The 121,628-nt window shown below is 38.7% G+C and overlaps 1 protein-coding gene, 1 long non-coding RNA gene and 1 other non-coding gene across 5 annotated transcripts; 2 read left to right on the top strand and 1 right to left on the bottom strand.

The window, feature by feature from the left end:
• Positions 1 to 6,603: 6,603 nt before the first annotated feature.
• LOC141421153 (small nucleolar RNA SNORA51) lies at positions 6,604 to 6,730 on the top strand. The gene has a single exon (XR_012445824.1). It is a non-coding gene; the product is annotated as a small nucleolar RNA SNORA51 (small nucleolar RNA).
• Positions 6,731 to 13,147: 6,417 nt separating this feature from the next.
• On the bottom strand, positions 13,148 to 81,714 carry Zbtb44 (zinc finger and BTB domain containing 44). Of its 3 annotated transcripts, none has more exons than XM_020166977.2 (7): positions 81,579 to 81,714; positions 40,767 to 40,837; positions 38,778 to 39,848; positions 26,993 to 27,077; positions 24,393 to 24,556; positions 22,396 to 22,696; positions 13,148 to 20,448 (listed from the first exon to the last, which is right to left on the bottom strand). In XM_020166977.2, exons 3-7 carry the CDS (start codon positions 39,790 to 39,792, stop codon positions 20,178 to 20,180), a joined length of 1,836 nt encoding a protein of 611 aa, XP_020022566.1. In that variant the 5' UTR covers positions 39,793 to 39,848; positions 40,767 to 40,837; positions 81,579 to 81,714; the 3' UTR covers positions 13,148 to 20,177. The 3 variants fall into 3 exon arrangements, with proteins under 3 accessions (XP_020022566.1, XP_073922430.1, XP_020022569.1); XM_074066329.1 differs by having other exon boundaries at positions 24,393 to 24,502; XM_020166980.2 differs by having other exon boundaries at positions 20,305 to 20,448; positions 22,613 to 22,696.
• Positions 81,700 to 111,407, top strand: LOC141420863 (uncharacterized). Its single transcript, XR_012445539.1, has 3 exons — positions 81,700 to 81,833; positions 83,548 to 83,722; positions 110,956 to 111,407. It is a non-coding gene; the product is annotated as an uncharacterized lncRNA (long non-coding RNA).
• Positions 111,408 to 121,628: the final 10,221 nt, after the last annotated feature.

Genomic DNA, 121,628 nt, shown 5'->3' with positions numbered 1-121,628 from the left:
TAGAGGAGGTAAGCAGGGTCCCCAGTTCCCTGATCCATAGAACAGAAGGCACACAGCCCAAGGGGCTGAGAGGCTGTCATTCAGGCTTCTGGCCACATGGTGGCAATGTTGCGCGGTTACTGGGGAGCACAAGCTCACAGGGTAGGTTGGGTGGGTACTGGGCTTGCAAGGGTAGCTTCAGACACTTTCCGGTCACGCTCAATGCAGTACGACCAGTACCTGTCCCAGGGGGAGCATGAGAGGCCACCAGCAGGAAGCCTTCCTAGTCAGTCCTCCAGCCCCGTTAGTGCCCTACTCAACTCAGGTGGCAAACAGGACTTGCTGGCCCTCAGCAAGGGACCTGGTGGATGACCATTTCCAGGCAGGTTCAAAAGATGGTTCTTGGGGTTGAAGAGAGCAGAGAAGTGACATGTAGTCCAGGAATTTTTTTTTTTTTGAGACGGAGTCTTGCTATGTGTTCTAGACTGGCCTCCAGATCATGATCTTCCTGCCTCAACCTCCCAAGTGCTGGGTTTACAGGTGTCAGCCACCATGCCCGATTTTTTGTATGCTCCAGTACTCTATGTGTCTTAATTAAGCCTCACAAGAACCCTATGCTATTCCCATTTTACAAGTAGAAAATGAAGTCGCCAAGACTTTGAATGACCTGCACATCCTTAGGGAATATTGGATCTAAGTCTTGAGCTGGTGCTCCACTCCAGAGCCTGTACTGTGAGGCATGGTTCTGTCCATAGATGTCCCCCTCCCCATGTGCTACATATTACTCACGTACTATTACCAGTCCGTGGAGAAAGGAAACTAACGAGGAGACGGAAGGTGGGTCATAGTCTCAGTACAAAAGACAGTCTTTTAAATGCTTTGATTTGGAGCACGCCACATTTTCATTTGGTTTTTCTGCATACCAGAGATAACTGTCTCGGGGCATCAGATACATCTCGTGGACCAGCATTTGGGAACTGTTCTGTGAGAATCCTAACAAACCTCTCAGAGAGACTTCTGCCCCAACACCTTCCTGCCAGGAGGAAACCCCCATTTCCAGGCTGGGGGTTTTGCTCTGGGCTGCTTTGCATGGGCGGAAAAGCGTATCACTGCTTTTGGAGCCTCTGGGGCCCACCTAATGGGAGGAACAGTGATTGTCATTAGCCACGATATCCCTTGATCTGCTCAGTAAGGCTGGTGGGCTGGGGAGGAAGGGGAGAAGAGTGCAGGTTGGAAGGAGACAAGGACAACAGTGACCTCAGGCCAGGTGATCATGCTGAGGTTCCTCAGGGTGACAATCAGGAAGGAAGCTTGGGAAGCTACCGAATACACCATGGGAATAAGAGCACATCCTAAAGCAGGAATGCTGCTATTTCTCCCCTGGTTTAGATCTGGCGGTTGCCTAGGAGATGGTCTAACCTGCCTTCCATAGGATGTCAAACATGACATCATCGGCAGGTCTGAGGGTGGCACCATAGTCAATGGGGGCACTGGCCTGGCTCTACTCTGGGAGGACCCCTCTAAGCTCAGAGACAGAGGGGAGAGAGAGACATCAGGAACAGCTGCACCCCAGATGAGCTGTGTCTGGGTCACATGTCCCCCTACTGATGCACAATCACGTGTCACTAATAACTTTTGTGGTCTGATAGGCCTACAGCGAGCACTGTATTCTGATGAAGACATCCTAACTCAGGATTTCAAGGAGTCTGGTCATCGTTCTGAGTCCCCCTTCTCTCCTGAGTTCCATCCTCTCACACCTTTAAGGCTGTGCATTTATTCTACTTTTTCCACTCACCTCCCTCCATTTCCTAAAAAGCCAGCATTTCCAGGCGTAGGTGGAAGCAGCTCCATTGTGTGTTTGTTCCGTTGTCTCAGCATCTTCCAGCGGAGGGCTGTGTGTGTTTTCTTGGGCTGTGAAATTGACTTTCCCTTCCCCTTGGCTGCAGTGCTTTCCCCCTACACACTGCCTTCACCTCAAAGGTTATCACCGCTTCCCCTGCCCACACCCCTGTGATCAAGAATAGCCTGGTCTCCATGCCAGACCTCTGGAACTCCATATGGTCCTGTTTAACTCAACAGGGAAATTCTTCCATGCTCAGCCCAGAGCTTTTTCCAGAGCTGCAAGAACAGGGTGTGCAGGGGAGGGCGAGGGCACAGGTCCTCTAGGGGAGGGTGGAGGTCCCTCCACACAGAAGGGCATTCAGAGGACAGTTCCCAAGTACACAGGGCATCTGTCCCCTCTTCCAAGTTCACGGCCTAAGCACTGTCCAAACAGCTAAGGACGACACATAACACAGGAGAAATGCATAGCTTAGGAAAAAGGTGAAGATGATGTTTGAAGGGTGATAATTGCAAACAATAGGTAATGAATTAGTCATAAAAGCAGGGGGAAGAAGGAAGAAGCAATTCATTAGTTCACCCACCTGGTGCGATCTGTGATTGGGACAAAGGGCCCTCAACATAGGATGCCGGGCTGCACAGGGCTCAGCAGCACCCCAGATGGGCAGTGGGTGAGGAAGCAGAGTCTTAAGCACCTCAGAGTCAGGGAGAGAGGTCACAAGCCCTGGTGACCAGTCTGGGCTGCTCAGGGAGAGGTGCCCCTGCCTGGGACCTTTCCCTGCATGGACAAGGCTTTTTTCCACTACCGTTCAGCAGCTCGGTAGAAGGTGTTTCCTGGGATAGCAGTTGCCTGAGGGACATCCTTTTAGAAGTGGGAGAATCCTACTGTCCGCCTTAGAGTGAGAAAGAGCCTTACGTTCAAGGTCACCCAGACCAGCCTCCCTTGGGGACTTTGCATTCCTTCCATAACATCATGGTAACTAGGAACTTGCTGTGCTTTCACTCCATGTTTGTACCCCCACCCTTGCCAAATGGGGTTAGAAACTGTCCCTGTCTCCTCTGCTGGGTGTTGGATAGGATCTGGAGTTCGTCACTTACAGGGTATATGTGGTAGTAAGGACCAGCAGCATGTGCCAAGTGCTTTGTACGCATCCCTCTGCATCTTCATCGCCTCCATGACATGCATGGATGGACGGTTTCCATTCTCATGAGAGGAGATGCCCAGAGAGGGTCCTCTAAGAACCTTGCTCACAGTTCCCTAGGAAGGGAAGGGGAAGATGGGACCCCAGCTGCTACTGTGATGGAGATAGGCATCCCCCTGGAGTGGAGGCCTTCTTCCACCTGAAAATCGAAGAGGCTGGGTTCAGGACTCTCTTGCCAGGTAATAAATTCACTGGCTGAGGCACATGGAAAAGGCCAAAGGGAACTTTCACTAGCTGGGCTCTGAAAAGCCTCCTTCAGCATTTCCAAATCTTTCCTATTCCCATCTCCTTGGCTACCCCCAGGAGCCCCTGGGCATTTCCCTTTCTCAGGGGCCAAACCATCTGCTTTCTCTTACTCCTCTGCCTGGGGCAGTGTGGACTGGAGGGAGCAATGTTTCCTTGCAGAACACCGTGTTCCATCTTCTCATTCAGAAGCAGCAGCGCCTACCCCTCACCATCCTTCCGAGCCTTTCATTTCTGCTGAGTGTTGCTTGGCCCTGCGGGAAGCTTATGCAAAGGGAACAGAGGCCAGAAGTGATGGGGGTATCTCCTCCTGGAGCCAGTTGTGGAAAAGGATGGATAGTCATTCGGCTGGGTGTGGGTGTGGGGCGGGGTCCTACTGCATCCAGGGCAATCGCCTTAGCTCAGAGTTCCACTTCCCGAAGAAGACCCACAAGGCGAACCAGTGTTGGGGACAAATTCTTCTGGATCCCAGTGACAAGGACTTTCTTGGGGGGAGGGAGATTTTGAAAAGCTTCATTGGGTGCTTATGTTAAGCAAAAGCCTGTTGAATTAATTTTAACAATTTTATAATTTTGTATTAAAAGTAAATACAGAAAGATCATTTTGGCTTTGGCTTCTGCCCTGTAGGTCATTCCAGGTGGGAGCAGAAGGGGGCACCCACACACTACATATCAGCGTAGTGCATAGAGGCATGGTCCTGAAAGAAGCCTGGGGCAGCCCACCTCTGTCCATGAGCCCCTCCCATGCAATGTATGGTAGGTCTTGGTGAAGCCGATGTGGAGCACCTGTGCTCCATGAGGGGCAATGTCAGGTTTGCACACTACTGTGAAGACAACTTTCCTGCAGCTGGCATTCCTCAGCCCCCAGCCCTTACCCCAAGGTGTGAACACTCCAGCTGCCCTTGTTTTCTCACACATTGGGGGACCTGTGCTTTGGAGAGACTGGCAGACGCTTTTTAAGACCCACAAGTGCTTCTTGAGCTCATGAAGTAGATGGCCAACTCTGTCCATATGGAGTGACCTTGGACAGCACTAAGGGTTGGAGGACACAGGCTTCCTTGGCAGAGCCCTAGGCTGGAGCAGGTTTATGGGAGGCCAAGGGAAGCTGGACTCATGGTCACTGCTATGAGAAACTGCACTCCGTGTTCTCTCTTCTTAGAGGCATGAAGGACCTCAAGATACTCCCCGAGGCACCTGTGCTGGATCTTGGATTTCATCCCATTCGATGTATCTGGAAACCTTCCCATCTCTAAAGCATTTCTCATCCAAGGTTAAACAAGGTTAACTCTGTTAGGCCTTGTTTTCTAGTTTTTCGACAGGTACTTAAGGAAGCTGGATATGAAAATTTGTGGCCAGGTGTGGCTGGGGGGAGGTTGCTAAAGTCCTGCCAGATGCCTCTTGGCACAGCTCCTCTACTGGAGCTCCAAAAAGCACCCAAGAGCTGTGAACAGCTTGACTGCTTTGTGAACAGCCTGTAGTTGGGTGCTTCTTCCTTACTGAGGATGGAAATGACAGAAGGAGGTAGGAAGAATTCTGAGGGTCATTTGTGCTTGCTTTTTTGTTTGTTTTGGAGACAGGGGCTTATTGTTGTTGACCAGGCTGGCCTTGAACTCCTGGACTCACGTGATCCTCCTGCTTCAGCCTCCTGAGTAGCTGGATCTTCAGCTGGCTATATTTTGTTGTTGCTGTTTTTCAATGAACTGTAACCTGATTGCCAGTCTCCTGTGACTGAGGACCCATCTTTAGTAACTTTACATTCCCGTCTCTTCATTTAGTCATCTATAGGATACTTACTGACTCCTTACTAGACTAGGCTTTGTTCCAGGCACTGGGGTACAGCCATGATCCTCCAAAGAACTCCAGGAGGAAAGTGAGGCAGAGGCAGGTTAAATGACGCTCATGCAGGACCTCTCATCTCTGGACTGCAGTTTTGCCAGGTCTTCATCTGATGGGGTGTTAATATCCAGAGCACATACACAACTCAAAAAACATAATGATGAAAAATAATCCAATAAAAAAATGGGCAAATGAACTAAATAGACACTTCTCAAAAGAAAAAGTACAAATGGCCAATAAATATATTTAAAAATGCTCAGTCTCTTTAGCCACCAGGAAAATGTAGATCAAAACTGTGTTTTGAGAACTGGTGGCATGGCTCAAGTAGTAGTAGAGCACCTGCCTAGCAAGCGTGAGGGCCTGAGTTCAAACTCCAGTTCCACAAAACAAAGAAACAAACAAACCAAAAAATCCAAAAAGTACAATGAGATTTCATCTTGCCCCAGTTAGAATGGTTACTATAAAAAAAATAACAAATGCTGGAGAGGATGTGGAGAAAAAGAAGCAGTATAGACACTATGGAAATCAGAATGGAGATTCCTCAAAAAGCTAAAACTAGCCAGAAGCTGGTAGCTCACACTTATAATCCTCCGCAGAGATCAGGAGGATCGCAGTTAGAAGCCAGCCTGGACATATAGCTCACAAGACTCTATCTTGAAAATATCTAACACAATAAAGGGCTGGCATACTGGCTCAAGTGTAGCACGCTTGCCTAGCAAGCATGAGGCCCTGAGTTCAAACCTCAGTACCGTCAAAAACAAAAAGCTAAAAAGAGAAGTGCCATATTATCCAGCTTTATCACTCTTGGGCACATACCCAAAGGAATCAAGTCAGGGTACTACAGGACAGCTGCACGCCCATGTTTATTGCAGCACTATTCACAATAGCCAAGCTATGGAACAAGCCTAGGGGCCCTTCAACAGAAGAATGGATAAAGAAAGTGTGGTACATACATAGTGGAGTATTATATAGCTGTAAAGAATGAAATCCTGTCATTCGCAGGGAAATGGATGGAACTGATGGATATCACGTTAAGTGAAATAAGCCAGACTCAGAAAGACAAGTATTTCAGGCTGGGGAGAAGCTAAGCGGGAGCACTTGCCTAGCATGCTCGAGGTTCTATCCCCGCACCACAAAAAGTTAATAAATAAAAATAAATAAGAGCTGAAGCCAGGAGGATGTATGAAAAAAAAAAAAAGACAAGTATTGCATGCTTTTTTCATATTCAGAAACTGGAAAAAAAAAAGACACGAAAGTAGAAGAGAGACTATTAGGGACTGGGGGGAGGAGGAGGGGGTAGAGAAGGTGGACATGATCAAGGCATGATACATGTATGTATGGAAATGTCAGCAGTAAAACTCATTCATTTGTACAAATAACATGTATTAATAAAAAAACGAGAGTTTAGCAAGTGTTCTCTGCTCTGCGTGGCCTGCCACAGGCCTGCCACAGGAGAGAGCCTCCAAGAGGCAGGGTCCCCACTGAGTGACTCCTGACATCACTGAGACCTCTTGGTGCTGACCACAGGCTGTGTTCTTACACTCGCTGTACAGGAAAAGGAGGCAACATAAACCTACCCCAGATACACCTCAGCCCAGGCCCTGTGCCTCCATGGGGAGAGAGGAAAAAAACCAAACAAATGAACAAATTAAACCCTGTAACACCATCAGTGCCTAGCTGCGGAGAGATGTGCTTTTGGCCCTGGAAAGGTAAGCAAGTTTGGTGCCACATGTTCCTATCACTCTAGCTTCACATGACCTTAGATGGAGTCTCCTTGACCTTCCATTCTCCTTTAGGTTAGGGAACCTCTTCTATTTTGTACTCCAGCTATTCAGCACCACAGGTAACTCCTGGGAAGCCAGGCCCAAACCTTGGTGTCTGTGCTGAACACACATAGGTGACACGCCATCTTCTCTAACATGTTTGGAGGAGCCACCTGGGATGCCAGGTGGGAGGACCAGGGAGGCAGCAGATGGTCTCCACTGTACACTGGAGGTGGCTGGGCAGGAGGAACACTCACTGTTGGCTCTCTGCACCCCTGCATCCCACTGCCAGCTGACACTAGGTGGGAGAACTCACTGACACACAGAGGAGCTGAGACAAACCAAAGACAGGTGCAAGGGTCCAGATGGAGAGAGAAATCAGAAAATTGGGGGAACTTGTCCCAGCCCCTCCTGCCTATGATTAGAGGCACCTGAGGGGCTGGAATGTCTGGCTCTGGAACGGGGTGGGGAGACGATGACAGGAAGGAGGCAGTGGGAAGTGGAATGGTGGGTTCAATGGGGCACATTTCCTACTAGACTTGAAAGGGACTTTGGTCTCAGGGGGTTCAGGGCTGTATAGAGTTCCACCAGGGTCTGGCAGCAGTCCTGGGAGTGGGCAGTAGGATGGGTGTGACTGAGGGTTATGGCAGAGCTCCAAGGCCATGAGCAGGGGGGCACCTTCTTACTCAACTAGGGATGCCTCCCCTTCCCCAGCTCACCCTGGTCTCCATGGAGAGAAGTGTTACACAAACATGAGGGTATGCTGGGGTGCTTACAGTGTGCTAAGTTAGGACCAACTCCTAGAGCGAATCTCTCTTCAGACCACAGGGAAATCCCCATCCTTTCCAGTGTTCTGCACTCATGCAGTGGGTTGAAATTCTCACAGGTGCCCCACATATGCACGTAGGGTGCGGTGGACCCCCAGCTCTCGGAGAATCCACACACAAGTGGGGAAATTTATGCTTAGTTTTCCAACGCAGAAGCACTTTGTCTCCTGCTCACCCCTTCATAGGCCTTCTCCAGGGCACTTTATGTGCATTTTACCTGCTGGGTAATTCTTGGGATGGGAAGTAAGACAATTCTTGCTTACCAAAGAATTCAAAGTGCATGCCTGTGAGGTACAACTCTGTGTGTACTGAGCCAGCTGTCCTGGAGGAAAGGATGGTATCCAGTGCTGGGGAATGAACCCATTGTCTAGAGCATGCTAGGAAAATGCTCAAAACCTGAGCTACACCCCCAGCCTGCAGAGGTCTTTTAAATGGTATTTTAAAGTCTTAAGGCAGTAAAGCCTACAACTGCTGCATTTGGTGGTCACTCAGAGGAACCTGCTCAGAGGCTCATGTTGGGGAAATGGGCTTCCTCAGAGCTTATCCAGGAAGACACCTACTATGCCTGGAAACAAACTCCTTCACGGTCAGGGTCTCTGCCATGTCGTGGTTTAATCTCTGGCAGGGCCCTCCCTGGGGTGCGTGTGTGTGTGGGAGGGAGCACCCGCCATCCCCTCTGTCTGCAGCACTCTTGTTCTCATGTCCTACTTGGGTCGTTACTTAACTGTCACTTCTTCTTGGTCACCTAGCCTAACGGTGTTCACCTACTCACCAATGCAGCCTTTCCTCTCAGCACTTAGCCTAACAAACTGTATTTATTTTGTTTATTGCCCTGTGGTTCTGTTCTCAACGCTTGGGGCAGTGGTGCTCCATGGTTATGGAAGGAAAGGAACAGGGATGGCAAGCAGCAGAGATTGAGAACATGAGAGATATCTTTGGATCTTTCAGTCAATACCAGCAACCTGGTTTAGTGGAAGACAAATTCTGTTAGAAAGCTAGTAATAACTAAATGACCGGGTAAATAACTTAATTTGTACAACTAGTCCTGGGGGAAAATTCTCTCCTCAACCTAACTCTTTAGCTCAACACTAATTTTTTTTCCCTCTGTGGTGCTGGGAATCAAACCCAGGGCCTCACAGAAGCACACACTCTCCTTCTGAGCCACACCTCAGTGCTGCAGCTCAGCTCCAGAACTGGCTCAGAACCATACCTGGTGCTTACCTTGCTTTCTCTTGGACAGTGACCCTTCAAAAACAAATGGAGGCTGCCTGGGCATCTGAAGAGGTTACAAGTATGGCACAGGTGTATAGTTTAGGTATAGCAGGTATTCTCCGCTGTCCTCAGATGAGACCTGGACTTAAGCAGACAGGCCCCTCACCAAAAAGCCCTCCCTAACTTCTGCTCCTCATTGCAGCCCTGGTGTCACTGAGGATACATCCCCTCTCTCCAGCCCTACCTTTCTTAGCCTTCTTTTGGGGTCTTACCTGGAGTTCTGACATTACTCCTAAGTGAACTAACTTAAGTCTGTATGTATTCCTTTTAAGTTACTTGATACTTTTTTGGTGGGACTAGAGTTTGATCTCAGGCCTTCATGCTTGCAAAGCAGATGCTCTACCTGAGCTACACCTCCAGTCCATTTTCACTCTGGTTATTTTTGGAAATGGGGTATTGAGAACTATTTGCCTGGGCTGTCCTCAAATGGCAATCCTCTTGATTTCAGCCTCCCAAGAAGCTAAGATTACAGGCATGAGGCACTAGAGCACAGTGTGATCCTTAATCTTTCTAGAGAGCTCTGGTCGCCTTCATTCGCTCAGCAATGTGCACTAATTCAGGGCTTTTCTGACATGGTCCGTGTAGTTTATAACACCGCCTTTCACAATGCTCTGCTAACTAAACCACCTTCAGCAGTTTACACGGCATAAGGCTCCACTGTGCCATGTGCTAAGCTACTCTGAGTCCCTCACTCCTCAGGCTCAGTGTTCTTCCCTCTCCCTCATCTGTCTGTACAAATCCTTGTGTCAAGAAGATGCAGCCCAAGTGCTGGCTCCTGTGCTGTCTTCTCTTATCTGTAGCCAGGTCCTCCTCCTTTAATTTTCAAACTTTTGGATGTTTCTCTCAGGGTAATCAGTTGTTTTATTTCTATAATTCTTCTTTACCTCAGAAGCCACAAACTCTGTAAGGTCAGAGACTGCATTTACTCATTCAACCCCAGGCTTGGGACCTTTTGGTATGTACACCAGACAGCTATGGTCAATGCCCAGGTGATGAAACTGCAGGCTGTTAGGTAAATGTAGGAGGAAGTTCCAAGCTAGATGGAAGTTGTACTTGAGAAGTGAGACTTAAGTGTGTATTAGAAGGACAAGCAAACCAGGTGAGGGGAAAGGCCAGTGTTGTAGAGAACAGTTTGGGATACCTATGTCCAGGCTGATAACAGTTCTGAGAATCAAAGCTAGCATTTATTCACAATTTGTATGGTCTTGTATTTTAGACTATCTAAAAATTAGTAAGATTCTGCTATAGTTGATGAAGACAGAATTGAGGCTAATTATCAGGCAATAGGATGAAAATAATTCTGTGTCCATCCTGAAGTTGGCCAGTAAGTACCTCTAAGTTTCGTGGTAAATTAAATGTATGGACATTTCTTGGCGACATTCATTTATCCACTTGACAGTGCTTGGGTTCCACTCTGTGCCAGGTACCATAGGTATGCTTCATGGGGCTGGAGGAATGGCTCAAGCAGTAGAGTGCCTGCTTATCAAGTGTGAAGCCTTGAGTTCAAACTCCAGTACTGCCAAAAAACCCCAAAAAACAAAAATCTTTGGTACACAAAATCAAGGCATCTTGTGACTGCAGGAATTTAGTCAGGTGAGGGAAATATGCAAGTATGTGCAATGCCTGTGTCTTGTAGCAACAGACAAGACTTATACAGTCCTATGTACCAGACACTGTTGTAAGCCTTTTATATGTAACTCCTGTTTTTTCCGAGTAGTACTGGGGCCTGAACTCAGGGCTTCACACTTGCAAAGCAGGTGCTCCAACGCTTGAGCCACACCTGTAGTACGTGTAATTTGTAATTCTTTTAATTTTCACAACTACCCTAGCAGAGTTACAGGACATCATGACCAAGACGTGATTTGGGACAGCTACCAAATCCATGCTGTGGGAATGGACAGGAAGGACACTTCACCCAGACTGGAGAGGAAGGGAGGACTGAGGGGTGCGCATTCTGCACTGTGTTCTGCAGTGAAGCCCAAGCTCTCCCAAAAGCAGGCGGAGAAGGCCTGGGAGGGGTTCTGAGGGAGAGGGAGGTGGGAGATATGAAGTACAGCAACATTAAGAGAGGGACTACAGTGGAGGCTGATAGTGTTACTAGGCCAGAACCAACAAAATCTAGAACTAAGTTCAAAACAGTAGAGATTAAGAAAACAATGGACAATGTTATGAACATGGGTGAGAAAGCCCACCTAGTGAAAGTACTGACTAGGTAAAAAGCCAAGCAGTCCACATCTTATAAGGCCACGAGCAACTGCTTTCCTACTGTAAGAGAAAGCTGCTATTACTCTTAAGAGAACTAGATTCTGGCATAAGACACAGGGACACCCACCTGCATATTTCAATCCACATTTCCCTCCCTCTAGGGCTCCACAAAATGCCAGTACCCAAGAAAATTGTAATGCAGAACTGGCGGGGCAAAAGAGTTCCTGTCTTCTCTTCCAGTCACCGTGAGTGGGAGTGAGCAGAATCTATTTCAACATAAGATTCCAGCAACTCAATTCAATACTGCTGGGACAGCAGCCCAGTCAGCTTTGGATCTTTTCTCTCATAGTGGGCTGGAAGGGCACCACCTCTCTATGTGGATCATGCATTTGTTATTCTTTTTCCTGCTTACTCCTCGGGTTTCTGAAGACAAATTGCTAAAAGTGCTAACATTTTATAAACTTGAAACCTAACAATAGGATTTTTTTTCACTACTTTTGTGAGTGGGTTCATTTGCATTCAAGAAACAGTTCTGCTCCTGTTCAGAGCACAGGTCCTATGTGTATTAGTGTTTGGATTACTAAGGAGAGCATTTCTACCTCAACCCCTACTTTAAATTTTTGCTTGGTTGTGATCTTATGCTCTGCAGTAACTTCCAACATGGGTTCTCCATATGGCAAGCATCATCAAAGGCAATTCAAGGCTGGCCCTATACACAGTGTGTATGTGTGGGATTTTGGGCATAATTTTTCAGGTTCTCTGGTAAATGAACAACTTCTGGTCCAAAAAAAAAAGTTGGTGTACGAAAAATTTAAAAGGTGGCCAGGCATGGTAGAGCATGCCTATAAATGCAGCTACTTGGGAGGATCCTGAGGCTACACCTGGAAACGTTAATGCGGGAGCCTGTCTCAAAAACAAGCAAACAAACAAAAACCCCAAAGGGCTGGAGTTGTGGCTCAAGTGGCAGAGCACTTGCCTACCATACATGAGGTCCTGGGCTCAATCCCCAGGTATTGCAAAAAAAAAAAAAAAAAAAAAAAAAAAAAGTGAGGAATTCTGCAAAATAACTCCCATGTCAACTGTGTTCACAGCCTCTCTGTAGACTTGCTCCCCTGCATTCAAACGAATTAAGCTTAAGTATTTCACTCTTTTAGATAGGAAAGTTCAAGTAAGCCAATCAGAACTTAAGGGAACAGCAGCAGCAACCACAAACAGCTTTCCCTTTGCCCACAAGAGTGTTTAAATCCTGGCTACAGACTGCTGAGGAGGAGTTTTCTACATTGAATATGCCTTAGTTTTCCCATCTATATACTAGTTTACTCATATAAAAAAATAACACATTAAACTTTAGGATTTAGTGTTTATGCACAAATCTCCCCCCAGTAAACTTTGGTATGTTTATAGATTTAAAAGTTATCATCATTGTTGGCAGGACTGGGGTTTAGAGTCAGAGCCTCACATTTGCTAGACAAGCACTACGCCACTTGAGCCACACCTCCACTCCTAGAGTTATTTTTAATTCTACACTATCATCAGTAGCTGATGCTACTGAGGAACCTGTGAAAGCCCCATTCCCTATGTAGAGTTGCTTTCTCCTCTATGCACTTATTTTCACTTCTTGGTTGTAAGTCATCTCTAACAAGGCAATAATGTGCCTGTCTAGTCAGCAGTATTAAGTATGAAATGACTTCACAAAAGAATCAGAGCAACTTCTAAAAAGAGGCAACCCAGCGATTGCTAAGTAGCTTTGCAGGAGAACCTGGTTCTCTAGCTTTGGGGCTTCATGAGTTCCCCTCTGGCCTTCTTCTCACCTCCTTCCCCCTGCTCCGCAAAGCGTGGTGGAATCTATGTACTCAACTTTTCTCTTACTTGACCAGGACACTGACACGTGCTGTCTGTAATATTCTCTAGTCTGCATGAACTCAACGGCCAGCTCTACCAATTCTTCCTTCTAATCAACAATAAATAACAACAGCAGAAGCTTTATTTCATAAAGCATTAATAAGATATTTTAATGAGGAAAAAACGAAAAACAGAAACAAATCTTAGTCTTATGTTTCTATCCAAAGACACTCAAAACTAGTTTTTCCCTGTCCATCCCTCTAACTGCAACTTTGTGACCATGTAATAAAGGCCAATTTAAAGATTTTTTTTTTAAAAAAAGTTTAAACCTTTTTTAAAAAGATTAAACAATCAGGCTAGCAAAAAGGTACTCAATACATACTTTCCTTATATCAAACAAGCTAATATTTCAGTACAATGTAACTATACATAATATATACAATACACATATGTTCACAAAGCAAACACTATAGGCTCAGAACAGATTTGAAAAAACATGATATTCACATTGATTACAATAACTCTAAAAATGATTGTAACGTTGAAACGGCACTTAGTTTACAAAAAAGTCACAAAAATATATATATATATGTATATATGCAGTCACCAAGGACTATGGTTCCTGTAAAATACTAATAGTCAGATACTAGTATATAAAATGTTAAGTTCTGACATTGTATACATTTTTGAGAAATAAAACCAAAGAAAATCCAAGATCATTTTGTTATTGTCAAAAGTCAAACATGCCAAGTAACTTAGCTATGGCCACTGTCAACAAGTAAAGCCATACTTGACTGAGATGACGACTGGTACAAAGCTGGTGGATCGGGACTGGTACAGCTGAAGAGTTTTACTGGTTGTAGGAGAGGCATAGAGGACATAAAAACATCCAACTTTGTAATTTAATTCACATTTTCTCCCCAGCATTATCCTCATGAGGGTTTTACGAAATGCCAGTGCCCAAAAAGAATCATACTGTTACAGCTGGCAGGGTAAAAAACTTCCCCAGACTTCTTTGCTGCCGGACTATAGGCAAATATTAAAGCATGCATCAGCTACACAAAGCAATCAGTCACCATCTGGATGACCAGTGCACAGTCTCCTCCTAGGCTGCTTGCACTGGAAAGGACTCCATTTTTAAATGGAGCCAGATTTCTATGTTAGCCCTGTAAGATATTGAGCTCTATAGCAGCACATACGAAATTATAGAAACAAATAATTTTCTTTAAAAATTCATTTCTATTGCATCAAAGCATTTTTCCCCTTACAAATGTCTTCTACCACTGAATTCTCTGGTCTATTACATCAATCTGATTTTGCTGCTCTGGAAAAAGATACTTCCTAATCCTGAAAAAGCTTACTTTTTCAATTTTTTTTTTAATTTACTCTTAAAAAAAGTGGGATTACAGGAGTTTTAAAGTAAAAAAAAAAAAGTCTGTTCCTAAAGTATCTTTCACAAATATATATATTTAAATATTAAAATAGGCTACCTAGGATTTTTACAAAATGGCTTTTGAAAAGATAGCACAGGCACAAAGAAGCCACATACTATCCTCCAAGTCAAACATAAGGTGCCACAAGGGTGCCCTACAAAGAGGCAAGCAATTTCTATCTGGTGCAACAGGAGGCACCAGTAACAACAGAAAAATTAAATATATTATTGGGAACTTGTGTCAAAACCAAAATTTAATATATCAGGGATTTTTAAAAAACACCTTGAAATATAAGCATTAGAAGCCATCACACTTTGTACAAGTGAGATAATGAATAAAGTTTATGATCTCACTTCTTCCAAATACCTGATGTCATTCATTTCAGGGACCTGAAAGAAAAGCAGTGCAACTTTCAAAACTTTACTGGACTACTCTCAGTATGAGAGACTTTACACAGCATCTGTCAACTTGAAAATTAAATTGATACCTGAAATAAAAAGAAAACTCATCGAGAAAACATCATCATGTATCTTAGAAAAGGCTCTCGAAACAGATGTTTCTAAGAACTGCATGGAAAGCTTCCCATCTTGAAGTGAGCACAGCCTCCACTAACACTTCCACTCAGGAAAACACTGAGCTTGGAGGTGGTGATGGGCTTTTCATACAGCAGGAAGACCATCTTCTGCAGATGATGGACTTTGGTAACCTTAATATTCATTTACAGGATGATCTTTCAACCTGTTTAACTGAATACAATCTGGATGTACTTGGGCTGTCATTTGGGGAATAGGACAGTTTAATGAAAGTCATGACACTGTAGCTCCTCAAATTAATGATTAAACAATGATTTTTATTAATAAACCATCAAAACTGAGCCCAGAACTCTAGCCATGAGCAGAGAAACTAGTCAACTTAAAAGAGAAAGGGAATAGGAATCTGATTTTATAAATTAGGCACTTCAAACTAAAGTAAAAAATTTTTAGTTTTTTAAAAAAGTTTTTGTTTTCAATCTGTGGTCTGAACTCTTTAAGTTCTCTGTAAACTACTATGAACACAGGAACCTTGGTATTAGCTGGAACTGGACTGGGTCCTAGACAGAGCAAGCTTTATTTTTTTAGATACTACCAACTGAGATCCCAGTCTGAAATGTCTGCAGACTTCTTCAAAAACATGGAAAGATTTTTTTCTGTAATAAAAATATAATCATTGTGACTTAGTGGAAATATCTAACTGTATTAGTTTAGTATAAAGTAAAAAAAACCCAAAAAACAAAAAACAATTCCTCATAGTTACTGTATTTTCATCCCCTATCTGACATAGAGCTTAACTTCATAAAGATGATGATAAAGTCTCTACATTCTAAAGTGAAACAGTCAGAGTGTTCCTTAGCTAAATCTGAACTGGTTTAATTCCACTTCATTTTGAATTTGAACCATCAGTATTTTTGGCTAATTCGTCTTGCAGAGGACTTTTCAAACAAAAATACCCCATGTGACCACATTCTGTCAAGCGAAAATGACACTGCAAGATAAAAACAGGTATAAGCAAAGTAAGAATGACTTCAATTTTGATGAACTTGAAGACTGTGACAGTGTTTATCTATAAATATTCCTCATGGATTCATTTGTCACAATAGAACTTCCTCATTCCCAACTGTGTTCCAATGCTTCAGAAAAGAAAAATCTATATATTCTCCTCTTAATAACTTTCAAAATATAAATATAAAGCATTGTGTATTAATAATAACTTACAGTGAAAAACACCTTTTCTTTTAGCAACTTTAGGTTTGTTTCTTCCCAATATGAACTTTAGGTTTTTCCCCAGTTAATAACTAGAAAAGTATTTAGTCTCATTCACTTGGATGAACATTTATAGTTGTAACCACCTTTTTGCAGATTAAGTGAAATAGAATTAAGTGCCCCATGAAAGTTTCTGAATCTCTTGTTCATCCATTCCACAAGTACTAGTTTCCTTTCAGTTACAGTATTAAAATGATAGGACTGTTCACCAAGTACTAAGACTAGTTTTTTCTACAGGGTAGTCTAATACAGAGCTGCTATTAAATTATATTGTATTCTATAGGGATTACAATGCTGTGAGATTCTCAAAACATGATCTGAGAATCTCCTAAATAAAAAAAAAAAAACCCACTAAACTAGATAAACTGGTCCCTATTTAGATTAATGAAATAAGAAGGGATAAAAATAAGGGACTAAAAGATTTAATACAGTTTCCACAGGTTCCCAAGGAAGTACGTGAATATTGGGAGAGTCTGGCTCAGCAGTTGGAAGATAAACTGGTTTCCAAAGACTAAGCACATATATAAGATGCACTGACAAGCTCATTTCATCTTGTAAACTATTTTAATAAAATGGGTTTGTTTTTAATACCAAATGACATGTGTCATAACATGGAAACTAATCTCTCTAAGCCACAATGGTTGCTGAAATTTTAAAATACAAGACTGAATGATGCTACTTAATTTTAGTATATTTTGTCTCATTGAAATTATAAACTTAAAAAAACTGGCACATAACTAAAAGTATATAATTACTTGAAATAAAAAAAAAGATTACTTGAAATTCCAATTAAGAAAGATTTAAATATATTTGTAGATGACAAGGTCCATCTACACCCATTTACAGAAAATTTAAGATGTAAAAAATAACTATTGTCAATTCTTTATTTCTGAGTTAGCAGAGTAACTCACATGCAGATGCTCTCACTGTTAGAATTTATCCTTAGAAATGAGGAGGAACTGGAACATCCACCTAACGTTTACTTCTAAAGTGTTTCACACCTATTTGATAGTTAAAAAATTGAAAATAAAAGTTTTTCTTGTATAAAATGTTTGGTTTTAAAAAGGCAATTTATCCTGCATTCTAAAATTGAAGCCCTTTAAATATCACAGTTACCTCCTGGGCTACAATTGTCCTTAAATAGTCTAATCTGAAGTGTTCTTATGTTTAGTTATACTGGTAATTTCCATGGATGGGATAAGATAATATATCTGGCTTTTATCTCTTTGCAATATTTTCCATAAGTTCTGGTAAAAATTATACATTCAGGCATTCCTCTCTTAAGTGAATTTTAAATAAATCTAATATTACTATATATACATTTATCCCTTGCAGTTTTGTTTCTTAAAATAGATCCATGAGTGAAATACCCTTAAAAAAAATGTAGCGAAATAGAAAAAGGCATTTGTATCATTTAAACATTGGCCAGTTATCTGTATTAATAAGATTTGGGCACCAGACAACTAAGCAGGTATGTGTTTTCACAGTACCTTCAAATTTTTGATTAAAATTTAGAAATCTGTACAATTTGTAATTATCAATGAAAATCTAAAGTTTCTACCTGGGAAAGAATACCTAGCAAAAGCATCATTCATTATGAAAGAACACAGTCAGATGCACAGTGCTTTATCACTTGAGCTACTCCACCAGCCCCTGACTAGGGCTCTCTTAATGTAGAATTCTCAGGATGGGAGATATGCAGAAGCACTTTTTTACCAAGAAATCTGTAAATGACTCTTAATACAGCTCTTATTTCTTTCCTCCTTTTGTTTTTTGTTGCTCTTAAAACAAACTAACCAACAAACCAAAACTTGGAAGGACTATGGATTCCTGGTCACAATTTTACCAATTCTGTTCTTGCTAAATTAATAGGCATTACAGTTTTCGTTTTTTCAGCACTGGAGATAGACCTCAGGATCCCATACTTGCTAGGCAGCATAACAGTTTTCAAAGACTACCACAAAAATAAAAATTGCCAATCTGTTGCAGAAAGTAATTCAACCCCATCAGCAAGAAACACAAATGGTAGAAGTCCACTGGCATATGTATATGCTCATTTTCTTCAAAGTAATACATCCAGGTTTGGAATAAATGGGTAAAAAACCCAGAATCATGAGTGAGGTAAAGAATTGGAAATGAGGACTGGGGTGTAGCTCAGTGATACAGCATGTGTGTAGCAAGCACAGGTCCTGGGTTCAATCACTGGTGTCAAGAAGGAGGAGGAGAAAGAGGAGGAGGAGTTGGAAATAAGGACAGCAGAATACAGGAAGAGAAAGAAAAAAATCTTAATCTAAAAAAATTCTACTAAGCTTCCTTTCCTTTTCTTTTTATTTGCTCGTGTATGGGATAAATTGTAGAACTAGCTAATTTAAAAAGAAACAAATCATTATACTTTAAAAATATATTTAGTAAGGTCTAGCATCTGAATAAATTTCAGATCTTGTGTTTAACTAAAGAACTTTATTTTGAGCAGGGTGTGGTGACTCATGCCTGTAAATCCCAGCATTTGGGAGGCTGAGGCAGGAGGACTGCCAAGTTTGAGGCCAGCTTGGTCTACATAGTGAGACCCTGTCAAAAACAAAACAAAGAAACTACAGCTGTGTTTTTTCTAATCTAATCAGGTATTCTCATAATGTGAAACTTCTGAGTGTTTTATATGTAGAAAAGATATTCAAATGTTCATATTCATAGACTCACAAACATTTGTAGACTAAAAGTCAGAGATGCTTTAATGGCACCAGATGAAAAGTGTACCCCAGTGTAGGGTATCACATAAATTTCATCTTTTTAGCAGCAAAAAAAGTAATATTCATTAATTTAAGGTTTTTTGTATTTTGCTAGTGTTAATAATTTTCCCTCCCTTCCCTAGATTTATGGGTCACAGATGATGATTTATATATCTTTTCTCATCTTCTACATTATTGCTTACATTCTGTAAAAACTATAGTAACTGCTCTTACCGATCTTGGCAATGATTAATAATATTTTGGAACAAGGACAATGTATCACTGTCATATGGGATTTTGTAAACAATCTTACTTGGGTTAAGAATGTAGCCTCAACACAGAATTCTTTATTTTGTCCAAAACAGCACAACCAAAACACCCCCCCTCGCCAAACAATACATAAACCTATATATAAAATATAGAATATCTCCATTATTTTTCCTTTATATGGTAGCACAGCAGTATATTCAAGGGGAAACTAATGGGGTCATTAACATTCAAAGACCAGGTAAACATCAATTTAGTAAGAAAAGCAGTATTAAAAAGAGTTCCTATGAAGCTGGGATTTACATACTTCATTCTGCATTCCTGGTTATTTCATCCACAGCCTGACTCTTCAATCATGGTTCTTTGTCTCTGGAGTGGTTAAAAGGTATTGTCCAATACTAAACTTATGCCATGAAAAATCATAATAGAAATGACAAAGCTTAAAAAAAACTATGAAGCAGTTTCTGAAGTATTTACTTAATAATTTTTAAGAAAGTTTACCATAAATACTTCTAAAACACCAGGCTTTCCAATGTCCATACTGTATATAGGAGTTAACATCTACTCAGGTCGTTTGTCAAATTCTGTATAGTAATTTGTTTCCCATGTCCCTATTTCCGGAAGATCAATAACCACCTGATTTCTTCTTTACTCAATGTAAAGTAGTTAGCCTACTGTTAATAGTGGAAGGAAAAACTGGTATATGTTTTAAGTCGACTGGTTCTCTTAAGTCTCATAGTTTGTATTCTTTTTCAACATCATGTTGTTGTGTACTTACAGAAGCAACTCTCAATTATGAAAAATAAAACAGTCGTAGGGCTTACAAAGTGAAAAGGGAAATCCTTTTCCAAACCCTTTCTTGTTTAAAGAAATTAAATGTACAAGACTGACCACAGGCACTTTTGAAAAACTAAAAATGAAGCCAAATCACAAACTACTCAAGAGTTATGGACGAAAGCTCTGATTTTGGGGGTCATCCCTGGTAGCCTCAGCACAAGCACTGGTCTTTGGCTGCCCTGGCACTTCTTCCTCCTTTTCTGCAAGCCCACCAAGAGAACCTAAGGGGAAAGTACTTTCACAGTTCTGGGTTGAGGAGACCTGTGAAATTACAGGCATTTGAACAGAGGAGTTGCTGTCAAAACCGTGTTCTCCAAGATCATACTGAACAAGGGTCTCTTCTTGCTCTTGGTTTAAGTAGTCCGGTACTAGGAAATCACTAGATAAGAGGCAAAGGGTGAAACAGGGAGTTAATGTTCAAACCAGTAATAGATAAACTACAATAAAAAGATATAATCTGTAAAACAAGATTGGAACTTTTCATTCACTAATTCTTCAGTAAGGTTAAAACTCAGGAACTTTCAACTTATTAGTAAGCTTTCCTAACTATGAACCAAAGTAATCCATTGGAAACAAAGTACATCAACTCTCTGTACTAACAATAAATAAGATTAATGACCACTTTCAGTGAACCTTTGGATACTTCATGGCCTTTCTTGTTCTATGTAGCAGAGTTTCTGTATATAAAATAAATCTAAGTGGCACGTTCACTTAAGCAAAGATCATGTGACTGACTTAAATGCTTGATTTTACTTGGATTACACATGGAGAGGTATATAAACCCATGTTTATATTACTAAGTAGAAACAAGTTAGCTAAGAAACTAAGCCCTTAATGCATAAATGACCTTATATACAATCTACTATGTAAAATTGAGAAATGGGAAAAATAATTTGAATCAGAATTTGGACATGAATCCCTTGAGCTCAGTTTCATGTTACTCCTCAAAAAGCATTTAATTATTGATTCACACAGGAAATGTGGACAGTAAAAGATACTAAAATTTCAATAACTGAGTATTTTCTCTAGGTGGTGACAGCAGAATAATTTTTTAATTTATGCTTTTCTGTATTTTCTAAATTTTTTACTATAATTATTCTTGGGAGTTAGAACAATAAACATTTTAAAGTAAGTCCAGATGCTTTATTTAAATCTTCATTACTAAACTAAAAAAAGTAATTATAAGAAGACTGTTAATAACCAATACATTCTGATATGGTTATTTAATAATTTGGCTGTCCAGTATTAATAGGAAAATTAAAATCTGCTCATCTGTGTCATTTTCAGAAGAGTATAGGACACAGGGCTCTGCATGGGGAAGGCAGAGACACAGGAGTTCTAACTGGAATCTCCTCTTAGTCCTCAACTACTACGCATAATCTAGATTTAGTGACATGACAACCACACTCTCAGAATTAGAAATGATTAAAAAAATGAATGCCTGGTTTGAAAGGAAAAATCTACACAGGAATAATTTGGAACTTACTGAAAAATATGACTTAAAAATATAGGTAATTTATAATGTAAGGATTTAGAAGGATTTCATTTTAAGAAAAACTTAAGGATTTCTACAAAAGTATGATTCTTAAAAGTTATCAAAAAAATTACACACACAATAGAATTTTATATCTACAGGGGACTTGGACACCATCTTATTAAAGCTTACATTTTATCTCTCACTAAGTTCCAAGCCTCACCTGTAAAGTGGTATGCTCACTAAACAACCATTAGTGGCAGAGGTAGAACTAGAACCTGATTTCCTTAGATAACCTACAGGTAACTATTAGCTCTAAACTCAAAGAAAACAGGAGAAATTTCATTTGATCTAAACAATCATATCCATAATTGCTGTCTAAGCATATTTCTTATTAGTAAATGGATATTCTTCTACATAGGGCTAAAAAGTAGAAGTGATCAAGAATTTTACTAACATTCAGGGTCTACTAAGTATTATCTAAAATGGTGTATTTTCCAAGATCTAGTTAAGATCCACTACAAAATTTCTTTAACCTTCTATTATTAAAAAACAAAACAAAACAAAAAAACCAAGAGGATAAGTAGTCTACTGCTGTAGAAATATGTATTAATTTTCCTAGGAAAGTATTTTAATACTAACTATAAAATATGTATCACTTTATATACTTTGGAGATACAGTAAAATTTTATCAGATCAGGAGATCAGAGTATGTGGGAATTTATGAAGTGAATGTGACTAGTTAGCTGGCAACCTGATTTAAAAAAAAAAACCACAGCAGGCTGCCCTAAAAGCAGGAAAATAGAGTTTAGAAAGCAGTTTTCCTGGTTGGGTTTTCGTTGTGCACCTCACCTGCTCTGGAAGTAGTTTGCTAGCTCTGATGCTTCATGGTTCAGACTCCTCAGGTGCACGATTAAATTTCCAGAGTTGGTGAACATGGCGCCACATGTTTTGCACTCGTAAATCCGAGGCTTGCGGATAATGTGCCGGGAAACCCTCATATGGTGTTTATATTCCCCGAAGGAAGTGAAAGTGGCACTACATATCTGGCACCGGAAACAGCGTTTACCTTCATGCTTTAGGCGATGCATCTTTAGCGAGTAAGCCCTGGTGAACTTTTTCCCACAGCGGTCACACTGAAATGGTTTAATTCCTATGAAATAAAGCAAAGCAAAATGACACCTGAAAATAAACTGAAAAGTCTTAAACCTCACAAATTTCTAAACTATAATCTTGTAGCCATATCTTAAAAAAGAACAAAACAAGAAAAAAAGAAGACAAAAATCACCAGCAAAATGTATTCCAATTCAGTATCAGAAAAAAATGCAGAATATTTGAAAAGTCACTAGTGCTTAAGATAAAAAAGGCAGGAAGTAGGGGAAACATGGTAATATGTACTGAAGGTAATTTCTGAATGCTCTTCTAAACTGTGTATCTTACAGAACTAAAAACCCATTCTTTTTAGTTTTTGCCATGCTAGGGATTGAACCTGGGACCTTATGCATATTAGACAAGTCTCTACCACATCCCCAGCCCCTAGACACATTTTAACAACAGCATTTAGAACCAAAATCTTCATGTACACTTACTTCATCTCATTAGAGAGATTTATACTGAAAATATGTTCACTATCTTAGAGGGAAATGAGAAGAAAAAAGAATTCTAGTTATCCTTGTACATAATGATCATAATAGGACCATCACATGAAACTGGCTTTTGGATATTTAATGTAATATTGTTAGAAATTAGTAAGGGAGTTATAAAGCATATTAACAGTCTCCTTAAAATTCATTATCATACTTTTGGGATAAAAATGAATTTAAAAATTCTGCAAAATGTGAAGTGTGGATTTCACAAGTCACAGGGAATTGATATTGGGGCAGGAACTATAAGACCGATTTAAAGAAGGGGAAATGAGATACTAACACAGCTGAAAACAGCAGCACAGTGATTTAGCACAAGAATCTTTGGATCACTGAACTTAAGTTCAACTGAAATCTGATCTACACATTTATCTAAAATCTTTCTTATACTAAAACAAAAACAAACCACAAAGCTAACTAATCAGAGCACAGAGACTGAGGACAGTAGAATTAAAATTAGTAAGAAAATATTAAGTCTTAAGGTGGGTGCTGGTGACTCACGTCTATACTCCTAGCTTCTCAGGAGGCAGAGATCATGAGGATTTTGGTTTGAAGTCAGCCCAGGCAAATAATTCTAGAGACCCTTTCTTGAAAATACTCAACATAAAAGGGCTGGGAGTGGCTCAAGTGGTATAGCGTCTGCCTAGCAAGTGTGAGGCCCAATACCACAAAAACTAAATAAGTAAAATAAAAATAAATCTTTTGGAGCACTTTTTATTTGGAAAAAAGTTCAAACTTATAGAGAAGTTAAAAGAATGATACATAGAATATCCGTATACACTCTTATGCCCATTTCCTTTCCCACCTGTTTGCGCTTTTCTGTCTGATGTATACACACACATCTGAAGTACCAAATATCTGCTCACTTATACATCATACAGCAAGTGCATTCTGCCTACATGCTTTAATCGGGGCTTAATGCCTCTAGAAAATGCATTAGAGTCCTCTGACAGTACATTGTTTCAGTAACAGATCTAAGCTAATCTGTTCTCATTTGACTTTCCAAACATTTTTGTTTTTGTGCTCTCCAAAGTACCAGTTTTTTGTGTTTGTTTTTGAGAAAGGTCTTGCTATGTAGCCCATGGTGGCTTTGAACTTGCGATCCTCCTGCCTGGCCCAAAGTACCTGTTTTCTATTTTAATTGAGATTCAAAAATAAAATGTTTTAGTGTGCTCACATATGCAACAATAGGGAAAGTGACATTACCTGAGTGGATAAGCATGTGCTGTTTTAGGTTCTGAATACGGGTGAATCGTACCCCACAGGTTGGACATTGAAACGGTCTGTCTGGACCATTTGGACTGGGTCGTTCTGTACTGCTGGTAGAAGGAGCAATGTAGAGTTGGTAGGGATACTGAACATTTTCCAATCTAAAAAAATAAACCAAAGAAGGCAACCAGGTTCTGATTTTTAAGTTGAATTAAGTATTTCTGCAGGTCAAATTTATTTAATACTTTTAAAATTAGGATATATTCGTTATACGGGGGGGGGGGGGGATTCGTAGTGACAATTCCGAATTAGGCTTATATTGTACATTAGTTGCATCTCTCCCCCTCAACCCCATCCTGACCCACTGAAAGCAATTGTATGTAGGTCAACTTTAAATGACTAAAAGAAAAAAAAAAGCCACGTGAAGACTTTTACTTATTGTCTAAGTTTTACTTAGAAGAAGAACAATGTCCAGCATCTTAAATTAAGCATGGACATACAACTCATATCCTGAATTATTTTACCCTTAGACATCCTTAATCTCTCTAATCCTTCCTTCCTGCAATGCTTTAATTTAGACCCTAATCAATACAAACCTGAATTAATAATTCTCTCTTTGGCTCTAACTTGCTAATGCATCCTTCTCACTGAATCACAGTTTTCTGATTAAAATCAGTTCCCCTTTAAAATCCTGCCATTAGAATACATTAACCCTCTTGCAAGGCATCCAAGAATCCTTAAATCTGAATGTTATCTTTCTAACCTCATTTCTTATCATCCTAATCAAACATACCCTGTTATCAAGTAATAAATTCAGCATATTCAGTACACTGAGTGCCGCGCTCTTGCATTTATAACTTCCTGTATTAGTCTACCTTCTTTGCCTAGATAATGCCTTTTCATTTTTAAAAATGCAGCTGAGTTGTCACATTTTCTTCCTAAAAGCCTTCTTTGATTTATCAGTGGTATAGATAGGTATCCTCCTACACACAGCAACTTAACTCACTACACATCACTTATGATGTGTTTACTTGTCTATCTTTAATCTCTCCTCCTCCCTGAGCACTGACTGAGCTCTTTGAGGGCAAAGGCTATGCATTTCATCTCTATATCCCCACCATTCAGCACAGCATTTAATGAATAGATGAACTGATTAATATTTGCAAATAAGAAATCTAAATATGTTCTTGCTTCTTCAGGCTTTCATTAATTCATTCAAATGATTCTGGTTCATACTCTCCTCTACCAGATTTAGTTTCTTAAGAATAATAAACTGTGAGTACATGAATCCTTCATGTTTTCATTAAATACAGTTTTAAGACTGCACTCTCTATAGAGGAATTCAATTCACTTAGTGGAGTCTATATTTAGTGGTGAGAGAAAAACAATAAGCAAGAAAAATAATAAGCAGAGAATTAAAATGAGAAGCTCCAATAGTGACTGGGTGATAGTTTAGATTGGTAGTTGGCAAAGGCCTCCTGGAGAACTGACAGAGACAGTAATCTGAAGGCAAGGAGCATAGCACATGTGAAATAAACTAGGGGAGAAAGCATTTCAGGTAGAGTAAAGGCCGTAAGTGGCAGAAAGTACCAAAGGCAGGAACAAATATGGAGGATTCTGGGAACTGAAAGGAGGTCAATGTGGCCAAAATGTAGCATGCAAAGGGTATTTGGTCTGAGTCAGGCAAAAGTCCTACCATATAGGGCTTTAAAAGGAGTTTAGATTTTAAGTATAAATGCAGAATGGTAAATATCTATAGCTTAAAATAGTTACTAGTCTGACTTAATTCAAAAGAAAAAAGATGATTCTGGCTACTACATGGAGAATGGACTTGAGCAGTGGAAGAATGAATTCAGGGGCCAGTTTGAAGGGTACTGCAGTAAAAGATGTTGACTTAAACCAGGGTGGCTACAGCACAGAGGAAAAGTACACAGACCAGGATTTGCAGATATATTCTGGAGGTAGAGTTGACAGGACTTGAGGATTAAATGTGAGGAGAGGGAAAGAAAGATCATGAATAATTCTTACAGATTGTGCTGGAGAAATTAGGGGATGGAATGGGAGGAAATTGGGGACAAGACTTATGTGGGGAGGTAAAAACCAAGAGGTTCCTTCTCGGCCTTATTAAGTCTGAAATGTCCCTACATATTTGTGTGGAAATACCAAACAGGAAGGGTTGAGTGAAGATAATGTACTGGGAATCACGAGTAGAAGTCAGGACTTGGAAAACATTTTCTGCACTAAGGAAGATAGAAAATATTTTGGTTTTGCCTATCATGTGGTCTCTGTTTCAACCACTCAACTCTGAGCATAATTGTGTTCCAGTAATAGCGGATATATAAACAAAGGTAGTAGGCTAGAACTAGCCTGTGGTCCATAGTTTTTCAACCTCTGATATAGATCATATTTAAAGCAATGGGATTAGGAAACAAACAAACAAAAAAACAGCCCAATGTAGAGATGCTACCTGATATTCTGAAAAATATACTAAAGTTACATTTCAATAAATTTCTTATACAATTGTGACATAAAAATGCTTTGAGTTTAGAGTTGTAAGCATGACCCTTACAAGGAAAGTACGTTATGTTAATACTAACCGGTCATCATCATCCGCGTGAGTATTAGTGCCAGAAGTGCTCTGAAGTGTAGGTAACCCCTCAGTAACACCTTCATCTACTGAGCCTGTGAAGAATAAAAGAGGACAGTTGTTTATACTTTGGTGCAAATAAGCCAAGATATTAACTGCAAGTCACATATCCAAGTATCTAAAATCTATCATCTAGTGTTCATATCCTGATAATCACAAATAGTAGTGTCCCATATTTTACTTTTACTTTAATTAAATGTTTGTGATTTTAAAAGGAGTTATAAGTGACACAAGTTTTATATTACTGTATAAGTTTCTTGTGAATATTTGCTTGATACAATTTCAGAAAACAAGCAGAGCAATTTAAATGCAATCTACAATTCACATAAAATTAAATAACCACAATTTAAGGAAACACTGACAAATTTTTATTTTTTAGAAGTTACTTTATTGTGACATACAATTTATTATACAACTTTTACATGAAATTTAAAAGACAAAGTGAACAAATGAGCAAGCTTCACGTGAGCCACACAAAGACCTGCCTGCATTCCACAGAAGTCCTCGTTTACCCTCCCCTGGGGACTCCCTCTTCTGACAGCATTTTTTTTTTTTTTTTATGGTCATCCTTCCACCTTCCTTCCCTTAAAAGTAACCTAATCTCAAATATATGTAGCCATAAGCTAATCATTGGTTCTTACTGGAGCACAGCTATAGACAGTCAAGGGCTGCTGTCCCACTATGCAGGGCTGAGTACCTGTGGTTGCAAAAGAGACCATGTGACAGCAGCAGGCCTTTAAGAGAGTTTTCAACTCTTGCTATTAACAATACAGTTCAGTGTTGTCTGATTATAAACAAATTACACTGTATTCTTACGACTTGCTTCCTTCCTTTAACATTGTGGACTCATTCATGATGCTATGTAACTCAAGTTCATCTTCACTGTTGTAGAATATTAATAATCTATGCACTTTAATCCCGATGGACAAATTCAGGCTTATGTCACTGAATATTCTCTGAGAGGTTAAAGTTAACGCACATGTGCATGCTTTTGGCTAGGACGCATACTTAGCAACAGAATTGCTAGGCCACAGAATATGGGTATTTTCACCTTATATGTGCTGTGCTGGGAAGGCAGCTCAGTGGTAAAGTGATGGCTTAGCATGCATTTTACTTATTCTATAAGGCATTCTACTGTATAAGAACAAGCCATTATTGTTCTTTCATATGAGCAATGTTTATCACACTTGTTCACATATTTACCTCTTCTTTTTGCTCTACATTCAATCTTAGGAGACCTCCCATCTGTGCTTTTACTTCTGCTTGAAGTCCATCTTTGGGCATTTTCTTTAGTGATGAAAACATCTTTATTTCATTTTCATTCTTGAAAGCTATTCTGACTGCATACAGAAATCTAGACTGGCAGTTATGTTTTCTACACACAGTGGTTTCTGATGTTGAAAGTCAAATATTCTTTTGAGGGTAATCTTCATGTGGGGGTAGTGCTGAGGTTTGAACTCAGTATTTCATGCTTGCAAGACATGCACTCTACCTCGTGAGCAACACCTCAAGGCTTTTTCACTGTTTTTTAATTTTATGAATTTTCTCTATGATGTGTTTAGGTTTATGTTTCTTTTTATTATTTCTGTTTGAGATTTGCTGGTCTCTAGTAGACTAGTCTGATTAACTCTTGAAAATTCTCAGCCATTCTCTCTTTTCCTTTCTGAATTTCCATCAAACCTATATTTGTATCTTCCACACCCTTCTCCAGTGTAGTCCTCTATTTCTCTCTGGGCAACATTCGAATAATTTCTTTTAATTTATCTTGATTCCCAATTCTCTCTTCTGCTAAATCCAATTTGCTGTCAAAATGTTCACCAAGATTTTCATTTTGGTTATTTTGCTCTTTTCTAGAGGTCCTATTTGCCAACTCCCTCACCCTGTCCATTTGCAATGTTATTGTGTATATGGTTTACTGTTCTTTGCAATTATTGTTCAGACTTGTTTATTTTGCTAAATAGAATAAGCACCTTTTAAATTTGTTTAAAAACTGTGCTAGTTGGCTTTGCCAATTATTTCTATTGCATTTTTCTTACTTTCCCATTGGTGGTTCTCTCTGTGCCTTCTTTCTTTGTTTGCCCTGGTTATGTTTGACAGTGGTTTCTGTCCTTTAAAATCATTTGTAGGGGACTGATCTGCTGAGGTTGGGATAAATGTGCCTCCTTCCATAGAAGGTTTATGTTTACTTCTGCATCACATAAACTGTTTAAGATTCCCCAGCCTATTCACAGTAAGTATAACCAATATATAAATATCAAGGGGGCTAGTCAGTGACTGCAACTTCTCAGGGATGCATTTTCCTTCTTTCTCCCTTTTCTACCCACCCACTGCCAATGCAGTTTTACAGGACCCCCGCATTTGAAGAATAGGGAACAAGTTTAGTTCTAATGAACAGTCCTTCCAGGTTCCCATTTAATATGTGTAGCAACTTCTTTAAGACTTTATAACCTTCACATGCTCCATGTGGGCCTTTTCTGCACTGTTTTGATGATGCAGAGTGGAAAATGTCTTAAAGGCAAAACTGGTTTTAGTGCTCTGATAATCTACTTATCTTTCTGGGTCAAGTTCCTCACAACCCCCAATTTAACCTGGAAGTTTTTAAAGCATCTTTTCAGGTTTTCAAATACTCTAGGGTGACTTTTTTAAAACCTGGAATTTGTTGTTTGTAGTGGAAAAGTTGATCCAAACAATGAACTCTGCCAATGGTCTCCTGACTATTTGCCTAGCCTAGCCATGAACCTTGATCCTCCTGATCCCTGTCTCCAGAGTAGCTAGGATTATAGGCGTGAGACACCAGCACCCAGCCTGTCATTCTCTTTACCATCTGCAAATAAGCTATGTTGCACCCAAATGAACAATTGGAGCCTCTGAGATGGTCTTTTTCCTTAAAAGCAAACAAGCTTTTGCTTATATTTTATTGACAGTTTAAATGTACTAAGTTTCTATAGTACTATCTACACATGCAAACACTTAATAAACATCATCTGTTAACATACATCAGCTGAAATTTCTTCTTCCTCATGAAAATTAGAATCTTAATACTTTAGTTTTTTCCCTTTGGAACATTTGAATTAGCTGATATTCGGAAGCAAGTACATTTTCCACTTAATTTTTTTTTAAATTAATTCCTCTAAGTACTCAAAATTACTTCATCATTTGTGCTGGAAAATTTGTGACAGGGTTACATTTTGCTTTGATTTCTTAAAGAATATAAAATACAATTTATTTTTTTCTTGATGACTCACAGCACCATCAGGGACACCAATTGCTCATTATGCGATGCTCTAATACATGGAAATACTCAGAGGCTTTTAAAGGTCCGTAAGACCATGTAAATTTACACTCATTCTTGACTGTACCCCAATTCCACAGTACTGGTGTGTGTTTAGCAACTTTTTTTTTTTTTGGCAGTACTGGGGTTTGAACTCAGGGCCTCTTACTTGCTAAGCAGGCGCTCTACCACCTGAGCCACTTCACCAGCCCACGTTTAGCAATTCTATGCATACCTTTGTCATTCCTGTTTCCCTTACTATTAAATGACATTCATATTTTTTCCCTATGTCTATTTATCTAACTTATTCCTGATCCTTCTGATTTATTTTTAATCCAGATATAGAGAAACAGATAATGCTACATTTTGTTGAAGAAAGAACTGTTCAGGTGTTAGCATCTTTCTATTCTCATTTTTTTTTTCCCTTAAAGAAAAGGAAAGGGTACTAAAGATGAACATTTTGAGCTGTCTTGCTTCTTAACATCAGGTAGGCTGTATCACGTCTGGGAAGGAGGGTATGTTATGGCATTTAAGCACTCTGCCTTTCTAATATCCTCTTACTGAGTTCTAAACACCTCATGGTGTGTGATCTCTCTTTCTGCAAAGGAGCAATAAACTCAACTTGTTCAAATACAGGTGGTCTTTGGCGAGAGGACACAACAAAAATGGAAGTCTGAAAACAATTCAGCTGAAGTTCTTGTTGCCTTGTACTAGCTAGCGCCCTTGGCAATAGAGTACGGATATGAAATCCCTTTGGAGATACAACCTGCCCTTGGCTTATGCTTATGCTGAATTGAGCTCAAATATTTCAATGAAGTCCTTTACTGCTGCATTTATTTTCCTAGACATAAGTATTTTAGTTACTCTGTCAAATTTGTGTTGTTTCTTTGAAATTGTTTTCGAGCCTCCTATGTATTTGTTCCTATGATATGTTCACCTAGTGTGTTGACTCTAATCTGTAAGAGGAATAAACTATAGTGAGAGGATGGACATGGGTTCCATTCAAGTGGACATGGTTCCACTTGAACCAGCCTGGAGACCAAGTTCAGATGTGTGACTGGTAGAACCATTAACACTATCCACTCATGATCCTATTTATATGAAATATCCACAATAGGCAAATCTATGGAGACAGCATATTCTTTTGGGAGTGATAAATTTATCCTCTCCCTTCATGTTTTTTCTTCACTGTAACACTAACCTGTACACTTATCTCTTGACTGATGCCATTTTACCAAGTACAATTTGAAATTGCAAGGGGCTATTTGGGGGGAGCTTTCAGCAGGAACAAGATCGTTCAACTGGAGATGCTACAACACAGCACCAATATTGGAACGCAAATTTTAAGAGGTGCTGCTACGAACATTTCCAATGCATGGTCTTCCTGTCAACGACACAATCTTGGTAAGAGTGTAATGGTAAGACATGGACAGGAGTGATGCACTGAGAGCCTCTTAAACACCTTCTAGTGAGTTCTGACTTTAAGGAGGACTGAGGACTTTTCATGCTGTACACCTATGCTATAATAATAGGGAAAAAAGTACTTGGTTTTGTGCTAACTATAGAATCACAAGTTATATCTCCAGTAATAGGACCATACATTGTGCTGATGATCTTCTTCTTTTTCTTTTTTAGTGGGACTAAGGTTTGAACTTAGGGCTTTGTGCTTCAAAGCAGGTGCTCTACTGCTTGAGCCACATGTCTAGTCCATTTTGCTCTGGATCTTTTTTGGTGATGGAGTCTCAAGAACTATTTGCCTGGGCTGGTCTTAAACTGCAAACCTCCTGATCTCAGTCTCACAAGTAGCTAGGATTATAGGTGTGAGCCACTGGTGTTCGGCTTGATATTCTTATTAATTAACTCCATAGCTTTATCTTTTACTCTGGCACTTCATTTTTCTTATCATCCATAAACTTCAAGAAAAATAAGAACAAATGGAATTTTAAAACAATAACCATCAAAGCACTTAAAGTCCTTAAATTTCTACAACTTATTGCAAAGAGCCATCTTCTGTAACACACTTATATACTTCATACAATAACAATATGGTGCATTTTACAATTAGAAATTTTACTTTAAATCTTAGATTTTTACCTTTTTATAAAATGACATGATTGAATACTTCATGAATTCTGTATGATGTCTCAAATATTATCACAAACAGGTAAGATCTGCCATTTCAAAAACACTCACTTAGGCAGTTTCTGAATGATTTAAAATGTGGAGCTTTGATCTTCTGGAACAGGCAGCAGGGAAAGCCTGTCCTTGAGGACAAGGCAAGGAAAGAAGTGTATCAGGTTCTGCTAACAATTGACTGAGCAGTAAAACTTTTAAGACATTGGTTATTGGCTTCACATTTCCCAACTTACAAGGCATATATAAACATCCTTTTGACTGTTGTACATCCATTCCACTAGGGGACCTTAAACTAAAGATTCGGAGGAATTCTTTAGAACAGACTCACTTAAAAAATGTGCAGCTTTTACCCAAGACATGAAACCAGATTCATATTCTGATTCTTAAGTATTCCTTTCTGTTCTTTTGTGTTACTACTAACCTTGACTGTTATAGTTAACAGCACTATCCTACTGTTTTTGACTGTTTAAAATCTGTCACTTAGCTACATCACAGGCTCCATCATCCCCCATCTGACCCAGCCGACAAAAACTTAAAGCTGTTCCTTGAATGCTTCAGATACCCTTTTATAGGTCCCTCTATTATTTAAGTTTCTCTAACATCATTAATCCCACCTCTTAGTCCTGTAAAAATTGGACCTTAATTCCACATCATCAAAATGCTTCTGCTGAAGTTACTACAGTTCTAGGCACAGAATGTATACAATCAGAAAGACACTAATAATAGGGCTACCCAGATTATGACAGTTCTCTTCAGACAACTGGTGAGCACAAACTGTTTAGCTCCACTCAAGGAACACAAAATCCAGTCATCTCTGTTGTAACAGATATGTACACTCCCACTACAATACTACTTATGTGGTATCAGGTTATAATTGCCTGCTGCACACTAACTTATCCCATGTACTTGGGATATTATGGATTTTCGGGTATTAAAACTACTGTCCTAACATATTCAACTACAGGTGTGTTCCTGGGGGTCTTTGGCTGGAGGGCCTGGGCATTCTTAATAAATAGGAATAGCAGTACCCCCTTATTAGGGAAGAATACATTCCAAGACTGTCCTAGTAGAGGTGTGAAACCATGAACCTTATATATGTACTATGTTTTTTCTGTACTTACATGCCTATGATAAAACTTAATTTATAAACTGGGCACAGTAAGAAATTAACAATAACAAAATAGAGCAATTATAGCAACATATGGTAACAAAAGATTAAACGTGGTCTCCCTTCTTCTAAAAAAAAAAAAAAGATTACACGAACACAAGCATTACAGTACTGTGACAGTCTACCTGAAAACTATGATGGCTACTAAGTGATCATCAAGCTGTTAACATATATGCCTGGATATGTTGGACAAAGGGATGATTCACATCTCAGGCTCAGAGAGAGAGGGTGCAAGATTTCATGTTACTCAGAAGAGTGTGAAATTTAAAACTTATAGTTTATTTCTGGAATTTTCCATTTAGTATTTTTGGATCATAGATGACATCAAGGAACTAGAAATGTAGAAAGTAAAACCATGGGTAAGGAGACTCCTGTATCACTATCTTCACTTTATGGCTACGGAAAACTGGTAAGCAATGTGCTCAAAGTAACATCTCTTAAGTGGCAGTAATTGGCAGCAGAATCTAGATTTGAGTCTCCATTTTGAACTTTTAGTCAGGATGCTGCATTGCTTTTCCATGGAATTAATGGTGCAATTCCAACATTATTTTAGCTGCCCACCTCAACAAGTTTATCTAGTCACTACTGCTAATGAGAAAATTGTTTAATACCTTTACTGCTCACCACATCAACCACTTTAGTTTTTTCTTTTTTTTTCTGGAGATCAGACTCAGGGTCCTGCACATTCTAGGTAAGTGCTCCACCACTGAGCTACATCCTCAGCTCCAATTACTTTATTCTTAATGGAAGAGATTCTTAAGAATATAGAATTCTATTGCTAACATAATAAAGTACAGCTTATCGAGAATGACTAATATTTGCCCTTGGTGTATACAGATAATTGAATACTTCAAGATAAATAATGAAGCCACAAAGCTATCTACTCACAAATTTTTGTTAAACTAAATAAAAAATTGACGACCTTACCTTTTTGAGCGCTAAGATCTAACCTATACTTTGCAGTCTTTAAAACTTTTCTGCTTCTATTTGGCTTAAGTTAAGGGCATTGGATTTTAAAAGCTGTTGCTGGGCAACTGACAAAAAAGAGAACTTAAAATTCCACTTGAGGCCAGGCACAGTGCCTTATACTTATAATCTCAGTTACTCAGGAGGCATAGATTAGGGAGAATCTCGGTTCAGGCTAGCCTGGGCAAAAAGTGAGATCCCTTCATCTCAACCAATAAGTAGGCATAGTAGCATATGCCTGTTATCCTAGTGATGTGGGCAAGGTAAGTAAGAGGATCGTGGTACAGGAGATCCCAGGCAAAAATGTGAGACCCTATTTGAGAAATAAACAAAAAGGGCTGTTGGCTTAAGTGGTAGAATGCCTCCTTAATAAGTGTGAGGCCCTGAGATTAACTCATGATACTTAAAAAAAAAAAAGAATTCCACCTGAATTAATTTCATGGGTAATCAGATTATTTTAGAATTTCAGAATGATGAATACATTCAGCGTCAAATTATCAGTCCCTGGAATGACAAGTTCATAAGCCAAATGAGCCACTCATGGAAACATTTTTATGAAACACAGAAAACGAAGTACTATGCACATCTTTGTTTTCTCTCACTCACATTTACTGACTACCTGTTTGGCTTTGTTTTAGCATATCAACTTGGAGTTAAAATAGGTTTACTGATGCTCAAGTGGTAGCGTGCTTGCCTAGCAAGTTCAAACTCCTGAGTTTGAACCTGAGTTCAAACTCCAGTACCACAAAAAAAAAAAATAATTGGTTTACTGAGTCATTAGTATATTTGCATGAAGGCAAGGGAATAAAACCCATTTAGAATTATCTGATTACATATTCAAGTCAGAGTTATTCTATGTCGGTGTTACAACAGAATCCACAATTATAATATGTAGGTAATCAATTCTACTTATATAACTGAAAGCTTTAGTCTACTTATGTTCATAATTCTCTATATTATGTTATGTTAATTAGACCATAAAAGGAAAATATGAATTGATTAGATATACTTGAGTGATAAAAATGACTATTTCACATGTCTATCCAGCAAGATATTTAATTAGATTAATATTTGGGTTTCTAAGTTCTCAGGAAAATGATTGAATAATTATTTATGTGTTACTCAGAAGGCACGATATTTTCAAGATCAAACACTCTGGCAATTAAACAAAACTTGGTCATAACAACGAATTATGATCTCCTGCTATTAAATATTTTATTGGATATGTGTTCATTCAAATGCTTAAAAAGTGTCTTAACCCAAATTCAGGAATATGAACTTTAGTGGGCAAAATTGTCTTCCATAAAGGTATGATGAATTCTTAGCCCAACAACTATGAATGAGGTCCTTTGTAGATGTAACCAAATAGAGATTATATAATAGGGTGGGTCCTATAGTCAATGATTGGTGTCTTTATAAGCAGAGAGATTGAGACACAGAAACATGTACACATAAGGAAGGTCATGTGAAGATGGGATAGAAAATAGGAGTAATGAAGGGGAAGGATGGAGGGGGTGAATTCAACTATGATATATTGTAAGGAGTTTTGTAAATGTCACTATGTATCCCCAGTACAATAATAATAAAAAACCAAAAACCAAACAAACAAAAAGTAAGAGTAATGAAGGGGCTGGGGACTTGGCTCAAATGGTAGAGTGTTTACATAGCTAGTACAAGGCCTTGAGTTCAAACTCCAGGGAAGGAGGTAGGGAAAGTTGGGAAGGTTGGGAGGAAGGGAAGGCTGAGAGGGAGGGAAGAAGGGAGGAGAAAGTTGGGAGGCAGGGAAGACGGAAGGAATGAAGGAACGAAGGAAGGAAAAGAACTACAATCCAACAAATGTCAAGGATTGTTGGCAACTCTTGTTGGAAGAGGCAAGAAAGGATTCTTCTCTGCAAACCTTCCAAAGGAACAAAGTCCTGCTGATATCTTGGTTTTGGACTTCTGGTCTCCTGAACTGTGAGAAAAATACATTTCTATTGCTGTAAACTACTGGGTTTGTGGCTCTTCCATATTTTCCTGTTGAGACTAAATTTGCCATTGCTTAAAAAAAAAAAAAGACTCAAGTTGGTAATCTCACCAATCCTGACTTTTCAACTGCTTTATGGCATAATATTCCTTGATCATCATTTGTGTATAATTTACATAGAAATGACCTTGTTGATTACTCTTCAAACTAGATTCCCACATCCTTTTCATATTGCAGTTACTGCATTTAATACATGCTAAAATGCTATCCATTATATAATTACCATTATTTTTGGTGTCACTAAGAAAAAAGTTACAAAAGATGACCAACTCTAAGATATACAAGGATTGAGATATGAAAATTGCTATTTAGAATCAGTGAATATAGTAAAATGTTACCACTATTTCATCCTATTTTGGTCCCTCCAATGTACAAACTCAGTATGTATTGATTTTTCCTTTACAAAATCTAGCAATATCCAGTTTCATTATGGTTTTACTCTTCAGTCACACCAACTAGTACTAACTGGTTCCTGAGCCAAGTCTCTTGCATACTAATACCAAACTAATTTTCTTAAAATATTTGTGTATGTTTTATTTTTTGATCCTTTTAAGACAATCCTTACTACCAGTAGGATAAAATCCAAGCTTATCTGGCCTACCTGTGATGGATACTGCTTCCTGCACACCAATATCCATTCTGCTCTAATTCTGTTCCAATAATCATTATTCTCCCAGATTCCTTTGCAGCTAAGAAAGATCATGTGACAGACTGGCATTATTTTTTAAGAAGTTTTTGGGAACATCTGAATTTTCCTTATGCATGGTTCCTTTCTACAATGCAGAGCTAATGATGTATGTAGTAAGCATCTCCAAGCACAAAGCAATAAGCATACTGATGAAATTGACAAACTAAAGATGGTAAATTATAACTATATACAAGGGAGCCTAAGCCATTGCCTACACTGCAGATCTACTATACTAATTCTGAACTTCCTATTTCTGAACACATGTAATATAAATAGATTCCTATTTTGTTTGTTTTTAATGCAGAAGGGATTCTGTTATGCAGCTGAATGCAATTCTAATTGGAACTAGTGTTTAAGGCTCTTTATAACCTTTTTGTCCTGTCTCCTACTCATTACTCCCCAAAGTTTCAGGCATCCATATCATCCATTTCACTCTTCACTGAATTGACTGCTTATCAAACATGCCAATACTCTTCCTTACCTCTCTGTGCTTTTATCCATCTTCACTGAAATGTCATTTCCTTGCTTGGGCAAACTCCTACTTATTGTTTAAGACCCAGCTCAAATATATTGTGTTAATTTGTTCTTTACTTTGTTGTACCATAATGCTTTCTTAATTCACCTCGCCCAGCATTTTTAATAGTTCACGGTAATCATTCATTTACATATCTGCTTCTCCAAATTAATTCCTTTGTTGCAGTATCAAAACGTTTAACACATGGTAAAAGTTTTCTATAAGTAGTTTAGTAAAGAACAAAACACTAACTGGATTTGAAAAACTTGCTTTCTTTTGCACTGAAAGTAATTCACAGTTGGGGGTGTGGTGATGTACACTTGAGGCACTCAGGAGGCTAAGGCAGGAGGACCACAGATTCAATACCAGCTCTGGGTTGCTACAAAAAGAAAACCAAAAAAGAAATTCACAATTTGTGTCTCTGCCTTTGTACCATCACGTTTCAACTATGTTTTTTTTGTTTTTTGCTTCCCAGTGCTTAACTTGTAAAAACAAAACAAAACAAACTAATTACATTTAAAGAAACTGAATTATCAGTCAGGCATGGTGGGACACGCCTGTAATCCTAGTCACTTGGGAGAGTGAGATGGTGAGGACTGATGTTCTTTACAACCAACCAGCTGGGTATGGGGGCATATGTCTGTCATCCCAGCTACGGAGGAAAGCATAAAATAGGAAAACTGGATTGTATCCAGATCAGTCTGGGCAAAAAGCAATACTTTTTCTCCAAAATAACTAGACCAAAAAGGGCTGGAGGTGTGACTCACCTGGTAGACCACCTGCCTAGCAAGCATGAGACCCTGAGTTCAAACTCCAGTAGTGGAAAGAAAAAGAAAGAAATCCAGTTGTTACGTTTTACTCTTCTTTATATTTCCTATAGGACTGAGCACAAAACTTTTTATCTAATAAGAACTTAAAAATGTTTGAATTGACTATAGCATCATGAAAAACAGAAGGCACTGATACCTATGGAAGAAGACTGTGGACTGATCAGAAGGTCCTCTTGGACTTGATCACTTCCTGGCACTGTCTGCTGATCACTCAGGGAACTCTGAGATGCACTGACAGGCTGGGACACTTCCTCATGGACCTCCTCATCACTTAACCTTTCTACTTTGACACGGATGTCTTCTTCAGTGCCCAGAGGCAAGGCAGTTTTTGTGCTCTCACAAGCCACATAATCAGCCATTCTTCTACCTGCTTCAGATGGGCCAGGTAATTCTAAAGTTCGAGTATTCTCCGTCTGCTTAGCTTTCTCAGACTGAACTCTTCGATCAATTCCAAAAGGAAAAGTCCAGGGAAAAGCTAAAGAAGAATCAACTGGCTGATTTCTATTTTCTGTGTAGGAAGCTGAAGAATTCAATACCTGGGGTGAATTTGTTTGTGTGCTACACTTTACGGGACTCTCAGGAGACATAACAATGTAGCTTTTACGCTTTCTCCTGGATTCTCGGCAGACAGGAATGGTTCTTTCCACCACACTGCATTCTGAAGACACTGGAGAAATGCTTCCATCTCGAGAAGTAAAATTGCAGTTAGAATTACTTTCTTGTCCAGCATCTAGACCTTTTTCTGGCTGGTTATTGGGTGTATTCCATAAAATACTTGATTTCATGAACTCCGAACAGGTGCTAGCAACACTGAACATTTGCATGTAGCTGGCTGCAGCCAGAACATCAATAATATTTTCCGTGTTGATTGACAGAGTGGCTGTATAAGCATATTCTAAAAGGGGTAGAAAGCCAGTCACTGTAACATGATGTAGATCCAACACATTCTTCTCATCTTCTGCTTGGCCCACAAGTTTAGTACGAAAGAAATCACTGCAAGCTGCTAGCACCACCTTATGTGCCCGGAAGATTTTGTCCTGGACACGAATAGTGATATCACAAAAATGTCCATCATTTCGTAGCATATTTAGTTTCCCAAGCATTTCCTGGCTGTGGGAAGAGGAGCTATGAGTAAATGTTTTCACACCCATCTTCTCCTTCCTCTTCTACAGATGCTCTTCAAGGATACAAATGGATCAGAAATGTCCTAAAAATACATAAAATACAGCATTAAAGGATGGTTTAGTAGTTGAAATAGGCAATTTACATCATTTTCATGTGGCCACAGTGCCAAATGAAAAGGCTAAAAGATGGTAGTGAGAGAGAAACTTCAGCAACAGAATGTATTAAAATACATTCTCCAAACTGTTTGACCAGTACAGTCTATGAACTACTGTTTTAAAGAATGGCAGAGTTTTAAACAACAGTTTGCAGTTAATGACTCTAGAGTGCCTTCTATGTGCCAGACACTATTTTAAATGTTTCACATTTGATAATCTATTGATTGTCAATATATGTCAGAAGACATATTATTGTATCTGTTTCTGAATGTGAATATGCAGTAAGTAATGCCAGTGAAAAATCAAACAATTCATTATGTAATCATTCCTTTGAATGTTCTATTCAGATAAATGTACAGAGGAAAGGAAAAGATTTCAGGATTAAAAAAAGTCACTGGATATTTTAATATTGGGAAGACAAGAATGGTTCCTATATGATATCACAATAAAAAAGATAATAGGCATGAATCCTGTGTCAAGACAGAGTGAGGCTGTGGAAATAAATCACGTTGACCACAATTAGTATAAACAGTTCAAAAATATAACCTTGCTATAGGAATACTTATTCTATTGTTGGGATTGAAGTGTTGCCCAATTCTAGAATAGAAAATAAAGTCAATTAAGATGGTTACGCCAAAGACAAGAAGACCCTGCTCCACATATTCTTTCTAAAGACAAGCATTCACAATGAGACAGTATGCAACTAGGATTGGTCAAAGAAGACCAATCCGTCATCTAATGGATTTTTAAATTTTTTTCTTACAGAAATGGGAGGGCTATATATAAAGTGTCTTGTTCATCTGCTTGGCTTCTGCTTTTAAAGCCGGGCCATTAAGAGTGCTTACTTTGATTGGGATCATGTGGTTGAGGGAAGAAACATGACTTCAGAGCAAGTGACAGTCATAATCCAGGGTATCTGCATGAACAAAGGTATAAAGGCAAGAAATTAAACAGCGTATTTGGAAAACATGCAATGGAGTGTTGAAATGGGACCACATCAAACTCAGTGTGGATGAAGGACCCAAACAACAGACAATGCACTACATTTCCAAGTGAGGTACAAAGCTACCTGGACAAGGAGCGGGTGGAAAATTTTTTCAACCTGGAGTTATAACCACTATCAATGAGCAAAGAATTAAAAGATTGGAACAGGAGTTTTGCTGACAGTAATCAGTGTGTTGTGAGTTCCAAACTCCACCCCGTTCTCCTACTCTTCTGAAACAAAAAGCATGTTTGTCCTTTGTCTTGGGTCTATCACATTTGAAAAAACTATAAAAGGGCATGCATTAAACACAAACACCAATCAACACTAGAAAGCATGCTTATTATCGTCCAACAGTATATAAAGGCAATACAGTGGAGTGCTTGAGAGCCAGAATGCCTCCATTTCATCCTGGTTCTGTCATTTACGGCTGTATGAACTTAAACTCTGCAACTTAAGTTCTTCGGCAGCAAATCAGGGATAATAGAACCTGTATCACAGAATTCTGAGGATTCAATAACCTTATATATCTTAAGTGTTTCAAAGTAAGTAGTGCTGGGGGCATGGTTCAAGTATTTGAGTGCCTGCCTCCCAAACACCAGCCCCAAGTTCAACCCCCTCTCCCACAGAGTAGTGGAACAACAATAAAACAAACTGTAACTAGCAACATAATCAGTGCTTTTATTACTACTATTACAAGGTTTTTTTTTCTCTCTTCTTCCTCAGCCCCTATCTCGCCTAATCCTGGAAGGGTCAAAAACCAGAAGCAAATGGGGAGGAGTAAGTAAGGGCTAACTATGAGAAGACAGAAGGAAAGAAAAAGGAAGCAGGCCTGTAGCAGGCCTGAGATAGAAAAGAGGGAACTGTTTTTTGGAGATATTGGGATTTGAACTCATGGCTTCATACTTGCTAGGCAGGCACTCTACCACTTTTTTATTATGGTTATTTTTGAGACACGGGCTCAACTAGGCTGGCCTGACTGGTGATCTTCCTACTTACGCTTACCCTGTAGCTGGGGAGGCAGGCACCACATTCAGCTTTTAAGTTTTTTTTTTTTTTTTTTTTTTGGCTAAGGCTAACCTGGAACTTTGATCCTCCTGATCTAAGCCTCCCAAGTAACTAGGATTACAGGAATGCGCCTCCACATCTGATGAGGAGGAAAACTGTTACTCTGAGTTAAGTTTATTAGTTTTTAAATTCTGTTTTTATTTCCTGAAAGTGGCCAGAAAAGATATTATGACTTGCCCTACAGAATAAATTTGAATGGACAATAGAAGATGAAAATGAGTTTTGAGTACCACTTCTCACTGTGTTGCCCAAATGGTTACACATATGGTCCAGGTATAATACAGTTAAAAGTATGGAACAAGAGGAAGGTGAAGATTACAGACTGGAAAATACCTTCCATGCCATGTATTTATTACATGCACTTCCCAACATGTGTCTATGTAAACTTTATGATCTATTCTATAATTAAAAATTTACACGGAGAAAGCCAGGCATGGTGGCTGAAGCCTTTAATCCTAGCTACATGGGAGGCTAAGATTGGGATGATCAAGTACTAGACTAGCCTGGGCAAAAAAAGTTGCAAGACCCCAACTCAACCAATGGCTGGGCACAGTTGTATGTACCTTTAATCTCCAGATAGGTGGGGAAGCACAAATAGGAGGGTCATGGTCCAGGTCAATTTGGGCATAAAGTGAGACCCTATCTCAAAAACAACCAACACAAAAAAGGACTGGTGGAGTGGCTCAAGTGGTAGAGGGCCTGTCTAGTTAGTAAGCACAAGGCTGTGAGTTCAACCCTCAGTACCGCCCCCCCCCCCCACCAAAAAAGAAACGCATGGACAGATATATTTTGGAAATACTGCAGTGCCATATGTTGACAGGGCAAAACTTGGAAAAGGCATGAATTTACAGTATTTGAAAAAAAAAAATCATACATAACATGGAAAGTTCAAAAGCCAGAAAGTATAACTTAAAATTTTGTATGAACTACAAAATACTGTTTTTTTAAAAACACTAATCTCTCCATATGTGTTTAGATGAACAAGCATATGTACTGTCATATATATGTAATTTGGAGAATGTTTTAAAAAAGTTTTGGGGCAGTGATGGGGTTTGAACTCAGGGCCTAGAGCTTGCAAAGCAGGTGCTTTACCACTTGGGTCACACCTCTAGTCCACTTTGCTCTGGTTATTTTGGAGATAGAGGTCTCACAAACTAATGCTGGTACTGGCCTTGAACCAGGATCTTCCCCATCTCAGCCTTCCAAGTAGCTAGGATTACAGGCATGAGCCATTGGCACCCAGTTAAAATTCTTTACTTAAATCATAATTACTAATTTAGAATTTATACAGCTTTAACAAGTAATAAAAATTTATTTGTATAACAGGTTCCAGTGTAAGCTATTCAATAATTCAGAATTAGTTTCCTTCCTACCTTTTATTTCAAGCAACTGATAAAATACTATACATACATATTATCAAAGTAGCAGTTGCTAAACAACATATACTTTAAGGGTAAAAAAATTCTACGATGTTGTTTCATAGATGAGTTGAAGAATTTTTGCCCATGCATAGTTCAAGTGGTAGAGCACTTGTCTTGCAAGTGTGAGGCCCTGAGTTTGGAATTTTGATTCCTTTACCAGTCAGACATTAAATCTTACTTAGTCCAGTTATTTCACCTCTGTAATGTTTCAGTTTTCTTATGTTAAAAAAAAAAAAAGGAATTACGGGAATTCTTCCAACATTATCATGAAGATTAAATTAGCATAGTAATACTGCCACAAAGTAAGTATTCAATGAATATTAGCTACTTATTCACACTAGAAAAATTGAATAAAAGTTAAGTGTAGGATCTGGGGATGTAGCTAAGTGGTAGAGTGCAAGGCTAGTTAGCAAGCACAAGGAATTCTCTCCCATCACCACAAAAACAAAAAACAAAATTAAATGGAGATCAAGTTTCAGTGTCTATTCTATTTCTGATGAGACACATATGCACATTTTATCATAACTATTAGTTGATAAAACTCACCAGAAGATTTCAGATTAAAATGGAGTAGCTCTTAGCACAAAGTGAAGTGGCTATCTAAGATGATTAAAGAGAGTAATGGGAGGGAGTTCACATTGAAAATGACTTATACTGGAAATGACTTGGGAGAGTGGGAAAAGTTGATAAAAGAATTTCCCTGTTAATTGTGGAGATGGTTTTACCAGTACAATATAATATAATATGAATGTAATATATGTATCAAACTGTATCAAATTGTTTATTTTAAATATTTTAATATATTATAATAAAACAGTTAACATAAAAAAGAATTTGCCTGTCTAAATATCCAGCCACTTGTTAAAAGTGAACTGAGATTATTACATCCACATCCTTTACTCTGATTAAAACAAATCAAGAATAGAAAAGGCAGTTAAGGGGAAAGATAATAGGTTTAAGATGCCTCTAATTGGGCACCTGCACACCCATGTTTATTGCAGCACTATTCAAAATAGCCAAGTTATGGAAACAGCCAAGATGCCCCACCACTGATGAATGGATTAAGAAAATGTGGTATCTATACACAATGGAATTCTATGCAGCCATGAAGAAGAATGAAGTGTTATCATTCGCTGGTAAATGGATGGAATTGGAGAACATCATTCTGAGTGAGGTTAGCCTGGCCCAAAAAACCAAAAATCGTATGTTCTCCCTCATATGTGGTCATTAGATCAAGGGCAAACACAACAAGGGGATTGGACTATGAGCACATGATAAAAGCGAGAGCACACAAGGGAGGGGTGAGGCTAGGTAAGACAACTAAAAAACTAGCTAGCATTTGTTGCCCTTAATGCAGAGAAACTAAAGCAGATACCTTAAAGCAACTAAGGCCAATAGGAAAAGGGGACCAGGAACTAGAGAAAAGGGTAGATCAAAGAGAATTAACATAGAAGGTAACACCCACACACAGGAAATCAATGTGAGTCAATGCCCTGTATAGCTATCCTTATCTCAACCAGCAAAAACCCTTGTTCCTTCCTATTATTGCTTATACTCTCTCTACAACAAAATTAGAAATAAGGACAAAATAGTTTCTGCTGGGTATTGAGGGGGGGGAGAGGGAGGGGGCAGGGGGAGAAATGAACCAAGCCTTTTATGCACATATGAATAAAAGAAAAATGAAAAAAAAAAAGATGCCTCTAATTGGAATATCCAGGTGGAAATTCATCTGGTTGTCTGTATTAGTGGACTGCCAGTTTTGTACCTAGGGGTTTTAGATATGCTACCTCTCCTGAGGCTGGCTGACAATACCCTGATTTTGCAGACTCAGATAATTACTTTATTCAAGGCCACTTAGTTATGCCATGCTAAAGACATAGGATCTTATACAGTAAGTATGGGTATAGCCACAGGAGAGTAGGACAGCCCTATCTACATTTAGAAAAGGTTATCCTGGTGGCATACAGAAGGTAGATTTTACAGTGGCTATTACAATAGTACAGGTATATGATTAACTAAAAGCAAATTAAACTGGTGGCAATAAGGATAGAGAAAATACAACAGAAATATTTAGGTGGGAAAACCACTTGGTCACAATTCTGTGTTGAGGGTGGGATGGGATAGTAATTAAGAGTCTGACCCTTGGTCTCTTAAATGGTGTTTTACCCAACAACAAAGGGAACAAAACAGAAAGAGCTGATTTTGACAGGGATTAATGATGGAGGAGGGAAAGGCACGTTTAAGTTTTGGACATACCTAGTTGGAAATACCTTTAAGAGGAGTACTAGCTTGTAAATTTATATATGAAACTGTCCATTCTGGTTTGGGCTTTAGGGAAGAAGTTAAAGTAGGACCTAAACACTGGAGTTTACAAGAGTCACTGAAAAATTTTATTCTGTTGGATTTGTTAGAGCTGAAGACATGGAAAGAATGTATGGGAAAGAGAAGCAAAATAGCAAGATGTGACAAGCTTGCAGCAGGCAGAGCAAAACATTTATGGTATCTGATTTATCTTTTGCCCTTGTTAGGCATTTTGCATATTGCACAAAAAGGCAGTGAAATATGTGAAAAGATAAAATATGTCATGAAATTTCTTATTTTTTCCTATATAAAGTACCAGCATTTATTTGCTGCCAATAGTTAAAAGTTAAAGAAAAGTGGGGGTTACGGTTTTGAATCTGAACTAGAAGCATCAGTATGAACTGATAATGCAGTCAATCTTTAGCAGTTACTATCCCTAGCACCCAGACTGACTTATGAATTCCATATTCCACTAAAAGGAACCACCACTCCTTAAGAGAAATGGCTAATTCCACGTCTGGAACATCCGATCAGACAGTAAGGAAGCTACTAAAGTTCAACTCAGGTTAATTTAAGGTGGCTCCCACTGGCCAAAAAATGGGACAAATGAAATTAAATACATGCAACATGTTTAAATTCAGGAGTTCACATGACAGTACTACTCTAATACAAATGGTACTTCTAGGTTATCCCATAGAATATGAAGGTTTCCTGTAATACATGAAGAAGGAATATCAGAATTGGAAGAAAACTATTTTGTGACACCACTCTGCCCCCATGAAGAGGCATTGCTCTTCATAAAGAGAGCAACTAGACATGGCAAAAAGACGGGCCAAAACCTGATCAAATCCTCTAGGTCCAACTGCCAACTCACAGGAAATAGGGAGGTGACAGAAACATGCTCCCCTACATACTGAGATGCAAATGGAAAAATCTAGATCATGATAAACTCTAGGACAAAAGACAGCTTTTCAAGTAATAAACTAAAAGGAAAAAGAAGAGCCGAGCACCAGTGGCTCACACCTGCAGTACTAGCTCCCTGGGAATCAGAAATCAGGAGGATTGAGGTTTGAAGCCAGCCACAAGCAAATAGTTATCAAGACCCTATCTTCCAAATACCCAAAACCTATCAAAGGCATTTCAAGAAGGGAAGTGGGAGAACAGGAAGATTAAAGGAAGGGATGAACTAAAGTGAGGTACAATGTATGTATACATGCAATGTCACAACAAAATCCCCTGTATAACTATCAAATACTACTAAAAATACTTTTAAAAACCAGAGAAAATACCCAAAATACGAAAGAGCTGGCAGTGTGGCTCAAGTGGAAGAGCACCTGCCTAGTAGCCATGAGGCCCTGCTTATAAACCCCAGCAGTGTCACCAAAAAAAAAAAAAAAAAAAAAAAAAAAAAAAAAAGGAAGAAAAGGGGACTAAAATAGGGATTTTATAGACTAAAAGAGACTTAAAAGATTTTACAAACCAATCATCCTATATTTTATTTGAAACAAATTAATGCATACAATTTTGTGGTAATTCGATAGTAGCAAGAAATTATTTTTTCAATACTAGGGATTGAACTCAGAACCATAATTATTCATTTTTGATGTAGCAATTAACATAACTATATTTATGACTTTTCAAACAACAGAATCATAGGTGGACTTTTGGGCTGACTTTACTCAGCACAATGCAGCAACAGCACCACTGCTTCATTTCTTTTCATGGCTGCATAATACAGCATTCTATTACATGGATATATATGCCATTCTGATTTTCATTGTTCAGCTGATGGACACTAATGTTCCAACTATTGGTTATTATGAATAATGCTGCTATAAATAAGTATGTACACCTTTTGTTGTGACATGTTTTAGTTTTCTCAGTTATATGTATAGAAGTGGAGATGCTGATATGGTAGGTAACTTTAATTGTTTGACAGCTGCCAGGACTGTTTTCCAAAGTGGCTGCACTCTTATCAACAGTGTATGAGGACTCTGATTTTTCTACGTCCATCAGGGCGAACACTGACTATCCAACGTTCTTATTCTAGCCATTCTCATGTGAAGTGGTGTCTTGGTTTTTTTTTTCTCATGTCGTAGTAATGTTGAGCATATTTCACGTTTATTAGAAATTTATATATCTTCCTTAGAGAAATGTCTTTTCAGACACTTTGTCCATTTAAGCTGGGTTGCCTTCTTGTGACTGATTTGTAAAAGTTCTTTATATACTCTAGATACAAGCTGTTTCTCTCATTCTGGGGGGTGGTCTGTTTTCAATTTATTTTTCTTTGGTGAAAGTGAGGTTTGAACCCAGGGCTTTTTTTTTTTTTTTTTAAACCACTTAAGTCACATACCTTCAGCCAGCCCTTTCTGCTTTAGTTTATTTTTCAAGAGGGGTGGTCTCTGGGCCTTGATCTTCCTGCCTCTATAGACTATCTGCCTAGATGGGCTAACAGGTATGACCACCAAGCCCCAGCTTATTTTTTGAGATAGAGTCATGCTAACTTTTACCTGGGCTGATCTCAAAGTGTGATCTTTCCATCTCCAACTCCTGTATAGCTAGGATTATAGGAATGCACAACTATGCCTGGCCATCAATCTTTTGGTCTCATTTGAAGTACACTTTTTCAAATTTTGATGGAAGTCCAATTTATCTTTTTCTTGTTACTCATGCTTTTGGTGTCATATATACAAATCCCCTGCTAAACTCAATGTTATGAGGATTTACCCTTGTGTTTTCTCCAAGGAATTTTATAAGCTTTAACTCTTACATTTAGACTTTAAAATTTTTATTTTTGTATATAAGGTGGAAGGCTCTGTCTCAGATCATTCTTTTGGATAAAGCTATCCAGTTCTTCCACTACCATATGTTAAACAGACTACTTTTTTCATTGAAAGATTTAGACATGTTGCTGAGCATGATGACATATACCTAGAACCCTAGCACTAAGGAGGCAGAGGCAGGAGAATCAAAGGCTCAAGGCCAGCGTGGGCTTATGCAGGAAGACACAGCCTCAACAAAAAAGCAAATGAACAAACAAATCACAAAAGCTAACAAAAACAAAACAAAGGTTTAGGCATCTTTGCTGAGAATCAGTAGAACATGTATATACATGTTTACTGTATACATCTAGAAATCATCGCCACAAAACCCCTGCGTACTATGAATGAATGCTAATAAAAAATGTGTTTGTAACTGGACTCTCAAATCTCTTTCATTGACCTGTATGTCTATCCTTGTGCCAGTATCACAATGCCTTGATTACTGATGCTGTGTAAAGTAAATTTTGCAACCAGGAAGTATGAGGTCTCCTACTTTGTCCTCCTTTTTCGGCATTGTCTTGGCTATTCTGAGTCCCTTGCCACTCCTCACGAATTTCAGAATCAGGCACATTTTCCCATTTATTAGGTTGTTTTCAATTTGTTTCAACAATGTTTTGTAGTTCTCAGAATATAAGTTTCACATTTCTGTGTTACATTCATTCCTATTGTATTGCTTTGAGGCCACTGTGAGTGAAACTGTTTAACTTCATTTTGGATAGTCCATTGCAAATGTATAAAAAGTCAACTGGTACTTGTATACTGATCTTATATTCTGTAACCCTGCTGAACTCACTTATTATGGATTCCTTAGGATTTTGTATATATAAGATCATGTCTTATGTAAATAGTTTTATCTTTTCTTTCCTAATCTGGATGATTTTTATTTCTTCATCTTGCCTAATCTCTCTGGCTAGAATCTTCAGTGTGATGTTAAACAGAAGTGGCACAAGTGAACTCACAGATTTCTGAGCTGGAGAGAAACCAGCCTTTTTATAATTAGGTTGTTAGCTTTGAGTTTTTCACAGATGCTCTTCTTTAAGGGCTGAGGTTCCTAATCTGCTAACTGTTATTACCATGAGAATGTATTCCATCATGTCAAGTGTTTTTCTGAGGGGGTGAGTTCAACTATGATACTTTGTAAATGTCACAATGTAACCCCCAGTATAATAATAAAAAAGCCTAAAAAACCTTTTGATATAAATGACTTGTAGATGTTGAACCTGCCTTGCACACTCAGGAATAAATCCCATTTGGTCATGACATAGTTACTTTTATGTGTTGTGGAATTCAGTTTGCTAGTATTTAATTGAGGACTTCTGAATACATATTCACAAGCATGTGGGTCTATAGTTTTCCTGTTTGGTTTTCTTAGAGTAATACTTTATAAAATACTTCATAAAGTGAGATGGAAAATGTTCTCTCTTTTATACTTTGAAAGAGTTTACAAAGAATTATTAGTTCTTTAAATGTTTGGTAGAGTTCATTATAAAGCCATCTGAGCCTGGGCTTTTTTTTTTTTTTTTTTGCGCAGATGTTTTGTTTACTAATGCACTCTCTTTATTTGATATAGATCCATCCAGATTGTCTACTTCGTAAGTCTCTTCCTAGGATTTTTCTTCATCTGTGTTGTCAAGTTTGTTGGCATAAAATGCTTTAATATGCATTTATAATCTTTATTATTTCCTTCTTTTAGGTTTAGTGTGCTCTTTTGCCAATGTCTTACTGTAGAAGATAAGGTTATTTACTTAAGATCTTTCTTCTGCTTCAATCTAGGCATCCACAGCTAAAATATCTCTCTGCATTTGGCAGCCAGATTCTATATGTTTTGATATGCTGTATCTTCATCTATTCGTCTGTGAATATTTTGACTTTCCTTTTGATTTTTCTGTTTTGTTGTTACTTAGGAGTGTGTTAATTTCCACATATTTCTGAATTTTCTTTTTCTGCTACTGATTTCGAATCTTCCTCCCTACAGTCTCTGTATTATTTCAGTGTATTAACTTTACTAAAGTTTGATTTATGGCACAGCATATGTTCTAGACTGAAAAATGTTCCATGTATACCTCAAGGAATTATTATTTTTGAGCAGAGTTTTCTATAAGATATCTGTTAGGTCTAAATAGTTTACAATGCATTTTCCTGTTGGTTAGCTAATCATTCTAAACATTACTGAAAGTGGGTAGTATACTGAAGTCTCCAATTATGGTTGAGCTGTCTATTTCTCCATTTCTATTAGTTTTTGCCTCACATATTTTGGTACTTTGTTATTAAATTGCCTGTAATTGTTTTATCTTCTGATGGACTGACCCTTTTATAATTATAAAATATCTAGTAACATTTTTGGTAATGAAGCATATTTGCTGGTATAACTATTCCAGTTTTACTATGGTTCTTTATCTTTTATTTCCGACCTTTTATTTTCAATCTATGTCTTTGAATCTAAAGTATGTCACCTACATAAAGCTAATGTTTTTAAACCCAGTTTGACAAGCTGTCTTTTTTTGGGGCAGTACTAGAGTTTGAACTCAGGGTCTTGTGCTTGCTACACCCCCAGCAATACCCCCCACTCCCTTTTTGCTCTATTTTTGAGTAGTGACTCACACATTTATGCCTGGGCCAGTCTGGCATAATCCTAGTTGGGGTGACAGATGTGCAGCACTGCACCCAGCTTTTATTAAATAAGCTGGTGTCTCATGAACTCTTTCCCCTGGGCTGGCCTGGAACCATAATCCTCTTGATCTCAGCCTCCTGAGTAGCTAGGATTATAGGTGTGAGCTACCATGCCCAGTCAACCTCTGCCTTTTATTCTCCTCACTAGAGTTTGAAATCAGGGCCTCATTTGTGGTAGGCAGGTGTTCTTATGGCTTGAGCCACTCTGCCAGCCCAAACCTCTGCCTTTTGATTGTTTAATTTATTCACACTCAGTAATTACTGTTATTATTTAAACAAGGTTTTGCTATGTAGCTCAGAATAGCCTTGAACTTGCAATCCTCCCACCTCTGCCTCCTAAATTCTGGGATTACAGATGTGCACCACCAAGTCCAGCTAATATTATTAGTATAGATTTCACTTGTTATTCTATTTTGTGTGTTTCATGTCTTCTTTTTTTTCCTTTATTCTTCCTTCAGTGGCTTCTTTTGCATTAAGTATTTCCCAATGCAGCATTTAAAGTCTTTTTTTTTTCTGCACTGCTGGGGACAAACCCAAGACCATTTAAATATTGAGCAAGTACTTTACCACTGAACTATACCCCCAGCCCTGCAGTTTAGTTTCTTTAATGATTTTTTTATCTTTTAGTTATACTTCTAGTGGTTGCTCTAGGGTTTGCCATACACAGCTTAACTTAATATTAGCTTTAGCTTTATACTAGCTTGACTCCAGTGATAGAAACATTACTCCTATATATCTATTCCTTTCCCATCCTGTTTACAACACTGTTATAAATATATTTATTAATATTCCAAACATAATATCTTGTATTTGTAGTCATATTCCTTAGCTCTTCTCTTCTATCAGTTTTTCTTTGTGCAATTATTGGCAAATATGTTACATATTATATTTGTTACAGATCAATACTACATCACACATTTATTTCATAACTTCTTTTGTTGATGGCACTGCAGACGGAACTCCGGGCCTCTGCTTGGTAGGCATGTACTACACCACTGGAGCCGTGCCTCCAGCCCTCAATGTGTTGCTTACTTTGGAGACAGGGTCTCACTTTATGCATAGGCTGGCATCAAACCATGAACCACCCGATCTCAGTTACAGGACTGAGTCACCACCAACAACAGGTGTTGGCGAAGATGTGGGAAAAAGGAACCCTCTTACACTGCTGGTGGGAATATAAACAAGTACAACCACTCTGGAAAAAAATTTGGAGGCTACTTAAAAAGCTACACATTGATCTACCATTTGATCCAGCAATACCACTCTTGGGGATATACCCAAAAGAATGTGACACAGGTTACTCCAGAGGCACCTGCACACCCATGTTTATTGCAGCACTATTCACAATAGCCAAGTTATGGAAACAGCCAAGATGCCCCACCACCGACAAATGGATTAAGAAAATGTGGTATCTATACACAATGGAATTTTATGCAGCCATGAAGAAGAACGAAATGTTACCATTCGCTGGTAAATGGATGGAATTGGAGAACATCATTCTGAGTGAGGTTAGCCTGGCCCAAAAGACCAAAAATCGTATGTTCTCCCTCATATGTGGACATTAGATCAAGGGCAAACACAACAAGGGGATTGGACTATGAGCACATGATAAAAGCGAGAGCACACAAGGGAGGGGTGAGGATAGGTAAGACACCTAAAAAATTAGCTAGCATTTGTTGCACTCAATGCAGAGAAACTAAAGCAGATACCTTAAAAGCAACTGAGGCCAATAGGAAAAGGGGACCAGGAACTAGAGAAAAGGTTAGATCAAAAAGAATTAACCTAGAAGGTAACACACATGCACAGGAAAGTAATGTGAGTCAACTCCCTGTATAGCTATCCTTATCTCAACTAGCAAAAACCCTTGTTCCTTCCTATTATTGCTTATACTCTCTCTTCAACAAAATTAGAGATAAGGACAAAACAGTTTCTGCTGGGTATCGAGGAGGGTGGGGGGAGAGGGAGGTAGTGGGGTGGGTGGTAAGGGGGGGTGGGGGTAGGGGGGAGAAATGACTATGCACATATGAATTAAAAAAAAAAAAAAAAGCTGAGCGTCAAAGTGCATTCCTGTAACCCCAGCTATGCAGGAAGGGAGGTAGAAGAATCACAGTGTGAGGCTGGCTTGACAAAAACCATGAGACTCTATCTGAAAATTACTAAAGCAAAAAACGGCTGGAGGCATGGCTCAAGCGGTAGAGTACTTGCCTAGCAAGCTCAAGTCCAAGTTCAATCTGCAGTACCAACCCCCCCACCACATACACACAAAAAAATGGTATTTACTTTCAGCTTCAATAAATTCTTTAGTATTTTCCTCTCTTTTCTTTTCTTTTTTTTCCAGTCCTAGGAATTGAATTCAGGGCCTTCACTTTGAGTTACTCCATCAGCCTTATTTTTGTGAGGGGTTTTTTTGAGATAGTGTCTCATGAACTATTTGCTCAGGTTGGTTTTGAACTGCAAGCCTCTTGATCTCTGCCTCTTGAGTAGCTAGAATTACAGGCATGAGCCACTGGCTCCCGGCACTTTAGTATTTTCTTGTAAGGTGGGTCTGTTAGCAACAAATTCTTTTAGTTTTTGTTTATCTGGGAAAGTCTTCATTTTGACTTCATGAAAAAACAGTTTTTTTCTTTTGAGCACTTCAAATGCTATTCCACTACCTTCTGGCCTCCATCATTTCAGATAAAAAGTTAGGTGTCAATCTTATTGGTTCTTTTCTTTTTTTAAAGATAGCATCTTGCTATGTAACTTGGGCTGGCCTCAAATTCAGATTCTCCTGCCTCGGCATCTGGAGTCCTGGGATTGATTACAGGCATGATTCACCATGCCCAGCTACGGTTCCACTATGTATGAGCTAAAACTCTTGCTCCTCTTCAAGACTTTACTTCTTATCTTTGACTTTCAGGATTTTTACAATATGTCTCTTTGTATATCTTTATTTAAACTTGGGAGTTCACTGAATTTCTTGAATGTGTATTGAATATAGGAAGTTTGCTGCCATTATTTGACTTTTTTCCTATTGCCTCCCCATTTGGTTTCTCTCTTCTTCTGATACTATTACCATAATGTGTAATGGCGCATGGGATGAGGCCCCACATTTTTCAGAGCCCTATTCATTCACCTCAATTCTTTTTGTCTGGTTTTGGAAGGTGATATGCTTTGATATTTTTATCTAAATTTGCTTAATCTGTTTTTTTGCCCATTCAAATCTACTACTAAACCTTGCTAATGAATTTTAAATTTGTTACTGCATTTTCCAACTCCAGAATTTCCATTTGGTTCTTCTGGATGATTCCTATGTCTTGACTGACATTCTGTTTGAGTAAAATTTGTTATTATACTTTACTTCTTCACTCATAAGTTTCTCTAGTGCTATGAAACATACTTATAAATGGCTATTTTGAAGCCTTTTTTGTTAAATCTGACATCTGATTTCTCTCACACAGGTAGTTTGCGCTATCTGCCCTCCCTGCCACCCCCAGCGTTTGGGTCATACTTTGTTTCTGTCCATACCTGGATTATTTTTATTTATTTTATTTTTTTTGTGGGACTGGGGTTGAACTCAGGGCTTTGCACTTACAAAGCAGGCACTCTACCACTTGAGCCACACCTCCAGTCCTATACCTGGATATTTTTGATGATATATGGTGGCAACCTCTGGCTGCTTTTTTCCCCTCGCTGAACTTCTCAATGTTTATTTTTTAATGACTAGCTGAATGATCTCAGTGAAGTCAACCTCACAATGCTAAGAGCCTATCATGTTGCTCCATAGGAAGGCGTGTGTGCTTGGGTATACTATAGTTACGTGAACTTACAGTGATATTCTAGGGCTGTTTCTCATTTATCATTTTCAGGTGTTAAACCCCACTCACCATTCTACTGCTTTTCAACAATGTTGTGGTACATAAATTGTTGTATAAATTAATGCAAACAAATTATGGCTCCTTTGAAGGAATAAATTCTGAGGTTTGTTTGGTATTTGCTCTGGCCACACAACAAGGCTCCTCTTAGTTCTTATTCCCTTGGCTTCTCCTGTTGTACTAGTTAGCACACAGTGTATTCATTAAATCTAAAAGCCTCTTCCTTGTTATGATCTTCCATTGTTCTTGAGAGTGCCCATCACTTCTTTTTTTTTTTGGTAGTACTGAGGTTTGAACTCAAGAGTCTCATGCTTACTAGGCAGGTGCTCTACCACTTAAGCCATACCCAAAGCTCTTTTAGGTTATTATTTTAGGCAAAATCTCCTGACTTTTTATCCAGAGCCTGCCTGGACCATGATCCTTCTACCTATGACCTCCCACATAGATAGTGTTACAAGTGGGAATTACCACATTGAGATGGGGGGTCTCCTCAACTTTTTGCCTGGGCTACACTTTTGAACCTCAATCCTTCCAATCTCCACCTGCCAAATAACTAGGATTATATGGCGTGAGCCACCATGCCCAGCTCTGTACCCTTCATTTTGAAGTTCTACAAACAATGTTGCCAATTTAATTAGCCGTTTTGGGTAAGATTAGGAGTTTTCTGCCCACTTTTCTCCCAGGCAAAAATCTCTGAGCCAGGAGTCAGCCACTAGGGGTGGAGATAATGAATGGCAAGCTTCTCTCTGAGTGTGATCATTGTTATAGAAGCAGCGTGCTACTTGGGATTTAAGTCAACAATCTAAAATGTCTGCTTTAGGAAGCCAGGAAAGGATAAAATAAAAGCATAGCAGAAGGAAGTCACCAATAAAGAGCAGAAATCAGCTGGTGTAGTGGCTCAAGGTGTAGGCCCTGAGTTCAAGCCCTAGTACCTCAAACAAACAAAACCCAGGACTCCCTCCCGCTCCCCACAAAAAAGCAGAGACCAATGAGATTGAAAATAAAAGCAAGAGAAAAATCACCCCCACCTCAATTTGTTCTTTAAAAAGATCAGTTAAAATGATAAAAGCTCTAGCAACCATGGCAAGGAGAAAACAGATTACTGATACCGAGAACAAAAGAGGGGATTTCCCTAAGGATATAAAAAGGATAAGGGAATTTTTTTGTTTGTTTGTTTTTTGCAGTACTGGGGTTTGAACTCAGGACCTACACCTTGAGCCACTCCACCAGCCCTTTTTGTGAAGGGCTTTTTCGAGATAGGATCTTACGAACTATTTGCCTGGGCTGGCTTCGAACCTTGAGCTTTCTGATCTCTGTCTTCTGAGTAGCTAGGATTACAGGTGTGAGGCACTGGCACCTGGCAGGGGAATATTCTTATAACTATTACAAAAATTGAATTCACAATTAAATCCTTTTAAATAAGAAATCACCAGGCTCAAATGGTTTCACTGGCGGATTCCAACAAACACTAAAAAACCAAAACAATTACATACAATTTATTCCAGAAAATAGAAGGAACACTTCTTAACTCATTTTACTAGGCAAGCACTACCTGACACTAAAATCAAAGACAGTACTGGGGGAGAAGGGACTTACTGATCCATTGTGAGCATAGTTGTAAAGATTCCCAATAAGATATTAACAAATAATCATTTGAAATAAAGTCAACATCCATTCATGACACATTCTGAGAAAATTAGGAATCACAGGGAACTTCCTCAATCTGATAAAGCGTCATTCCGAAAAGGTAAAGGTAATAAGATGTTTCTTCACCTAAGATCATGAAAAAGGCAAGGATGTTCTCTCCCACATTTCCTATTCAACATGAGAGTCAAAGTCCTTACTGGTGCAAAAAGGCAAGAAACAGAAAAGACACAAATTTGAAAGCAGAGAAATAAAGCTTCATATTCAGAGACATGATTAGTTACAATCAAGGAATCTTTCAAAAAGAAAAAAAAAGCATTTTAGAACTAATAAGTGGTATTTACAAGTTCAGCGAGAAGTCAATTGTATTTTTATGTAGTAGCAATTAACAATAGAAAACCTAACTTTAAAGAAAACCCTAAAACTACTATCATTACAACAGATGGGGGAGGGTGAGGAAGGATACGTAAGTATAAATTGATCAAAAACATGTATGGAACTTAAATGCTGAAAAATATAAAACATGGATAAAAGAAACCAAGGAAGTCTAAGTAAGTGGAGAGACATACTATGTTAATGGATTGGAAGATACAACATAGTAAAAGATGTCAGTTCTCCTCAAACTGATTTACAGACTCAAAACAATTACAATGAAAATTTTAGCAATCCCCCCATTTTTGCAGATGAAGTTGAATCTAAAGTTTACATAGAAAGGCAAAGAAATTGAAATAGACAAAACAATTCTGCAAAAGAAAAAGTTACGGCAATCACCCTGAAGTCTTATGATAAAGCTATAGGAGAATCCAGATAGAAGTACTGGCCAAAGGACAGACACAGATTATTGGAACACAACAGTGTCTAGAAATAACACCCACACAAATATGGCTGACTGATTTTTGGCAAAGGTACATTAGCAGTTCAATGGAAAAACACAGCCTTTCAATAAATGCTGTTGCAACAATTGAACATTCATATACAACCCCCTCCAAATTCTTAACTAAAAACCTCATACCTTATTCTAAAATTATAAGCTAAAGAATAAACCTTTTATAAAACAGAAAATCTTTGGATCTAGGATTAGGACAAGTAAAAAACTATTAGTCACTGAACCAAAAGCACAATCAAAGGAAAAAAGATAAACTAGACTTCATCAAAATCAAGAACATCTGCTGTGTAAAAACATTGTATTAAGAAGGAAAGGATGTGCTATAATAGTCTGTGATAATTATTTGCAAATCATACATCTGTCAAGGAACTTGTATCCAGAATATACAATATAAATCTAAATGACAGGAAAACAACTCACCCAATTAGAGGACAATGGGTGAGCTGAAATGTTCTACCTTTGCCCAGTTGTAATGAGGTGCACCTGCCCACCGCTGGTAAGTGTCAAAGAAGGCCCAGCTCTCTGCTGGGTCCCCAGTGATAAGAAGGACCACCTCATTTGGTGGAAGACACATGGGGAGTGGTAAAACATGTATTCCTCCCCTTTTAGACCAGGGTGGTTTAGCGGAGGCCAAAGTGGGGCACATAACCTTCCAACCCTACCTGGGTTGTCCTATATCCAGCAGGAACAAGGTACTTATCCCCCTTCCCCCCAGTGGTATGTCAACAAAAGCCATGTAAAGAACCTGGACTTTTACCCCTACTTGGCAGTAACGAGGCAGTGTCCTCTTCCCTCACTGGCATGGTACCAGGGGATGCCTGCTAAAATAGACAATTTAAATGAGATCCAGAGTCTCCTAACTTAAAACTTCAAAATTTCCAGGATAGAATAATTAAAAAAAAATCACTCATACAAAGAATAGTGATAGCTAATGGGTTCAGGGATTATTTGGGGGTTGATGAAAATGCTCTAAAACTGATTTGGGGCTCAAACTCACTATGTTGTACAGACTGCCCTCAAACTCTCAATCTTCCTGTCTCTGCCTCCTAAGAACTGCGATGTGACACCACCCTTGGCCTTAATTTTTTAACTTTAAAATTAACATACCACTAGTTAAGCCATGGTGGTACATGCCTGTAATTCTAGCACTTGTGAGGCTGAGACAGGAGGATGGCAAGTTTGAGACCTGAGTTAACATAGTGAGATCTCATCTCCCCCCATACCCACAAAAAACAAAGTTAAAAATAAAACTAAAAAATAAACTCAATAAATGAATTCAAAAGGCAAATGCAGGAGAGGAGAAAAAAAATCTTTGAACTTCAGAAAAAATAGAAATGATACAATTTGAACAACTGAGAGAAAACAGATGAAAAAAACTGTAGGTGGCTTGTGTAACAAGAACTAACTTTCATATCCTCAGAGATGCAAAAGGAGAAGAGAGAGTGGGGCTAAAAAAGTATCCAATGAAATTATGGTTGAAAACCTCCCAATTTTGGCAAAGGACATAAACCTTTAGTTTCAAAGGCACAATGAACTATAACTGGATTAACACACACACACACACACACACACACACACACACACACACACACACACACACCATAACCAAATTCTGAGAACTACAGACACCCATGGATGTCAGAAGGAGGTGGCAGAGTTTAAGAACTGCCAACACAGAATTTTATATCCAGCAAAAATATCCTTAAGGGATGAAAGGGAAATTCAGACATCTTTAGATGAACAAAAACTAGAAAATTTGTTGGCAGCAGGCCTACCCTTTGGCTAAAGAAGTTCCTGAGAAGGAAGGACATGGAAAAAGTAAGAATAACAGGCAAGAGTCATAGTCTATTTCCATTCGAGTTTTCCAAATTATGTTTGATGTAATTAAAGCAAAAACTGTAACACCTTTTGGTATGGTTGTCAAAAATATATAGGAAATGCTTAAGAAAAAAATTTTTTTTCTTTCAGTACTGGTTTTGAACTCAGGCTTTGCACTTGCTAGGCAGGTACTCTGCTACTTAAGTTGCACCCCAAGCCCAATATTTAAGACAATCATAAAAAAAAAGGAGGAAGGGTATAAAAGGACTTTGAGAGATCAACTCAAAATGTTATCAGTAGACCATGATAAGTTATTTATATATAATACCTAGAGCAAATTCAAAATAACTTATACAAAGAGATATGTTCAAAACACCACGGAAAATAATGAAATTCTAAGAAAGGTACAAGTAACACACAGGAAGGAGAAAAAAGAAAACAAATGGAAGAGTGGGAACAAAAAGAAAATGGCGCATTTAAATCTTAATGTATCAATGATCACATTGAATGCAACTAGTTTTAAGTGAAACCATGTAAAAAACTAGAGATTGGCAAAAAGGATATACGTTTATAAACATGTTATATACACATATATGTGTGTATATATAAATATGTAAACATAAGCCAGAGAAGTGAAGATCTACACTTCAGTAGCATTAAGTACATATACACTGTTAGAAACAATCATCACTTGTTTATCATCCCACAATGGAACTCAGTACCCATTAAACTCTTTGTTCCTTCCTCCTCCAGCTGTTCTACTTTCTGTCTTTATGAACTGTCTGACAACTCTAGGTAATTCATATAAGTAGAATCACCCAGTACTTGTCCTGTGTCTGGTGTATTTTACTTAGCATAATGTTTTCAGGGTTACTCCATGTTGTAATGTGTCAGAACTTTTTTCCTCTGAATAATATTACCTTACATGTATATACCACATTTGTTTTCTCCACTCATCTGTATTAAGCACAGGTGGATTTCTTCCACAGGTTTTAAATTCCCTCCTTAACTAACAAAAGCAAGGTTTATTTACAAATTCAAAAAATCTGTAAGAGGAGGATTTTGTAAGGCCATCTATTCCCACAACCTTCTAACAAATAGTATGATCGAGGTTATCCACCTCAAGCAAAAAATTCTGGCTACTTTAAACTGTTCACACTTCTCTTTTTTCCAAGTTGCTAATCTCATCTGTATTTATTTATTTAGTATTACACATATGACACTGACGCTACCATGTGCATTTACTTCCATGGGTAAGGAAAGATTTTCTTAAAACTGTGGTAAAATACATATAACGAACTTTACCATTAGTGGCATAAGTACATTCACATAGTTGTGCAACCAGCAGAAACACTGCCAAAATGTTTTTTATCAGCAAGGCCAGATTTTGTCAAATCTCAAAAGAACTACAGGGAACAAAAACAAGTAACATCATAGACTTTATTTTGGCATGGTTGCAACAAAAAAATTTTAGAAAGTGTGTAAAAAGTACATTTTTCCACTTAAATTATGTTAATTTTTTTCACTTTTATATACTGAAAAATTGTATATTCAACCTCATTTAAATTTTGAAAAAATTGGCTTAATCTGACAATGGGAATCTTGATTTTTTTTTAATAATTCTATACTCACAGATATCACAAAGGCAAGCAAATTTGTAGACAAAAAATTTTCATAAACTTAGTTTTAGAGTTTTCATAAACTTAATTATAGAATTACGCTGTATGTGATATTAGTACAAGTTTTCATTATCATTTTTTCTTATAGGGAATATGGATGTACAAGTCATCTTTCTCCTATTAAAAATGTTCTCATGGATAGGGCAAGGAACGTAGCTCAGTGCTAAGGGTGCTTGCCTAGCATGTGCAAGGCCCTGGATTTGATCCTCAGCACTGCAAAAACCAAAAACTTAAAAAAAAAAAAAAGAAGGAAGTTAAATACGGTTGATACTCTCTACACAAGAATGAATACAGAATTTTTAAACCGGTTAAAACCACCATAAGAAAGGGACTAAGGTAGAAAGAAGAAAAATAGAGATCAACCAAATTGGGCTATAATAAATATATACATGAAAGTGCCACAAGGAAACACCCTGCGTAGCTATTTCATATAAGCAAAAAAATGTCATTTCTTTCTTACATAAAATCGGAGAACAGGAGGATGGAATGGGTCCTGCGTGGGGTGATGGTCGTGGTTGGTATCGGTGGGAGGGAGGAGGAAGTGAGGAAATGGTGAAGGAGGGTGAATATGGTGCCAAATACCATGTATACATGTATGTAAATGGAAAAATGCTATCTGTTGAAACTATTTCAGGAAGTGGGGGTTGGGGGACAAAGGAGAATGGTGGAGAGGATGAATTCAAGTATGAAATATTTGATATATTGTAAGAACTTTTGTAAATGCCGAAATGTAACCCCACTCAGCACAATTAAAAAAAACAAAAACAAAAACTTGTTCATGGATAAAACTGAAGTAATAATAATAATAAGACACGTCAGTAATTTACAGTTGCCACAACCATTCATGGAATTGTACATTAGTAACGGTTCTTTATAGAAGAGTGTGGTGATTTACCTATACAAGCCCAATTCCTGAAGCTGTAATTTACTTTACAGCTGATATCAGTGAATTGCAATCACAAGTCCCCTAGTAAGATCTGCTTTTCTGAGGACCCTGACAAAACATGGTCAAGAATAAGACCTAGATAGCAGCTCTGGAAATTACCAGTCTTTGTAAATTCACATTTATGGAAAAAACATTCTACTTTGATATAGTCAAAATTATATTAATTTCACTAGATGAACCACTTATCAGATTGTGGGGTATGACTCTGGGATTGATAGTTTTTATTTTATACTATAAATATTACTATTAATGGCTTGAATGTTATTTTAGATGTTAAGAAGGTAAAAGATTGAAAATTTGAAAGAGGGAATATTTTTTCTTCAAATTGAAAATAAAAACCCACTCAAATAGAAGGAATTTGAATTTCTGGGCTGAAAGGAGTATTAGATGATTTTATAATTCATCAAACAAGTTAGCTTTAGTTTAACCAACATTTATCAGATGCCAGATACTTTAGAGCCCAGGAAGGCTAATCAAGTCAGTAGTTTAGCAGAGCTGGGCGTGGAGCCAGATTACTTAGTTCCTGGGAGTACCACTGCTTTGCCCAAAAATCAGTTTTAAACGTGACCTGAAATTTATTCTAAGTTACAAGTATTCTTTCCATGGACTTGATAAAGGAACTGTTCTTTATTCTTTTTGTGGGGAGGGTGTTGGGGATCAAACCCAGGGCCTCAGGTATGTTAGGTAAGCGCTATCATTGTGTATCTCAATTGTTCTTTTTTTGTTGGGATTGGGGTTTGAACTCAGGGCTTTGTACTTGCAAAGCAGGTGCTCTACAATTTGAACCACACCTCCATTCCTTTCATATTAGAATGAAACTTCTAGAACTCATAGTCAACCTGTTCAGAACTGTAAATCACCTATCCTAAGTGACGAACAGTTTTATACAACTAAAGAAAACTGTTTGGGAGAAAGTATGACTTATTATAGTAAATATCTTTCTAAATTGTTAAACTTGTGTAGAGTCCAGCAAATTCTATAACAAAATGATGTCTAAATAGTGAAAGAGGTGCTAGTCGAGTGGCTCAAGTGGTATAGTGCCTGCCCAGCAAGCATATGAGACGCCAAATTAAAGCATCCCCCCACCAAAAACAGTGAAAGAAATGACTGTATACCACTATTATTATTATTATTGCTATTGCCAGAATTTTTTTCCTTTCTTTTTTGCAGTGTTAGAAATGCTAGACAAGTGCTCTACCACTGAGCCCTGGGCCAGAATTTTGAAAACTATCTCAGTTATAGTATTTGCTGCCCAAGAACCTAAAGAGAAATAAGTGATTATAACCAATGTCAAACATTCGCATATTTGGATTATCTGAACGCCTCAGAGAAATACGTACTTTTCAAATTGTAAATATAAAAAAACATATAATACGGTCTTTAAAAATGTGTATTAGTTTTTTTTTTTTTTTCTTGAGTTTGGTTCTTGGTATGTTGCTCAGGCTGGCTTTAAATTCCTGGGCTCAGCGGGTGGAAGCGAATGCCTGTAATCCTAGCACTCAGAGGCTGAGGCAGGAGGACTGCCAGTTTGAAGCCAGCCTGGGCTATGTAGCAAGTTCCAGGCCAGCATGGGCTACACAGGGAGGACACCCTGTCTCAAACAAAAAGCAAAACAAAACTCCAGGACACAAGCAATCCTCTTGCTTCAGCATTCTGGAGTAGATGGAACCATAGGTCATACCACCAACCCCCAACTTAGTTTGAATTTTTTCTTTTCAGAAACTTATTATCTTAAATCATAACTATTATTCCAATTAAGGTTTCTAATTCTAGATATGCCATGGACACCCTTAGTATCTCTGTCCTTTTGAACTACAGAAGATTTCTATAAGGATAAATACATTGAGTCTTTTGTGCACTAATTAAAAGAATCATAGATTTCATATTCTCCAAAGTGCAATAATAGATTCCTTCACCTCTTGTATAGCTAATCGTGTGTGTGTGTGTTACTGGGGAGTAAACTCAGTTTTGAGGTTGCTAGGCAAGAACTCTCTATCACTTGAATCACCCTCTTAGTCCTGTGTTTTCTTCAGATAGGGTCTCATGCTAATTTTGCCCTCAACTGTGATCCTCCTACCTCAGTCTATTGAGGAGCTGGCATTACCATGTCCATCCCTCTGTATTCAAATATTTAACATTTAATTCAACTATCAATTAATATAATGTTGCCTGGAGAAAGTATAAATTACTAAGAGTGATAGCTTTGTAGTTCAGACAGACCTGGATCTTAATCGTGACTGTATTGTGGAAGAGGCTGGATGACCTAAATAAATAAGGTGAGCTTTCTGAGGATCATTCTGGGAATTAAATGACAAGTCTATGTAAGAGTCTATATTGACTGGCACACAGTATATATATAAGGATATGACACAACAGTGAGTAAAAGATGAACTGCCCACATGGTTAGATCTCTAACTCTATCTCATCTGACTGAATTAACCTTACATCTCCAACAGCATCCTTCCTAAACTTCAATTCTGGGATTCCAATGATCAGCTAAAGTGCTAGATAATTCCATGTGAACGTGTTTGCCATACTTTAAATTCAACCTCTGAAACTGAACTCAGTTATTTTCCCTTAGTGAACACTCCACTGCAGAACCCCTCCATCTCTTCCCTTCCTCCCTCCCTCCCTTCCCCTTCTCTTTCCTCCCTCCCTTCATCCCTTTCTTTCTGAGATTGGTCATATTATGTAGCTCAGGCTGGCTTCAGTCTCCCCAGTGCTCAAGCAGTAGGGCATCTGCCTAGCAAGCATGAGGCCCTGAATTCAAACCCCAGGGCTGCAAAAAAAAAAAAAAAAAGATAAAGGATAGGTGTTACATTTGTATATGGAGCAGGGGCACATACCTCAACAAATTTGTATTATAGCTATAAAAGATCTACGTAGGTAAAAGACAGTCGTTGAGAAAATATTTGGTCAAGAAAAACAGAATGTGCTGGTAGCTTCAAGATTAGGTCTTCTAGGCACACCCCCCCTTCAAAAAAAAAAAAAAGGCATACAAAACAAGTTGTTTCCATCTCTGGATTTAAGACCTAGAATTATGAATGCCATCAAGTAACCATGGGAGAGCTAGTCTTAAGAATGGTAAAGTAAAAAGTTGACAGAAGCTTAGGTCTTTCAAGATGTCACTGAGTTGCTGAATGAACTGAATTTGAAGCTACCTTAGCCGAGCACTTCTTTATTTTGTTTTGTTTGAAATACTGAAGGCCCATATTGTTTAAGCCACTTGATTAAAGGTTCTCTAATATGCAAAATAAGCATCCTCAATAGATAAGCAAGTCCACAGGTACTTCAACAGGTCTGTGATAGTCTTGATTAGATTGAGAAGTGCCTGAGGTAAAGCACACCTCTGGGTGTGTCAGTGAGGGTGTTTCCAGAGAGTTTTAACTGAAAGAGGAAGACCTGTTCTTAATGTGGAGAACACATCCCATAGGCTGAGAGCCCTGATGGATCAAAGGGAAAAAAGGAGAAAAGCAGTTATGCCAGGCATTCCATCTCTGCTACCTGCTGCCATAAGCTGAATAGTTCTACTCCACTATACCCTCCCCATCATGGACTGACACTGCTGAAACTGCACCACTATTTAAATTGCTTCTCTCAGGCATTAGGTAATAGTTATGAAAGTTGGACTGATACAAGGTCAAGGTGAATTCACTATCATGCCTCACAAATGTACTCTTCTTTTTGAAGTTTTCTGGTCTGACAGCATCAACTCCAAAAAGTGAACCCCGCGCCCCCATCTGTCCATGCTTAATCCTTTGAATTTCTGAATGTTACTTTTTAAAACCCCCAAACCACAAAAAAAAAAAAAAGGAAAAAAAGAAAAGAAGGGGGTGGGGTGGGGAAATAAGGGGGCCACATGGCAGTGTACAGAGATTGGAGTGATGGAATGATATGGTCAACAGAGGTTGGAAAGAATGGTTTCTCCCCTACAGCTTTTGAAGGGAGTAGGCTCCAGCCAACACTGTGATTTCAATCCAGGAATACTAATTTCAAACCTCTAGCTTCCAGAACTGTGAGAAAATAAATTTGTTGTTTTAAGCCATCTTATTCACGATAATCAGAAAACTAATACAACTTCTCTTTTCCTTTTCCTCCCAATACAGACCTGGTCATTAAGACCTTTCTCAAGTTCATACTTTCCTTTCTCCACTGCCACTGTGTTAAGACTACTTAATATAAGCATCCTTATTTATTCTCCTTGCCTTTTGTCTTAACAACATCCAACTAATTCTCCACTATTATTTAAATGGTCTCTAAAACCTAATCATCTGAGTCCAGATGCTTACTAGCTCATTCCTTAGTTATATAATTCTGAACAACTATTAACAGCATTGGTACTTTTTAGCAGTTTCATATACTTAATATTAATTGATTTCAACATACAATATCCGTTTTCCATTATACTGATAAGGAAATTAGACCCAGAGAAGAAATGATTTATGCAAGGTTACAAAGCCAGTCACAGAAATCTATATCCAAATGCTAAAATTTCTCACTATATATTTTACGTGCTTTCTGCTCCTTCTTTTGCTTTTAGATGCTTTAGGCTGCTCTCTCTCTCCAAAATGAACTCTTTGCCCTAGTCAAAGTAACTCTAACTCATTATTCTCTAAATATATCATACACACCTCTACTTCCCAACTTCTGATCCCTTTCTGGAATTCCCTCATTGCTTAACAGGTTAAATTCTTCTGTATTTTGCTCTTTTCTCTACTCCAGATGTCGGCAATGCCTTCCATCTGTATGTCATTTTTTAGATTACAAGGTGTTTTCAAGTGCATTTTTGTTGAATCTTAAAAACTATGACATAGATTAGGAAATTAAAGATCAGGGAAAATAAAGATCACAGAAAATAAGTGGTCTAATGGACTCAAACTCAGAACTCCTGACTTTTAATAAATCATTTTATTACTAAGCCATGCTGTCTTTTCTTCCAAAGAATTCCTACAGGAGTTCTGTTTGGATCATTGACCCAGGATAATATCAATTTAGGATTTACCAGTACATATGCCATGCCTCTCCAAGGATATTTACAATATATTTATGGAACCAACCATGTTTATGCTCCCAGCAGAGATTCTTTAAACATCACTTTAAGTGCTTTACTGGGATATAACTGATGTACAATAAGCTGTTCATATTTAGAGTATACAATTGATGTATTATGTATGTTCATTACAATCAAGATAATAAACATTTCTGTAATTCCTTTCACTTTTTTTTTGTGTTCCTTTGTTATGGAGTTCTTGCTTCTACCCAGGAATGTGTTTTTTTTTTTTTTTCTCTTTTCTTTCTTTTTGTCAGCACTGAGGTTTAAACTCAGGGCTTTGTACTTACTAGGCAGGTGCTTCTACCACTTGAGCCATGCTTCCAGCCCTGCTTTTCATTTTGGATTAGCAGCATTTTCTTGAATTTTATATAAACTAAATCACACAGTAGTATGTATTCTTATCTGTTTTCTTTCACTTGATATAATTATCTTGAGATTTACCCCTGTTGCTAACAACATGGATCTGAGAAATTTTTGTTTCTTTTTATTGCTGAGGACTATTCCACAGCATGGATATACCATAACCTGCTATTTAATTGTTGACAGACTGTTGTTTCCAAGTCTGTGTAAAAAAAGCAGGAGGGTAGACTCTATACTCCCCAACACTTGTAGGAGAGGTTCTTAATCATTTGTTTCTACACTACTTACTGTGTAAATACCAGTAACAATAACACCACTTATTATGGTGTACTAATTCCATAAAAGCCTCAACACAACTTTTCAGTATTTTCACATATAATCGGTGGTCAATGAGGTTTTTACAGATCCTGCTCTTACTGGCTGGGCCCAGTCTGCATTTTCTAAGTTCCCAAAAGAGTGGGCATTTTAAAAACTCAAAAAAGTGGCTTATGGTGCTTATTTTGAAGATAAGCATGTTTATGTTTAATCACAATAAAAATTTAATTGCAAATGAGAAAATATATGAAATAGATATTTTAAACATTAAACACATGTATCATGTAAACATTTCATAGAAAACCTTTTAGTACGAACTCAAACCAGTAAACATAATTCAATCACATTCCTTGTCTCCAGAATGTTGAAATAAGATGCTTCTCAATATTGTTTTCTTTAGAGTCTGGTTTTTTTTTCCTTTACAGATATTTAAAACTTTGTTCATTCTGTTACCAATCTAAGTAAAAGCAAATGCCTGTATTTTTCCATGAAAGGTACCATGCTTTTTAGAATGGATTCATATGAGAAACTCATCTGAGAACATACTTTCTCTTTCTCTCAACACTAATAAAAGTGCCTGTGATTTTTATTTGACAATGGCTTATTTCCTTAAGTGTTTATTAAGTTTTCAGGGAGAATTTAACGTGGATTACTTTACCTGAGCTTTAAAATATCACTTAAGTTTTATAAGTATCCATTTTCCCTTTTCCTTTTGGTACCAAAGATTGAATACAGGGCCTTGAGAATGCTAAGCACACACTCTACCACTGAACTACACCCCAGGTCAAACTAGCCATTTTTGAATTAAGGATCTGAATAATTTTCCTACACAAATAAATTCTTTCTAGATCAGAGTTCTGACAAAGAGAGAGACTGAGACTTACTCAATTAACCAATAAATCAATTAAACTAGCAACATTAAACTACTAGAACTTTCCTTCACTCCATTCCTTAAAAAATGAAAAATAGGGTGCTAGGAATGGTGGTAGACATCTATAATCTCAGCACTTGGGAGGTGGAGGCAGGAGGATTGCCAATTTGAAGCCAATCTGAGTTCAGTACCAGCCTGAGCTACATAGCAAAACCCTGTCTCAAAAACCAAGGGCTGGGACTATAGCTCAGTGGTAGAGCCCTTGTCTAGCATGTGCAAGACTAGAGGTTCAATCCCCAGAACCAAAAAGAGAAAAGAAAAATAGAGTTACCCATATGATTCAGCAATTTACCTCTGAGAATATATATGTAACAGGGACATGAACAAATCTCTGAACATTCATATTCAAAGTAGCATTATTCACAATAGTCAATGGGTAGAAACAATTCAAATTTCTATGGAAAGATAAATAAAATGTGGCACATACATACAGTGGAATATTTATTCAGCATATAAAGGAATAAATTGTGATATATACTACAACATGGATGAACCTTCAAGACATCTGTTGAGTGAAATAAGCCAGTTACAAAAGGAGAAATATTGTATGAGTCCAATTATATGATGTACCTAGAGTAACCAAATACATAGACACTGAGAGTAGCTGCCAGGGAATGTAGGGAAAGGAGAATGGAGAGTCATTTTTTTAATGGAGACAGAGTTCTTGTTTTGAAAGATTAAAAGAGTTCTGAGATGTTTGGTGATCAATAAAAATGTCAATGTACTTAAAGCCACTAAATTGTATTCTTAAAAACTATTATGATAAGCTTTATGTTACAGGTACATCACCAGATTTGTAAAAATGGTCTAGGCTTCTAAAGATGCTAGAAAAAGAGCAAACTAAGCCTAAAATAAGTAAAAGGAAAAACAGAACAGACATAAAGCCAAAACTTGGTTCTCTGAAAAATAAGTAAAATTAACAGAGAAGTAAAGGGAAAAATGGGGGTGGGGTTAGAAGGAAAACCTGGGAAAGAGATACAAAGAATAATCAGAATGGTAGAGCATTTCAGAAACCAATGGTGTAGGGTATTTCAAGGAGTGACTGACAGTGCCAAATGTAAGAGGTGCTCAAACTGCTTTTGCAGAAAAGCACTGACTCCTTCTTGGGCCCACAAATTAGCAGCAAGAGAAAAGCATAGTATCTATCCTCCATTTTTGAATCTGTCTTTGCTCTAAGCCATTCTCTCTGTAGTTACTTTGCAATCACCTTAGATTCTAGGACAGATGATAACACCTTCATGAAAAGAGACAGAAACTACCTCCAACAGTAGACCTTCCTCAGAATGGACTATTTGCTGGAACCTCTCTCAGAACAGTAACAGAGATAATGACAAAGCAGACCATATTTTAACTGAACTGTTTAACTATGCATACTTTTTGTCCCCTGCTCCTAGTTCTTTTGTCTATTTAAACCTATAACTTATGTCTTACTCTGAATGTGGCTGAAGATAAGCCGAGTACTTACTCTGCCTCTTCTCATGGCATGTTCTAAGCTGTGTAATAAATCTCCTTTCTTTGTCTTTGCCATGCCTATTTATTTGGCATTTAGGGGTGGGTGGCTGGACCAGAAGTTTGGGCCTTAGGTTTAAAACTCCAGTTTCAACAGGTCAAAGATTTATAGACCAAAGTCTAAGAGTCACTATGAACCTTGTAATAGCACTCAAGTAAGAAGTAGTAAAGTTAGGAACAGATTACAATAGACAAAGAGAAAAAAAATGCACAGAAATGAGGAAGTGAAAACTCTGGGTACAGACAATTCAATTTGAAGTAGATTGGTTCTAAAGACAGAGCAAAGGGGTTAGTGGGAAGGAAATGAGTTCAAGAGAAGATACTGATTTTTGAGAGTGGAGAAACTAGAAAATTTCTTTTATTTCCCCCTATTTATATACATATACATATATATGTGTACATATATATATATTCTCTGAATAAGTAATATATAATACATGTAAATACACAAAGAATGTTTTGATTGCTGTTGGAAATGGGACTCAGAATAGGAATGAAAGAATTAGCCTTAAACAGCCAATGCTGGAAGAAAAGAAAGGAAGGGTACAGCTATAGTTAAGTGTGTGGGAGGGTTTTCTCTGTGAAGTTACAGGTAGAGGCATATGGGAGAAGGAAGGAGATGGAGCACAATTGTGAGAAAATGAAACAATGTGTGGAGAAAAAAACAAAACAGAAGGATAGCTAGGAGGCAATGAATACTTAACTGAAACTGGAGATCCAAAGTCTGTAGTAGTAATAACCTATGACTGTGAACAATTTTTAAATGAAAAGCAGTAGCAATAATCATTAATTAATAATTAATGATTATTAATGATTATTAATACAGAGGCCAGTTAGTGACAGGAAAAAGTGGCCAGACAGGGACTCTACCTTCTTCAGCACAAGGTTACCCCATACTGAAATTCCTCCTGCCCATGAGTACCACTCTAGAACATCTCCTCAGTTGTAAATTCCTTTTCAATTGTAAATCCCTTTCCAGATTTAAATTCTGCAACAGAATCTCTTCCCTGGTTCAGACCAGAAGGAACCTGTACTAAATTTGATCTTTTAGGTAAAACCCTCTACTTAAGACCCTATCAACAGTGGGTCTCACACAATTAGACTTGGGAACCAACATAAGTGCATGCGCACTCACCCTATCCCCTCTTACAAAGGCACCCCCTCCCGCCCCCATTTGTACTTATAACTTATAAACAGGCCTTAAAACAAAGATCTGTGCCACATGGCCAGGGCCTATTCTTTCCTTTTCTTTCAATAAAGCCTTGCTACTATTTTGCATTTTGTGTCTGTTCAATTCTTTGGGAGAATCAAGGACCTAAGATCTTCTGGACCAGGGTCTCCTTAGATGACCCATCTGGCAATACTATGTGCCAGGCATTGTTCTAATGTTCTTTTTATATATTAAATGATTTGATTTTCACATAACTTTTTGAGATAGATACCATTTCAAATCTTTATCTTACCAGTGAGGAAAATGAAGCACAGCAAAGTTTAGGAATTAGCCCAAGGTCAGACTAGCAACTAACAGAGTCAAGCTCTGAAATCAGGTGGTATGCTAAGAGTCTGTGCTCCTAACCCAATACTACACTGCCTCTCAAAGTAAAGCTAAGTAAACCTAGTTGAGAAAAGTAGGGGGAAAAAAATGAGAGAGGGTGACCAAAAAAAAAACCAAAAAACAAAAAACAAAACAAAACAAACCAGAGACAGTAATTCCTGAAAATAAAAATAATTCTCATAGCAGTACAGTTACAGCATGGGAAAGGCATCAAAGACAAAAGAAACTGTCCTCACACAGTGATGGAAAGCCATGAAAAGGAAATGAGCAGTGGGAACATCCAAAGCAGAAAGAAATAAAAACAAAGAGCCAAAGAAAAAGTAAAACCCAGGTAGATGAAATGTAAAAGAGGGGGGAAAAATCAAAGTAGAGGAAGGAATACTCACACACACAAGTAAATACCATTAGTAAGAGAAAAATGAAATGAAGGCAAAACAATTGTAATACATCTAAGTCCTTGAAAACTCTTACTTAATGTAGAAAAACTGAAACCATTCCCTCTAAAATCAGGAACCAGACAAGGATGCCCACTATCTCTACTCCTATTCAACATAGTACTGGAATTCTTAGCCAGAGCAATTAGGCAAGAAGAAGGAATAAAAGGAATACAAATAGGTAAAGAAACGGTCAAAATATCCCTATTTGCAGACGACATGATCCTTTACCTTAAAGACCCAAAAAACTCTACTCAGAAGCTTCTAGACATCATCAATAGCTACAGCAAGGTAGCAGGATATAAAATCAACATAGAAAAATCATTAGCATTTCTATACACTAATAATGAGCAAGCTGAAAAAGAATGTATGAAAACAATTCCATTTACAATAGCCTCAAAAAAAAAATCAAATACCTAGGTGTAAACCTAACAAAAGATGTGAATGACCTCTACAAGGAAAACTATACACTTCTGAAGAAAGAGATTGAGGAAGACTATAGAAAGTGGAGAGATCTCCCATGCTCATGGATTGGTAGAATCAACATAGTAAAAATGTCAATACTCCCAAAAGTAATCTACATGTTTAATGCAATTCCCATCAAAATTCCAATGACATTCATTAAAGAGATTGAAAAATCTACTGTTAAATTTATATGGAAACACAAGAGGCCACGAATAGCCAAGGCAATACTCAGTCAAAAGAACAATGCAGGAGGTATCACAATACCTGACTTCAAACTATATTACAAAGCAATAACGATAAAAACACCATGGTACTGGCACAAAAACAGACAGGAAGACCAGTGGAACAGAATAGAGGACCCAGATATGAAGCCACACAACTATAACCAACTTGTCTTTGACAAAGGAGCTAAAAATATACAATGGAGAAATAGGAGCCTCTTCAACAAAAACTGCTGGGAAAACTGGTTAGCAGTCTGCAAAAAACTGAAACTAGATCCATGTATATTACCCTATACCAAGATTAACTCAAAATGGATCAATGATCTTAATATCAGACCACAAACTCTAAAGTTGATACAGGAAAGAGTAGGAAATACTCTGGAGTTAGTAGGTATAGGTAAGAACTTTCTCAATGAAACCCTAGCAGCACAGCAACTAAGAGATAGCATAGATAAATGGGACCTCATAAAACTAAAAAGCTTCTGTTCATCAAAAGAAATGGTCTCTAAACTGAAGAGAACACCCACAGAGTGGGAGAAAATATTTGCCAACTATACATCAGACAAAGGACTGATAACCAGAATATATAGGGAACTTAAAAAACTAAATTCTCCCAAAACTAATGAACCAATAAAGAAATGGGCAAGTGAACTAAACAGAACTTTCTCAAAAAAGCTAAACATTGATCTACCATTTGATCCAGCAATACCACTCTTGGGGATATACCCAAAGAATGTGACACAGGTTACTCCAGAGGCACCTGCACACCCATGTTTATTGCAGCACTACTCACAATAGCCAAGTTATGGAAACAGCCAAGATGCCCCACTACTGGTGAATGGATCAAGGAAATGTGGTGTTTATACACAATGGAACTTTATGCAGCCATGAAGAAGAAGAAGAATCACTGGTAAATGGATGGAATTGGAGAACATCATTCTGAGTGAGGTTAGCCTGGCCCTAAAGACCAAACATCGTATGTTCTCCCTCATATGCGGACATTAGATCAAGGGCAAACACAACAAGGGGATTGGACTTTGAGCACACGATAAAAGTGAGAGCACACAAGGGAGGGGTGAGGATAGGTAAGACACCTAAAAAATTAGCTAGCATTTGTTGCCCTCAACGCAGAGAAACTAAAGCAGATACCTTAAAAGCAACTGAGGCCAATAGGAAAAGGGGACCAGGAACTACAGAAAAGGTTAGATCAAAAAGAATTAACCTAGAAGGTAACACACATGCACAGGAAATTAATGTGAGTCAACTCCCTGTATAGCTATCTTTATCTCAACTAGCAAAAACCCTTGTCCCTTCCTGTTATTGCTTATACTCTCTCTTCAACAAAATTAGAGATAAGGGCAAAATAGTTTCTGCTGGGTATCGAGGGGGTGGGGGGGAGAGGGAGGGGGTGGAGTGGGTGGTAAGGGAGGGGGTGGGGATAGGGGGGGAGAAATGACCCAAGCATTGTATGCACATATGAATAATAAAACAATAAAAAAAATTTTAAAAAGAAAAAAAAAGAAAACTCTTAAGCTTCATTTTCTTTGGACCAAAGGATATGCCAAGCTTATTAATCAAAGACCACAAATAAAATATTTAATAAAGTATAGTACTAAATCTTGGCATGCTTGCCAAGATTAAGTGAGGATCAGAGTCTTAGCAGGTTAAGATCTAAATAAGAAAATAATTTCAAAAAGGAATCATCTAAACTTGTTTGGGAAACTAGGAGGTAGTAAGTAGTTCCATTAAAAACTAGAGATTTAGGGGTAATGGAGTTTGAATTCAGCGGGTCTGCCAGCAAGATTCTGGCTTTTTAAAAAAAAAATATGCTACCCAAAGATAGCATATTTAAAGGTAGTGTAGTGGAGCTACACTGAATGCATCAAAAACAATCAACACTAAATTAATAGTAAATTACCTCCGTATAGAGAAACATATACAATATGACTGTAGGATAGTAATATCCTGAGACTGAAATAGCCAAAATACTTAGCAATATTGTAAAATAACAGAATTTTGAAACTGCGAACATACTGCATATCAAATGTGCGATTTTTTTTTTTTTTTTTTTTTTTGGTGGTGGTACTGTTTTTGGTTTTTTGGCAGTACTGGGGCTTGAACTCAGGGCCTCATGTTTGCTAGGCTTGCTACACAGGCACTCTACTGTTACATGCCAGTTTGAAGTGTTGCGGGCTGGTGTCGAGGGTCCTTGACTTCACAAGCCAGGGAACTGGCTTGTGGGGCAGCTGATTGACTTGTAAGCCAAAGTCTGTACATAAAGTAGGGTTTATTAGAGAGAAAGGAAAGGCTACAACAAGAACAGTGCAGTGGAGCCCAGAATCCGGTAGCTCACTGCTCAGGTGAAGGCTGGGGTTTTTATGGACGTTTTAACTCTGGGTTTGGGTAAGGGTTAGGTGGGTTCTTTTCATTGGCCATGGATTCGTGGGCTTTCTTAGATGAACTGGTCTGTTTGCTCCTTATTGAGGGAGGGGAAACAATCTTGAGAGCATTTTGCCCATCAGCCCTGTGGCAGATCTATCAGACCTTGTATCTCCTCTTCAGGATATGGGAATGAAGACTTAGAACTTCTTAGGATGCAGGAATCATAGTGCTCTGCATGGGGGGATGGGATACTCACTCATCTGCCTTAAGTCTCCAAATCCAACACTATCATTTGAGCCACTCCATCAGCCCTGTTTTCTTTTGGGTTTTTCAAGATCCTGATCTCAGAAACTATTTGCCTCTGGCTAGCTTTGAACCAAGATCCTCCTGATGTCTGCCTCTAAGTAGCTAAGACTACAGGCAAGAGCCACCAGTGCCTAGAGATACTAGGGTTTTGAACTCAGGGCCTGTGCTTGCTAGGCAAGGACTCTGCCACTTGAGCTATGCTACGAGCAAACAACTGTAATCTTAATTTTTTTTTTAAAGCTACACAAAAAGAATCTTAAGATGGGAGAATATTTAATGTGGAGAAAAGGGAGATGATGTTCTCCAAGAAGAGTGAGGCATTAAGAATAAGCTTCATCCCTCTATTTTTCACTGTTTTAAGACAGTTATCGATGTAAAATACTGTAAGACACATTACACCAAGATAAGTAAAAATGTGCTGGCCAAGAATATCCCAGGCACTAATAATAATGTTAGTAAAGACATTAGTGCAATACTCAAGGTGGCCTTCAAGAATGCGACTCAAGTTATTACAAAAGCACCTGCACACCCATGTTTACTGCAACACTATTTACAATAGTTAAGCTATGGAAACAGCCAACATGTACCACAACTGACAACGAATGGATCAAAAAAATGTGGTATTTATACCCAATGGAATTTTACTCAGCCAAAAAGAAGAATGAAATTTTGTCATTCACAGGTAAATGGATGGAACTAGAGAACATCATCTTAAGCAAAGTTAGCCACACTCAGAAAGCCAAAAGTTGCATCTTCTCCCTCATATGAAGATTACAGACCCAAAACAAATGCAGTAATATTATTGGACATGGGTCACACACTAAGAGGAGAACACTCATGGGAGAAATAGGGAAAGGAAAGGAAACCTAAATTTGAATGCAGTTGATGTGCTTGAGGAGCCAGTAAAGTAATCTTAAATTGGCAGAGGCCTCTATGGGAAGGAGACCATGAAGTAGTGAAGAGGTCGGATAGAAGTGAACCATTGTGGGTTGTAATACACAAGTGCATGGAAGCATCCATGCTAGGAATCTCTGTATGGCTAGCTATATCCCAAACTAGCAAAAACAGTAGGTCTTTCTTATTATCTCTTTATGTTTTCTCCTCAACAAAATTGGAGAAGAGGGCAGAACAGGTTCAGTGTAATATAAATCTATTGCTTTTTTATTTTTAAAGGCATATAAATAGTCACTATTTTAGAATGTATGATCAAGACTCCATAGGATCTCTGGCTCATGTCTTAAAATGGGTTAAAGTATTTCTAATATCAAAAACAAAGAAAAACTAATGTAACTTTCAGCTTAACAGGAGAAAAATTTTAAACAACCACTATGAGATAGGAGAACTATTTGTTTTGCAGTGAATGTGGTGGCATTTAAAGCAAAAGTACCCTATAAAAGCTTACAGAAAGAGTATACTCCAAAGCAGTCTACAAAATGTTAGGAAACCACAAGGGGGAAATTATTTGGATATGTAATATTTATAGGGGTACTTAAAAATTATACTTGGAAGGAGCTTAATTAATTAGGAGTCTCCTAAGAAATGAGGGAATCCTCTTGAAAACAGTCTTTGATGTCTGGCCATTTTCAGTGACTACGGAATTTTATTCTTTACAAGGACAGGAAGACTTACTAGAATTTTCAAATACTCATCATATACAGGAACATGGCTATTGTATTTTATTGGCACAGCCAATAAGGATATATTTTTAATCAATCCTTCCAACATTTTACTGTGAAAATTTTCATACACACAAAATTATAGGAAACTCACAGTTGATTGCCTAAATAGCCATATCTATGTTCTATCATTAACATTCTATTATAATATACTTGTTTTTTCACATATCTACCCATTCATTAACCCATCTTGAGTTTTTATAAATTTTAAATGTCTATTAAAGTGTTATTGAAATGCAGTTCTTGACAAAGGGAACAGGAATTCCCACATTTCTTAGAAGAGGAAATTTAAGGGTGTATAAAAAACATGACAAGTACATATGCAACTTTAGTATTGGATAAGATTAGTGATGTGGTTCCTTATTCAAGGGGACTGAAAATGAATTCAGCTTTATGATTTGTTACATCTGGTCCTGAGGTATAACAGGGAGCCAAGTGCTAGCTCTGAAGCCAAACTTGAGTTTGAAAGCTGGGCCTGGCACTAACTAACTGGGACACTCTAGGCTAGTCATCTAGTCCTTCTAGATATCAGTTCCCTTTCTTTTGAGAAAAGATACTAACAGCAATATCAGAGGGTAGGGGTGAGATTTAACTGAGATGATATATAAAATGGTTAGCAAAACTGGCATATAGGAAGGGCACAACAAATGTTAGCAATTATCATTACCACCATATTAGTCCATACAGTCAGTATGCCACAATAGGCTGTGGCTGCTATATAGGTATACATACCCTTGCAACTACTTGTAGCACTTTTTTTCCCATAATCTTATCTGTTTTAACAATCTTGGGTAGCGAGTCACTGAGATTAAAGACAGAATGAGGGTGAATGGGTTCAAAGCATATGTACCCTCTATCATCCCACTTCACTCTGAGGGAAATGGCAGTGATGGTGAACACAGAAAACTCACTGTGGGCGCAACTTTGGCTTTTCAGCACTGGTTGATATGAGGCCAATAAAATGACTAACTGTGCTCTGCCTACTTTAGAAAATTATCGCTTTCTCTTAAAACCATCTGAACATAGTATTTGAGATCACATAATTATGAATTTTTATCAAATTGGTGCAATCCAAACAAAATGTGCTATCTTCACTGATCACAACTTCAAATGCTTTTATATCTGCAGATAGCATATGTGTAAATTTTGTTGTGTAGCATAAAAGTAGATGGACTCATAAAACCTCTACCAGCTACATGCCTCTTTTTTAAAGACATGATTTTCAAGTAAACGCTGCAGTTTCACTTTTATTTAAAAATATGACAGCTGCAAAAGCAAGCTTGAAATCTATTTGGTAATTTCTAAAGATTAATCTTGTGCTTTCACTTTGCCAGAGGAATCAGAATATAACTGTAAAACTTTTAAGTACTGCTATGGGTAGGTAACACGCCTCAACAAACTACTAATCCTTCTGCCCTTAAGATACAATGACAATAGATATTAAAAGGAGAATGGCAAAGGGAAAGAATGTTTTACCTTAAAAAACTAACAAGAAACACTGACTTTTGAATCTTGTGTATATTTTACATATTCAAAAATAAAATCCTAAAGTAGAAAAGTGAAGCTGGTAGCATAACTAGAAGTATTTTAAATGGCTTTTGAACATAGTACTGGAAAAATATCCTTCATATGATATATTCTAAGGACAAAAATACATGCAAAAAATCCTTCAACTTCACTCAGAAGCAGTAATATTGGTATTATAATTTAAAATGATTTTATGTATACGGCAGCAAATAAGTTTATTAATTTTATTCAGTACCAAGATTTTCATTTGAGACAAGAGACAAATATAGAATCAAAGAAGAAAACGTCTGCTATGCTAAATTTGAAGTGGATATATCACTATGAACTCATGATTAAACAAGCTAAAAAACCATTTCTTAGTACTCTCCTCTCAAAAGGACCTAGAAGCAACGACACTCTAGAAGCAATGAATATACCAAACATCCCAATTTTGGTTTCTACATGCTCTTTGTCACTAAAAGAACCAAGACTCCTTGGATAAACAGTCCTTTCCAGATGTGCAACAAAAGAAAGCACAAAGCAGTTGGAGATATCTTGTGTCAGAAAGCACTCCAACATTAATAGTGAGCCTATGTGTCAAAACACAGTGGCCAGTTTAAAAGGGTTCCTACTACAAATCTGGGACCATATGGTCATCAAAAAGAAAAAGGATCATATTGGTTATAAAACAATAAAGTCCATGTGGTGTTATCACCCAAAATAAAGAAAAAACTTCATTGTAGTGACTATTTCCTCAGTGATGGCATCAGGCATTTGATCTGCATTTTTATGGGTAATTTAAGTCGTACCTAATTAAGAAATTCCCTAAAAAGAATCTCCAAAAAATTATTGAGCTAAGCAAGAGTCATCAATGAGTGCTAAGCAAAACTCAGAAACAGGATATTTACATTGTATCAAAAAATCACCCTAAGGTTACATGTAATAAGAACTAAAGACACACTGTTACAAGTGATTTGGTAGTTACCACTTTAATCAAGTATTCATACTTAGCATCATTAACACTGTGGCAATCTGACATTACCTATCTCCAATGTGAGATACATAGCATTACCTATTAAGTTTTCTCAGCAAATAAAGTTTACTTTAAGGTTATGGAGGCTTTGCTTAGACCACGATTTCAAAGGAAGTTAGGGGGAAGAAAAGAAATAAATGAAAATGACACTGGGAGGACAAGGGCAAGGTCAGAAGTTAGGTGTATTTTACAAGACAACTGGTTTGGTCAATTAGGTCTCAGAAAAATGCAGAGGTGGAATGTGTTAACAAAAGGGATTAACTACACTTAATCACCAAATGCATGAATCTAGACTGACTACAGCTTGGTCAGGGGGAGGCAGGTTAATTTGGAACTTGGTCAATTTGTAACAACTGGGGAAATCTGAATATGTTAATTTTGATAGGTATTGTAGAAGAATGTATTTTTAGGAAGTGTAAACTGAAATATTTAAGGTTCAAATGTGGCGGCCCACACTTGCAATACCAGCATTTGGGAGGTTAAGGCAGGTGAGATCCTGTTTAGAAACAAAAAGCAAACAAAGAGCAGGATACAATATGGCAAACTTTAGTCAATGGGTCTAGATAGTGGGGGCAGTCATTGTATCTTTTCCCCAATTTTTGTTAAGACTGAAATTTTTCTTGACATAAACTAAAATGTACTTCTAGTGGAGGGGTACGGCAGAAAGTACACCTACCCTGGAATTAAGTCTGGGTTCAAATCTCAACTTTTCTTACTTGTGCCGCTGAAGGTGAGTCACTTAACATCACTAAGATTCTGTCACATCTATAAAATTCAAGTGATAATATCCAGGTCGTTAAGTTGTTCTCAGAATTAGTAGGCTACGTTTGTAAAATACCTATCGGTGTTGCATAAAATAAGTAAATCTAATTAATGAATGTTAATCGCTTGTACAATAGGAAAACATTTTCACATTCCATAAGGGGAAACTACATTAGATAACATTAAATATTCCTAATCTATTAGAAGCCAAAGTGAATGGGGAAAAATGAAGATTTATATTTTAGATTCAAATTACAACTGAAAACGTAGGGAAAAAGAAGATAGTGAAAATCTTTACCAAACTGGGTATCTATAACATATTGTGTAATTTGCTTCTGGTATCAGCTTATCTCCAAATAAAGCACTAAGAAAATAAGCAAAAGTTAAAAAGAATTTTTCCTAATCTCGACGGAAAGTCTATTTATATGCTAAAAAGACACTAAGCTTTTGTCCTGATTACTGTAAGTTCCAAGAAAGTCCAAGACATTGGGCTTTATACTAAATTCTGGTTAAGGTTAATACAACTCAAATAGGTGCGGTTTCCTTTCTAACATACTTGTCATTTCACTTGAGGATAATTAATCCCTTTTTCTGCTTAGGCCAACAGTAAAATGACTAGATGCACAGTGATCCTCAGGTAGGGAAGAAAAAGATGTCTTTACATTCTTCTTCTTTTTTTTTTTTTTTTTTAAAGTGTCATCTTTTCCTTCCCAGTACCAGAGAAAAACACAGCAGGGAAAGGAAGGAACAAACAGGTCTGAGGCTCGCAGACAGACCAGGTGAGGGGGTTTACACCTCCGCCTGCTTCGGGTTTGGGCACATGCGCGTGCAAATGAGCGCCCCTGGAAAACCGGGGTGATTGCTGCGGGGCCCAAGGCCAGTTTCCTTCCCCAAGGATTAAAAAACACAGAGGGGACCCTGCGGGGTGTCTTCAGGCGCAATGGGGGGTGACAGACAAGCGCCCAGGTGGGCGTCCCGTGGTGTCAGTCCCTGGGCGGGCGCACCCCGAGTGCACCGGCGGCCGGCCGCCCTCCCGCTCGCCCTCCCTTCCCCGTTACCTGCGGGCGGCGGTGCGGGGGCCCGGAGGCCTGCTGCTGCTCCTCCTCCTCCTCCCCGCCAGGCTGAGGCGGCTAGGTGGTGGCGGTGGTGGTGGTGGCGGCGGCGACAACCCGGGGGGAGGGGGCGGAGCGCTCGGCTGGCTCCCTCTCCTCCCCCGGGAGACTCAGGGGACCCTATCTCGGGCCGCCGCGCCTAGGCCCGTGAGCAGCCTGTGGCTGGGGCATGGCGGCTCAGCCCACCGGCGAGCCTGCGAGGTGGGAGAGTGCGCGGCGCGGGGAGGAAAGCACCCCCGGCGACTGGAGGGCCCTGAGGGGAGGAGCAAGGGGGCCCGGGGAGCCGCGCGCGGGCGGCCGTTGGGGGCGGTTGGCCGAGGACAGGCGGCAGATTTGGGGAGCGCGGCGACGGCTCGCGTTTTCCCGGCGGGGCGGGGTGGGGAAGGGGAAGGGGACTGAGGGGAGGGGAGGGGAGGTTGGGAGGGAGCCGCCGCCGCGCGCGTGCGGGCCAGCGCCGCCGCCGTCGCTGCTCGGCTCACTCCAGCCTGTTTGGGGGCACTTTGTTTGTGTCCCACAATGCTTTGCGCGGACCGCCGGGCTGGGGAAAGGGAGGGGGAAAGTGGGTGGGTCCGGCGCGAGCTCGGGGGCGGGGCCCAGGGAAACGCGGCTACTGCGCAAGCGCAGGAAAGGCCCGCAGCTTCTCCAGGCTGAACTGTGGTAATCCGGTCTCCTTTAGACGGTGGAGCCCGCCTAACACCGGAGCGCCTTGGGCCTCGACTCTCTTTGCAGTTTGCATGTGTGCACATGTGCACATTTACATGCATATGCACCATAAGCCCCGTCAATTCCTCTAGCCGTCTTGCTAACACGGAGGGAAGTCTTATTCCGTATTTTCCCTCCCGTTGAACTAAAAACGAAAGAACCTCCAGCTTTCGCGGGTGGTTTTTGTAGCGGACTGAAACCGAGACACCCCAAGCCCCTCTTTCTGTCAGCGAGAGAGATTAGTTAATAGTGTGGCCATTTTGCACACATGGAAACTGAGGCCTGCGGAGGGGCGGCCCGCGGACATGCGAGGGACCCTGCGAATCTGGCGGGACCGCGGCTCCAGTGAACAGCGCCCCCCCCCCCCACCCTCCTGCGCTGCCCCCGGCCAGGTATCTCACATCGCTCCTGCCTTGGCGCCTCTGGCCTCCTCGCCGCGCTGCAAGATCGTTCTAGCATTTTTCTGGTTGACCTGGCAGGAAATGCAATTCTGAGATGACTAGAAAAATCGACCCCCACGTCCCTTTCGTTTTCCCAACACAGGGGCACCTAGAGCCGCTGAAAAAAAACCCAAAACTATTTCTTGCTGTCATTCAATACTGGCCTGCCGGGGAGGGAGTGTGCCGGTCATCCAGGACTGACCAGAAGTGCCTAGGGGCTTTTGGAGTTCTTGGTCACCTGCAAAATCTCACTTGTGTAAAGTGTTAAACCACCCAGGGCCCTGTGTTGGCTTCTCCAGGCCTGGCAGGCATGCACTCGAAACAGAGACCCAGCGATTTGGAGGGAACCCGGGAAGCAGGCCACAGTGCTCTCCAAGCATGTGAGGTAGCAGGATGCCACCTGGGCCCGTGAGCCCTGGGCGCTCTGGACATTTGCATAGTTTGTTTTCCCACACCTCCAGCTTTTAAAGTTTTCTTTGTGCAAGGTGGATTGACCTCCCACCTAACTAGAGTGGATTTTTCTTCTGAAACATTTGGCAACATCTCACATGAATCTTCTCCCTAAGAGACAAGCAACCAAAAGCCCAAGCACCAGAATTCTAACCAATCAAATCTACTTTAGAAATAAAGGCAATAAACCAAACTCTGTTTGTGTAGTCTTTGTAGTTTCCTACAAGGCTTCAACTATATGCAATGTATTTAATCCCCACAGCAACCTAATCCATAGGCTTTTAGTGTTATTCCCACTATCATTTTTGTTCTTCCCATTTCAGAGATGAGCAAAATCAGAAGGATGCAAATTAGAGCCAGTTTTGCTCTGAGTTTTGAAGAAGCAGAAGGGAAAGAAGCCAGAATGCTTACCCAGGAGAGACATGACAGTGGCCAAGCAAGACTCAGGAAGATCACTGAACTGGAGGCATTTGTGCCCAGTGTGTGAAAATGTACAAGGTAAACAACTGAGAAGAATCTGGTGGGGATAAAGTAAGTCAAATCAATCCAGACTACCTCTCCTAGTGCATTTAATAGCATAGTCAATAAAAGATCATTAGATACGTCTTTACTAATTGTGTCTCAAGGGACTGAGATGGCAGCTGCCGTTCACTGTAAGACTGGCAGAACTGATACAAAAAATTGCTCCCCTTAGTCTCTTGTCTCCTCCTTCTTGAGCCTGTTCTATTTCTCATTTTACATGTAAAATTTTTTATCCTCCTCCCAACCCACCCCCCCATCCCAGGTCTGAAGAACTTATTAACCAAATAATGCTGTTGGACCCTTATGGGCTAAGTGCTAGATGCTTGGGGAGGGCGTGAGGAAAAATACAGAGAAGATTAGCCATTGCAGGAGCTCCCTTCTTGTTTTGTCTTTGGGCAGGGTCAGTTTCTGTGGCTTTTGCAGCCTCCTACGTCTTTTCTTCCCAAGCTAGCAGAGACTTGCCTTTGGGTTGCTGGAATACGTATACCTTTCTTTGACATTGGGTTAAAATAATACTGGTGGGAGGATTTTGTGAAATTGAAATTCTGTACACAGGTGAAACAAATAAACTAGACAGTATGAGGAACCTTTAATTATTAACCTGGTATGGACAATTCTGAGGAATTCAAACTCCAGGCAAATTCCAGGGGTTTTGTTTCAGCCATGAGCTGTTTTGGGAACAAATTCCAACAAAATGACACTTTCTTGCAGTAGATCATTACAGCTGAATGGGAACTTAATTTAGTCCTTACATATTCCAGAACAAGAATGCTTTCTCCTCCCCAGAAAGGTCTCTAGCCTGACTTGAATTATTTCAATGAAGAGAGCCCGTTATTGCTTAAGTCAACCTTGCTTCCTTCTTAGATCATTCAAAATATCTAAACAAAGATTAATCTAGCTCCCTAAACCTGAAACTTGTCCTCTTCTAGTGTTCCCATTTCACTCATTTCCCAGGTGGGCAGGTCACCTTTGCCACTCTACTAGTGTACTGCATCTCAATTCCAGTCTATCACAAGTCCTGGTGAATCTGCCTAGTCCCATTGCCACTATCCTAAAGTTAGATGACAATAGTTTGTGCTCAGAGAATTGTAATACCCTTTATCTTATTCTCAAACAGACTGTCCCTTCTCTTCATTCTATACATGGTAGCTGTGGAGGAAGGTCCCCTTATGGGGGCATGGCAGGAACAAAGGTACTAACTCAGGCAAAAGAAGGTAGTAAGGGCCTGGTTCCAATGCAAAGATGTTTATGCAGGTATAAAACTGAGGGTCAGGCAGGAGCCAGTGGCTCATGTCTGTAGTCCTAGCTACTCAGGAGGCAGAGATCAGGAGGATTGAGATTTGAAGCCAGCCCAGGCAAATAGTTTGTAAGGCCCTAACTTGAAAAACCCCTCACCAAAAACAAACAAAGGAAGGACTGGTGGAGTGGCTCAAAGTGAAGGCCCTGAGTTCAAGTCCCAGTACCACTAAATAAATAAATAAATAAATAAATAAATAAATAAACTCTGAGGGCCGGCCACTTGTTAGTGGCTCATGCATGTAATCCTAGTTACTCAGCAGGCAGGGATCAGGATGATTTTGGTTCAAAGCCAGTCCGGGCAAATAGTTTGCAAGACCCTATCTTGAAAAATACCCAACCAAAAAAAGGGCTGGTGGAGTGGCTTAGGTGGTAGAGTGCCTGCCTAGCAAGGTTTGAAGTCCTGAGTTCAAACCCCAGTACTGCCAAAGACACAAAAAATAAAAACTGAGGGCCAGGTCACAGGGCAAGGGTGTCTATGCAGATGTAAAAGTGAGCACCAGGTCACAATGCAAGGATGTTTGTGTAGATGTAAAAGTGAGGGTCAAGTCACAACTGAAGGATGTTTGTGTAAATGTAAAAGTGAGGGCCAAGATGAAAGATGCAAGGATATTTGCACAAGTAAGGAAGTGAGGGCTGAAGCTAGCTGCCAGGATATTTATGCCCATCTGCAAGAATGCTTACACAAATGCTTCAAGGAAGCTGAGGTCACAGCTGCAAGGATGTTTGTGCCCAGCTGCAAGGATGTTTGCATAAAATGCTTCAAGAAAGCTGAGGTCACACTACAAAAAATGCTTAAACTGCAAGATGTACCAGAAACAACCAATCAGAAAAGCATATTTAGGCCAGAAAAGTACACAAAAAAGCATACCCTGAATCTCACACCAATGCAGCAGCACTCCCCTTGTTGCCTAGCTGTCCACTGTTTCCCTTAACAGAATCCTAGTAAACCTTTGCTCTCTTACCCTGTAATCTACCAACCCACACCTTTGAAATCCACAGTTTGGTAGCCCATACAGCAACTTTATTTTTCCTTTTTCACTTAGGGACATTTAGTAGTTCTGCATTTGGACCTGGGGACAATTGCTGGTCTCTGACTAGTGCTACTCTCTGGTGTGGCCCAAAGGGGTTCATTTTGTGAGCATCAGGAAACCATTGCCCTTAGAGGTGAAGGACCTGTGCCTTATACAGACTCTTTATTGGAACAACCTTGTTCTGATAATTAAGGATCTCTGGCCAGAGCAACTCTCTGGTGAAACCCAAAGGTCAGGGGAAAAGGAGCTCACTCATCTATAGTTGGCAAGATGAAGAACTTGCCTATCCTCTCCATTTCAAGTCTCTACTTCCAACACATGGTGCAATAGGCAGTAGCACTTCCTTTGTTGTCCAGCTGTTTCCCTTAACAGTGTACTAATAAACCTTTGCTCACTTATTCTCTCACCTTGATAAATTCTTTTACCAACCTGTGGCTCCAAAATCCACATCAGTAACCAGAGTTGTAACTCATAGCAATCACGTCATCCAACAATGGCTTCCTATTGTTTTTAGAATAAAGCACCAAACCCTTAGTAAGGCTTTCACAACACTCCACAATCTGGCCCTTCCCATGTCTTCAGTTCATCTCTTGTTATACACCAAGGAACATTCCAGTCACAGTGTTATTTTTTTCACATCTAAAATACCATGCTTTTTCTTGCATTGCACACATTTCTTCTATATAGAAATACTCCATTCCTTGGCTAATTTCTTCTCATCCTTAGCTCTCTTCTTTTGGATATATAATGTACCTATAAATATACTTTCATAGTGCATATTTTATTATAATGCGTAATATAATGTATATGCTATATGTAGTATGTGTATATTTATATATGCCAGTTTATTAAGATATAACTCATATCATACAGTTTATCCTCTCAAAGTATACAATTCAATAGTTTTTGGTATAGTCACAGAGTTGTTTAACCATTATAGCTAAAAATAATTTTTAAACTTTCTCATTATCCAGAAGGAACCCTTTACAGTTTCTCCCCATTAACAGTTACTCCCCATTTACTCCCAACACCCTAGCCCCAGGCAACCACTAACCTATTTACCTATCTCCTTCCTTCCTATACAGATTTGATATATATATTTGGTTTGTTGTGTAGTTATACCAGGCTTGCTTGTATATTGTTTAAGTCCTCTATATTTTTTCTTCTCTTTTTTCCCAGTATTTTTTTTAAAGACTATGTTGACGACTATGTTGTTCGTCCTATAGTGTTTGCTGCTTTCTAGATATTGTCAATTGCATCACTGTGGTGTATTTAACATGGTCCTTATCCTCTGCATTTTCTATAAATTGGTAGTAGGATCTAGATGTCTTATCAGATGCAGTCTGGGGGCATAGGTCAAGTGGTAGAGCATTTGAGCCTAGCAAGCATAAAGCCCTGGGTTTAATCCCCAACTTAGTAAAAAAAAGACAACAAAAACTAGGTTGTTTTGTCAGATTTGATTGTAATTTTTGGCAAGGTTACTTCATAAGTGGTTATGTGCTTTTCCATTATGAAACAATGAAAAAAATTGTCTCTTTTTCTTTTTGTGATGTTAGTAGCCAGCCACTAACGAGTAATGCCAAGATCGATTCGTTCATTAGGAGTTTTTAAATGGTGATATAATTCTGCCATCCTTCATTTGTTAGCTACAATGTTTCCACAAAAGGTAACTGCCTCATATCTGTTACTTGATTACCTAGCAGTATAGTATATATAGAAAGCAAGATAAGTGCTTGATTGGTTCTGTCACCAAATATTTCTTAACTCTGTCCATTTCTCTCATTTTCAACCACTACTACCCTGATCCAAAGTCCTTACCCTGATTTCCAAGACCTTAATTCTTTGGAATCCTACTCATTTTGAAAACTTTTGTCTGACCTGGTCTCTGCCCATTCTCCAGTCTCATGTCAGGCCACTGGATTTCCTCCTCTCTCACTATAACCTAGTCATACTGGCTCATTTTAATTTCCTAAGTCACCAAGGTCTTTCCCATCTTAGAGTCACTGTTCATGAGCCCTCTACCTAGTAATCTTTTTTTTTTCCAACTTCCTCTTCCTTCTCCTAACTCATGCTTATCTTTCAGTCATTATTTTCTTAAGGAAGACTAGGTTGGCATTCTAATTCTATCCGTTCATACCCCTCTACTTATAATTCATAAAACTTATAGTTCATATTTATACTTATTTGTGTAGTTATTTATTTAATGTCTTTCTTCTCACTGAGGTATAAATTCCACAAAGGCAGGAATCATCTATTTTGGATTTTTCCCCCTAAGTTTAATTTAATGCTTGGAATATAGTACGTGCTTTAAAAAGAAATGTTGAATTGAATAACATTGAAGTCAGATTTGTGAAAAATAAAATACTTTGTCTCAATATGTAAAGCTAGCTAACATTTCTTTAGTGAAAGGTACTGTCCTATGCTCTACTACACTATAACCATATGAAGTGAGTATTATAGTTATCTCTATTGGATAGATAAGGAAACTGAAGAGAGGAGATTTTCCTGAGATCACATGATAATAAATGTCAGAATCAGGATTCAAATCTAAGTAATTTGACTCTAAAACCTAACATGTCAGGTTAAAATCCTAATGTATTACAATCCTTAGAAATACACTGTGCAAATGTATATAGTGGAGAAGAACAGACCTTAATTATTTGGATTCCAAATTGAAAATCCCAGGGAAGCAGCTTATTGGCTTAGCTTAGGTTGGGTACTCATTACTATATCAGTCAACTGAAATCAAGGCAATGAGGTACCATAAAAACCTATAACTTTCATGCCAGATCTGGGGATGGTGAGGGACTGTTTCCAGAGGGGGGCACATACTAGGCAGACAATTTTATAGTCAAGCACACACATATTTCTTCCTTTTTTTCATTTCCTTTTCCTTTTCCCCTCCTTTCCTCCTTCTTTCCCTCCCTCCCTTCCTCTCTTTCTCTTTTCTTGTCTTCCTCTCTTTCTCTCTTCCTTAAAATGAGACCTTGCTATGTTGCCTAGGCTGGCCTTGAACTCTGGACTAAAGTGATCCTCCTACCTCAGCCTTCTAAGTAGTTGGGACTAAAGGCATGTGCTGCCATGCATGGCCACGTGCATATTGTTTCCATGTATCTAATATAAAGTCTCTTGTCCAACATAGTGCAGAATCTACAAACAGAACAACAGATGCCTTGCGTCCTCAATGAGATACAATGAAAAGAAGATGGTCAGCTGTTATGCATATCTCTGATTTCCTGAATCTCTGTTGATTGGGTCTGAATGTGGTCGCACATAATTTTACAGACTAATAGATAATTTGATGACCCCTTTTTTGGGCAAAGTTTCTAAAGTCAGTTCATATTATGTGAGAAGTTAGCTTGGGGCAATGGTAGTCTCCAAGACCCTTTGGAAGAGCCATTCCAGAGGACACAGGAAAAAAAAAAAAAACCCACAGACCAAAATAAGAAGCTTGAGTTGCAGTTTGTCCTACAAAATGTAGGACACAAAGAGAAGAGGAAAGAGGTGAGACAGACTTAACACACTTCAGATAAGGTATAAGCAAGGTAGAAGGACCAAACTACCCGAACACGGATTATGCCATGTTCTTATTCCTGTGTTTTTTCCCTTCTGTGTCAGCTTTTGTCTCTTGTGGTGTAGTTATAAGGATCAAAGTTGATATTTGAGCAAGGGGGTTCAATAGACTGAAGGTGCATGAAACCAACATACATATTTGTATACTGGAAAGACATAGAGACAAGGATATTTGGCCAATAGCTGTATCTTATCAATCATCCTGATGAATGACCCTGGATTTGACTTGCATTTTGTGGGTAAAGGACAGTGGAGTTAGAATGGTATTAACTATAAGTAGCTGATTTAAGATCTCATGATTGTTGAATGTTTAGTGTGTCTCATGCATATTTAGTGAATTATGAACATTTGCTACATCTTGGTCCTTCCTTTCCTGTCTATGTAGGTCAGAACATGTATACTATACTTATTTTTATATCTCTTCAACATGCCTCCCATGCTATTTGCTTCTTTTTTTTTTTCATTTTTCTTTTATTATTCATATGTGCATACAAGGCTTGGTTCATTTCTCCCCCCTGCCCCCACCCCTTCCCTTACCACCCACTCCGCCACCTCCCTCTCCCCCACCCAATACCCAGCAGAAACTATTTTGCCCTTATTTCTAATTTTGTTGTAGAGAGAGTATAAGCAATAATAGGAAGGAACAAGGGTTTTTGCTGGTTGAGATAAGGATAGCTATACAGGGCATTGACTCACATTGATTTCCTGTGAGTGGGTGTTACCTTCTAGGTTAATTCTTTTTGATCTAACCTTTTCTCTAGTACCTGTTCCCCTTTTCCTATTGGCCTCAGTTGCTTTAAGGTATCTGCTTTAGTTTCTCTGCGTTAAGGGCAACAAATGCTAGCTAGTTTTTTAGGTGTCTTACCTATCCTCACCCCTCCCTTGTGTGCTCTCGCTTTTATCATGTGCTCATAGTCCAATCCCCTTGTTGTGTTTGCCCTTGATCTCATGTCCACATATGAGGGAGAACATACGATTTTTGGTCTTTTGGGCCAGGCTAACCTCACTCAGAATGATGTTCTCCAATTCCATCCATTTACCAGCGAATGATAACATTTCATTCTTCTTCATGGCTGCATAGAATTCCATTGTGTATAGATACCACATTTTCTTAATCCATTCGTCAGTGCTGGGGCATCTTGGCTGTTTCCATAACTTGGCTATTGTGAATAGTGCCACAATAAACCTGAATGTGCAGGTGCCTCTGGAGTAACAGTCTTTTGGGTATATCCCCAAGAGTGGTATTGCTGGATCAAATGGTAGATCGATGTCCAGCTTTTTAAGTAGCCTCCAAATTTTTTTCCAGAGTGGTTGTACTAGTCTACATTCCCACCAACAGTGTAAGAGGGTTCCTTTTTCCCCGCATCCTCGCCAACACCTGTTGTTGGTGGTGTTGCTGATGATGGCTATTCTAACAGGGGTGAGGTGGAATCTTAGCGTGGTTTTAATTTGCATTTCCTTTCTTGCTAGAGATGGTGAGCATTTTTTCATGTGTTTTCTGGACATTTGAATTTCTTCTTTTGAGAAAGTTCTGTTTAGTTCACATGCCCATTTCTTTATTGGTTCATTAGTTTTGGGAGAATTTAGTTTTTTAAGTTCCCTGTATATTCTGGTTATCAGTCCTTTGTCTGATGTATAGTTGGCAAATATTTTCTCCCACTCTGTGGGTGTTCTCTTCAGTTTAGAGACCATTTCTTTTGATGAACAGAAGCTTTTTAGTTTTATGAGGTCCCATTTATCTATGCTATCTCTTAGTTGCTGTGCTGCTGGGGTTTCATTGAGAAAGTTCTTACCTATACCTACCAACTTCAGAGTATTTCCTACTCTTTCTTGTATCAACTTAAGAGTTTGTGGTCTGATATTAAGATCCTTGATCCATTTTGAGTTAATCTTGGTGTAGGGTGATATACATGGATCTAGTTTCAGTTTTTTGCAGACTGCTAACCAGTTTTCCCAGCAGTTTTTGTTGAAGAGGCTGCTATTTCTCCATCGTATATTTTTAGCTCCTTTGTCAAAGATAAGTTGCTTATAGTTGTGTGTGCTATTTGCTTCTGTATTGAGTTTCTCCTAATTTATTTTTAAATATTTATTTATTTATTTATTTATTTATTATTCATATGTGCTATTTTTAAATCTTATTTTCTACAAGTCAAATAGAAAATTATTTCATAATACAACAAATACAGGCTATACATGTTACGAATAATCATTCATATTAACTTTAAAGATCTCTTAAGTTGCCCAAAAAGCACAATATATTATGCTGTCTCTCAGTAAGTCCAAGCGAGTAGGCTTTCCTCCTGTGTTAGAACACATTGCTCATTTTTAAATTGAGCATCAGAGGAAGTGGTTGGTTTGCACTGAGAAACTAGACTTGCACTTATGCAGTTAGGTACCCACACTATGAGAAGCACCTGGAACTGAGACCAGTGGAGGGCAAGACAGATTCATGTTATGTTTCCATCTTCCACTTACTCTGGGCATTCACTGACTGAGTAAAATGATACAACTTTTTTCCTCTCCTAAGTCCACCTGAATTCATATGAATAAAATGTGTGTATGTTGCTATTTTTAGGGAATAATGAATTTAAAATGATGAAAGACAAGTAGGCTATCTAGCTTTTTGTGGTGCTGGGGATCAAACCCAGGGCCTTGCACATGTTAGGCAAGTGCTCTATCACTGAGCCACAGTCAGAGCCCCTATATTCATGATTAAAAAAAAAAACTTTAGATAAGAAGAAAAGGAGAAGAAACATACAGAGGTCACTGGCCTAGATCTTATATTATATCTTGCTAAAGGATGGTAGTAAAGTATATGACAGGACCAGAAAATTTCATGGGCATCTGTTCCTTAGCTCACTTTCTTAAGAGTGGAATAGGTTCTGTATGGCTGTCCCAGGATTTTGCCTAGAGAATCTTCCTTGGAACCACTGAGCAGGATTAGAATTGTGGGACATGGCTTCACATGAATGTTGCTCATTCACAAGAACAGTTGTGGGGAGTTGGAAAGGAAGTACCTGAAAGGTTCCCAAGCCCCACAGAAGGTCTTGCTGAGGTTGAAAAATATCTATTTGTGAAGCATCAATCTGGAGATTTTCTCCAGATTTTAATCACATCCACCATTTATTAAATGTGTCAGGGGACGTGCTTTACCTTCACTATTTTATTTATATTCATGATAACTCCCAAGTAAATATTATCATGTACAATTTACAAGAGGGTAAAATGGAAGCTTAAGTAAGTTAAATAGCTTGCCCATGTTTGCCCAGTTAGTTAATGGCAGAGCTGTGATACTTTAGCTCTGTTTTACACCAAAGTCAATGCTTGTTTTATGCACTAAACTTGTCATGGGTATGGTATAAGAGAGACAGAGTTTGGTTAGACCAATTGTCAGTGTTTGCAAAGTGGGTGGGGCAGTATTAAAGGAATCTGCAATGTTGGGTTTTAGGAAGCAGAGAGGTTGCACAGTATACTATGGATTCTAGGTTAGATAGAGGTGGCACCATAACCATGAATGGTGTAGGTTCCTGAAAACACAGGTCGAAATAAAAGAATTGGATATATGAATGAAGTAGCAATGCAGAGGGACTAATAGTTTTGTATTTTTCTCAGAACTGGGGATTTAACCTGGGCCTCACACAGGCTAGGCTAGCATTCCATCTGTAAGCTATATTCTCAGCCCTTATTATTATTTTTTTTTTGATTTGAGACAGGGTCTCACTACATTGCCCAGGCTGGCCTTGATCTTGCAGTCCTCTTCTTTAGCCTGAGTATTACAGGCATACTCTACCACTTTCCATAGGGGACAGTTTTAGCATCATGATAGAGTGAGCCAACAAGGATCTCTACCACCCCTTCCTCATTTCAATGACATAGAAATGATACTCTTGGAGGCAAAAAGTGAAAAAAAGATCCAAACCTGGATCTATAAACTTTCTGTATCAGCCAGAGAAATAGCAAAGCATAGTATACACTACAGGCTAGATGCTGGGCTTCTAACAAGCACAGATTAAATAGCCTGAAGATAGAATGAAGAAAACTGGAAGTGAAATCAGTAAATCAAGCCAAGAGTCCACTAAAGCTTTCTTTTAGTAAAAGGGAGAACTAGAAAATCCTCAGGAAAATGATAAGGTGTATTTCTTCCCCAATTCAGATTTTAAATCTGATTAACCTTGTACTTACTAATAAAAAGAGGAGATAGTAGTGAAAAAAAGCTGATCCAAGACAATGAATTCCTTGTTGTGCCTGGAAGTCTGTATTCCAAACCACATAGGGATATGAGTCACTATGCAAAAGATTTATCAGACACAGTATAATTAGAATTCTAAAACCTTCATTTTTATAGAATAGTCTTTAAAAGACTAAAATAAGCAGTCTGAAAGATGGTTGGCAAAATTAGTGCTGCATAGTGACGTGTGCCTGTGATCCCAGGTACTTGGGAGGCTGAGGCAGTAAGATAGCAAGTTTGAGGTTAGTCTGGCCAAACTTAGTGAGACCTTCTCTCAAAAAGCTGGTTGTAATGATGCATGCTTATAATTCCAGCTACTTAGGAGATAATGGTAGAATTATTGCAGTTTGAGGCCAGCTCAGGTAAAAGTATGAGACCCTATCTGAAAAATAAGCTAAGCAAAAAGGGCTGGTAGCGTAACCATAGTTACCACAGAGAGCTTGCTTAGCAACCACAAGGCCCTGAGCTCAAACCCCAGTATGGCCCAAACAAACCAAAGAGGGAAAGAGAGAAAGGGAAAGAGGGAGGGAGGGAGGGGAGAAGGGAGGGAGAAAAAATCATAAGGAAAGAGTAATACTCTGTGAAGATAGACCAGGAAAATTTAAAAAAGATCAAAATAGAATGTCTACAAATGAAAAACGTTTTTACTGAGGCTAAAACTTAATAGACGGATGAAATTATGGACATGTACAAGCATAAGAGATAGAGTATATGAAAGAAAAGCTGAAGTTTGGTGTTCATGAACATTTAACAGGAGTTCCTAGGAGAAAAAAAGTAGAAAAAATAGGGAAGGGCAATATTAAAAAAGATAAGGCCTGAGCATTTCCAAAGAAGTATGAGCAGCTTGACCATTCAAATTAAAGAAAGCTGACTTGTCAGCATAAGAAATCAATAGCAATATTATGTAAGCACATTATAGAAAAGTTTAAGGGCATCAAAGGCAAACACAAAGGTAACCTACAAAGGCAAACCATATTAAAATTGGTGTCTTCATCAGCAAGAAGAGAAGCCAAAATACACAGGAATAAATACTTAAAGTTCTGAAAATAAATGGCTAAACATATCAGAATTCTATACCCAGCTAACTGTCATGCTATACTGTATATAGGATGCAAACATTTTCAGATAGTCAAAAGTCTGAGTGTTTTATCACTCAGAGATTCTGAAAACAGTAATGAATTAAATAAGAAGGAAATTGGAACTAGAAGGAATAAATGGATTGCAAAAAATAATGCTTTTCCATAAGCAAAGTAGGTCTCCTAGGAATAAAAGAGTGAGTTATCTGGAGGTTTAGAAAATTCTGGTCAAAGATTGTTTTATTTGGAAGTAGAGGAGCCATGTGTGCTGATAAATTCCATATAGTCTTCAGAGTGGCGACTCAAGTAGAGTGAGTGAAGACTGTTTAATCCCAACAAATCAGGAAGCTTCAAAGCTAAGATATCAGAGGGACCACTCATTATGCCATCTGTTCTCCATGGCATCCCAGAAAGATTCTCCAGTCTTCTCCTGGCATATCTTTGAACACTAAGAGACTGTTCTTCGGAACTATATTATCCAGGTTTCCTTGCTAACTGGCTTCATGGTGGAGTCACTGGTCAAAATCAAAGTGGGAGAGATAGAGGTATCAGAGTATTTCTTTCCCACTCTCCCTGCTTCAGCTTTGCTTCTGTAGTAAGCAACTGTCTCTCTATGATTGGAGTTCCCACTGGGTGGCTTCTTTTCTGTTGTTCCTTTTGTTTCTGGGGTTTTGTAACTGTATTTCTTTTTCTTGCCATTTTCCCTTCTATTAATGGTAATAGGTTTTTTAAAGTTACTATTGGTCTGTAGGTACAGTCAAGAGAGAATTCTCAAGCTGAGTGTGCTGGTGCACACATGTAATCCCAATACTAAGGAGACTGAGACAGGAGGATCATGAGTTCAAGTCCAGCCTGGGACCTGGGAGAGAAAGAGAGAGAGAACGAGAGAGAGAGAGAGAGTGAGAGAGCATTCTTCATGGGTGTCTCATGTTTGTGAACATCTGATGAACAAGATACTAACCTCTTGTCAAAGATGTTTATATAATGAATAGCCTATTATAAGACCCTGAGCTCAGGGTCTTCTTTCTTGTCACTCCTTCCACTACATGTGAAGATGTTATTTGGCTCTTTTCATGTCATTATGTGAGAATTAAGGCTTAGAGAAAAACAACAAAGTGATGATGCTAAAAGTACACTATATATATGTATGAAAATGTCACTGTTTAGTACAATTAATATACGCTAATATAAAATATAAAAGGGTGGCTGCTCTGGTTATTGCTATTATTGTGAGCAAAAAACTATTCATCTTCGAACTAGGAGTGTCATGTCTTCTATCAGCATCTATGATAGCTTCCAAATAGAGTAAAATCTCACATTCTTCACAGTTTTTGATAGTTACCTTAGTATCTCTTTTTCAGTCCCTTAAACTGGACAACACATCTAAGAATAGTCCTTTTGGGCTGCAGGGTGGCTCAAGTGATAGAGCACCTGCCTAGCAAACGTGAGGCCCTGAGTTCAAACCTTAGTACTGCAAAAACAGCAATAAAATATAGTCTTTTTATAAAAATCCATCTTAGTGAATTTTGCTTCCTGCTGGGTCCCTGCTTGAGATATCCAGATAATTTGAAGTCTCAAGGGACACATAATAATTAATTTCATATGTCACTTAGCTAGGTTATGATGCCCAGTTGTTTGATCAAGCTCCAGTCTAGACATTGCTGTGAAGATTTGTTTTTAAATATCATTATCATTTATAATTTTATTTTTATGTACCTTGATTAAACCAAATTACCCCATAACATATGTGGGCTTCACCCAATTAGTTGAAGGCCTTATGAGAAAAAACAGGTATCCCAAGGAAGAAGAAATTCTCTCAAGACTGCAGCATAGAAACCCTTCCTGAGTTTTCTGTCTGCTGACCTACCTTGCAGATTTCAGACTTGACAGACTTTATAATTATGTGACCCGATCCCTTAATATAAATTTCTATCTATCTATCTATCTATCTATCTATCTATCTATCTATCTATATATATACTTATTGGTTCTTTTTCCCTGGAGAGATCTAATAAGGTAAGCTGCTACAGAACTTAGAGAGGAACCTCTGAATACAGCATCAAAGTCCCCAAATAATGAATGGTAGGGAGTAGGAGATGGCAATAAGATTAAAAAGGTATAGTCATATGCTGCTTAAGAATGGGGATATATTCCAAAAAATGCACCATTAGGTGATTTCATTGCTGTGTGAATATCAGAGTAGACTTACACAAACTAAGATGGTTACACATCATTAGGGAATATGATCTTATATTCCATTGTGTATTTACCCAAGAGAGCAGAACTTCTACAGCCTACTGTAGAAATGAGAGGAGAATGAGGGAAATGCCTCAATGGCACCTTTAGGCAACAAAGTAGGCAGAACACACATGATTTGGCCTTTGCCTATGTGTCATGAGGAATGCCTTCTTTTGTTTGTCAAGGCCCTTTAATCTCTCATACCACCTATCCAACCTGGAAAATATCGTTTTCTCTTTCAAGTCCCAGTAAAGCTGTCCAAAAATCAGAGTTAGGTGTTCCATCTTCCTAATCCTTCTAGCACTTATGATAGTCTGTAATTTTACATTTGCAGCCTGCCTTCTTGCTGGCCTGTGAAAAGGAAGTATGCATTTTTTATATCATTAATATATGCACATAGGGCAAGATATATCACACAGAATGTGTTCTGTGTATGTTGGTTGCATGAATGAAGAATGAGTGACTAACGAAGTTGTCAATAACCATATACAAGATGGAGCAGTATTTAAACTCAGGATTTTCTTATTATGAAGCCCAGGCTTCTTTCCTATATGATATGATCTAGTTCCTTAGGAATTCTGCAGCTAGAATCCACCAGTTATGAAGAATTTCTGTCAGCAGTAGAAGGAAAGGGCAAATGTGGAAAAATTGGTGATGAATGCCCATTTTACAAAAGAATAGAGTACACTAACACTTGTTTTATTTTTATTATATTTTGTTTTTGTTAGTTAGCTACTCATTTCTGGTTGTTAACAATATTTCCAAGATTCCCAAAAGATTCTCTCAAATGTAAAAAGAGATTTAGAATTTTGATCTACCATAGGCAAGATATATATTAGCTGTCCCTCTTTGCTTAAAAATGAAAAACAGTTTGGAAGGCTTACAGATTTATCTCTAGTCAATTTATTCTCATAAGTTTTATTACATGCAAAGTTGAGTGGGCAACTGCCCATATGGTTTGATTTTGATGCCATATAGAGGAACTGTTCCATTCCTTAAATTATCCTGCAGTGGAAGGAGTATGCTTACTTCTAATTATGGGATTTTGCATTTAAACATTAATTCCTTCAGCTTAAGACAAATTCTCCTTTTTTGTCCAGTGGACTCTTCGATCTATATTTTTACATCATGCCTTTCCCCAAACCTCTTACCTAAACAGATATTTGTTCCTGCTCCACCATTACCCTGAATCCATTTCCAAACAGAAATGTATCTCTCTTGCCCAGACTATTTCTCCTGTTGTTTCTCATTTCAGTGAATTGTTTCACCATTCATCAAATTTCCAAAGCTAGAAACCCAAATCTTCCCATTATCAACATCCAACCACTCACCAGTCTTCTCAGTCTTTATCACTAACATTTCTTTACTCTGTTACTCTATTACATGGCCATCACCACTACCCTAATTCAGGCCTTTTATCAGTTCTCACTTATATGATTGGGTAGTTGAGCCCCTCTTCTGTCCATTCTTACCATGTCCTCAGGGAAGTCTATTTTAAAGACATGGTTTGACTCCTCTTTCTGAGCACTTATGCAATGGGTACTCATTGCCCTCAGGATAAAGTACAAACTCCCATATCATTTAAGATACTAATTTTATGAACCTTGTCCTTCTTTCTAATCTCATCCTTCTTTTTTCACTCTATTACCATCAGTTTCATATATATTTTTTCCAATCTCCTCATGTTCTTTTTACTGTCTCTGTATTTCCACATGCTGCTTCTCTTATGTGAGAAGCTCTTTTTCCATTTTTTCCCAGCTACCTCATATGTGTTCTTTAAGACTCAGATCAGTCACCAACATCCTCTCAAAAGTGTTTCTAAAGATTTGCCTGAGCTAAATGCTCCTACCTATGTATTTCCTAGAGCCCATATGCTTACCAATATCATGGTACTGATCATATGGTATTGTCTGCTAATTTTACTTCCATACCTTTCAAGTAGATTTTAAAGTCTTTTATGAGACATACTATTTTAGGTGTCTTTAAAAGCTAAAACCCACAAGAAAGCTGGTATTTTGTTAGCATTCAATACACTTCAGTTGGAAAACAGGAAAAAAGTTAAATTACACTTAATGTGTGGTTTGAGAGGGTTATGAAAAACATTTGAGTTCTAACCTAGTTACATGTTTATTGTGGTTACATATATGTATACATAGCCATTTTCACAATGGTGACTTTGAAGTTTCCTTTGTGCAACTCTGTGAATGAGAAGAGTCAGGGTAACAAAGGAGAGAATATGTCCTGAAGAGAGAAAGAGTATTACAAATCAAGAAAAGATGTGACAGGACACTTAAAAAGCATGGAGATAGAAAAATGATGGAGGTAAAAAAAGGAAACAGTCTGTAGCTTCAACTCTGGCTCCCCACAGGGAGGGAATCAAAAAGTTTCACCACAAGGTAAGCCAGGCCACTCTGGTGACAACAGACTGGCAGTCTTAGCCATAGGAGAAACACGTAGCTCTCGTAAGCCTTAAATCCAGTGTGGGGATCTGGTGTGACTGTGACTCTTCCTGCATGGCAGGCCAGCATTGGAAAATAAACCTATTGCATTGGTCCCCATATTTCATCATGAAATAGCCATATATCATATGAGAGGGACTTATGGCTTGAGAATGATATACTCTGGAGACCTGAAAACAAGGAATAATCACAATTCAGAGAGCCTGAGCCTATCCCACCACAGTGTCTGGGTAGGAGATGGACACAAGAGACAGTTGTGGAAAGGAAGAGGTCAGATATGGGCCTTCTGTGAAGTTTGGGCAGCAGAGAGCTTGGGCTGTGGAGGACATAATAGTTTGTGGCCCTGCTCTATGTAGAGAGGAGTGAGTCCCATCACCCATGAATTACAAAGGGGACTGGCAGCTCTAAGACCATAGCCAGCTAATTGCTTGGCCTTTGGAGCTGCTTCCATACTTGTATGAGTGGTTTGCTGGCAGGCAGGACTGAAAGCTAAGGACTCAGGCCTGGTGAATCACTGGGTTTCTTCACCTTCTCCCTCCTTCAGGTGGTTTACTGATAGATAGTATCTGATACACTGAAATTGTCAAGAAGAGTGCTAGGTTCCCTCAGTTTTCCCCATCTGGTACAGACATGATGATCTGTTTGCTTTCCCCAGTCTCTGATATACTCAGGGAACACCCCTAAACCTGGATATTTGCTGCCCATGGGTACACAAACTGGTGGAGGGGCGGAAACTCTTGAGCAAGTGTGGGAACCTTCCACAGGTACAAAGCTCATTGGGGCCAGCAGCAGTTCCCAGTGTGCAAAGAAGGGAAGCTTCTTGAATGAATATAGCCCTGACACTGACAACATAGGTTTTCCTTTTCTTTTTTTTTTTTTTTTTTTATGACATTGTCTTGACTGGCCTGGTCCTCAGCTTGCATACAGCATCAACCTGCATAGTGGGGATAGAGAAGTAGTAAATAGAGCCCAGCTATGACCCACTACTGCCCAGACTAGACCTGTTGGATTCCAATTGTAGAGGATCCAGAAAGAAGCTTCTCATTCTTTGTCTTTTTAATCTTTTTTATATGTTAGTATTACTTTTCTTTTATTTACAAAATCTTCTGTTTATATTTTTATTACTCTTCTTACCTTATCTAATTTTATTTGCATAGTTTATTTTATAATCAGTTGTTTTTATCTCTTGCTATTTTCTCACCCTCTTTCTTACCTTCTTTTCTTTTTCCTCTTATTTTTTCTTATTTAATGTTGCTTCTTCATTTGTTCCTTTCCTTACACTAATCTTATACTTCATTCTTTTTGTTCCTTGTTCCTTTTTGTTTGTTTGTTTGTTTGTTTGTTTTTGGCAGGACTGGAGTTTGAACTCAGGACTTTGCACTTGTAGAGCAGGCACTCTACCAGTTGAGCCACACCTCTAGAACCCTTGTACCTTTGGAATTTCTTTTTGTGGCAATACTGGAGTTTGAACTCAAGGTCTTGTGCCTGCTAGGCAGGCATTTTACTACTTCAGTCACTCCACCAGGACCCCTTATACCTCAAACAAACCAAAAAACCCCCCAAGATTCAACTGTATGCTGTTTGCAAGAAACTCACCTCATTGGCAGTGACCTGCACAGACTAAAAGTGAAAGAATGGAAAACAGAAAACAGACTTCAAGCCAAAGTTAGTCAGAAGGAATAAAGAAGGTCACTATATATTAATAAAGGCAACAATCCATCATGAAGACATAATATTTGTAAATATTCATGCACCAAATATTGGTTTGTTCTGTTTTATAAAAGAAATCCCAATGTACATGAAGGGACAGATATGTCTAGGTATAATAATAGTGGATGACTTCTGTACCCCACCACATCAACAGATGAATCATCCAGACAAAAAAAATCAACAAAGAAATTTCAGCATTAAATTGCATTGTAGATATAATGTACTTATAGATGTCTACAGAATATTCCACCTAACAATTGTGCAATACACATCATTCTTAGCAGCCCATGCTATTTTCTCCAAAATATATCACGTTATGCCTTAAAGCAAATCTTAACAAATTTAAAAAAATGAAATAATTTCTTATATTTTATCAGATCACAATGGAATAAAACTATAAATCAACAGCAAAAGAAACTATAGAAATTATACAAACATGAAAAAATTGAACGATACACTTTCGAGTTTTTTTTAGAAGTATCAAATTTGAACTCAGGGCCTTATACTTGCTAGGCAAGTACTCTACCACTTGAGCCAACCTGCCAGCCTAATATACTTTTGGATGATTTGTGGGTCATTCAAGAAACCAGAGAGGAAAGTAAAAAATTCCTAGAATTAAATGAAAATGAAAACACAAATTACAAGGACTGTAAAGACCATTGTAAGAGAGAAGTTATAGCTATGAGTGTATACATTAAAAAAAATCAGAGATCTTTTAGGTAAATAACCTAATGATGCACATTAAGGTCTTAGAAAACCAAGAACAAGCCAAACCCAAAATTAGTAGATGGAAAGAAATAATAAAAATACAGCAAGATTAATAAAATGGAGATGGAAAGAACAATACAAGGATCAATGAAACAAAGTGTTGGTTCTTTGAAAAGAGAAAGAAGATTAATGAACTCTCAGCCAAACTAGCTAAGAGAGAAGACCCAAATTAATAAAACTAGAGATGAAAAAGGGAACATTATAACATATGCCATGACATCCAGAGGCTCAGTAGGGAATATTTTGAAAATGTCTGTTTCAATAAATTGGAAAATCTAGAAGAAATGTCTGAATTTCTAGTTGTATTTGACCTGTTGAACCAATAGGATATAAACAATCTAAACAGGTTTATATTGAGCATGATATTAAAACAGTAATAGTCTTTCAACAAAGAAAAGCCAAGGACATGATGGATTCACATTTGAATTCTACCAGATCTTTAAAGATGAATTAGCATAAGTGTTCCTCGAACTATTCCATAAAATAGAAAGAAGAAGGAACGCTTCTATACTAGACCGAAGAAACCAGTATTATCCTACTAACAAAACCAGACAAGAATTAAAATAAGAACAAAAAGAAAACTATAGATCAATTTTCCTTAATGAATATAGGTGTGAAAAACTTCACTAAAACCCTTGCAAATCACATTCAACAGCACATTAAAAAGCCATGATCAAATTGGTTGTATTCCAGGGATGCAAGAGTGGCTCAATACATGAAAATCAATAAATGTAATGCAGCACAAAAATAGAATCAAGAAAAAAAAACCACATGATCCTCTCAATAGATATAGAAAAAGCCTTTGACAAAATTCAATATCCCTTCATAATAAAAGCCCTAAAGAAACTAGGAATAGAAAGATCATACCTCAAGATAATAAAGGCTATATGTGACACACCTGTAGTGAATGTTAAAACTGAAAGCATTCCTCTAAAACTAAGAATGAGACAGTAGTGTCTACTCTTTCTACTTTTATTCAACATAGTGCTTGAAATCTTAGCTGAAGTAATAAGGCAAGAGAAAGAAATAAAAGGGATACAAATTGGAAAGGAAGAAGTCAAATTATCCCTATTTACAGATGATATGTTCCTACTCTTAAAAGATCCTAAAGCCTCCACCGGAAAACTCTTTGATGTGATAAACACTTTCAGCAAAGTAGCAGGATACAAAAGTCAACATACAAAAATAAGTAGCCTGAACATGCTAAGAAAGAAATCAGGAAAGCAATAACATTCACAATACCCTCAAATAAACAAAATGCTGGGTTGGGGACATGGCTCAAGTGATAGAGACCCTGTCTAGCAAGTGTGAGGCCCTGAGTTCAAACCTCAGTACAGCAAAAAAAAAAAAAAATGCCTAGAAACTAACTTAGTCAGGGAAGTGAAAGACCTCTACAATGAAAATGATAAAATACTAAAGACAGAAATTGAAGAAGACACTAGAAAATGGAAAAGCCTTTCATGTAATTGGCAAAATTAATATTATGAAAATGGACATATTACAGCAAAAACAATCTTGAAAAAGAACAGGGCACAGTGCAATGGTTCATGTCTATAATCCCAGCTAGTCAGGAGGTGGAGATTAGGAGGATCATTGATCAAGGTGAGCCAGGGCAAAAAGTTGGAGGGACCACAATCTCAACAAAAAAGCCAGGTGTGGTAGGACACTCCTTTAATCCCAGCTATGAGGAAGGCATAGGTGAAAGGATTGTGGTATAAGGCCAACCTAGGGAAAATCCCAAGATCCTATCGACAAAATAACTAAAGCAAAAAGGTTGGGGGCATGGTTCAGGTGAAAAATTACTTGCCTAGCAAGTGCAAAGCCCTGAGATCAAAGTCCATATCCACCAAAATAAAATAAAATAAAAGAACAAAGGTAGATGACTCCTTTTTTTTAATTTTTATTTTTTTATTATTCATATGTGCATACAATGCTTGGGTCATTTCTCCCCCCTGCCCCCACCCCCTCCCTTACCACCCACTCCACCCCCTCCCTCTCCCCTCCACCTCCTCGATACCCGGCAGAAACTATTTTGCCCTTATCTCTAATTTTGTTGAAGAGAGAGTATGAACAATAGGAAGGAACAAGGGTTTTTGCTGGTTGAGATAAGGATAGCTATACAGGGCATTGACTCACATTGATTTCCTGTGAGTGGGTGTTACCTTCTAGGTTAATTCTTTTTGATCTAACCTTTTCTCTAGTTCCTGGTCCCCTTTTCCTATTGGCCTCAGTTGCTTTTAAGGTATCTGCTTTAGTTTCTCTGCATTGAGGGCAACAAATGCTAGCTAATTTTTTAGGTGTCTTACCTATCCTCATATCTCTCTTGTGGGCTCACTCTCTTATCTTCTGATCAAAGTTCAATCCCCTTGTTATGTTTGCCCTTGATCTAATGTCCACATATGAGGGAGAACATACAGTTTTTTGTCTTTTGGGCCAGGCTAACCTCACTCAGAATGATATTCTCCAATTCCATCCATTTACCAGCAAATGATAACATTTCATTCTTCATGGCTGCATAAAATTCCATTGTGTATAGATACCACATTTCCTTGATCCATTCGTCAGTAGTGGGGCATCTTGGCTGTTTCCATAACTTGGCTATTGTGAATAGTGCCGCAATAAACATGGGTGTGCAGGAGCCTCTGGAATGACTCCACTTCTTGATTGCAAAACTTACTACAGTGACATAGTAGTAATAAATTCAAATCGTGTGATACAGAAAACAAACCTTGCCCAACTGGTCAAATTTTCAACATGGTGCCAAACCAGGTGTTATGACCCATGCCTGTAACTCCAGCACTTGGGAGGCTGAGGCAGAAGGATTAAATTTGGCAATTATTTCTTGGATATGACTCCAAAAGCACAGGCAAAAAGGACAGGACTCTATAAACTATACTTTATCAAAATTTAAAAATTTTGTGCATCAAAGGCAACTATCATGAGAGGAGAAATGCAAGGCATAGGAAGGGAGAAAATGTTTGCAAATCATATATCTGATAGGGATTAATATCCAGGATATAAAAAGAATTCACAATTCAACAACAAAAATAATTTCAAATAAGCAAAAGACTTGAGAAGACATTACTCCAAAGAAGATATACAATTCACAAAAACAAAAACCAAAACATGACAAGATCAACATTTCTATTAGGGAAATGCAAATTGAAACCACAAGGAGATACCATTTCATGCCCTAAAGAACAGCATTAATCAAAAAGAAGAAGAAGGAGGAGGAAGAGCAGGAGGAGAAGTAGGAAGAGAAGGGAGAGAAGGGAGAAGGAAAGAAGGGAAGAAGGGAGGGAGGGGAGAAGAGAAAACAAGTGTTGGCAAGGATGTGGAGAAATAGGAACGCTTTGATTCTTTCAGGTATATGTGCTCAGAAGTGTTACAGCAAGATCACGTAGTGGTTGATTTTTAGTTTTTGGGGGACCCTCCAGCTGATTTCCACACTGACTGGATTCATTTACACATGTACACAATGTATAATAATGCCCAACCCTAGTCAGCTTTTGTCATTCTTTGCTTTCTTGATGATAAGCCATTCTAACTGGGATGAGATGGGATCTCAAGGTGATTTTGACTTGCATTTCCTTGGCAGCTAAAGCTGGTGAACAAGTTTTCATGTATTTATTGGTCATGTATACTTCTTTCGAGAACTGTCTGTCCAGTTCATTTGCCCATTAATTTGTTTTTTGGTACTGATTTTTTTAGTTCTTTATGGACTCTGAATCTTAATTCCCTGTCAGATGAAAAGCTGGCAAAGATTTTCTCCTATTCTATAGGCTGTTTTTTTTTTCACTCTGGCAATTATTTCCTTTGTTGTGCAGAAGCTTTTTAATTTGATGCAATCAAGTTTGTCAGTTCTTGCTATTGTTTCCTGAGCTATTGGATTCCTATTCAGAAAGTTGTTGTCTATGTCTGTAATCTTCAAGTGTTTTCCCTACCGTTTCCTCTAGTAGTTTCAAAATTTTAGGTCTTACATCAAGGTCTTTGCTCCATTTTGAATTGATATTTGTGCAAGGTGAGAGGCATTCAGTTTTAGTCTTTCTACCTGTGGATATCCAGTTTTCCCAGCACTATCTGTTGAAGAGGCTATCTTTTCTCCAATGTAGGTTTTTGGCACCTTTGACAAAATATTAGATGGCTGTGTAGGTTTATTTCTTGGTTCTCCATTCTATTTCACCAATCTACATGTCTGTTTTAGTGCCAATGTCATTCTTTTACTATGGCTGAGTAATATAATTTGAAATCAAAGATTGTGGTATTTCTAGCATCACTCATTTTACTCAGGATTGCTTTGGCTATTTGGGGTCTTTTGTTATTGCACATGAATTTAGGTCTGTTTTTCCTATTTCTGTGAAGAATGTCAATGCTGGGGATTGCATTGAACAAGATTGCTTTTGGTAGTATAGCCATTTCTATGATATTAATTCTGCCAATCCATTAGCATGGGAAATCTTTCCATCTTCTAATGTCTTCCTGAATTTCTTTCTTCAGTGATTTATAGTTTTCATCATAGAAGTCTTTCACTTCCTTTGTTAAATTTATTTATAGGTATTTTATTTTTTGAGGCTATTGTAAATCAGATTGTTTTCCTAAATTCTTTCTCAGTCTGTGCATTGTGGGTATATGGGAAAAGCTACTGATTTTTTTGTATATAGATTTTGTATCCTGCTTCTTTGCTGAATATGTTTCTGATGTCTAGGAATATTTTTGGTAGTGTTTGTAGGATCTTTTAGATAAAAGGTCATGTCTTCTGTAAACAGGGATAATTTGATTTCTCCCTTTCTATTTGAATTCCTTTTATTTCTTCTTCCTATCTTATTGCTCTGATTAGGAATTCCAAAACTATGTTGAATAAGAGTGGAGAGAATGGATACCCTTATCTTATTCCTGACTTTAGAGGAAATGAATTCAGTTTTTCGCCATTTAGTCTGATGTTGGCTATGAGTTTATAGTATATAGCTTTTGTTATGTTGATGTACATTCCTTCTAGTTCCTAGTTTCATCAGAGCTTTTATCAAGAAAGGATGTTGAATTTTGTCAAAGGCTTTTTTTGCATCTGTTGAGATGATCATGTGATTTTTTTGTCCTTGCTTCTGCGCTATATTAACATTTATTGATTTACATATGTTGAATCATCCCTGCATCCTTGGAATGAAACTGACTTGATCAGGGTGTATGATCTTTTTGATATGTTGAATTCAATTTGCCATTATTAAAAATTTTTTTTGTTAGTACTGGGTTTGAACTCAGGGCATAACACTTGCTAGGCAGGAACTCAACCCTTGAGCCATTCCACCAGTACCAGTTTGCCAGTATTTTATTGAGAATTTTTGTATCTGTGTTCATTAAAGAGATTTCCCTTTAATTATCTTTTTTGTTGCTGTGTCCCTGTCCAGTTTTGGGATGAGTATTATACTGACTTCATAGAATGAGTGTGTTAGTGTTTCTTGCCTTTTTATTCATGGAAAAGTTTGAGGAGTTGTGGTATTATGTCTTCTTTAAAGGTCTGGTAGAATTCAGCGGTGAATCCATCAGGTCCTGGGATTTTCTTTTTTGGAGAAAAACTGCTGTTTCAATTTCAGTACTGTTATAGATCTGTTTAGGTAGTTTATATCATCTTGGTTCAATTTCGGTTGGTCAAATACATTTAGAAATTTACCCATTTCTTCTAGACTTTCCAATTTATTTGAGTATAGGTTTTTGAAGTATTCCTTAATGATCCTTTGGATTTCATTGGAATTTGTTGTGATATCCATTTTTCATTTCTAGTTTTATTAATTTGGGTCTTTTTCCTCCTCATTTTAGTCAGATTGGCTAAGAGTTTATCAATCTAATTTATCTTTTCAAAGAATCAACTTTTTGTTTCATTGATTTTTCATGTAGTTTTTTGGTCTCTATTTTGTTTATTTAGACTTATTTGTATGATCTCTGTCCTCCTGGCCTTGAATTTAGCTTGTTCTTTCTTGTTTTTATAGAAGTTTGGGATGTAGCATTAGGTCCTTTATTTGAGATCTGTCTGTGTTTTTAATGTAGGAGCTCATAGCTATAAACTTTCCCCTTACTTCTGCCTTGGCTGGATCCCACAGGTTCCATTTTTATTAGATTCCAGGAACTTTTTTATTTCCTCCCTTGTCCTTTGATGACCCACTGGTCATGCAACAACATGTTATGCAGTCTCTATGTATTTGAGTATTTTCTGCAGTTTCTTTTGTTATTGAGTTCTAGCTTTATTCCATGGTGCATAGGAGGATCCAGGGAGTTATTTTAATTTTATTATATTTGTTAAGACTTGCATTGTGTCCTAAAATATGATCTGTTTTGGAGAAAGTTCCATGGGCTGCTGAGAAGAATGTGTAGATGTCTATTAGGTCTGTTTGATCTATGGAGTCATTTAATTTTGAAGTTTCTTTGTGGAGGTGTTTTTTGTTTTGTTTTGTTTTTTGTCTGGATGTCCTATCTTTTGGTGACAGTGGGGTATCTAAGTCTCCCACTATCATTGTGTTGAGGTCTTCTTGTGGTTTTAAGTCCAGTAGTGTTTGTTTAATGAAGTTTGAGTGCATTGACATTGGGTACATGTAAGTTAACAATAGTTATTTCCTCTTGATGTATTGTTCCTTTTACGAGTATGGAGTGATCTTTGAATAATTGTGTCTTCTGAATAATTTAGGTTTGAAGTCTACTTTATCAGATATAAGTACAGCTATTCCTGCCTGGTTTTAGGGTTCATTTGCCTGGAAAACTTCTTTCTACCTTTTTACCCAAAGCCAATTTTTGTTTTTTTCCGTGAGATGCATTTCTTATAGGCAATAAATCATCAGATCTTGCTTTTTAGTCCTGCTCACTGATCTATGTCTTTTGATGCGAGAGTCGAGATCATTCCATTTGAGTTTTTTTTGTTGTTGTTGAGACTTTCAATATCTTTATTAAATTCTCCTTTCACATCTTTTTTCTTTCTTATTTCATTTATCTCTTTTTTATATCTTCTTTGATTTGATTTCATCCAGATGTTGTTTGTATCCTGTTTGAGTTCATTTAGCTGTTTCTGTGCCTTCTGGAGCTATTTATCCACATTCTCTTAATTCCATTGACTTGTTTTTGCATGTCCTCTTTAAATTCCTTAATCATTCTTATTATCATTCTTTTGAGTTCAGAAACTGAGGTTTCATCCCCTTCATTATCCATCATATCCACCAGATTCTTTGTTGTGTGACTGTTGACCTTTTGAGGAGTCATATTCCTCTACCTTTTTCTATTTCCCAATGCTTCTATCTTGAGATTTGCTCATGTGGTGCCAATTAGTTGGTTGGGGATTTTAGTCATTTGAAGTCTTTCTCTTGATTGATTTCTATGTTCTGGTAGGATTGGTTATTTGCTCGGTTGTTGTGTCATTTCTGTCCACTGACTTGGGGGTATAATTTAGCAATTAAAAAATCCATGAATTCAATACCAAAGCAGATATTTACATGAAATATAAAACCCTTAGCAGGATTATTTATAAACAGAAGTGTGTTGGAGAAATAAAAGTTGTTTTCATACAGATGGAAACTTAGGTAGTAAAAAAATGGGAGTGAGAGAGGAGAAAAAGAAGAAGGAAGATGGGGAGAGGGGAGAAGATGTACAAGGTGTAGGGGGTGTAGGTTAACAAGACCTTAATGTGTGTAAAGTTAGTTGTTGTGAAGGAGGGTGCTATTGTCAAGAATTGCCAAAGGGTAGAAAGGTAGGAGTAATATAAGAAGGTGGTTGAATAAACCACTAGCTGAATGGTTTGTAAGGAAGAGATAGGGAAAGTGGGGAGAAAAGGAGGAGAAGAAAGAAGAGAACAAAAGGAAAGGAAAAAAGGTAGAAAAATGGAAAAAGTAAGGAGAAAAATATCTGTAATAGAAGAGGAATAGACAAATTGAAACTTTAACAAAAAATAAATTTTTTAAAAGTCCGAATTTCATGTTGAAAGAAAATAGTGGATTTCTTCTGTACTCAATCAGTACAGTGGATGCTCCCGTCTAATTTCTGATTCTCAGGTTTTTGTCTGCAGTTCTCAAGCATCCCCTTGGGCAGTACCTCTCCCCTTCCAGGCAGGTCTGAATTCCTTTACACAGAGGCTTTCTGTTGTTCCCTGCCTCTCTTTAAGATACTTATGCAGGACTGATTAGCAAGTGGTGGTGTACCCCACCCCCACAGGTTTGGTGGGCTCCTCTCAGGCTCTTTAGCCCAAGACTTCTCTTGGGGGTAAGGGCAATCAAACTCAGATTGATTAGATAGGAGGCTTCTTGGAAATAGTCGTGCTGGGCTGAATAGGGAGCAGCAGCCTAGCTTCACTGGGCAAGTCTGGGAGTTCTTAGCTCAGGCTGAATGACCAAAGGCTCTTCTGGGTTTGGGGAGGAAAGGAGGGATACAGATTCATCTCACTTAGCTACTAGGGTTCTTGGAGGTGGTCAAATGAGTTATTATTTCCCACAGGCTGAGCTCAAGCTTGGCTAGCCTGCTCTGTTCCCTCACTGTCCTTCCTTTGTATAGAAAAGTGAGGGCTCAGCTGCGAATCCTGGTGCCCTCCACCTGCCAGGCAGGGTAGGAGATTTCACTGTTTATTAGGCCAAAGCTAATTCCCCTCTGTGGGTGGAATAGTCAGATTCCCACAGACTGAGCTGGTCTGTGTGGTAACCAGCAGGATTGAAAATGGCTAGCATACCTGAATAGTTTTCAGTCTCCTCTCTCTGGTATCAGAGGGATCCCCAGTTACTGATTGTACCCTTTCTCTGCAGTCTGTGACTCCACAGCCTCCTGTAAGGCTCACAGCTCTGTGTATTGATTTTAAACACTTCAGGAGGTCCTCATGGACTGAAGGCTACTCTTGTCCAGGCATGGGAAGAAAGTGAAGAAAAAAAGAAACCACTCATCAACAAAACTCAGGTGATGGCAGTGCAGTGGTTCCTGGCAGCTTGGTGGTTCCTGGCAGTGCCTGCACTCCTGGGCAGTTTTGTGCTTTAAAATGCTTATTTAGAGGATGGTCATTGTAGGTAAGTTCTGTCTGTATATTAGCAACCTCTTATTTAGCAAACTAACCAGACCAACTACCCTTGCTGCCACAAACCTAAGGTTATCTCCAGATTTGTGAGGGCTCAGTGACCTGGAGGCTGTCAGCAGTTTACTATCTTACTCTGCCTTCCTGTCCCTGTCCACTTTTCCTGTCTGAATTCTAAGTGAGTCAAACAGAGACAAGCTCTTTGGGTTTGTCCTACAAGTATCTATCAGACATTTTAGAGTAATCATATACAATAATTTGTAAGTAGGTTCTGCTACGCTCTCTCTGGTTCGAGGGAGGTACCTCATGACCAAAGCCATGCTGGGGATGGGCAAGCATGAGTAAAGAATGCTACAAAATTTTCCTGCAATCTTCAAGATGACTTTTACTGATGGGGCATTTTATAGGAGATCATAAACTTTGACTTTTCCAGAGCTGCAATAAGGTTGTTTCAAATAGTTTCTGCTTTTAAAATATTTCATGTTTCTCTAGGGAAATGAAAGCTTGGAGATTTCTAGTCTGCCTTTTGCTGAGGTGTACCTTTTTCAACATAGTTTTGCCTTCCCTTGAACTGTCGCCAAAGGGCAGCCGAGGGCCTAACATGTAATGTAAATGAAGGTATCTGAAATCATAACATAATGGTGGGAACAAAAGTAATCTTAGCCCCTATAAAGCAACTTTTAATAGGAACTTGGCTGGGGAATGGAAATTTTATAGATGAGAAATCCATAAGGATATTGGTGACAGTTGAAAACAGATAAGCTTATAAAATGCAGTTCTGTCTAGGTAGTAAATTGTTCAGGGACCTGGTGCTTGCTGACAGTGTAGGACAGCTGCAATTACATGCTATGAATGGTTGGGTCTGATTTTCTGGATGATTCCAGCTCATGAATGGTTTTGGGCAATGCCAAAAATGACCAAGCTGAGGAATATGTGAAAAGAATGAGATGACTGGTTTTGGCACAGCATTAGAGCTTCCCCTCAGGATTCAGAAAACCTGTCTAATTCCTAATGGTACTTTGCATATCAGCATGTCTGTGTCATGCCTGTGGTTTACAGCTGTGTCTTAGAAGTGACTTGGGAAATAAGCCTTTGAATTGTTTCCATTTCTGCACTCCTTTCCCCAATCAGTAGTGTCCCCTACTTCTCCAATTTCTTCTTCTTGTATGCGTTTTCTTTTGCCTCTTGCTCCCTCAGTAAAAACATGCCTCAAAGAAATAATCTGCTATGTGAATTTACACTAAGGTGAACATGGTCAATAAAACTTGAGTGTAAACCTTCCATGGGCTATTTGCATTTTAGCAGAAGTTTATATTTCAAGCTAAAAGGAAAAAGTTCTAATTGTAAAACTGCATGATAACTATTCTATAGGAAAAAGAATTTTTAAAGGACCTGGTCCCAACTCAGAATAGTTTTGTTTTCCAGGTATAATCTAATCCAGATGGCAAGAGGAAATTCCAAATATAAAATGGTTCTAGAAAACCAAATTTCTCCTCCCAATATGAAAAGAAACTCTGGGACTGACTTGAGTTATGACATTATTGTAGTAATGACCTTTCATATCTTCCCAGTCAAAGACACATAAAGTCATGACCTTGACCATACTGAGAAGTCAGATGCAGGAGATTTTCACTTTACTACAGGAAAAGAAAGGCAGAAGAGCAGGAATGGAACAGATCTAATTTAGGATCTTGGCTGTTTAGGAGATAATAGGCAGCCTCAACACTTTTAGATGGCCTTTCTTCCTAGCAACCATCAGAGAATCTTCCTGCATGTAGAGTGGCAAGCTATAAGTGCTAGAAGGCTGGGTACCAGAAAATAACAGCTAATCAGAACTAGGAGTGGGGACTACCTCATCACTGGATTGGATTTAACCTTTCCTAGCCTGTTTCTTCTTTGGTAATGTGAGAACAATAATATCTATTAAAGAGAATTAGAACTCTTTTGATTGCAAACTATGAAGAAGCCACATTAAATTAGGTCAAGCAAAAACAAAACAAAAACAAACACCCAAACTAGGCTGGGGATGTGGCTCAGGTGGTTAAGCCCCTGCCTAGCAAGAACAAGGCCTTGAGTTCAAAACCCATTATCCACCCCCCCACAAAAAAAAACCCAAACCAAAAAACAAATAACAACAAAACACCAACCAATTGAGCAAAAATACAGCTTGTAAGCATTTATTCCTGAATTTCCAAGAGGCATTAGCTTTTGGGCAGAGCTGAATCCAGAGACCCCAAAGACACCCTCAGAACTTTTCTGCTCTTCATTTCTTGGTTCTGCTTGTTTTTGTTTGGCTTTATTCTTATACAGCTTTAATTCATGTTTTAGTCAAGAGAACCCCCAAAACTTTACCTCCAGTTTAACAAATTCAACAGAAAATGCCTTTTCTCTCTCATTCAAATATTGTTCCAAGGAAAGAGTATATTGCCTTGCTCAGATCAGATGTCCAAGCCACTGTCCAGCCACTAAGTAGTGGCAGGCACTGTTCTAGGAAGGATGCCCAGAAGTAGGCACCAAACCACGTAACTTATGAGCTAAAGCTAGGGTTTATGACTTTAATCATATAAACCATCCTTCAACTGCCCCATCTTCTACTGCCTTTTCTCTCATCTCATCCAGTCTCTTGTCCATGACCTCAGCATGATAGCAATGTCGCCCAAGGCCATTCAGGTCTAGTAATAACTTTCTCTGTGTCTGTACTCTGCTTATGTTTTCAGACCTTGTTAGTCTTTATTTATGAGTGCATTGTTTAATCTGGTTGGTAGAAGATGATACTGAAAGGTCAGGACTTTAATTTTATGAACCATTTAGCCTCGTTTGGAAAGAGAATAAAGCACACATGACTAGAGGTTTACCCATCAGTCTAAGCCAGAGGCTTAGCAAATGTCTGCTGTGTCCTTGGTCACTGGAGGTCAGAGCAAGTTTGCTCCATACAAACCTGTTACCATTACCAGACATGCCATCAGTAAGAAGCAAACTTTAGGTAGTTTAGCAGCCATGTTCTATTCATAGGAGTCAATATGGGTCTGTGTGCACATGGGTAAGGTTTTATAATCTCCTTGAATGCAGCAGAAACGATGGTTACTATTAACCTAAAAGCACAATCCCAGATATGGACAAGGCTCACTGTTTCACATCTTTCATGGCTGTGCTCAAATATCTTTCTAGAAAGCTCCTCCCTGACCACCACTTGACTGTAAACTCACTAGGACTTTGGACTATTTTGTCCACTCTTGTGTTTCTCTTTGATCTCAGCTCCTACTTCTTTTTTTTCCTTTATGTAATTGTTTACTAGATGGGGAGCTCCTTAGAGGGAAATGCTGTGAGTATTTCCTCCATAATCCCAGCACCTAGCACAGCACCTGACATTTGGAAGGCTCTTGATAAGTGTTTGTGGGGAGACTGGTGGAGACATGCCCTATGGAGCAAGAAACTGGGTGACATTGTAGAAGTCTCTTTGGTTTAGGGGAATTAGAGTCCAAAAGATATGCTTTGTTTTCCAGTTGGGTGGGCTGATATGTCGCCAGGTGTTTTTGGTAAATGTTGAGATTTCCTCCTCTCCGGTTAGCCTGCACTCTGCATGCATATGCGAGGCAGCTGGCTTGCCATAAAGGACTGTGGCAGTTCTTAGCTCCCTGCCAGCCAACTAGACTCTTCCATCAATCTGACCCAGAGTCCCCAACACCCTCCAATCTGACAGTAACTTAATCCTCTTCCTTAGATTTCTCTGATCAGCCGCCCTGTGTTCTCTTCTCCTCTGTCCCTTGCTGTCTGAGCCGCTCATACTTCATCAGCCATGTGGGACCAAAGCAAAAGTGAGTTCATCCACAGAGCATGTGCTTGGGCAGCCAAGGCCTCCAGGTTTGAATAAAATGACCCAATTCATTTGGTATTCACTGGGCAGTCACACAGGGACATGTCCATTCTGGGATGTCCCCCAGTAAGGCCAGATGCTGCCTCAGCTAGATTTGCCTATGGTCCTTGACTGGGAGTCCTAGTGGGAGGCATGGGAAATCAAACTCCACTTTATACACCCCTCTGCTCACCAAAGCCCCATTCTACTAACCATTGGTTTTACCTTACTAATGAATTCTAACTGGAATTCCTATTCTCAATTCCATTTGGATTCTTCCCAAACTGGAATCCTTAACTGTTCTATAGCTGCAAATTTAAGGGACTCAAAATACAGCTTTCCTAGGCAGTGGACTATTTTATTTCTAGGGGGTAAAGAATTGACATGGATTAATGAGTTATATTCCAAGGTACAATGCCTTCTGATTGTGTATTATATATAAGCACTCTGAACTTGAAAGAGACAATTGTGTGACGTTTGCCTGTTAATTGAGAATAATCATCTCAACTGCACAGTACTGCATACCAGTCAAGTTTGTCATTATCATGTCCAACAGCTTTCAATTGTTGTGTTGCCCTTTAATAGCAAACTTTCTCAAGAGTTTGGAGAACAAAAGCAGAGACCTATCTAAATATTAGCTTCTACCCACTCTGAGAGAGAAGGATCCATTTAGATGGAAAAGATTTGAGTTTCTTATCCCCAGAGAGTGTTATGTCTTAGTAATTTCCATATCCTTTGACCAAATGTTAGGCCATAGGATTGTTTCTTCCTAATAAAGTTAGGAAATGTATCAGATGAGCAAAGGACTTGCATGACTCCACAGTAAGTTGGAGACTAAAATAGAAGAAATGCTATAAAACTTATTGTTAAGACCCACTTGAGTCCAAGTCATAGAAAATATAACTCAAATTGTCTTAGGCAAAAAATTTTATTGGCTCATATAACTGAAAAGTCCTGGGATAGAATTGCTTCAGCATGTCTAGATTCCAGGGCTCGAAAATATCTTCAAGGCTTGATCCTCTGCTCTTTATATCTCTACTTTTCCTTCTTCTGATGCTGCATAGGCCTCAGATCATGGGAACTTTATTTTCCTTCTTGCCCTTTTGAGCCAGCAGCTCAACTCCAATATCACAGTTTTAGTGGAAATTCCAAGATTGAATCTCATTGGACCAATTGTGTCATGATCCTCATTCTGAACCAATCATGATGGTCAGGGAGAATGAAGTCTACTGATTGGTCAGGCTTGGGTCACTCTTATCCTTGTACTTAGAAGACAAGTTTGTATCCATGAGTTAAGAATGGAAGGTGCTGGTGACCTTTGAAGAAAATCCAAGTGCAGAGACTGGAAAAATTAGGAACACATGTTGACCAAACAAGAAAAACTGAGTACTGTTCTTCCCTCTCAGAAATGAGTATATTTGTAGGCTGGTAATTTAAGTTTCACATCTTCCCATTTACTAAGGGCCAGCCTTGTGCCAAGAGTTTCACATATGTCCTCTCATTCAATCTTATAATCACCCTATTTGGGAGGACAGTGGTTAGCTCGTTTTTATAAGTAAGGAAATGAGGCACAGGGAGGTGAAGTGACATGATCAAAGTCACACAAGTGCTAAGAGCGAGTGGTTATATAGCCCCAGTGCATATTTATTCTCCTTTGTGCACTTTCCAAACTTGTCCATGTACACGATTCTGGCATATTTATTAAAAATGTAGATTATCAGGCACTCCTCCTGGGAGATTTTGATTCAATTACCTGAGCTAAAGTCTGGTAATCTGTTGCCAGCATGGATGCTCAGTGATCTTTAAGACCAGACAAGGTGAAAATGCACAATACCATGTGCCTTCCACAAGTGAGAAATTCTGGAAATGGCCACTGCCAATCTTAGCCCCTCTTCTTCCCTTCTTCACTCCCCACAAAGGGAGTCTGAAACTATCAGCTGGAAATTCAGTGGGGAACATTATAATGGAAGAGTCAGGTCCACCCCATTGCCCACTAGCAATCTAAACTGCCCTAAAAGTAGGACAACCTTAGTGTGATGTAACAGGAACCATCGCTTACGATGGTTTTTTGCCTAAAAAACTGCAACTGATTGCTACAAGTCTTTAGAACTTCCTGTTAGTTTATAGGAAATGAGGGATAGAAATGCCTTAAATGACAAGGATACAATCAGCTGAATTCAAAACGTGGGGCATTCTACAGGAAAAATGACCCAGTTTCTTCAGCAAATACCCATTATTTTCCAACCAAATTGACATTAGAGAAGAGGAAGTGCTGATTATCATAGGGTAAAATAGACTGAGAAGACAACAACCAAATGCTATATGAGAGCCTTATTTGGATCCTCATTAAATCAACAATAAAAATACATTTTTGAGAAAATCAAGGAAATATAAAAAAATGTTTGAGCCAGGTGCCAGTGGCTCACATTGTAATCCTAGCTACGCAGGAGGCAGAGATCAGGAGGATCAACTCTTCGAATGCAGCCTGGGCAAATAGGCCATGAGAAACTATTTTGGGAAAAACCCTTCACAAAAAAGGGCTGGTGGAATGGCTCAAGGTGTAGGCCCTGAGTTCAAACCCCAGTACCATACACAAATAATGTTTGGTATTAGAAGTCACTCAGAATTAATGTTACCTTTATTATGCATGATGAATACATGGTAATTCTTCTTAAAACATTTCGTCATCATTGCCAGGTGTGGTGGTTCACACTTGTAATCCCAGCTAGGCAGGAGATGGAAGTAGGAAGATCATGATCTAAGGCTGGCCCTGGACAAAAAGCAAGAACCTATTTGAAAAATAAAAATGAAAGCAAAAAGGGCTGGAGGTATGACTCAAGTAGTAGAGCTCTTGCCTAGCAAGTACAAGGCCATGAGTACCCCGCCCCCCCCAGGTCTGCAGGAGCCCTCAAAAAAGGAAAAAAAAAAACCATGGTATTTGTTTCAGCTTGAATAAATTCTTCAGTACTTTCTTGTAAGGTGTGTCTGCTAGCAACAAATTCTTTCTGTTTTTGTTTGTTTGGGAAATTCTTCATTTTGTTATCATGAAAAATGAGAGTTTTATTGGATCAGGAGTTTTGGTTAACATTTTTTTTTTGTTTTGAGCACTTTAAATGCTATCCCACTGCCCTTTGGCCTCCATTGTTTGAGATAAGAAATTAGGTGTCAATGTAATTGTGTTTTTTTCTTTCTTTTGTTCTTTCTTTCATTATCATATTGTTGTACTGGGGGTACATTATGACATTTACAAAAGTTCTTAAATATATCGTAGTTGAATCCACAACTCCCATCATTTTTTTTTTTTTTTAATGACAGGGTCTTGCTATGTAACTCAGGCTGGCCTCAAATTTGAATTCTCCTGCCTGAGTATCTGGAGTCCTGGGATTACAGGCATGTTTCACCATGCTCAGCTATGGTTCCATTTTGAGTTAGCTATCTTTTTCTTACTACTTTCAAGATTTTTCTCCTTATCTTTGACTTTCAGCATTTTTACAATGTGTCTCTTTGTACATTTCTCTTTTTTTAAAACTTGAATTTCTTGAATGTGTAGGTTAGTTATTCAAGAAATATGGGAAGTTTGCCACCATTATTTCTTTGACTTTTTTTTTATTTCCACCCCATCTCATTTCTCTCTTCCTATGATACTATTATGCCCAGTGTGTAATGGTGCATGGGATGATATCCCACATCTTTCAGAGGCTCTGTTCATTCCCTTAGATTCTTCTTATTATTTTTTTTGTTTTGGAAATTGATATGCTTTGATATTTATATTCAAATTTGCTTAATCTATCTTCTGTTCATTCTGAGCCTTGCTAGTAACCCTCCCCCCCTGCCAAATTCTTTATTATCAAGATGAGGACACTTTAGACAGAGTGGCTTTTGAGTGGTGTTTTGCCCCATCCTTTAGAGAACCTTAATGAGCTACAGAAACCAGTCTGGTAATCCACTCAAGGGTCCATATAAAAAGAAACGACTAGGCAGCTCTCGCTCAATGCTTGAGAAAGAGAATGTAGTACCTTCGACCCTCAGTCTTTTTGCATTCTGCATTCATTGACTCAACAACTGTGGATCAGAAATGTCTTTAATAGCTATGTCTGTGCTGAACACGTGCAGACTTTCCCTCATCATCATTCTCTGAACTGTGCAGTATAATGACTCTTTACATAACATGTACATTGTATTGGGCATTATACATAATCGAGAGATGATTTAAAGTACACGGGAGGATGTGTGTAGGCTATATGCAAATACTATGCCTATGTATTTGTTTATTTTGATAGCCCTGAGGTTTGAACTAGGCAGGTGCTGTACTGCTTGAGCCACACTTCCAGCCCTTTCTGCTTTGGCTGTTTTGGAGATAGGGTCTCACTTTTTTGCCTAGGCTGGCTTGGACTGCGGTCCTCCAATTTTACACTTCCTGTTGTAGTAGCTAGGATAACAGGTGCACAACACCACACACAGCTTTTATGCATTGAGATCTTGCAAACTTTCATGCCCAGACTGGTCTGGAACCACAGTCTTCCCAATCTCAGCCTCTTGAGTAACTGGGATGATAGGCATGCACCACTATGCCCAGCTTTGGTCAAATTGGGTCTCCAGAACTTTTTGCCATGATCCTCCTGGTCTGTCTTCCAAGTATCTAGGAGTATAGGGGTGAATTACTGCCACTGGCTCCTTGCCATTTTATATAAGGGACTGGAACATGCATGGATTTTGGTATCTGTAATGGAGGTGCTGGAACCAATCCCCCATGGACACCAAGGGACTAGTACACAAATTAGAGAAGTAGATTTCCTGCTTGTCAGTGAGCCAAGTTTTGGACTGGAGCTCCAGAGTCCCATGCCAGGGTTTGTGGGGAGCTAGCAGGATATGCACAACCAGAAGAGCACAGTGACTTAGAGGCATTTGGGGAAGGGGAGCACTCATCGGATGCTCAGGGGCTCCTAGAACCAGAAAGGTTGAAAAAGAAGGTTCCTATCGGTGATGGAGCTCTTTGTCACCAGGTCCATGTGGCTTGAGGACTTTTGGCCTGCATTCGTCCTGTAGATTTGTTATTTCACAGAGGCACTGCAGACCTAATCTGGAGCACTCCCATTTTATAGTTAGGTAGACAAAGGCACAAAACCATGTAGCTTATTATCTGTTTGAAAGGCTGAGTGAGAACTAACTCCCAATTCCAGGCTGCTCTCTGACCACCACCAGTGTGTAAAGATTTCATTGACTGACATATAGAAAAGACTGGGCTCAGCCCAAGAGGTTTTCACAGCTGCCTCTTGGTCCTGAACTTTTATCAGGAATTGGTGTTCTCACAAACCAAACTGTGAGTTCTCCAGAGCTCTCCCTGGAGCAGCCTTAACTCTCCCAGATGCATCAGAACCAGCATGTTCAGTGGAAGTATTGTACTGCTTGGGGCCTGGGGCCATTCCCACGCCTGGGGCCATCTGTCCCTAGAAGCTTCCCCTCTGTGCTTTTGATCTGATTCTGGCCTCTCCAGTGGAGTTGCACTCTTTCTGTGGCTATTTGCCAGTGGCAAGGGGATGAAACCTGCCCTTGGAGTTTCCATTTGTAGGCTCTGAGCCAAGCCCAGGGAGCCATGGAGAAGGGAGAGGGACATTTACAAGCAGCTTCTTTCCTGGCTTTGCTTCTTGACAGAGGCACCTGTGATGGATCCATTCCCTACAATGTAGCTGTTTTGTTTTATGTTTTGGAGACAGGGTTTCCTGGGCTGGCCTGGAATTCATGCTCCTCCTGCCTCCGCCTGCCAAGTGCAGAGATTGCAGGTGTGGTCCACCACCCCGGGCTCTAAAAATTCCCTCTTTGCCAAGTCAGTGGACTCTAATCCAGGAGTTTTTTGATTTTGAGAAACTTGATTTTTTGGATTAATTTAGACCATGTCTGCCTTGTTATAATGAGCAAGACATCTCATTGTTAGTAAATGTTTATTTGTGACCTCTCTGAAGGCATGGAACTAAGAAGGGGATGAAAAGAAATAGGACATTTTTCTTGAAGATAACCCCATGATGTATGTGCCAGGTACTGAAAAAAATGGAGACCAGTATTAAGCAGAATGGTCTAGAATGAAAAGCTCTAGTGCACACCTGTAATCCCAGCTACTTGGCAGGTGGAGATCAGGAGGACAGTGCTTGGAGACCAACTCAGGCAAAAAGTTAGCAAGACCCCTATCTCAACAAACAAGCCAGGCATGGTGGCACACATCTGCAATTCCAGCTACACAGGAGGCATAGGTAGGAAGATCGTGGTCTAAGGCCAGCCCTGGGCAAAATGCTCTGTCATTTGTTCCACACTCCCAGCCCCAAGAATTTACATTTAAATTCAAAAGGAAGACAGCATATGGAAAGCTGTTGGATACAGTGCGTTAGCTATAACAAGAAAGGTACCAGGGGTTGTAATACAACTGGGGGCGGGAGGACCATATGTGACTAATTAGAGAACATGGGATATGTGAAAACAGCTATGAGGTTATAAGAAGTTTAAGGGAAGCAGCATTCAGTTCTAGTAATCTGGGAAAACATTAGGAAAGGGATGAATAAGAAAATAACATAGGGGTCTGCCTACACATGCAGCTGGGTGTGCAGGGAGAGGCCTGTCAGTACAAATGGCC

The sequence above is a fragment of the Castor canadensis genome, chromosome 2, assembly GCF_047511655.1.
Source record: "Castor canadensis chromosome 2, mCasCan1.hap1v2, whole genome shotgun sequence".
Taxonomy (NCBI): Eukaryota; Metazoa; Chordata; class Mammalia; order Rodentia; family Castoridae; genus Castor; species Castor canadensis.
This window is presented reverse-complemented; position numbering and strand designations above follow the sequence as displayed.

Excerpts from the sequence above, each read along its gene's own strand:
- Zbtb44 (XM_020166977.2), bottom strand. The coding sequence starts at position 39,792 with ATGGGTGTGAAAACATTTACTCATAGCTCCTCTTCCCACAGCCAGGAA. Across the intron at positions 24,557-26,992 it reads CACGCGGATGATGATGACCG|ATTGGAAAATGTTCAGTATC; the intron begins GTTAGTATTAAC and ends TTATTTTTTTAG. Across the intron at positions 22,697-24,392 it reads GCACATGCTTATCCACTCAG|GAATTAAACCATTTCAGTGT; the intron begins GTAATGTCACTT and ends TTTATTTCATAG.